The sequence below is a fragment of the Schistocerca americana genome, chromosome 10, assembly GCF_021461395.2.
Source record: "Schistocerca americana isolate TAMUIC-IGC-003095 chromosome 10, iqSchAmer2.1, whole genome shotgun sequence".
Taxonomy (NCBI): Eukaryota; Metazoa; Arthropoda; class Insecta; order Orthoptera; family Acrididae; genus Schistocerca; species Schistocerca americana.
In genome coordinates, this window is record NC_060128.1 from 175,827,328 (window position 1) to 175,949,223 (window position 121,896).

At 40.5% G+C, this 121,896-nt stretch overlaps 2 protein-coding genes across 2 annotated transcripts; one reads left to right on the top strand and one right to left on the bottom strand.

The window, feature by feature from the left end:
* Window positions 1-10,492: 10,492 nt before the first annotated feature.
* On the bottom strand, window positions 10,493-33,624 carry LOC124552461 (peroxisomal membrane protein 11C). The gene is made up of 5 exons (XM_047126736.1): window positions 33,249-33,624; window positions 32,985-33,163; window positions 32,709-32,777; window positions 32,355-32,487; window positions 10,493-14,754 (listed from the first exon to the last, which is right to left on the bottom strand). Exons 1-5 carry the CDS (start codon window positions 33,477-33,479, stop codon window positions 14,677-14,679), a joined length of 690 nt encoding a protein of 229 aa, XP_046982692.1. The 5' UTR covers window positions 33,480-33,624; the 3' UTR covers window positions 10,493-14,676.
* Window positions 33,625-33,703: 79 nt separating this feature from the next.
* Window positions 33,704-120,833, top strand: LOC124552460 (FAST kinase domain-containing protein 4). The gene is made up of 11 exons (XM_047126735.1): window positions 33,704-34,267; window positions 46,427-46,609; window positions 54,790-54,975; window positions 64,196-64,475; window positions 71,178-71,308; window positions 77,077-77,239; window positions 86,405-86,491; window positions 99,480-99,641; window positions 105,448-105,547; window positions 113,881-114,124; window positions 120,613-120,833. Exons 1-10 carry the CDS (start codon window positions 34,106-34,108, stop codon window positions 114,110-114,112), a joined length of 1,686 nt encoding a protein of 561 aa, XP_046982691.1. The 5' UTR covers window positions 33,704-34,105; the 3' UTR covers window positions 114,113-114,124; window positions 120,613-120,833.
* The last annotated feature ends 1,063 nt before the right edge of the window (window positions 120,834-121,896 follow it).

Genomic DNA, 121,896 nt, shown 5'->3' on the forward strand with positions numbered 1-121,896 from the left:
AAACAACTGCAAGTAAGTAGTCATTTAATTATCTGAAAATAACTCCTACATTAACAGATTCTCAGCGAAGTTATTTTGCTTGCTTACATAAGAGAGCTAGACAGGAAATGCCGGGAGGCATATTCGTAAAGTGAAAAATGAGCAGTGCTTGTGGGCAGGAAGCTGATTTCCCCAGAAGAATGCTGCAGCTTATGCACAGGATGATTAAACATAAATTCCCCCTCGGCATTGTAGAACAGTGTACAGATTTGCATAGATTGTGTGCATATGTGTTTCTTGTATCAGTGTTTATTAGTAACTGATATCTTCAGTTCCTGTAGTGTTAAAGCACTTAGTGGAAATTAAACACCTCCTGACAGGTGTGTGCACCACATTGCCAGTGATTCATGAGGCGCACCGTGGAGAGTCAGTGTAACTTCCATGAAACACCCGGTAGTTTGCTTCCCGTGACCGGGGCCAACGAGCTATGCGGGCCCTGCAACGAACTTGTGACATCCGACACACTTCGCGAATGCTTGGCTCCATGCAAGGTCCGTGGGAAATCAGTATTTAATTGAAAAGGTAACCAATAAAGGTCTTAATTTTGTCATGTGCTATCGAGAACTTGCACGTGTTTAAATATGCAGTCGGCATATGGCTGCTTCCACTCTTTAAGACCTTTAATGTTACGTGCTGTGTCGTACATGCCATGGCCTGCCTTTCTCGTGGGCCTCACCTGTGACTTAGTGAGGCAGAGTGGGGAATCATCTGCTCACCCTTCAGTTTATAGATGTATGAACGAGGGAAGTGCAAGACATGTCCTGATCTCTTACCCCCCCGCCCCTCCCCATTTGTCCATCTTCTCCTTCGCCTCCCATTCTACTCCTTCCCCCTCTCTGTCCATTTCCACCCTATGTCCATCTCCTTGTCCTCTCTCTGACCTCGATCCTTGGTTATAATTACTTCTCTTGCAATTCTAAGCTCCTTTATACAGTTCTACTGCCTGTGGATGTAGTACAAACATTTAATATTTGTTCTTAACCCACTTAATTATCAATGAACATTAATTTTTGCTGTTGCTATTTTTAATAATCTGTGATTATTCCCTCTTCTGCAGTGTGGAAACTATTAGTTGTAGAGAAAAAACAAATAGAACAATTTTAGAGGAAGTTCTATGTAGTTCAATTTTATACTGGGAAAGATTTTCACAGTTTTCATGTTACTCAAGCAAAACAAATGCCCCTCCCTCCCAGCAAAAAAATCAAACCTCACCAGTCAGAAGTGGACAAAGTACAGGCATTTGACGACAGATGTTGCTAAGCAATTTGCTGTATCAGCTGTGTGCTGCCATCTGTTAGATGACAGTAAAACAAATGATACAGGTACATTGCTCATTCCTTACTTCAGCTTTCGCAGCCACTGCAATAAGTGCTAAGAAAGATGGAAAAATGCCACTTTTTGGTGTTTGGATGAGAAAATTTGATGTGATTAAACAGAAATTGGCTGCTATCTTGATAGCACAATTCGTCATTGCCCCCCCCCCCCCCCCCCCCCTATACACATGTGCCTCATTTGTTATCTGATCCACCCATCTAATCTCCAGCATTATTCTTTAGCACCAAATTTCAAAAGCTTCTATGCTCTTCTTGTTCGAACTGTTTATCATCCACCTTCACTTCCGCCGCAAGCTACACTTGACAAATACTTTCAGAAAATACATTCTAACACTTAAATTTATATATGTCCCAATCTCCTCCCCCTCCCTCTGTCCATTTTCACCCTCTATATCCTTCTCCTTGTCCTCTCTCTGACCTCGAGCCTTGGTTATTACTACTGTAATCAAAACGTTGATTGGGAAATGAAGTCGCTTAAAATGAATAGTTAAATTGGTTTGGATCATTAATATAAGAGGTACAGGAGAGACCTCTCCAGCTACCAGATCTGGGAGGATAGTAGCTTCAATGACAGTATTTCTCGTAGTGTTAATCTGTAAGAGTGTAGGATTTCAAAACTTTGGATAATTCCAATTCCATAGGAGTATTCTAATCACAAGTTGATAAACCATAAATCAACATTCCTCTTTCGTCTTAAAACTGCCTGCAATGAAGAAAACAAGACAGTACAATGTTGTGCACAAAACTTTTGTTTAAAATTATGTATAAAAGGAGAGAATATACAAGGAAGAAACAATTCGTCTAATGGCTTAAATGATCTGATAAGTTCAAGCCTACTGCAAGAAAGAAAACAAAACTGTACATTTCCACAGCGTAGCGTTTTCTTTCTCAGTCAGATTTAGCAGAAAATTTGTACATTGTTGTTTAAAAAATGTATAGCCTATGTCCATCAATGTTGGTACAGTATCGTGTAATAATTTGAAGTAGATTTTTGCTAATAACATTTCCTCTTTATATGGTAAAAGCCTTTGTATATACTACATACATTTAAAAAATATGCAGACAGGATCTGCCCAAATGTTTATTAGAGCATAACATGAAATAAATTGGTCAAGAACTTTTTGAAAAAAAGTAGCTTCTGTCTGTCTAAATGCTTATTAGGGTATCACGTAGAAATTTGAAGTAAATCGGTCAAGAATTAGTAGAGACCTTTGGAAACAATGTTAAACAATGACATATTTTTATATAGTAGTATACATAGAGATTGTTATATACAATATATATTTTTAAATGTGTAATCTATGTCCATTTGAATGCTTAATAAGCAACGTGTAAAAATTTGAAGTAAATCAATTGAGAACTTCTTGCCTTTACATAATAGTACAGATGTTAAGAAATTTTTCCTTTTCAGAACTCCTTTTCTTCCTGTTGTCAGTCTGCTTTTTTTTTAACCTCTACTTCATCCATCGTCTGTTATTTGCTGCCACATTGGCAAAACTCATCTACCGCTTTAAGTTGTGACAAACTCTCTTGATCACTAAATAAATTTCTTTACTAAGCCATTTTGGCCACTGCCATAACAAATATGTGCAATTAAGGGAAACAAACATAAATAGTGACAGGTGTTTAGTTTTTCAACATAGTTACAAAAAAATTAAATTTTGTTTAAAAACTTCACGCGCGACCGGAAGAAATTTTGGATCTTCCACTCATTCATTAGGTAACCCATTAAATTTGATCTTAGCATTTCTTCATTAAATAAACAATTACTTTAATCTTGTTCTTCTGGCTTTGCAGTGATACATCCCATTCTTTGAATGAGAGATATCACATCCTTAAATATATATGTCAGAGAAAAAGATGTTCATGACAGTAGTCAATAAGTGGTGAGCATCCCACTGTTGGGAGGTGTTTTAAATCCTAGCTGCTGATACCAGAGCTAATGATCCAGCAAATGTGTGGAAGTAGGTAGCAGTCAGACGATCCTACCTGCTGAGGTGGAGACAGGAGTTCCACAGAGTGGGCGGTGCGGAAGAAAGTGCTCCACGAAATCTAAGAACGTGAAATGTCAAAGGTAATAAATGTATTGTAATTGTCAATTATCAAGTTGAATATCAGATCCATTATGTACATAGTACAGAGAGGCAGTATACAAGCTGGTAGCTGTCCTCATTTATCATGTATTGGGTTGTAATTTTGAAAATAATACAAGGTGAATTGCATCCCACTTCTTATTTATGTGGTGGAGTGAATGAGAACAAGAAGTTAATTTTCAGCAGCCTTATCTGCAGCCCATAAGGAGGCAAAGTCAGAGTCAAGTTGGATGAATAAGGCACACAGATTCTGGGCACAGACTAGCTGGACCCTGATTAATAATACTTATAATGGTGACCAAATATTCGGTAAGCAACATTCATTGTATATAAAAGGAGTGTTCAGGTTATTTAAGAAGTATTGAAGTATAACAAACCACCACACAAGCCCAAGCCAACCTGAAACACTTCAGCTTTGTCAAAGAATAAGGCATATAATTACATGTCACATGACAACCAGGAATATCTGAGGGCTTGGCCTTGTGTGATAAACCAGTTCAGTTGCTAACAGTCAAACAAGATCCAGCAAACAAATTGATTACACATCACAAAGCAGAGGCATCCATCAAATGAATACCACAGACAATTACTCAGACTTAATCTGTAACACGAATTTGCTCCTATGCTCACGCCATTCATGCATACTGCAATTAGTACTTTCAGGCAGAGGACGCTCGGTAACTGATTTTGACATTTGATGCCCAAATCGCAAATACAGCTGGAGCTGGCTTCCTTATCCAAACTAGTGAGAAATGTACAGGCCTCTCCCAAATTAAGAACACAGACACAATACAGTACCTACTTTAAACAACAGCAATTATCTGTCCCCCACACACTGCTTTGTTCTGGCTTAGACCTAGTGTGGCAAAAAGACTCAATCAATCGTACGACAGCCTCTGCTGTTAGTTTTTAGTTCCATTTCTCCTCCCCGAGCCGACTGCGTTTGTTCGCGTCCCACAGCTTCACTTCTCTCTCTCACTGCCCTGCACGGTTCTGGTGTGCTAGAGCCCAGAAGCTGAACCTTCCCACCAGATATTGCAGAACCAGGTTTCTGACAGCCGATCGGCCGCACGGTGAATTCAAAATGTGCAGCTGACTAGCACAGAGTGAATGAGTGATAGTAAGTAAGGTGTGATGCATGCAATGATGTCTGATGCTGTCTGTCTGTCTAGCTTAGACTAGCTCGTGATGTTGGCTGCCCGCCCTTCCCCTCCTAATGCACGACGATGTGCATGCAGTATCATTGCATAGCGGTGCAGAGGAGTGTGCATCTATGTTTTGTGCTACTGAAATAGCTATACATTATGCAACAAGTTTAATAAGTTTTGAACATTATTTGTGTTCACTGCCGTGAAGAAAAATGTTCTACACTCTCCTTCACCCTCTTAGGGTTTTTTTTTTTTTTTTTAATTTAAGGAATGACAACAACAACAACAACAACAACAACAACAACTACTACTACTACTACTACTACTGATCAAGCTATCTCCAAATCAAATTTGATGAAAATCATTGTAGCGATATAGTGGTGAAAACAAAATGTTGCTTTTGCCCCTATATTAGCATGGCTTATTATTTTTCTCACTCCATATTTATAGAAAGACAGGCACACTCTTTAAACTTCAGACATACAAAGTGTGATGTATGCTGAATGTGACACAGTCTCCCACTATTGACTGGGACCTGCCTCACATCTGGTGGGCTGGCAGAGCTCCCGCTCATTGCGCTGCAATGGTGTGTCTCAGGAAGCTACTTACTGTTTCTTCCACAAGATGAAGCTGCCTTCCAAAATACATATAAGTAACCATAATTTTATAACAGAGGGGTCAAATAAGAATGTAGGAAAAAAGAATTATCTTACGCTGTGGTTAGGTTAGGTTAGGTTAGTGTTGTTTAACGTCCCGTCGACAACGAGGTCATTAGAGACGGAGCGCTAGCTCGGGTTAGGGAAGGATGGGGAAGGAAATCGGCCGTGCCCTTTGAAAGGAACCATCCCAGCATTTGCCTGAAACGATTTAGGGAAATCACGGAAAACCTAAATCAGGATGGCTGGAGACGGGATTGAACCGTCGTCCTCCCGAATGCGAGTCCAGTGTGCTAACCACTGCGCCACCTCGCTCGGTCTTACGCTGTGATACAGTAAATATGTTAACTCACTTAGTTCAGTTTACATTGATGTAGCAGATAACTGTTTGACTACAGCTGTCAGTCTTGTTGCCCTGACAGCATTTTCATAAAGTAATCTGGACGACATTAGAAAGGGGCAAATCTGGGGTCGGGGAAGGAAATTGGTCATATTTTGCCTGAAGCAAATTAGAGAAAAAATAGAAAATCTAAATTTGGATGATCAGTTGAGGATTTGAATCGCTGTCCTGTTTGTGTCTAGTATGTGTCACTGTAGTGATCCAGTGATAGAAGAGAGAGGGTGATCATTTCCTGTACCATCCCTTGACCCTACCTCAAACAGAATATTTTTAAGTGTTTGAGGAAAAGCTTGTTTAAAATATTTATAAAATACGATTGTTGGGCAGCTTGTCATTTTATACACTACTTTAATGACTTTTCGTGGGTGTCCCATACCAGTCTGCGGTGTTTTTTTTTATTATTATTGTATAATACTTTAAATACTGAGTGTTGAAATTTTTCTCTGTCTTGTGGGGCACTTAATTTTTATAAAGCCTAAACACTTTCAGTTTGTTCTGGTAAGAGAAATTCCCCACACTTTCCTTTCCACTGCCCACCTAATAAGATGCTAGGATATGCTACACTGTATTTAGTCATTGCCAGGGGGCAAAGTATACAAGGAGATAAAAACAAGCTTATCCCCTTCAAAATACTCTCCATTACAGCCGATACATTTGTCCCACCAGTGCTTCCACTGTTCTAAACATTTTTTTGTAGTCACCTTTAGAAATGGCTGACAGCTCCACCCTTATTTTTTTTCTTGACTTCTTCAATGTTGTCAAATCAGAGTCCTTTCATGCCCCTTTTCACGCGTGGAAAAAGAAAAAAGCCATAAGGAGCCAGGTGAGGCGAGCAAGGTACGTGGAGCAGTGCTACCGTACTATTTTTAGCCAAAAAACTGTCTAACTGAGAAGCTTTGTGTGCAGGTACATTGTCATAGTGGAAGAACCAGTCTCATGTCTTGCCATAAATCGGGTCTTTTTGCTGTTTGCTGTACCGAGCTCCAAGATAACCAACTAATCAGACAGTTGACCAATTTTCTGTTAACGGTCTGTGAGCACAAGCTCTCAAATTTTTTCAATATTTTCGTCAATTCGGGCAGTTGATGGACATCCAGAGTGAGGTTTGTCATCAATAGACACTTCATCATTTTTAAATTGGGCAAACCATTCCTACACCTGAGTTTTTGCCATAGCGTCAGTTTGGTAAGCTGTTTTCAACATTAAAAACAGTTTCAGTAGCATTTTTATTGAGTAGGAAAAAAACTTCACAGCTGCACACTGTTCACTAAACGTGCCATCATAAAAATGAAACAAGAACAAATCAAGCCAGGTTGACAACACAGAGAGCACTGAAGTCATTGACAAATGCATCAAGCTTACAAAGGAGAAGGGACATTTTAATTCTCCTTTGTTGCTGAAGATAAAATGCCAACTGCTCCTCTATGCTATCTCTTTGTGGTGACAGAAGACTAGGTTTTTGCTAGCTGTGGCATTAACACTCCTGCAGTAGTCTGCAGCCACCATAACAACAGTTCTTGGTGTCAACAGAAGACGACTTTGATTGTACACACCAGGTGCTGGAAATCCTTCCAATGGCTTCCTGTACTTTCCTGGTACTAGTGGTATACTTGATCAAGTTCGGGAACTTTCACCACAGTTTAGTGTTGTCTCTCCGTATTAATACATCTCACTTTCTCCCTCACATCCCAAAATGCTGCCTACCAGCTGTTAATTCAGCTAGAGAAATGCTTCCTCACAAGGTAAGATTTATGATGAACATCTGCAGCACGTTATATTACTAAAACACAGAGGAGAAATAGGATAACAAGTAAAATTAGTAATAGGCAATGTGATGGTAGAAGAGTCATGGGAAAGTGCAGTCATTTGTTTTATATACAGAGTGATTCAGCAAGATGGACACAATTTCAGTTGGCTGTATTTCTGCACTATACATTGTATTTCAATTCTGTCAAGTACATTTTAAAGAGGATGTAAAGTTTCATACTACTACTAGAGCGCTCCTGCACTGAACCGCCTGTAGCATATACTGCATCGTTATAAGCGAGATGGCTACGATGCAACACGAGACTTTTTGCATTCACGAGTTCAGTAAAAGCTGATTGCAGTGCAGTGCGCATTTCAGTGTAAGTTTAACGTAGACTCTCCTAGAAGGAGAGCACCGATTGTTACAATAAACTATTTGATAAAACTGGCTCTCTGGTAAAGGTAAAAGCCTGAGCCGACTGTGTGTATCAGAGAAGCACAGGGAGGGTATTTGAGTAAGCTTTGAACTTAGCTTGTTTCTTGAATGAATGAAGATCCAGGAGATTACATTTTCCAGTAGGATGGAGCTCCACACCATTGGCATCTTCCTTAATCAATCTCTATCTTAATGATAGATATGACCCACGGGGAAGAAGACTTGGCACTTCACTTCTGACCACCAAGGTCTCCTGATCCCACATCCTACAATTTTTTCTTGTGGTGGTTCAAGATGCAGTTTACATATCACCTTTCCCCACAGATTTGAGTGACCTAAGAAAATGCACACGGCTGCAGTGAACTCAGTGATGCAAGACATTTGTCATCGAGAGTGGGATGGGAGAGTTGTGCAGAATGTTAATAATTTAGTAACAACTCACCGGATAGTAGAAGTGTAGAGTCATTGTCAGGCACGTTTAAGACAGAAAACTTGCTAGCTTTTGGTCAAATCCTTTTTGAGCTTGAACCTTTTACTGAGATAGAGTATGTACACACCGCACGCATGTATGCGTGCACACACACACACACACACCTGTGCAGTTACACTGTGGGGCTGATTACCACATGCTGGAACTACACTCCTGCATTTTGATTGGGGTGAATGGCCATCACAAAACTGTGACCAATAGCAGATTTGCTGGCCCGGTGGTGGTGGAATATGCTGCCAAGCACCAAAAACTCTATTTCAATGGCTGCTTCAAAACCTGTGCCATCTGAATCCTTCCCAACACCACCAGCTGTTCTGAACTACCTAGATGGGAGTTGTCCTTCAACAGAACATTCATTTCTGTAATCCTCATTGTCTCAATCTCCACTAGCTCCCTGCCCCCCCCCCCCCCCCCCCCCAATCCCAAGACCCAACATCACCTGGCCTGCACCCCCATCCTCTTTCCCATGGTCTTCCCTCCCTTGGTTCGATCACCCACCCTCCCAATCCACTACTGCATGCAATCATCATGTGCTGCACAAACTAAATAGCGTTGGTACACGTGTCCCATTCCTATCACGTGCATCTACTGCCTCCAACTGAGCCTTCAGCCACCCATCCGCAGACCTTCCTACGATCCCCTCCACCTTTCTCCCCTCACCCACTCTACCCAAAACAACACCTCATACTAGTCTACCTGCAGAATTACAGTCCCTGCACTGCTTACTAAGCCAGCACATTATAGCTGTATAGGTAGGTGTGTGTGTGTGAGCACAGATAGATAGATAGATAGATAGATAGATAGAGAGAGAGAGAGAGAGAGAGAGAGAGAGATCCCTTGCAAAACAACCTTTCTCACTAGTGGTCATATCCATGCAGTGAACATTCACCTCCAAGAGACCGTTGATCAATCCGAGGCTTTCCATAAATGGTCATCCAAGATGTATGGGAAAGTATGAGATCATGGTCCTACCTGTAATTCTCTATTGTAGCTCTACTTGGGGTCTTGCTATCAACTGCGGCACATACAGGTCGTCGCTAATCAAGTTGTCTGACGGATTGTCAGTGCACCCAGATTCACAAGAAACATCAACATTCATCAATAACTAAACACTGATACCTCATGTGACCTTGTGAGAGATCGGTTACTGCAATTACACGACAAAATAAACAGTGTACATCAAATCATATGACAGGTCAGGGATGCAAGCATATCATTCTCCTGAGCAATAAATCTCTTCGAGGCATCAAGATCTCTCATTGAACAAATATTATTCACGCCAACTTTTAACTAAATACAGAATATTTAACTACCCTAGACAATTACAGCACTGGAAGAGGTAAAAGGGCGATAGCACTTGCAATACCCTTTCAAGACGATAAACAAAGATAGGTACTCATCTACGAAACAGTTAAGTAGAACCGCAAGAGAAACAGCAGTGAGACCTGATCTTATTTTACTGTAGGGAGCATGGAGGTGCAGGTAGGGGTCAGGAGGACGTTACATAAAAGTAACTGAAAATGGTTGATGTTAATATAAAGTCTACAGTTTTCTGTGTTCCTTGCTCAAAAGAATTTACATGCTTACAGTTGAAAACTTACACTTACTGTATATAAGTATCATGTGTTTTAAATTAATATTACAATAAATTGTAAAGATTTAAATTTATATTTTGCAAACTACATTCTTTGAAAAAAAAATTTAAAAATCTATGCAGCATAGTTTGTCTTTGTACTACAGACAATTTCACGTTTGTCCTACCTGACATAAGGTTAGAATATACATACAACAGTGTAAAAAGCTCATCCTGTATAAAGCTTCTGACTGGATTAGACATTCAATGCCGCAGCCTCTGAATCACGCAGAAATATAGCCTCCTTAGCACATTATTTGTGCTAAATTTCTCACTAGAAGACACAATTAAGGAAGTTAACAGTAGATTTGTCTAAGTCTCAGTGTAAATATTGTTGCCTCGTGAAATGATTTGTTCCAACTGTGACAGCAACAAATTATAATCACACCACATGTTTTCATTACAAGACATTGCTTACTTTAAGCAATGTTACATTATGGTTAAATAAAAAATGGACAGAGTGACAATACAGAAAAGGTTTTCAGAAGGAGATTAAAACAAAACAAAAACTACCGCATGTGAAAAAATAAAATTTATTTATATACTAATATTCACCTAATTTTTTTAACATGGTATTCTTATACATTGTACAAAATTGGGGACAATATCGGTGGAATGCTCTCAAGGTTGAGCAAATATTTTGTAAAGATAACTTTTTTTCTGCTGAATACTTGGTACTAATGATAGATGCTGTCTGGATAGTTAATGTTACTACTGTCACCACCAATATCACTTCCACCATACAATATTTCCAGACAGATGGCACGTGTATATATAAATGCACAGAGGCTGTTCCTTTTCACGGCAATTTTCACTAATCTTATTACCTTACCAGTAGTGTTACAATAGTCACAGTAAAAGATCAGTTTAGAATACTGTATACAAAATGTAAACAGGCCTAATAAAGACCAATGCCACTAAAGCAATCAGCTCAATATATATACACACAACACAATACATGCATTTTATAGTCTTTCACAACTTCAATAAGTCTTTATTTTTAGGAATATTTTGTTTTATTTCAAAGTATTGCCACTGAGCACTGTGGACAACCCGAGTGGAAAAGAAACACACAAGACCATTTTCATACCACTAGCACACGTGTAAGTACGACAACCTCTCTTTCGTCTTGCTGGTGTTAACAAGACTGGATGGAACACAGAGCAGCAGAACATGGAAGAATGGTAATAAGTAAACTTGATGTTTCTGAATATTGGTAAGGATGTCAACAGAATATCACATACAGGTATTGCACATTTAGATTTAGCAGCTGTTACTCTGATACCGATGTCAGAAAGTTGGTTTAATTTGCATATTTCCATTCATTTGTCATGCAGAAAAATATTAAGAGACAATTCTACAATTAGAAATAAGATCAAATTTGTGGCAAAATAAATAATTTGTTTGGCCCATTTGAAGACTTATTGCAGTTGCAAAGGTGTCACAACCATAAACTGTAAAAACAATACACAAAAAATAATTCTAGAAATACTTCAACTTTTTGGACTCATTCATCAACAAAAATTTAAAATATGGCAAGATTAAGCAACCAAGTACATACAGCAACTTTGTGTAAAGTCAAGTTCTAGGCTTGGAAGACCATAAATACATCATCTGAAGATTCAGTACACACAAACACATGCATGCACGCACACAAACATACAAAATTATTTTCTTGCTATTCCCCCACCCACCATTTCTTTACAAAAACTGTTTTTGCAGGGGAAAAACTGAGTTAATTGAGTACATGTTCCACTGTACCATAAAGGGTGTGGTAGTAAATTGTGTTACTGATGATGTCTGACATATTCAAATTTGATAAACTACAACTTTTCTGAATATTTATTCACCGTAATTTTCCCTCATTTCTGAAACAGAGTCTGGGTAGTCCAGTTCCTGGAAAGTACATTATCATATGATTACTTTATTGTGATGTCAATGTAATAGGAAAAAATGAAACAGTAATGTATTTCCGGCATGTTAGTGTGAAAATAATAATCATTGCCTTCAGTCTGCTTTCAGTCAACTTAGTGAAAAAAGTAATGGTAGTAGTGGGTGTCAGCTAAGTGAACACAGTTCTCATGTTTGACATTTAATTTTTATATTTCTATGACATTCACTTGGAACAAATGTAACTGGAAGAGATGTAGTTAATACAGAAATTGGAGAGACAACTGATAAGACCTAGAAAACAAAAGTGGTCCAGATGTTATGTGCAACATGGAACATGCTTGTCAGATTGATTGAAAATACAGTTATCTTTGACAAATTAGAATCTAAAAAGTATGTCAAATATATAAAAACAGGAAAGAGTACAATCACAAACATAAAATCAAGGCAATCAGTCTTCCATTAACATTGGTAACTTTTCCTGTTGCTAAAATTTGGCACATGCATTAGTTAACAAAGATGAAGTAACTGGAACCCACACGCAAGGATGAAAGGTGAGTCCATAATTCATTAGAACAGTTGCGTACAGTAGGTTCCAAGGACATATGACATTTCCATCATTTACATTCCCATTGTTCTTTTGTATTGGATTTGTACATTTACATATTACTTTTCAACTTTATTCACAACACTCTGCAAAGTACAACCTTAACCTTAGCTTGGTACTGGAAGGCCTTAGGTGGAGTACAAATTATGGAAGGTGTAAAACTCACCACTCACAATACAGTTATCTTACATTTGTTTGACACTTAACATGAGTGTTTCAAATAGCTCCGAGCACTATGGGACTTAACATATGAGGTCATCAGCCCCCTAACATGAGGGTTTCACAATGCCTTCACTATATTATGAAAAGGATAGAGTGTTACTCAACATATATTGTAGCTGCATTTGAGTTGTGCTTGTGTGTGTGAGTTTGTGTGTGTTGTCAATATTAGAAGAGGGCATTATGGCCGAAACTCTTGTGTCTAGCAGTCCTTTTGTTGTGCCTGTCCACAACTTAACATCTCTCTATATGACGAGTGACAATCTATCCTTTTCACAATACTATCATTATTCCATACTGGATTTTCCACTGTTTCATTTGGCAATGCCTTCACTAGTTGTCAACACAACAGACTCTGCTTTCAGCATGTGCCTCTGGCTAGTCGAAAAAATATAAAAATTAAAGACAGCAAAAGTTCCTGAGATTTTGGACAATGTCCTCCTTTTGAGTTAAAGTCATGTGTATCACAGGATATACTGGGTTGGGTGGTGGAGAGGCAGCTAGATAGGACAACTGTGTGGGCCCAGCCCAAGACTGCTTTGTTTCTTAGGTCAGCAACTTTTTCGATCTACTTTATGTTTGTCTACAGCTCAATTTTGCAGTCAATGATTACCTTTTATCACTTGCATTATCAGGCTGTAATAGCTTCACTCATTCTTGTAATACGCAATGACAAGAGAAAATATATTAAGCACATCCTACAGTGACAACTGGATTTTAAAAAAGCAACAAGCTTACAACATACCTCTAACAGCAAATATGCTAACTTGTAATGATGAGCTGTGTTTCTGATTTACATCTATATGTAACTATTGCTTTTGAACTTTAAAAATCCAAAGCTGGTCACGGTGTGTATTTAAAGATTTAGAATGTATTTACAGCTGTGCAATACTTTTTAACTTAAAATTGCCAACCTAAATTGCCAATAGTATCTTGTGCATATTGATTTGAAAATTGCCATCATCTTTTTCCTTCTATTATTTACTTTAGACCATAGCACTTGCCAACATTCCTCATCTGCGTTTGAGAACTAAAACTGGAAGACAAGCTCAAAAAATGTTACATTTGTTTTAGACATATATAGACATTTTTGTACTATTCATATTTCTATAATATAGGAGATCTGTTGAGGATCAAAGGTTGGCTTATACAACATTCTACAAACAATACAGATTTAAGTTCTGATATGCTGTCAACCCGCTTCTTCCATTTTTTACTAGTATGGGGAAAGGGTTTGGTTTAAAGACCTACCTGTATGGTGTCTCTGGTGAGGCACATAGTTTGGAGGTATTGAGAATGCAAATATAACACCTAACAGTTGGACATTTGAGCCCAATTAAGCAACCTAAAAACCTCCAAATGACATGCCTACACCAGAGACACTGCACAGGCAGGTCTTTAAACCAAACCCTTTGCTCACAACTAGGAAGAGCTGGATTGACAATATACCAGAATTTGAGAGAGAACTGAATACACCATTACCCAAGATGAAGTAATACATATTTGAGAAATCTGGAGGCATAGAAATTCAAAGGAAGTTTAGAGAAGCAAAGAGCAAGAAGAAGTTAATACACTAGTTTCCAACCATACAGCAGCATGTCATCTTCAAATCTGTAGCTCGTGCCTCAAGGGGCAATTTGCTGCATCAAGGTAGTTCACAGACTGAAGACTGCTACAAATGTGCAGAGCTAGCACTTGTTAATGTTTATCATCAACCTGTGTCATTTGCCCACAAGCTCCAAACCATTTAAACACAAAATTACCTTACACCAAGAACAGGTAGATGCATCTTTTAAAGGTATTTTAGGGCTATTTACATTTGTATAATACTAGGCAACCGCCAGTTATCGAGAGCAGGCAGCACATCCAACACTTTTACTAAGACTAAAGATTTATGCTATGTATAACAGGCTGACGTTGTAGAGATCTGCAACAGTTGTTCTGTTTGCAGACGCTGCCCTATAGGAAACATCGGTTGAATGTGCTCAAGCCCTGTTGGCTCGGAATGATGTAACAGCCATGTAAAGACCGAGCAGAGATGACAGTGTTCCCACAGTGCCAACCTGAGGAAAGAAGAACATCAATATCACAAACACTCCACATGTTATACGATTTACACTTAATGAATATCATACACGCAGGGTTTGACTGAAAAGTTATGAGATTGGGTGTGGTACAAGTCATTTTCAGAAAGTTTACTAGATTTTTATATTTTTTTTTAGAAAAAGTGTATTTGAAAAAGAAAATTATGGAATACAGTTGATATAAGAGGCATGTTTTTTTTAAAGTAAGGTTCCATTTGAACATAAGTACACAATGAAAGGTTATTTCAAAAAAGCAAATTTATTTTCAGAAAGTACATACTTCACTCTATTTTTTGACATAGTTGCCAAGTTTGTTTAAACACTTATCACGCCTCTCAACCAATTTTAATATACCCTCTTCATAAAAACTTGCCACCTGCTCCAATAACCAAGAGTTCACTGCCATTTTAACGTTGTCGTCACCATTGTAACAGTTAACACTGAGGTGGTGTTTGAGGTGGAGGAACAGATGGTAATTGCTTGGCACAAGATCAGGGCTGTAGGGTGGGTGGTCTAACACTTCCCAGCCAAAACTGTCCAATAAATCGCGGATGATTTTTAATTTTTAATCTATTTCAACTTTGAAACCTTGCTTATTGCCAAATTTCATGATTCTAGGTCAAGAGGGTGCATACCACAGGCTTTAATGAGTGTGTTTGCGAGTATCGACATACATTATGTAAACGCCTGTATGTTTTGATTGAATTGACTTAGAAGCTCCAATCTTTTACACTGCAAGGGGACTGTAGACCTTAGTATACTGATTGATGTACTACATACAGAGTCTTAAAAATAGTCAACAAGTACGAGGCGTGTTTTTTTAAAAGTAAGATGCGTCTTGTTGTAGACACTAGTAGTTCGCGCGCAATGGCAACAAGCGCATGCGTTGTGTACTGGCATGCCTTGGGAAAAACTGTGCTCAGTTTCAGCTCTGTAGCTAACCTGTACGGTTCTGTTCTGTGCTTTCAAAATTTTGAAGACTATCAACTCGCCCGCCGCATGTGAGGTTCGCTCAGTGATACTGTTTTTGTCAGCAAGGAACCTGTCTGCTGCAGAAATTCGACAGATTTGCGAAGTGTACAGTGATACTGTTATGAGTGAAATCAAAGTGCGTAAGTGGGTACGAGAATTCAGAGATGGCTGTGACAACTCCATGATGAGGACCGCTCCGGTCACCCTTCTTTGATTACAGATGATTTGGTGGCTTCAGTTGAAGCGAGGATTCGTGAGAACAGGCGCTTCACAATAACAGGTCTCTCAAATGAATTTCCTGACGTGTCGAGATCAGTGCTTTACAACATTGTTTCTGAACACCTAAAGTTTAGGAAACAGTGCTCCCGTTGGGTCCCGAAACTCCTAACAGAGGACCACGAAAACCAAAGATTTGAGTGTACGATGAAGTTCTTGACTTGTTATCACGAAGGTAATGGCTTCTTGAATCAGATCGTAACTGGAGACCAAACATGGGTTTCGCATATCTCGCCCAAATCAAAGCAACAAAGCATGGAATAGAGACACACACACTTGCCTGAAAAGATGAAGGCCAAAGAGACTCTGTCCCAGCGCAAAATCGTGGTGTCAGTGTTTTGGGATAAGCATGGTGTTTCGTTGGTCGACTTCATGCAATGAGGAACCACTATCAATGCAGAAGCATACTGCCAAACCCTGAGAAAGCTATGCAGAGCGATTCAAAACAAAAGATGCGGCATGCTGACAAAGGGAATTGTCCTTCTCCCTGACAATGCAAGACTTCACACATATTTTGATACTTGCAAACTCACTTATCAAAACTTACAGGGTATCTCCCATTGGCCTAGAATCATGAAATTTGGTATGAAGCAAGGATTGGCATTGCAAGTGAAGGAAAAAAAATCAAAAAATTGTGATGGTTGCTTGGTTGGATGCTTAAAGGGACCACAGTACTACGTCATCAGTCCCTTCATCCTCTTAACAGACACGACTATTTATGAATGTAGATCAGAGAAAGCCTACTACGCAAAACCCAGAGGTAGAAAACCCCTAGGTTCTGCCTATGTCAGCGAAGCTCAGGTAAGGGTCAAAAAGAAGAAAGGGAAACAGACGAAGAAAACCAAGCAAGTTGCCCCATCTAGGGAGCAGCTGGAAGACCCCAAAACAGTGCAATGAGGGGACATACATCCCACAGCCCCCACCACTTACCAGAGGTACTCTACTCCGCGAGTGCCTAGGAATCACTAGCAACACACACAAGCCAAGAAAAGCACAGAGAGACAAAAGACGAACAACTCTAACAGACCAAATGAGGTGGGGAGCGGGGGAGGGGGGGAGGAGAAGAGCAAAGAGAAGGTAGGATGGTCCACCAACCCCAGACAGCTGCAGCATGGCCTGGGCAGAGGAGGCAATGAAGTCTTCTGCCAACCTCTCAATGAGCTGATAAGGTTAAGCAGCCCTCCCTTAAAAAGCCTGCTTCACAAATAAAATGTAAAACTAAGTTAGCCACTGAGGCATCATCTCCTAACATCAGGGGTAGCAAGTCAGGAAGATGACGAGTCTGCCGCAGGGTGACTAGGTTGGGACAGGCCAACAAAATCTTAACTATCATCAAACAGGCACCACATCGATAGTGAGGTGGGTACTCGCTACGAAGGAGATGACCACAAGTCAGCTATGTACGGTCGATGCAGAGCTGGCAAAGGGCAGTAGAGTCCTTGCGGGAGGCCTGCATGGAGGACCTCCACAAATTAATAGTCTCCTTTATCACTTGTAGTTTGTTTGGTGAAGATAGAGTGAGCCAATCCATATTCCAGGCACCTAAAACATGACAGTGTAATACAGATCGGAGGTTTGTTTCCGGAATACCGATCTCAAGAGTCAGTTTTCTGGTAGCCTGTCTAGCCAGGCTATCAGTAAGTTCATGCCTCAGGATTCTTATGTGGCCTGGGGAACAGATGAAGGTCACTGGGCATCCACACTGTTCAAGGGCATGCAGGGAATCCTGGATAGCAATGACCATGGGGTGGTGAAGGTAACAGGGTTAAGAGCTTGAAAACTGCTCAAGTCGTCACTCCAGATGACAAAGGACCCACCAGCTACCAACTCCGCAGTGAAAACACTGCAGTCATCCAACAAGAAGAGCAGTTCAGTATGAATACAAGCAAAGCCTACATGAACAGCAACCACTGAGCCATCAGAGTAGAGAACTACTGAACCCTGAGGATGAGCTAAGGATGGAGAAAAATTGGCATCGGAGGGCCTCGGGATGAACCGAGTTTATTGGACCTAGTCGTAGGCGAAGACGAAGCTGTGGCCGAAGGATGCACCGTGCAGGCGTATGGAAGTTGGTCCACAGGAGAGGTGGAAGAGGAAACAAATGAAGTGCAGAGAGGATAGATTGGATGCAGATTGTGATGGTAATTCCTGATCAGGGCCGCCATTGTAGGAGATGGATAACAGGGTTTGGAAAGAGGAGATGGTAGTTCAGATGCTTAGGGGAGCTATGAATGTCGGTAGCATAATTGACAAGCTGTTGCTGGCACCTTACCAGCAATGGAGGGACCCCAGCCTCCACAAGTAAGCTGTTCACAGGGCTAGTTCGAATGGCTGCTGTTGCAAGTTGAGCCCCACAGTGGTGTATCAGATCCGATGTCCGCACTGCTGAGGGGGTGATGCTGAACCATATTCCAGATTCTCACAATCAAGGTGGAATTGTATCAGGGCTTTGTAAAGCTAGAGAAGGATCACTTCCGCTTAAGCTGGTGAAAATGGGGAACCCATGTGAACCGAGAATCTAAGACTAATCCTCAAAAGCGATACAAGACCAGCGCACTGAGTAGCTGGTCACTGAGGTAAAGCTCACGTAGTGAGTGAATGGTACGACATTGACAGAAGTGTATGACTGGCTCTGAGCACTATGGGACTCAACTGCTGTGGTCATCAGTCCCCTAGAACTTAGAACTACTTAAACCTAACTAACCTAAGGACATCACACACATCCATGCCCGAGGCAGGATTCGAACCTGCGACCGCAGCAGTCGCACCGTTCCGGACTGCACGCCTAGAACCGCAAGACCACCGCGGCCGGCAGAAGTGTTATGAAACGAGTCTTGGAGGTAGAAAATCGGAAGTCATGGGCGAGGGTCCATGCCTGCACCTTTTATATGGCACCTTGCAGTCAATGTTCAGCAACACCCACACTAGAAGAGAAATAGTAGGGACAAAAGTCATCAGCATACAAGAAGGGTGATACTGAGTACCCACAGCTGCTGCTAGACAATTGATGGCTACAAGGAATAGAGGGACACTCAGAACAGAGCCCTAAAGGACCCTATTCTCTTGAAAATGAGGGTAATGTGGACAGCACCATCTCAAACCTGGAAAATATGGTGCAACAGGAAGTTTTGGATGAAAACTGGGCCCAACTCTGGAGACCTCACTCACGTACAGTAGCAAGGATGGGGTGTCGCCATGCAGTGTCACAAGCCTTTTGCTGGTCGAACAAGACAGCTATAAGGTGCTAACGTCGGGCGAAAGCTGTTCAGATGGCAGACTCCAGGTACACCAGACTATCAGTTGTGGGGTGGCCTTGGCAAAAACCACTTTGGGACAGAGCCGGAAGACCCCTGGGACTCAAGGAGCCAACACAGCTGCCAGCTCCCTATGCATTTAAGCAACTTACAGAGAACACTGGTGAGACTTATTTGGGCAATAGCTGTTCATCTCTAGAGGGTACTTACCTGCTTTCAGTATTGGAACAATGATGGTTTCATGCCATTGCGATGGGAACTCCCCTCGCTCCAGATGCTGTAAAAGATGGCAAGGATATGACACCAGTTGACAATCCACTGGTACATGCTCATCCAATTGTTTGTGCGGTCTGGTCCTGGGGCAGTATCAGGAAAGTGGACTAGGACACTGACGCATTCCCACTCGCTGAACAGAGCATTATATGGTGCCAGGCAGCAGGCAGTAAAAGATAACTGCTTTCACTCCACTGCTTTAGGACACAAAAGGCAGGTTGGTAACTTTCAAATGCTGATGCTTGAGAATAGTGCAGAGCAAAACATTTCGCTATGGTGCCTGCATCAATGCAGACAATGCCATTTAAGGTAATACCAGATACACCTGTAGATGTCTGGTATCCATACAGACATCTGAACTTCGCGCACACCTGTGAAGGGCAGGCACGTGGTCCGCTGGTTGAAACATACTGTTCCCATCATTCTCGCTTCCATTAGGTTGTGCACCTGGGCATGGAGCTGCTTAAAGGCAATGAGGTGCTCCATACATGGGTGCTGCTTATGGCATTGGAGAGCCCATCTGCGATCTCTAATGGCCTCTGCAATTTCCGAGGACCACCAAGGTGCTGTCCTCCAATGGGGCAGGCCAGCAGAACAGGGGATTGTTAAATCGGCTGCCGAAACGATGGTTGTAGTTTTATTCTAGACCACTCATTGGTATATGTTCAGAGCCCACCTGGGCATGCATCCAGGGGAGTTACACTGAAGGAGGAACAGGAAGCTTGGGAAGTGGTCAGAACCACACAGGTCATCATGGACCCTCCAGTGGATGGATGGGAGAAGACAAGGACTGCAAACAGAAAGATCTACAGCTGAGAAGGTTTCGTGCGCTGCACTGAATTGTGTAGGTGTAAGGGTACCCACATTCAAGAGGCAAAGGTCAAGTTATGCCAGTAAATTTTCAAGGTCTTTACCACAACCAGTGACCATGGTTCCATTTCACAAAGGGTTATGGGTGTTGAAATCACTCAAGATTAGGAAAGGTGGGGGGAGCTGAGAAATCAATGCAAACACCAAGTTCTGAGACATTCACCGCAGCAGAAGAGGGCTAAACATTGCAGATGGTAATATCCTAAAATGTCCTTGGCCGAACAGTCACAGCCTCTAAAGGTGTATTAAGAGGCCCAAGTTCACTATATGGTATCTAGAATATATGTGCAAACTCCATCTGACGCCCTACAATAGAAAGCACAATTCAAATAACATCCACACTATCCACGAAGCACTGGGGTCTGAGCTGCTGGAAACCAAGTCTCTGAAGGGCAAATCAGAAGGTAGGTGATGTGCTTGAAAGATGTAGGTTCCCAGGTGGTGGAAAAACTGCTACAATTCCACTGGAAAATAATGATGTTGATGTACTGTGATGCCATGAAGGGAACAAGGGGACACGTTATGCCTTAGAGTCACCTGCTGCCACTGGTTCAGGGGTTATGGCATCAATATACATACGTTCTGGGTTCCATTGTGTTGTGCGAAACGAGACCGGAGGGGACGCCGGAATCTCTACCTCAGTAACAGGAATGGAACAGGCAGGATCTGGTGGTGTGGAGGACACAGGGATGTCCTTTTTCTTGGAGGACTTTTTCTCGTCTTTCCTCTCCTTAGAGAATTTCGATGATTGCGAGGGCTTCTCTGTATCAGTTTCAGGTAAGGATGATGATTACAAAGCCCTGCAGTGAGAAGCCTATGGCTCCTGCAGCCACTAGCTGGTGTACCATTGCAGCCTCGAAAGAACTTGTCCCGAGGGACCCCTTCCTGGCGAGAGCGCCTGGCTGAAGGTGATCTGTCTCTGGATGACAGATGGGGATTAATGTCCTTAGTGGGTGGGATGCCATCAATTCCAAAGTACATGTGGGGAAAGCAGCAAGCAAGGTGCCCCGGACTATCATGGGGCAGGCATGGTTGAGCAGGTCTCAGGGCCCACTGTAGGAAGTGTAATGGAACGAAGTATCATCGTCAAAGAGGGCGACGTTGTCATAGCTGTAGTGTATGACATTATTTGACACGCTGGGTGCAATTGCTTGTGCTTCTTCCTGACCTCTTGGTAACCGAGTTTGTCCAGTCTTGTATTTCTGTATTCTTGCATTTTCTTTTCTCTCTAGAAAATTGTGCAATCTGGTGGGCAGGGAGAATAGAGCTTTCCATGGTCGACACAAATGAGGGAGGCGTTTGTTTTGTGGTGTTTTAGGGCACAAAAACAACTAAAATCATACGCACCCACATCAGAACCTTAGAACACTAATATGAAAAAGGAGCTCAAAGCGACTACATGTTAAGCCCAATCGCTGGAAGAAAAGAGGGTTAAGAACAAGACTTCCTTTTGGAAGAAGGTCCATAAAATATGCCACAGAGACAATGGAGGTACCAAACTTAAGATGAAATGTCCTTTGCCATATTGCCACAACAGATAAAAAGTAAAATACGGTCGACAGCCGATATGTCATTCGCTAAAATGGCCGATAACTCAGACGGCAAACATAGATTGGAATGTAAGTGGTTAAAAAAAGGGCATTCAGTCAGCAATTGGCGAACAGTCGAAGGTTGATGACAATTAGCACAAAGTGGTGGGGATCAACACTTAACAAATGTTGATGGCTAAAACGACAGTGCCCAATATGCAACACAGCTAACATGATCTCTCCTCGCTGCGAGAGGGTTTAGAGGAGGTCAACCAAGCAGCCGGGAGAGGTTTAATTCCCTGGAGTTTGTTCCCGCAAAGGAAAGACCAGTGATGATGCCTGCTGACAGACGGTAACACAGAGATCATCAGGAGGAATGAGAGGAGATGATTATGATGATGATGATGATGATGATGATGTTTAGTTTGTGGGGCAGTCAACTGTGCGGTCATCAGCACCCATACAAAGTCCCAATTTTTACACAGTCCAATTTTTTTTTCACAGTCCAATCTAGCCACTGTCACGAATGATGATGATGATGATGATGAAGTGATGAGGACAACACAAACACCCGGTGCCCGGGCAGAGAAAATCCCCAACCCGGCCAGGAATCGAACCTGGGATCCTGTGATGCAGAGGCAGCAACGCTAGCCACTAGACCACATCGGAAGGAATGGAAGAACTAGCGGGCTGAGGTAGGAGGACTGCAGTCTCGGCAGCCTCAGCAGCCCTCATTTTCCATCAGACTGAGGTGACCAGCGTCCCACATAAACATCACATTTCTTGGAGGCTCTGCGGTTGGCAGATGAAATCTCTGATGTCTGTCGGCCAGAGAGACGTACCGAGTCTTCATGGGAATATTCCTTCTGACTTGCCTGTTGTGTAGCAGGTGATTTTGACACTCTTGGTAAAAATTTGGGGGCTCGTTGCACAGCTGGAGGAGAATGAGATGAGAATGCAGCTGTGACAATGGGTGATTTTACAACCACGGTGCCAATTTTGAGGTTGCAAGTCTGCGTGACAGGGTTCTTCGTGCAGCGCGGTTTATTGAGAACGGTACTGTGAGTGCCAGATGGTAAAATGCGGGGCTTTTGACTGGCCAACAACTTATGCAACTTGTGAGTGACAGGGTAAGGCACTTTTTCCTTCACTCTGATCTCCTGGACAACCCACTCATCGTGATACACAGGAAATTCTTGTGATGTTGCTGCACGGTCACCATTGCAATTAATACAGTGGGGAGGAGGTGGCGGGCAATCGCCCTCACGAGCATCCCTAACACAATTAACACATTTGGCCAGGTTTCAACAGGACAGTCAAATGCGGTTATAACATTGCTAGCGGCATCGGGTTCAGAATGTACAGTTGGACTGTGATAATTTCACAGCCTGCTTCGATCTCTGATGGAAGCACTGCTCTATCAAATGTGAGAAAAACAGTGCGTGTACACACTAAGGATGCATCAACCTATTTCACAACCTGATGGACTACAGCGACACCCTGATCAGAGAGGTAAGTTCTGATTTCTCCCTCGGTCAGACCATCATGCAGTCTACTGTAAACAACACCAAGTGAAGAATTCAGCATTTGATGGACCTTGACACAAACAGGATAACCATGGGGGAGTGAAGCTGAAAGCAGTTGTTGTGCTTGCGAATAACAATTAGTCTACAAATGCAAAGATTCACCCCCCTCTCCCTCCCCACAGCCACCCATTGTTGCCAACCCTCAAAAACCAAAAACCGGAGCCTGTTATGGTCACAGTACACTTACTTTTTAGCGTGCCTCTAAAATGAATTAATGATTTTATCAGTAAGTGTTGTTAAAACAGTCTGCTTGGGCACTGATACACTGCTGCCAATGTGATTCCCGTGCTGCAAAGGCTCCGTGGAAGCCAGCTGCTGTAACCTCTTTCAGAGACACCGTGACAGCCCATCGGTTGGTGGGAAAAATCATAAAAAATGTGACTTTTCAGGCTTCTCTTAAGCTTTGGGAACAGATACGTTCGGTAGGTTCCTATCGGGGATGTGCGGAGGCTGTTGCAAGGTTGAAACCCCTATCCAGGCCGGGCAGGTGGTCACAAAGAAGGTGGTGTAGGCTGGAATGTTATGGTAGAGCACCTGCCATGACAAAAGCTCAAGAACAGCTTTTGCACCATACATGATCCTCACTGCTCAGAGCTCGGATGCGACTGCTCCCCAGGGCATTGCTTAGTTTAGATCCCCAGCACAAATCCCCTGCTGGGGAGTATCCTGCTATCAACTGGAGAGCTACTTGGTGGTCAGACTCATTACTTTACGAACAAATCCTGTACACAGCTCTTTAAATAATCTGTCATACTGACAACAGACCAGTAGCACATTTACTCCCTCTTATGGACTTTCTAGTCAGTAATCAACCACAGTTTGAAAATATCCATAAATATAGGGTATTTCAAAATGAATATATAGGTTTTAAGGCTTTGTAGCATTTTTTTACATTCAACTCACAATTATAAATACATTAAATGAAAGAGCAAGTCAGACGGTTTTGTTTGTATAACTGTGCACAAATGGAAGAGTATGGAATGACAAAGAGTGAGGAATGTGTTGAACAAATGAGAGTCTTTCATGCACACCCCCAAGAAATCAATTTGGAAGGCAAGTCATGACTTAGCAATTCCGGTGATGTCTGTGTGGAGACTTAAGGAGACACTTACAACTGTTTCGTTATTGCCAACAGTTTTTACAAGCTCTAAAGCACACATTTACATGCCAACTTTGCAAACAAAATGTTGCTGCATGACAATTTTATGGACTGTGCCGTCGTCGGTATCAACATTTCACATAAGTGGAAATGCAAACACACAAAATGTGTGCATCTGGGGTCATCAAATCCCCACAAGATGGTACTGATACCACGAAGCTTTCCTAAATTGAATGCTTTTAGTGATATCTTGGCAGAAAGTTTATGGGCCTTTCTTTTTCATTGAAACAACTGTAACTGTTGTTTCTTATGTTATGCACTAGAAATGTGGCTCTTCCCTGAATTTAAAGAAGCTGAAGCATAGAACTTTATTTGGCATCAACATAGTGCACCACATCACTGGCATACCTCAGCACATCATTGGTTAAACAACATCGTACCTGACTGGAGATTGGCTGCAAGGAGCCAGATGACAGGAGCGTGTTTTGCTGGACCTCCACATTCACACACGATCTGATGACATGTGATTTGTACCTTTGGCGGTTCATAAAGGATCATCTGTATGTGCCTCCACTACCAGTCAATCTACCCCAACTTAAGAAACAGCATTGTTGCAATGATTATTCCAGCTACACTGATCAAGGTTTGGGAAGACCTCACCTATCTACTAGGTGTGACGAATGGTACCCACATTGAACATGTGCAGGGAAACTGTTTGATTTTCTCTTTCATTTGAGGTATTATCTATAATTGTAAGTTGACTGTAATACATGCTACACAGTCTTAATATCTTCATTTTGAAAGAACTTGTATAATACTAGAAGCAGCAACAATTTCCACTATTCATTACTCAGCCATAATATGGTACAGAAAGGAATGAGATACTTAGCCATAAAAATCTTTGACTAAATCAGCAGTGAGGAAATATTAATAGGTAATAAACTCCTAATACTCTATAGAAGAATTTCTGAATGGAACATTCAAATATCAAACTAGCTAGATACACGGTTGAGCACAAGCAAAACACAGGTCAACTAGTACAAGAAATGTCCCATCAAAATTCTTAAGAGCTGCAATTTGCCTCTTAACAGCAGAGAAAAAAATATGTTGTTGTTGTGGTCTTCAGTCCTGAGACTGGTTTGATGCAGCTCTCCATGCAAGTTCTTTCAAAATGAAGATATTAAGACTGTGTAGCATGTATTACAGTCAACTTACAATTATCCTGTGCAAGCTTTTTCATCTCCCAGTACCTACTGCAACCTACATCCTTCTGAATCTGCTTAGTGTATTCATCTCTTGGTCTCCCTCTACGATTTTTACCCTCCACACTGCCCTCCAATACTAAATTGGTGATCCCTTGATGCCTCAGAACATGTCCTACCAACCGATCCCTTCTTCTGGTCAAGTTGTGCCACAAACTTCTCTTCTCCCCAATCCTATTCAATACTTCCTCATTAGTTATGTGATCTACCCATCTAATCTTCAGCATTCTTCTGTAGCACCACATTTCGAAAGCTTCTATTCTCTTCTTGTCCAAACTAGTTATCATCCATGTTTCACTTCCATACATGGCTACACTCCATACAAATACTTTCAGAAATGACTTCCTGACACTTAAATCTATACTCGATGTTAACAAATTTCTCTTCTTCAGAAACGCTTTCCTTGCCATTGCCAGCCTACATTTTATATCCTCTCTACTTCAACCATCATCAGTTATTTTGCTCCCCAAATAGCAAAACTCCTTTATTACTTTAAGTGCCTCATTTCCTAATCTAATTCCCTCAGCATCACCCGACTTAATTTGACTACATTCCATTATCCTTGTTTTGCTTTTGTTGATGTACATCTTATATCCTCCTTTCAAGACACTGTCCATTCCATTCAACTGCTCTTCCAAGTCCTTTGCTGTCTCTGACAGAATTACAATGTCATCGGCGAACCTCAAAGTTTTTATTTCTTCTCCATGAATTTTAATACCCACTCCGAATTTTTCTTTTGTTTCCTTTACTGCTTGCTCAATATACAGATTGAACAACATCGGGGAGAGGCTACAACCCTGTCTTACTCCCTTCCCAACCACTGCTTCCCTTTCATGTCCCTCGACTCTTATAACTGCCATCTGGTTTCTGTACAAATTGTCAATAGCCTTTCGCTCCCTGTATTTTGCCCCTGCCACCTTTAGAATTTGAAAGAGAGTATTCCAGTCAACATTGTCAAAAGCTTTCTCTAAGTCTACAAATGCTAGAAACGTAGGTTTGCCTTTCCTTAATCTTTCTTCTAAGATAAGTCGTACGGTCAGTATTGCCTCACGTGTTCCAGTGTTTCTACGGAATCCAAACTGATCTTCCCCGAGGTTGGCTTCTACTAGTTTTTCCATTCGTCTGTAAAGAATTCGTGTTAGTATTTTGCAGCCGTGACTTATTAAACTGATAGTTCGGTAATTTTCACATCTGTCAGCACCTGCTTTCTTTGGGATTGGAATTATTATATTCTTCTTGAAGTCTGAGGGTATTTCGCCTGTTTCATACATCTTGCTCACCAGATGGTAGAGTTTTGTCAGGACTGGCTCTCCCAAGGCCGTCAGTAGTTCCAATGGAATGTTGTCTACTCCGGGGGCCTTGTTTCGACTCAGGTCTTTCAGTGCTCTGTCAAACTCTTCACGCAGTATCATATTTCCCATTTCATCTTCATCTACATCCTCTTCCATTTCCATAATATTGTCCTCAAGTACATCGCCCTTGTATAGACCCTCTATATACTCCTTCCACCTTTCTGCTTTCCCTTCTTTGCTTAGAACTGGGTTTCCATCTGAGCTCTCGATATTCATACAAGTCGTTCTCTTATCTCCAAAGGTCTCTTTAATTTTCCTGTAGGCAGTATCTATCTTACTCCTAGTGAGATAGGCCTCTACATCCTTACATTTGGCCTCTAGCCATCCCTGCTTAGCCATTTTGCACTTCCTGTCGATCTCATTTTTGAGACGTTTATATTCCTTTTTGCCTGCTTCATTTACTGCATTTTTATATTTTCTCCTTTGATCAATTAAATTCAATATTTCTTCTGTTACCCAAGGATTTCTACTAGCCCTCGTCTTTTTACCTACTTTATCCTCTGCTGCCTTCACTACTTCATCCGTCAAAGCTACCCATTCTTCTTCTGCTGTATTTCTTTCTCCCATTCCTGTCAATTGTTCCCTTATGCTCTCCCTGAAACTCTGTACAACCTCTGGTTCTTTCAGTTTATCCAGGTCCCATCTCCTTAAATTCCCACCTTTTTGCAGTTTCTTCAGTTTTAATCTACAGTTCATAACCAATAGATTGTGGTCAGAGTCCACATCTGCCCCTGGAAATGTCTTACAATTTAAAACCTGGTTCCTAAATCTCTGTCTTACCATTATATAATCTATCTGATACCTTTTAGTATCTCCAGGGTTCTTCCATGTATACAACCTTCTTTCATGATTCTTAAACCAAGTGTTAGCTATGATTATGTTGTGCTCTGTGCAAAATTCTACCAGGCGGCTTCCTCTTTCATTTCTTAGCCCCAATCCATATTCACCTACTATGTTTCCTTCTCTCCCTTTTCCTACACTCGAATTCCAGTCACCCATGACTATTAAATTTTCATCTCCCTTCACAATCTGAATAATTTCTTTTATTTCATCATACATTTCTTCAATTTCTTCGTCATCTGCAGAGCTAGTTGGCATATAAACTTGTACTACTGTAGTAGGTGTGGGCTTCGTATCTATCTTGGCCACAATAATGCGTTCACTGTGCTGTTTGTAGTAGCTTACCCGCACTCCTATTTTCCTATTCATTATTAAACCTACTCCTGCATTACCCCTATTTGATTTTGTGTTTATAACCCTGTAGTCACCTGACCAGAAGTCTTGTTCCTCCTGCCACCGAACTTCACTAATTCCCACTATATCTAACTTCAACCTATCCATTTCCCTTTTTAAAATTTCTAACCTACCTGCCCGGTTAATGGATCTGACATTCCACGCTCCGATCCGTAGAACGCCAGTTTTCTTTCTCCTGATAACGACATCCTAGACATCCTCTGAGAGAAAAAAATATATATATGTAGAATATTTCTACCTCTACACCTGAACTCTGAAAGCTACCATAGTGTGTGGCAGAGGTTACATATTGCTCTAGTATCCTCTGTCACTCTAGTTTCAGTCACAAATGATGGCGGCCAAGTTCAGGCTTGTTCCGCACACCTACACCATGCATTCTTCGACAGCCTATGAACTTTCGGTAGTGTTTTGAGCACTCTGCTATGAATGTTGTATGCAGTGTTGTCGTTTAATATAATTGTAGTGTGTTATTTAGTGAAATTTTATTCTACTTGTTGCAAGTTGTCATCACTGATGGCTGTGGTAAGCAACAAATTCTACATAAGCAAGTGTGAAATAATTTGCAGGATACACGCTTCCTCCAAGCGCAAAGCTTGTGAATGCACTTACAAAAACTGTCGCTTGAAACTGACAACAACACAGTCCCTGTCCGTGAGTCGACCCGCGCGAACTGCCATCGTTCGTGGATTTATAAACTACAACAGGCCATTTGTGCCCTAACCTCAATAAGTATGTCAGTAACACCTGTTGTGGCAATTTATGATGACAGACGACCTAATTTTACACCCCATGACCCAACAATGTTTTCATTTTGATCGCAGGAGGACTATTAAGCATATGACACAATAGCCACCTTAATATACTAGGTACAAATATGTCATGAAACTGAATTATTGGAGAGAAAACAAGTTAGTTTGCAGGAGAAAATACAGACACATAGAATAAATAAATGGACACTGAGTCCTCGTTTTCTGTTTTTCCATTGTTTTGGCACTTTTGTTGCCATGGGTGAACCCATCACTATAACCTGTATTTAATGTTCACTTTCATTAGCTTTGCCAACTCATCCTAACTGTCTCCTTCCCAGCTAACCTAGATCTCGGGCTACAATACAGAAGTGAATATTCTGCCTTCGAGACAAAATAATTAATTCAAAAGTGCTGTTTAAATTAATAAAAGAATCACCTGCAACCAGTAAAAGCAAAAAATGAAGAAAGGGCTGCCGAAACAATGTAAATATTTGTATCTTTTGTCACCAAAACCTAGATTCTGAATTTAGATAAAATCATTATATTGTCAATAAGGGGCAATAGCAGAATGTGAAGGAAAGGCTGCCTTGCACTTGATACGGAGACACTGCCAACAATTGCATTTGCTCTGTACTGTGAACAAAAGTAAGCACGAACTTAAATAACGGCCAACAACACGTGGTCAGATGGTGACACCCTTCATGGTGACAAACGGGAGTTACAGTGCTTAAGCAAGAAATCGTAAATTTTAAAGTTTGTTCCAGTTGTAATATAAAACAAAATAAATAATAATTATAACTAATTAAATCTCGAGAAATTTACAATTATTTAAAATTCAGGTAACTGTTGTCCCGTTCATTTATTTAAGCTCATGAAGAGAACCAACCATGCGTAGTTACCAACCGCGCACAGGCAGGGTGACAACTCCAGTGAGCGACCAAATGGGTATAAAAATCTGTTTATTTATGTAACTTTGACTAATTATTTGTAGATTATGTACATGATTTCTTACTAATATTATAACTTTACAGTGTAAATTGCTCTGAAGATGACCCCATCGCGCGTTGAAACCAGTCGGCGGCAAAATAAAAAATGCGACTGTGACTGTCATTTTGAATAATTGATTATAAGTAAATTAATCGCTGTTATCTCCACACAACTATGTTGTCTAAAAACTCGGACACAACTCAGGGACATGCACTCAGTTGTGTCTATAGTCTCTCCAAACAGACTATTCCTTACACCTCCCTGCCTCTCATTGGCAGCTGCTAGGCTAGCTGCAAGAAGTGATGGCAGCACTGATTGAAAGCTGAGGGGAGTGGTACGGAGGGCAGAAGCAGTAGGAATAAGGGAGTAGAGAAGCAGTACATGTACTCAGCTGCAACCAGCCAGCAACAATGCATGACACCTCAGTAAACAAAGCATTTAATCTATTAAGACAAAAATGAAATTTTTCCAATGTTTTTTTCAAACTTCACTGATGTGTTTGAAATTCCCTGATTTCCAGAACCTGTGGCAACACTGAATGTGGTAAACTGTCTAATATCCTTCTGGAGTCTAGGAAGATGGAATCTACCTGTTCTATTGCTTCCATGTCATGTATGGGAAAACAAGCTGTGTTTAGAATTTTTTTTTTCGCCCCTCCAGTTGATTCTTTGAGAAGCCTGCTTCCCTCTAGTTCCGTTGAAAGTGCATTGGAAATGGAAGCAGCAGAATAGTGCAGGGTCTTTCCAATGAGTGTGTCTCTGACACATCTACAAATAGATTTATGCAGTGATTTCATATTAAATTAGGTGTGGTGTGTATTCCTAATTGTTAGCCAAATGTGTCGGATTATACTTATAGCTCAGAAACAATCTAATAAAAAAAATCAAGTATTTATGCCTGCTGACATATTAAATTAAATTATGGTATAGATTAGCTGCCACTATTTTCACCAAATTTTAAACAACACTTCCTGCATTTGAGAACAATCTTCTTCTTATATGCGTGCATCAAATGTAAACAACAAGTGATCCCTCTATCTCATATGCTATAATCACACATTTCGTTTTCTGATAGCACACTTTATCGAAGGCTTCCCATAACTTAATAAATAACAAGTCTGGCATCACTAGGTACTCTCTTCTTAACCTGAAGAATTTTTTGTGTGTGACAAGTAACAAACTAAATAAAAAGTAGTAGTTAATCATACAAACTACGAAGTGATATAGTGTTATGATAATGGAAATTCCAGGGTGGAAAAAGCACACAAAAATGAGGAAAGCAAGTTACCAGTAGCAACCCTGTTTATTAAAGCCCTTTTCTATGAAGTATATAGCGGCTGACATGGGAAAAAACACTAATATTTGCTGCTTTGTGTTCTCTTACCGCTTTGTGATGTACGTGTAAGTTTAATGGGGTCAACTGAAGCCACCAATACCAGATGTCAGTTTCATCCTATGCTATAATGGTGTTGTGGCATGTGACAGCATACATGGGTAAAACTTTACAAAGGGCTGTTGGGGAAGTAAGATGGCGAAACAGATGAATTGTGAGTCAATGTTTCATTTGTTTCTTTTTCATGGGGCTAGGGAGGTGGGTGGCCGAAGATAAGTGATTAGTTTGTATTGTCAAAAGTAATAACACATTTGCTCTTAATCATACATGCATAGGTGTTGCCAACAACTGTGCATGGACAGCCCATTGTAAACTTTAGCCCACCATGTAAAAGAGAAAGAGAGTAGAACAATGACAATATTATTATGCATCTATATTATTTTTCTGAATGTGAGCTGTAGTGACAAATACATCTGTGACAAAGCCCAAAGTATTGGATAGGTTAAAAGCTGACAATCATCAGTTGATAAAGCCAAAAAATGTGAATAAGTAACCTTCGCTGTAGCGACATACTGGTCTGTAGCATTGGCCAAGTTTAGGTTAGGTTGAAAGGTGACAATGTGGTTTGGAATTTGCAAGCTGCATTGCAGATTTCAGTTAATCTGCTTCAAGTTCTTGGTAACCCAATTTTCTTAGACATTAAAATAAAGAACTAGCCCACCAAAAATAAGATAATGAGTTTATGAGTACAACTGTGATGACCAGGGTGGGATGGCATACTAACCTGCAACCTACTTAGGCGACTTGACCATAGGAAGCCAGGAGGAAGACAATGTATAGCATGGATCAGGTCTATCACATTCCGGACAGCACTCAGAACTTCACGTCGTCTCTTTGCTGCCATAACAACTGCATCCCTGTTGATTACATCATAGGCTGACATTTACTAGCAGTTGTGAAGGAACAAAAATGTTTCAATGTCAATGTCTTGTGCATACAGCACACATGCACAGCAACCAAAACATTCTTCAAAAATAAAAGAAACCATGTTTCATGTTTCAAAGTCTTTTTGCATGTATGGATTCTCTATGAAGAAGAGAGATAATTAACTAGGTTTTCTAATTTGCTGAATACTTACTTGTGCTCGGAGTCTACTTCCTTCAGAGACTTTTTTCGCTTATTCATTTTTTTGATGGTTCTAAGTGACCTGGATTGTTTAAAGAAGGGACAGGGTTAGTACAATTTTCTTCACAGGCAGAAGTACACTAACAGATGGAATGCATAGAGAAGACTGTCTTCCACAAGACAAAACGTGCAACAGCTTGTACAAGTAAATAGTTTGATTTACACTACTACTGGCACAGGACTTCTCTTCTTGATTAAAACTTCTATTCGTGTTCCTTTTAGTACTTACTTCATCAGTGACAAGGCCAGTGAGATAACCCAGCACCAAGTGCTACATACAGCCCATGGTTCACTCCGAACATTAATGTAATTGTTATCTGCCAGCCACTCTATGTGTTCAATTGGAAAGAACGCTTGGTCTACCAAATTCCTGAGCACATTGAAAAATCTGAGATAGACATCACGTTCCTAAAATGCAGTGGTTAGAGTTTCAGTCAGCATCTGTTTCCAAATAAATTTCATGAGAGTGGAATTAAATAATATATATACTAACCTGCGCACCAAGACCATACTCCAGTGTACAACTTAGTTGTGGGAAGTCATCGAACAGCCGTAATATAACACGACAGTTACTCAGTTGACTGCCGAAAGAATTTAATTTTTCCGATGCAGATTCCGATTTAACCAACGCAGATGTAAGTTTAGCGGCGTAACATAGTGTCCTTATCATTTTGTCTTTTCCAGTGGGAGTCTCCAAAAACTCTGCTATTTCGGACACGCTCATTGTAGCCTTTCGTCGCAGCACCAAATTCCTAAGCTGTAGACACTTAACGGTACTCTTGAACACCTTGTGATATCGTTCACATTATTGGAATGCCTACGTAGGTAAGCACCAAGGTTAAATTCCGTAAAGACTTGGAAAAGCAAGGCCGTATCATTGACAACAAAGACATCTTTGGAACACGCGTACTTCGCGTTACTATGGTAACGATGCGCAGATATCAGAGATATTACTGTGAAATCATGTGTCGAAAGGTGGGCGAATGGAAGATCTTCAGGTGCAAGATCATTTATGTTATTTAATTTTGTGTTAGTAAATGTTCATTACTTTAGCACATAAACACGGTGGAAAATAAGACGTCATGCCATCTACTTACGACGTTTGGACATATAATTAAAGAAATCTCGTTCAGCGTGTGGAACGGAGGCAGTCGTCTTGATCCCATGAGAGTTAAATTATGATTCTGATTGAATCCTAGAAAAATAGTGAAGAAAATAATGTCATGGCACGCTAAATGTTGTGTGTAGAAGAAAATACTACGGGCTCTTCCTGCGTTTAGCAGTTGTGCATTTTGCGTTTAAGGTTATGTGGGATTTGAGCTTTGAAGACGGAACATCTAGTTAAGTGATATGATTTTTCGCAGCATTATGCTGCGTTCAGTTTCTATGTCTAGTTGGCGCGGATTGCTAAGAGCAACTGCTCTGCCTTTGACGAGGCTTTCTAGTTCCTCGGCAACGGCAGCAACGGGCCCCGTTGCAGTCCCTTGCGAAGCCGAAGACACATCAGATAAGGTACGTTCCGTAAGACCGTAAAACATTTATTAGCTATCCAGAAATCAATCTCTCTTGTGTAATATTAATATAATAATATCAGTCCATGTTCACCAGTACCTGTGCTGTATGTAGCAACCAGAACACCATTAGCTGTGTGTGTTAGTTTTATTTAATTGCAACCGGTTTCGGTGATGGGATCCACTATCTTCAGGCCGTTCTGAGATACACCTCTTGTTAAAGTTGATTGCCGCCGTCACAAGATAAATCTGATGAAGGTAACAGTAGCAATCTACTTCAATAAGATATGCATCCCAGAAGGGGCTTGAAGATGGTGGATTGCACCACTGAAACTTGATGCTAATACACTTAGTTGATGGTGGTGTTGTTGCTATGCTGAATGAAACAAGTGTTGTCCCATTTCTTATTACAAAATGGATGTACATAAATACCAATTCTAGTACACAGTTTTTCTACACATGTACATCATCAGATAACATCCCGTCTGTGAACACCATTCTTAAGTCTCTAGTGCCTTGTGTACCCTTTTTGAACATGTTCGTGTAAAAATCCTGCAGACATTTAGCTGTAATTCCTTTTAAACCAATATATTCCTCTTCTGTGCCTATTTCCCATATCTATTGGGATCAATTCTCCTAGTCTTGTTACACTATTCTGAATTCACCATACATAAATGTTTTTACAGTTGTGTAATTTATTTCTGCAGTTAGTGTTTTATGTTTGCAACTATTACATTCAGGATAGTCTAATAACAGGTATATTAGGAGATTCTGTGTAGTCTGGACATGTTATCAATACACCTAGTTTTGTACATTGTCCCAAGAATATTTTATGATGTACTGTACACCAGAGATTCTGAATGTAGAGTGTAGGTCTGTTTCTCTGTAGCGATTGGGCCTACTCATCAACTGCTCCCTTCCTGTTCATGCCATTTATATGCTCAAATAATTTACATGGTTAACTAGGTTATTTTCAAAACAAAACGAAAATCTGAGATTGCAATTAATAATATCTGCCAAGTTAAAATGTTCATATTTTTCCATCCAAACTCTGAAATTTCCTTTGTGTCTGTATTTACTCTATTCAGGATAACATGTTACGGTCTGCCTGCCAAAAACATTCTCAACCCAAACAAATTCTTTAGCTAGCTCATTTCATTAATTGTCTTTTGTAGATGTTAGTGCCATTCATTACTCAACTGAGAAACTTGCAGAATACAAACAACATTGTGCATTTAGTGAAGTGGCTATGGTAATCCTCTGTTAGGACATTATGTGTGAAGTTCATGAGAGAAGTGTCACAGAACAAGAGGTAGTTATCACATTACACGTAATGTTCCAATCACAGGTCTAATGAACCACATGAGTCATTGGTATATTGTATGATATGTGACATCATTTGTTATGTAGTGGTTTACACTGTTTGCATTTGTATGTTTCAGTTGTGGATATCATCATGTGTGTTGTTCACAATATGTCATTTAGTCCTTGTGGTTCAGATCATGTTATTTTCCAAACTCTGTACATACAGGTCTAGTGGAGACAGTGAGTGTATTGATATTTGTGATACTTCAAGAGGAACATTCGATAAATGTTAATGGCTGCTGTGATGTCACATTTTGCTATATGTATTTTCACAGTTTGGTTGCTAATTGGTGAAGCCAACGTATGTGAAAGCAAAAAAAATCCTGTTTTTGGTGGCAGACTGATCTGTAGCTTAGCCCATTTGAAAAATCGCACTTATTAATGTTATAGTTACAGTGTTCTTTACGAGGTTCATTGCGTGTTTCCTATGTTACTGCTCAAGGCTGATGGGTAGCATCAAACATTTCTCTTTATCTTTCTATCTGCTTGGACCATTGACCATTTGCATTTTTGTTTTAAATGGAGGTTGTGGTGAAAGATGTGTTGCGTATCCGAAAGTCTGGATTAGGTTTGGAAGGTGGTTTTTTACTTGTGAGTTGGCAAAGGCAACTAATGTGATAGGAGAATCGGAAATATGGAAGCGACCTATCCCGCCCGTCTGCTTTGACCCATGACGTCACAAGTATGGCGGAAACGGCCATAAGCCACGATTCCAATATGGCACATATAAAGTCGTTATGTACACATTATGAGGACAAAAATACATGGAAAAACAAGCACACACACGTTCCACAAAAAGCCTAATGACACTAACAGGACAAGTGCGGGAAATAGGGGGTTTTTGGGTGGGGACAAACTAAATATAAACAAATTTAGACACCCATCCCCATACAAAACCACGCAAAAGACAAAAAAAACTGACATCACAAAGCTCCCCAAATACCACTAAACACAATATCATCTGGAATCGGACACTTCCCTTGATCTATATAGCTCTACAGCAGCTCCTGATCCCAAAAATTGGGACCGAACACTTCCTTTGACCTATATAGCTCAACAGCAGCTCCCGATCCCATCTCCCAGTACAAATACCACCACACATTGGGATCGAACACTTCCCATGACCTATATAGCTCTACAGCAGCTCCCGATCCCATAAACTGGGATCGAACACTTCCCTTGACCTATATGGCACTACAGCAGCTCCCCATAAATTGGGATCGAACACCCCTTGACCTATATAGCTCAACAGCAGCTCCCGATCCCATTTCCCAATGCAAATACACTGGGATCGAACACTTCCCTCGACCTATACAGCTCAACAGCAACTTCCGATCCCATCTCCCAATTTAAATACCAACATGCACCGTCACACATTGGGATCGAACACTTCCCTTGAGCTATATAGCTTAACAGCAGCTCCCACACATTGGGATCGAACACTTCCCTTGACCTATATAGCTCAACAGCAGCTCCCGATCCCATAAGTTGGGATTGAACACTTCCCTTGACCTATGTAACTCAAAAACATCTCCCAATACCAATACCAACCTTCACAGCCACACATTTCAATGAAACACTTCCCTAGACCCCAACACATACACCGAAAACAAAACCAGAAAAAACTTACCACAAAAAAGTTCCAGCGCCACAAACTAGGTTGGCCACCACAATCACACACAGTCATACACACACACACACACACACACACACACACACACACACACACACACACACAAACCAACCAACGAAAAAATACTCAACCAAAAGAAAGACCCGACCCACTCACACCTCAACTCCCACCCCCCCCCCCCCCCCCAACCAACCCAACCTCCCCCCTCACCGCAAAATAAAAAACCCACAAACAAAACCCAAATGCAACATAAAAATAATCCCAATCACACACTACAACTCAACAAAAACTTCAACAAAATAGATCCTCCACAACTGAAACACAAACCAGCACACTCCCCCCCCCCCCCTCGCCCCCCTCACAAACACTCTAACACGAAATAAACCACCCACCCCACCCTGAGCCGCAGCCACCCATCCACCTACCCAGACCACCCTAACCAACCACTTTCGGCCTATACATTTTACTGACAACCCTTAAGAAAACCTGAAAAACACAATAGCCCTCAGGGACACTCTTCCGCCAACAGTACTCATCTAAATGAGACTGAATGTTGGAAGGACGCCTCTTCCCCCTCCCAAGAACTGACTTAACAGCCCCCCACATCCCCTCTATTGTATTGGTGCAAGCCCCCGTCTCATAATTTTTGAACTCTAAGCTATGGTTAACTACTAAATGATGGAATCCCCTCTCACCCAACCCCCTATACGAAGAAAATGCATCTGAAACTACTGTGGACCCTGGTTCTATGTACTCCTCAATTAACCCCACTAATTCGGCCTTAGACCTCCCTTCCACAACCCTAAAAACACATCCAGATCACCCACCCCCCGGAACAACAGTCCTCCACACCTAGGGACCAACCACAGACTTACCCCTCCCATACTTCCTTTTCCCAAATTGCGACTCGTCCACCTCCACAACAACCCCATGCCCCCCCCACCCCCCTCGCCGCCAGCTTACCCATGTACTTAATTAACTCGGAACACACTTCACGGCAAAAAGGAAACCAATCAAGCACACTCCTTGCACCAGTCTCATGCACGCAAAAACTGTGTGGGGATCTATAACAAAAGTAATAAGTCACCAGTACAATCTCGCGCATGCCCAACCTAGACTTCTCGAACCAGGTATCACCCTGTATGGAACACCAAATGTCGTCTTTCCGACAGCGCCACATATAACCATCCCTGCCCCGAGAGGCCAGAACTTTAGCCAAATTTCTTTGCCGCAAACACAGCATTTGACAACCTCCGCAATTAAGCCGAAAAGCTGCAAAAACTTAATGACCTCTAAAGGGGTGTTCCCCATTATAGCCCTTAGACGCGCACTGTTAATTTTGTCTGTCATATCCATTCCTGAACAAAAAACAACAACCGATTAAATTTAATAAAAATACCACACCACGTACAGCGAACAACACTAAATTAACCTTCACACAAAATCGTTAACTCACTGAAACGAATTCCACTTCAAGCACACTCGAACAATACTCAATAATGAGCAACAGCAAACTGAGCCCATTACACCACACAAACGAAAACCCTGAGCGTACCACCAGAGGGCACAACAAACCACAACACGACGACATCTACAAACACGCCACACTCACAAACCAAACTCTGCGCCGTCATGACGTCACACACCACAACACCCTTACATCACGGCTCTAAGCCGACGCGTGGGATCGGACACTTCTGCCAACCCGGAGAATCATTGTCTTTTATACATTAAGCACTCTATTACTTCATTTATGTCTCTGACAAATATTGCTATTTTCACACAGTAGTCTGATGTTTTCGAATTTTTAATATTTTTGAAGCGTTTGATACCAGAATATCACTACCCAAATTCCTGTGAGGGTTTTGTTAGTTTGTCAGTTTTTGGTTAGCCAATTTCTCGGGTTATTAGAGATGTCGTCCATTGGTCATCTATTTCTGTTTGTATCTCTGCCTTGTTAATGACATCATTGATTTATTGGCACAGTGCTACTTTGTTTACCATCTCGTATTCACTACTTGCTGTCATTTTGTTTTAAAATTTAGTTCTTCAAAATGTAGAATTGCATTCATTGAAGAATCTAGGAGATCACAAATGTTCCTACATACCTCTCTTATGAGACCTCAATAATAGAATTATTGTAAATACTGAAGTTTTGAAGATAGATGAGGCAAAGTTTATTCCATCTTCTGCCCACATTATGACTGTTATTTTCTGGTAGGCGAAAGGGATTATCCTTGTAGGCTGTTTCAAAGTTTGAAACGTAACTCCCGAAAGCTATCCTGGTCTTGTGGTCCAAGTGGACAGAGAAGTACAGGAGAAGGGCATCTTTAAATGTCAGTTATCTATCAGTTCTCAGTTGTTAGTAGTTACATGGTAACATTTTTGAAATCATGTTTCTGGGCCTCTGAATAAATGTGACATGTTTTGCCATAAGCACTTCACCTCAGTTTATTAGCAGTAGCTTCAGTGGCCTGAAAAGTGTACACATTTTCACTTACTGTATACCTCCGAATCTTGGACAACTCCGAATGTAAGATGGTCCCCCATTGTTCAATAAGGAATTACAGAGAAACATGTATACACATACCAGGTTTATTCTGAATACTTACAAATGGTTACCTTATTACAGGGAACTCGAGGAGACAATAAGAGTATTGGTATACAGAAAATAAAATCAGATAAAGACCTCCATTAGTCAGATACAGATGCCACTTAGCCCCTCTCAGTGTAATGGTCCACAGAATCTGCAGTGTCACTGTTGTGGTTGTCTTGCATTTCTTTCCATGCTAGATTATCTTCACACCCATGCATTTGTTACACAGCACTTCTTTAAGACATTCACATTTGATGTACTAGATATTTGTGTGTCCAATCTGTCTGGATCCATTACACAACTTCCTGGTAGGGTTCGGACTTGACTATCATGAAGTAACCAGTTGCTATACAGCTGTGTCAACTGGTCTTTAAATTGCTTATTCACCACGACGTCTAACACTTATAGTTGTGAAGTCATACCTCCTGGAATGATGACAAGATCTGTGTTTAATTTCAAGATTGCTGTCTTCACTGCTGGTGTCAGATGCCCCATGAAAGCATCAAGGATCAACACCCCACAATTCTTTATAAGAGCACCTGGTCTCCTGTACAGAGGTTGTATGGAGCTAATCTATATCAAACTTATCAGTCATCCATCCTTTTCTGTTGCAATAAAATATACCAAGTGGCAGCTCTTTCTTTTGTCATAGTTTTACGATTGAGGATGACATAAGATTGCATTTTATTTTGTCAGCAAGCACACATATCATCACAGTGATTCGTGATTTCTCATTGCCTGTAGTGTCAACCAATACACTTTTGTCACTTTTCTTTTCATCTGTAGTACAGGATGCAATCACAAAGCAAACAGGTGCCTTGTCAGCATTTTCAGTTCGTGCTGAGAGGTAAGCACGTTCCTTTCTCTGTCTTATAATGTGTCACTAATACACGACAAACTTCTCACACATAGCAACAAGTCCAGTGTGTCGCATCATCCTTATACCCCACTCAAATCTAGCTTTAAATTGGACACTACATTCCTGTGCCAGTTCACATGCTTTGTTTCATATGACATCGTACGAAACGGCTATTCCTTCTTTATGTTTCTCGCACTCAAATGCCACTAGTTCAGTTTCAGTTTTTTCAAAATATCCACACTGTGGGCCACTGAAAGCTTTCCTAGTCAACTTTGCATTTTTCGAATGTACTTTGCCCTTTTGCCATCTTGAAATATGCATCATAGTAGCACCTGCATCCTGTTGAAAATTTCTATGTTGGATCACATTGCTCCATGATACGATCCATTACATGCCTTACTATGCAGTTTAGAAGCGGGATCTCAAAAGTCAAGCAACAACCAATTAAAAAAAATTGCCACAATAAACACATCCTTCTATCATACAGCAATGCTCAAAGCGCATGTGTACATTCGAGGTTAAAGCAGTAGGTGTGGCAGGAAGCAGAGGTACAGCTTAAGTTTGAGGTTCCATACAGTAAAGAAAAGAAAAGTTCTGTATCATATGCCACAAATGTGAGACAACCCTCTTCTTCTGGGCATTAAATTTTGGGCAGAAACTTTGTCTTGGACCAGAGATATACAGTACATGCAGCTCTTAATTTACATATCCCGTTGTTTTTTCTTGGTTTGCTGCAGTTCTGCGCACTACTCTACCCTGTGTGAACCTTTTATATCCGAGTAACTATTGCAACTTCCAGCCATTTGAAGGTACTTACTCTATTTGTCCCCAACATTCCCTATCATTATCATACTGTTTCTCCCTTTATGCCTCAGGGTGTGTCCTATCAACTGATTCTTTCCATTAGTCAAGTTATGCCACAGGTTTCTTTTCTCTCCAATGCTATTCAGTACCTTCTCATTGGTTACATGATCTGTCCATCTAATGCCAAGCATTTATCTGTATCACCACATTTCAAAAGCTTCTATTCTCTTCATGTGTAAATGGATGTTCCATGTTTCACTTCAGTACCAGGCGACAATCCATAAAACTACCTTCATAAAAGACTTCCTAACACTTAAATTTGTATTAGTCATTAACAAATTCTTCTTTTTCAGAAATTATCTTCATGATACAGTCAGTATGCATTTTATATCTTTTCTACTTTGGACCTCATCAGTTATTTTACTGCCCAAAAAGCGGAACTCATTTCCTAATCTAATTCCCTCAGCATCGCCTGATTCTGTTTGACTACATTCCATTCCCTTGTTTTACTTTTTTTAATATTCATCTTATATCCTCCACTCCAGACACTGCTCATTTCATTCACGTGCTCTCCCAAGTCGTCCTCTGTCTCTGACTGAATTACAGTGTCGTCAACAAACCTCAGCATTCTTATTTCTAGTCCCTGAACTTTAATTCCCTTTCCAAATTTCTCCTTGATTTTTTTACTCCTTGCTTAGTGTGCAGACTGAATAACATTGAATATAGGCTACAACATAATCTCACTTCCTTCTCACTGCTTTCGTTTTATGTCCATCAGCTCTTTATAGCTGCACTCTAGTTTCTGCACAAGTCATAAATAACCTTTCACTCCTTTTATTTATCCCTGTTACCTTTAGAATTTCAAAAAAGATAGTCTGCTCAATAACTGTCAAAAAGCTTTCTCTAAATCTGTAAATACTATGGACTTTCTTTAACCTGCCTTGTAAAATAACTCAGAGGGTCAGTGTTTCTTCATTCTGTCAAAACTTTCCTTACTATCTTCTCACAGTATCATATATTCCAATTCATCTTCATATACTGTCCACCTCGATAGCTGAGTGGTCATTGCTACAGAATGCCATGCTAAGGGCAGGGTTGGAGATTTTCTCCACTCAGGAACTGGATATTGTGTTGTCTTCATCATCATCATCATCATCTCATCTCATCGCGTGCTCTATCATCTACACTGTGAGAACAACTGACACTAAATTATTGTTTCTAGAGGGCAACTTGAATTCGCATGCATAATGACCTGAGTCTTCAGTGTTAATTAGCTCCAAAAATGGTGAATCATATGGAATCTTTTTCTTAACAATTATCTCTCAGCCCAACTTACACTGCAACATACTTAGAAACTTATCAGACTGTTTCTGGCCACCCTGTATATTGCTGTCACCTTTCAGCGTCCCCTTCATTGCTTGCCACCTGAGCTCTTGATATTCATACAGTTCCTTTTTTGTTTTCCCTCCCTCCCTCCCCACTCACTCACTCATTCAGCCCATCCTGTTGGTCCATTTTAGGCATTCTGTAAATCTCATTTTTTAGATGAACAAGAATGTGTCAGAGTCAGAACTTTTTATGGCAATGGAAAAACTGAGAGATTGTTGGATCATGTAGCTTTTCACCAGATTTGGCACCCTTTGACTTCTGCAACTACAAATATACTTCACAGTTGACTGCATGGTATGTGACAAAGGGTACTTTGTACCACTATTTGTCATTTTCTGTCCTGTTCCAGTCATGTATTGAGGGGGGAGAAATGACTTTCTGTTTATGCTCTTTCCTCTTTTATCTTATGGCTATGATTCCAATGCAAGATATACAAAAGCCACAGCAAAATTGTCTCAGTCCTTTGAATACCAATCCACTAAATTGGGTAACAGTGTTTCACAAGAACAATGTCACCTTCATTTCAGTGATTGCCATTTAAGATCTCTGAGCATCTATTTCAGACTTTCGTGTAGGCTACACTGAACTGTGATCTTACCAGTTCTTCTTGAGATTAGTTTGTTGTCTGCTATCATACCTGGTTGATAAGTACCCCAAACATTGGAGCAGTACTCTAGAATTTGTCATACTAAAGTCTTGACTGCTTTTTCTATTTGCAGAACTCTGCCCACAAACCAAAGTCCGTTTTTCACCTTCCCTAATACTGATCTTGTGTGTTCATCCCATTTACTATTGCTATTCAGTATTACTTGTAAGTATTTCAATGACGTGACATGCTCCTCCAGATGATTACTGCTAAACTACTAAGAAGAAAAACGAAGTACAGTGTCAAAAGGATGGTTCACCCCCCACCCCCCTCAGTTTCCCATGTTGCCCAGAATGTTTCTCCATGGTCTTATTTTATATAGATGCTTGAAATTTGCTCTGGCTTTAGTGGATCTAAAACTGAAATGAATCCTCAGAGTCTTTGTGGTAGTACGACAAAGTAAAATACTCTCAGCTATAAAGCTGCAACAATTGAGTGTTTAGGGGCTGATGACAGTTACAGCTGATGAAAGAGAGAACTATAACATGAGTGTTATGGGTTAGGTGGAGAGAGGATTAAAAGAGAAATGCTTGTCTTTGTTCCAAGATTCTTTCTCAGGTAAATAGATTTGTAGAGAAGAGGGAAATATTTATTTATTTTCTGTGTCTGATTAAGTAAGTTGTCTTCAGAAAATGGTGGGCCAAACAGCTTTGCTATTAATTTTAAATTCATGCCTAAAACAGTCCCTTAGGCTGTGGCTAAGCTATTTCTCTGCAGTTTTTCCCTTCTTTCCTTCCTTATTCCCTTCCTCCCTTCCAAGAATGGTAGTCCATCAAAATTTTCAGGAGAACTTCAGCTCTCCTCAATATTTCGAAAGCAGAAGAGAGGTAATGGCGGAAGTAAAGCTTCAAGTGTGGGTCGTAAGTCATATGCCATAATAGATAGCTCAGTTGATAAGAGAATCCTCTGTCAAAGTCAAGATTCTGGGCTGAGTCCCAGTTTGGAACATTGTTTTGATTTATCAGAAAGTATCATCTGTAAGCTTGTAGAATTCTCAGGTTTCTGCCCGGGCCTCGTCGTAAGTTCTTCGTGATATTTCGTCAAACAAACTTGTTGCCATCTTCAGGTGGTTCCTGAGGGCTGCATCTCGGCTTGTGTCAGCTTCCCATATTCAGTGGCAGTTACCCCCCATCACTCTGCTCCTGTCAGTATCCATGCAGCTGCCATGGTTGTTAGGGTAATGACACCCGCATGCAAACTGTGGTCTTCAGTGTCCACGTTATTACCATTGGATGCTAATGCGTGTGCGAGAATGCGTTGCTTTTTCTGGACTCGGTGCACGGTTCCATACCTGACTTAGTTGTTGACCAATGTCTCTGTTAATTAGACCATCTTGGACTCTAATTTCAATGATTGTTTTAATCGTGCAATCCCGGAAGGAGGGAGATTGCCGAACTATCTTGGTTTGTCATAATCTTACAGTATGGCTGTGGTCGGCCATGGCAGATTTGGTGGTCTGGCAAAATTCAATGTGATATCTATGTTCACGGCACATTTCTTTTTCTGAGTGTACATTTTGTTCACACCTAGCCAAATAGGCAGTCTTCTTCATTCTGCGAGTGTGTGGTAAAAGAGGCTATTGAAGTTAGGGTCCACGATGATGTAAGTAACAAAGATTGTGGCCTACAACCGAGTCAATTGTGCAGTGCTGCACTGAGTCCAGAAAAAGCAAAGCGTTCCCGTGCCCTGAGGTTTGGGTCTGGCAGTGATAGCATGGACACAGAAGATAGTTTGTTGCTGGGTGAGTTTATTGATGCAGCAAGACATTGGCTCCAACATAGACAGGTAGATTAGATTAATACTTGTTCCATAGATCATGAATACGACACTTCGTAATGATGTGGAACGTGTCAGGTTAATAAAAGATGTCTGTACAAGATATTACATTACACAAAATATTGCACGACACTAATGTTTAAGTTCCCCCCCTCCCCCCCTAATTTATATCTAAAAATTCAGCCAATGAGTAGAAGGAGTTGTCATCTAGAAGTTCCTTTAATTTATTTTTAAATGTTTGTTGGCTATCTGTCAGGCTTTTGGTGCTGTTTGGTTGGTGACCAAAGACTTTTGTGGCAGCATAATTTACCCCTTTCTGTGCCAAAGTCAGATTTAACCCTGCATAGTGAAGATCATCCTTTCTCCTGGTGTTTTAGCTATGCACACTGCTATTACTTTTGAACTGGGTTGGATTATTAACAACAAATTTCATAAGTGAATATATATACTGTGAGGATCCCTAGATCCATAAATAGATATCTGCAGGATGACTGTGGGTGGGCTCCAGCAATTATTCTGATTACACGTTTTTGAGCAATGAATACTTTTCCACTCAATGATGAATTACCCCAGAATATGATGCCATTCGAAAGCAGTGAATGAAAGTAGGCATAGTAAGCTAATTTATCCCCAAAATTTGCTATAACCCTAATAGCATACTTCTGCTCAAAGTCTATATTTATTACTGGAGTTGTGCCATTTACTGTACGGAACTGTGTTGTACTGTGTTTTATCAAAATTTAAAGAGAGTCCGTTTTCTGACAACCACTTAATTCATTTTGTGAAATGGTAGAATGGTACAGGCTCTCCCGGTAAGATGGTATAACACTATCACATTGAATGGAGATTATGTTAAAAATAGGGGTCTGTAGCCAAAAGAATGGAGAGTGATATGGTGTATTGAACTCTTGATTAAAATGAGCCTGCTTTCGGAAAAATATTGTTGCTTTACTTATTGACCACCCCTTCTATTTACGGTTAAAGTATGTGTTCTGTGGACAGTTCTCATTTATGTAATTCAGGTGTAGGGCTTACAGTACAATTTAGATGAGACGGATTGGCACCAACACAGCTGCCACTTTTGTTTTGCAGACGGCAGAGGAGGCGTCGCAAGCAGTCGGTTCGGTGACCGCACCGGGTGGCTCGCAGCCTGCCCTCGGGACTGCCAGGAGGAAGGCTCTGGTTGCAGCCGCCATGGAGCTGAGCTCACCGGGGGCACCGCTGGCAGAGGAGGGTCCTGGTGGCACGGCACCAAAGGAGAAGAAAACAGCTGAGGTGGGTCCTGTGACTCTTCCTCACTGTGTTTCCTCTGTGATATCTGAATACTGCCCAGTTAATGAAAGCCTGTGAACAAAACTTGCGCAAATGAAAATTCAGTCGAGAAAAGTAATAAATGAGACTAAATTGCTGGTTGAAGGGTGAAATGTATAGTACTGACAACACAGTCATATAAAAATAAAAGGGACGCACTGCTAATAGTTCCATCACCACAGAAGGCTATGACTTTCTCAAGTCAAATCCTGAGATGAGATCCCCTCTCCTTAATTCAAAGGGGTAGCAAAAGTTTTGAGATTAGCACGAGGATGCACGCTTGGGAAAAAGTAGCACTGACCTTCACAGGTCAGTGTGCTGATAGATGGCATCCTGCATACAATGGAAGCTGTGCAGCTGGTGCTGTTCTGAGCACATTTCTTACCACATCTGTGATTTCAATGCACACGACAAGATAGAACAATGAGCCAATGCGAAACGTTCGTGTGAAACTGTGTAAATCTGCCACGAGGGTGTTCAACATGATGTAGTGAGTGTACAGTGATGCTACAATTAGTTGTGTGACATATTTTGACTGGCATGTGCACTTCTAGACTGAAGCAATATCACTGGAAGACAATGAGGGGAAAACACCCTGAAATGTTGAAACTGTGCGGCATCTTGTGCACAAGCATCATTGGAGAACAATTCATAGCATTGCTGCCATTGTCAGTGTGTTCTACAGAACAGTGTAGAAATTGCAATGTGTGACTGCAGCTTGTGTGTTGCTGCCAAGTTTGTCCCTAGACTGCCTATCTGTGAGCAACAGAAACACCATCTCGAAATCTGCCGAGGACTCTGTCAGAGAGCTGTGGGTGACCCATCCTCCGAGTGCATGTTCGTTGTCATTTTTGACATTTGCGGCGTTCTTCATCACAAATTTGTCCCCAAGTGCCAGACTGTCAGTAATGAGTTCTGCTGACAGGTTTTAAGGCACCTGAGGGAGAGGGCAATCAGTGAAAGCAAAGATGTATGTGGTGCGAGAAAGACTGGCTGCTCCGTGTTGACAGTGCCTGCTGTCACCAGTCTCTTCAGATGTGAGTTTGTCACCAGTAACAAGATTATTGCACTTTTGCATCCAACATAAGTGCCAGATATGGCTCCTGTGCACTTTGCCATCTTTCTAAATCTGAATGCCCACCTCAAAAAGTTGCCATTTTGCTACAGTTGCAGAAATCCAACCTGAAGGTGCTCAACATACGTCAAAAACGAAACTTCTAGGACACATTTCAGCAGTGGCAGAATTGATGGGAGCACTGTGTAGTTGTGTGTGAGGTGACTGTTTTGAAGGTGATCTTGTGTAAATGTAGATAGACAAATAATGTACCGCCTCGTATCTCCTCCCACTTCATCCATTGTCTCCTCCCTAACCTCCGCAACATCCTTATGACGTTCCCAAATCCTTCTCTCTGCCCGCAGAGTTGGTATCAGTGCAGTTGTCCCCACTGTATAATCTGCCCTGTGCCTCCTCCAGTATCACCCACCACAATCCTACAATATCAGAAGTGGAGCAACGTAACTAAACCATGCATCTTACTAATGAACTAACTTGTGTCAGCCTCACTGTGTTTTAAGATTAGACTCACACACTATTACCACATCTCCCCCTCTTTTTATTTGTCTTGTCCTAATGCTTAATTGCACTATTCACTTCTCTTCCCCCTACCCTGTCTCCACTTCTCACTCCATCCTCAACATCTCTGGAATGAACATGCTGCATTTCCTACTTACCTATGGACCATCTTTCACTTACTCTCTGTGTCCCACTTCATCTTTGTTTACCCTATTCATTGCAACATACGGGTCTCTCTCAGCCCGGTTCTGAGTGACCTGGCTTTCCTTTTTAACCTTCCCGACCCCCCTTTCCTCCCTGACAATGGAATATACCGAATGAGATGGTGCAGTGGGTAGCACAGTGGACCATTATTTGGGAGGATGGTGGTTCAAACCCGCGTCCGCCCATCCTGATTTAGCTTTCCATGACTTCACCTAAATCGTTTCAGGTAAATGCTGGCATGGTGCCTTTGAAATGACATGGCCGACTTCCTTCCCCACCCTTCCCTAAACTGATGGGACCGATAACATTGCTGTTTCATCTGCTTCCCCCAAATCAACCAACCAACCAAAGGAACTATTAGTTCCAAAAGCTACATAGTGTGTCACTTTTACATTCCTGTTTCATACACATTTCAGTTAACAGTTTAGTCTCATAATTTATTAATAAACTGTTAGAGTCACCCAGAAAGTAAAGCACCACTTTTTTTTTCCTCGGCCAACAATAGTGTTATAGATGTGAAATATTGGGCATTACTTTTTTTTAAGTTTTCCAAATGCGCATGCAAAATTTCTGTTTCCTCCAGCAGATAGTGTAGCTGCGGCAGTGACTCAGAGGGCCATAGACACGGTTTCACAGGTAGATGCCGTGTTTCTTGATTTCCGCAAGGCGTTCGATACAGTTCCCCACAGTCGTTTAATGAACAAAGTAAGAGCATATGGACTATCAGACCAATTGTGTGATTGGATTGAAGAGTTCCTAGATAACAGAAAGCAGCATGTCATTCTCAATGGAGAGAAGTCATCCAAAGTAAGAGTGATTTCAGGTGTGCCGCAGAGGAGTGTCATAGGACCGTTGCTATTCACAATATACATAAATGACCTTGTGGATGACATCGGAAGTTCACTGAGGCTTTTTGCAGATAATGCTGTGGTGTATCGAGAGGTTGTAACAATGGAAAATTGTACTGAAATGCAGGAGGATCTGCAGCGAATTGGCACATGGTGCAGGCAATGGCAATTGAATCTCAATGTAGACAAGTGTAATGTGCTGCGAATACATAGAAAGATAGATCCCTTATCATTTAGCTACAAAATAGCAGGTCAGCATCTGGAAGCAGTTAATTCCATAAATTATCTGGGAGTACGCATTAGGAGTGATTTAAAATGGAATGATCATATAAAGTTGATCGTCGGTAAAGCAGATGCCAGACTGAGATTCATTGGAAGAATACTAAGGAAATGCTATCCGAAAACAAAGGAAGTAGGTTACAGTACGCTTGTTCGCCCACTGCTTGAATACTGCTCAGCAGTGTGGGATCCGTACCAGATAGGGTTGATGGAAGAGATGGAGAAGATCCAACGGAGAGCAGCGCGCTTCGTTACAGGATCATTTAGTAATCGCGAAAGCGTTACGGAGATGATAGATAAACTCCAGTGGAAGACTCTGCAGGAGAGATGCTCAGTAGCTCGGTACGGGCTTTTGTTAAAGTTTCGGGAACATATCTTCACCAATGAGTCAAGCAGTATATTGCTCCCTCCTACGTATATCTCGCGAAGAGACCATGAGGATAAAATCAGAGAGATTAGAGCCCACACAGAAGCATACCGACAATCCTTCTTTCCACGAACAATACGAGACTGGAATAGAAGGGAGAACCGATAGAGGTACTCAGGGTACCCTCCGCCACACACCGTCAGGTGGCTTGCGGAGTATGGATGTAGATGTAGATCAAAAATTATGTCTGTAAGTAATGTATGTTACAAGCAGTGCATCATCACTGAATCCCTCACTGCAGAGAAAGAAGCTGTGGAAAATATTCACAGAAGTTAGTATGTTGTCTATGGAACATTTGTAGTTGACAGGAATACATTTGGTTGCTGGGCACAAAGGGTGAGGCCATCAGCAGGTAATTCGGTGGAGCTCCACGATTTGTTGCAAGCAGGGAGACAGTCCACAGTTATTAGATGTGACACTTTCAAGCGTGATGATCATCTAATTTCTGGGGATCAACACATTACAACTTGGCAGTGGGTGCTGCTTCTGTCACTCGGCAAACAAAATATGTGATGACTTCCTGTAAAAGGGCTTAAGTCTCTTGACTATACTTTTGAGGGGGAGAAGACTGTTTGCCATCTAGTTCAGTTGTGTTAGTTCAGTTCCAACTACTGTAACTGCTCCTGCTGCTATTCTTGGACATGTTTGTTACAACAGTTTTCATTTGAGAAGCAAAGTTACACATTTTTTGAGGTGTTTATAGTGCACAGATGTAAGTCCATTTAACAATTAACTAGTAAAAAAATTCCAGAAATAGTATTTCATATTGTTTTGATATTGTTATTCTCAGCTAAAATCATACTTTTTAATCTGAAACATCTTTTTTTAAGTCAATAGTGGTATAACATATTTTCCTGGATGAGTGTTATCTTCATGTTTAACAGTTTATTTCTTACATTTTTGCAGATATCTTACAGTATTCTAGGAGTAATATTATTTTATACTTTTAGAACATCCAAACACATAATAAATAAAACATAAATTGTGGTTTTTAAGCATTGCACAAAGTTAGTGATTTACCAATGCTCTTTCAATCTTCTTCACTATCATTACCTGCTCCAGCCGTGTTGTTCCAGTTAACACACACTTTGTAGAAAATCTCTTTGTCTCCTCCAAGGGGAATGTATGACGGTGCTTGCTGAATGCCCACTACCTTCTCGGTTTTGATGAGGACATTGCCTTCTGGGTATGCCATGATGCTGGGTAAAGTTATACCGTTGTGTCTGTAGGGTGTGCAAGCTTAAATGTATGACCTATAGGGCTGTGTATGTAAGGTGAAGTCCTTACACATTGTTTCAGATCTGAAGAGTACATAAATTCCATATAGTCACAAGACTTAAATGTAACTTGCTTAGATGGCTCACAGACTGTTTCACGTTTTCCATTGATAATGTTGCTTACTAATGCAGTTGTGGACGTCAGGTACTAACATTCAGTATGTCACACGATTCAATCATTTTCATAGTTGTGACACTTTTTGAACTCTGAAAAATTATTGATGTGTGTAGGATAGAGGTATACACTCTGTCCTCTTTGCTACATTTCTTCACTGTTCCAAATACCCTATCATAGGGTAAAAAGGAATGTCCCCAAATAGGAAATCTGTGAATAATGGTATTGAAACACTCTTTCTCTGTGAATGATAGAAACATACATATAACTGTACAATTCTTGTTTTGACCCATGCATCTGTTAAAGTATACAAATCCACACAGAGTTCAGTGTTAAGTGGCCCTATGTCCTGCTGATACTACATGAAGAAATTGAAGCCTTGGTGTTTGTTCAAGGATTGGTTGGAGTAAAGTTCTTTTAGCACTAATTTATGTATTTTTGACCTAGCAAGGTGGTACAGTGGTTAGCACTCTGGACTCACATTCTGGAGGATGACAGTTCAAACCTGCATCCGGCCAGCGTGATTTAGGTTTTTTTTCTGTGATTTCCCTAAATCGCTTCACCCAAATGCTGTGATGGATCCTTTGAACGGCCAACTTCCTTCCTTATCCTTCCCTAATCCGATGAAACAGATGATCTCGCCGTTTGGTTTCCTCCCCCCAACCAACCAACCACCGACCAACCGACCTTATGTATTTTTGTGTCAAGATCCTGACAACATACTTTACTTAGAAAAAGTAAAACTAACCTAAGTCCTTTTAACAACACATGTTTCAAATTTGGATGCAATTATCTCGTGTATTCAAAAGTGCGCGCAAGATAGGTCCTGTGCTGTTTTACAGTGGAATACAAATCTCACAGAAAAACATTTGTTCTGAGTTGTTGCAAAGTTATGAAATTGATGGGGAGGCCTTCTCGGTATGAAACTTGGGTTCATCATTTTGAGCCTGAAACGAAAAGACAGTTGATGGAATGGCTTCATCCTTATTCTCCACAGAAGAAAAAATTCAAATCAGTTGCTTCTGCTATTATAATAGCATGATGGCTGTGTGTAATGCCAGGATAGTATTCATGGAAGACATTTTAGGGATGTTGAGGAAGTAATTTGTGCAGTGAATAAATGGGTTTGTGGCCAAAGGACAGTGGATGATGGGAAACGAGTGATTTGGGGTGACGAACCGTGCTTTACCTTGTGGAAATCCGATGAAAGGGTTTAGGTTTGGCAAATGTCTGCAGAATGTTGCATGCTATCATCAGTAGTTCCAACGATTAAATACAGAAGTAGTAGAGTTACAGTACAGAGTAGTTTTTCTTGGTTAGGGTACGCTCTCCTCATCATGCTTATGAAAATGCTAACTGTGGAAGAATATGAACACATTTTACAGCATTGTGTACTGCATACAGTAGAGTAACAGTCGAGAAACTGTGATTGATTGTATCACCATGACACAGCATATGGTCATAAAGTAGCAATATGAGACAATGGTTTGTGGACAGTAACATTCCTGAAATTGAAATTGACTGACCTGCCTGAAGTTCTGAACAGAACAGTGGCATGTAAAGTGCCCACCGCCACACACCGTTGGGTGGCTTGCGGAGTATAAATGTAGATGTAGATCCCAATGGGGAACAGCTCTGGGATGAGTTAGAACATCAACTTCATTCCCAGACCCCAGTGTCTGACATCTCTATCTTCTCTGGTGTCGCTTTCTCAGGAAGAATAGGCTGCAGTTCCTATACAGACTTTCAGACACCTCATTGATAGTGTCCTCAGCAGAGTTCAAGCCATCGTATTGGTGAAGGGTGCACACACCTTATATTAATTCCCACTAATAGGTGTCCAAATACTTTTGATCAATTAGAGTATATGCTTTGTTCTACAGTTGGTATACACAAATAATGAATGTATTCCAGTTGCGACAGCACTGATGTATTTAGTTGTGGTGTTGATGTAAGTGTCTTATATTCTGGTAACGGTGGTTGTGAAAAAGTCACATATTCAGCCTACCTGTGTCTCATTAGTTGTCATAAATTCACTTGATGGTGGAGGTATACACGTAATGCAAAGGGTAATAATAAATGTGACTGACTACAGTAATTTGTCACTTGAACTGAATTTGTTAATGGTAACGGTCACAGTTAAACCCAATCTGAAATGTTCACATTCAAAGTATAAGGGGTGTTCAAAAATAAATGAGCCGGAGACATAATTACAGAAACCCGTACCTATATGTTAGAAGTATGGACCCTCGCTGTTGAGACACTTTTCGCACTGTGACACAAGGCGTTGAATGGCTGTCTCGTAAAATTCCCGGGGCTACGATGTTAACCAGTTCGGCACGTATAGCTGGATGTTGTCGTCTGAGGTGAATTGTTTTCCCCTCAGAACCTATTTAAGGGGAACAAAAATGGTGTAATCACAGGGAGGGATGTCCGGACTGTATGGAGGGTGGCCAAGTACCTCCAATTGAATTTCTGCACACGTGCCATGACTGTGTTGGCCGTATGAGGCTTTGCATTGTCGTGGAGCAGAATGACCCCATAAGTGAGATTGCCTGGTCATTTTTATTTGATCGCTTGGCGAAGGGTGGTCGAGGTTTGCGAGTAACGCTGGGCATTCACTGTTGTCCCGTTCTGCAGGAAGTGAATCAGAAGGGGGCCATCTTGGTCAAAGAAGAACGTCAGCATAACCTTTCCTACACTCGTGCGGACGACGACGTCCAGCTGTACATGCAGAACTGGTTAACATCGCAGCCCCGGGAATTTTATGAGACAGCCATTCACTGCCATGTATCACAGTGGGACAAGTGTCTCAACAGCCAGGGTTAATACTTCTAAATTACCGGTGTTGGTTTCTGTAATTATGCCTCCGGCTCGTTTCTTTTTGAACGCCCCTTATACCTTATTTGTTGTTCTGTACATACCATTTTCTACTCATTGTAAAACTTGTAAAACAATGTGCTACATTTGTGTATTGTATTAATTAGCAAGAAAACACCTTTTTACGTGCTGCACATGAATTTTATATATACATCCGGACAGGTTTTGCTTTTTTAACAAGACATTGTCAGTAGGTGTAACATAACATTGTTACATTACGAAAGTACAGCAAGTACACGAATATTAGGACTTTCGAGCTGTTTTCCACATGGCTGGAAAGTGAATGATCTTCGGTAACAAATTAGAAATGTTACTGACATCCACTGAGAGAGGACCCCTTGTTAAGAAGGTAAAAGGCATGTGGGTGTATAAATAAAATTTGTGAGCAGCATGCAAAAACAAATTTTCTTTCTAACCGCAATTTATGTATAGCTGCTGCAAAAATGTCCTCCATAAGAAACTTCGTGAGTATGTGTTTTGAGATACTATAATATACCAAAAGAAAAGTTGTGTACATGCATAATTTTTGTTTCCGTTGCAGCCGTCAAGTGCACCGACAAAACAACCTGCTACACCTGTCGACAAACGAGAAATTAAACGACCACGAAAAGGCCCCGCAATGGCTACGTTATCTGCGACTGGGGATTTGAGTGTCATTTTGGGCATCACCGGTGACGACGAAGCGGCACGAATGGTGCCCAGTCTTTCGACAGACCAGAAAATAAGGGTGAGTACTGCTTACAGCGTGTAGCGGTCGGGAATTAATTGGCAGCTTTAAACTACAGTGGGGATCAGGGCTGAAATCCTTATCGAGCCTTTTATGAGCCTTTACCAAATAGGCTACCCTGATGTATCACGTAGCCCACGTCACATATCTTTATAGCCAATATTCTGTCCACAGCTGCATCTACATATATACTCTGCAAGCCATCATACTGTGCATGGCAGAGGATACTTCGTACCCCTACTAGTCATTCCGTTTTCTGATCCATGTGTTGATAGAGTGAGGGAAGAAACAATTGTCTATATGTCTTCTTACAAGTCCTAATTTCTCTTCTCTTGTCATCATGAGATAAGAGATACCTGTGAGTAGGTGATGTTGGTCGGAGGATAGTCTTACTTCTAGATCTATTTTAGAGACATGAATAATGAGGAAAGGTGTTGGGTGCAGGGTTGGAGTAGGAATGAACAAGAATATTGTGTGGGTTGATGGGAGTATTGGGGTTGTGTGAGGATGTGGCTCAGAAAATCTGTCTGAGGACAAGGTTTTGGGGTAGTGCCTGTCTGTGAAGGCGCTTGTGAGATCTTCAGCGTACTGGGAAAGGGAGGTCTCGTCACTGCAGAAACGTCGTCCATGGATGGCTAGACTGTATGAGAGGGATTTTTTGGTGTGGGAGGGGAGGCAGCTAGTGAAATGCAGGTACTGTGTGGGTTGATGGGAGTATTGGGGTTGTGTGAGGATGTGGCTCAGAAAATCTGTCTGAGGACAAGGTTTTGGGGTAGTGCCTGTCTGTGAAGGCGCTTGTGAGATCTTCAGCGTACTGGGAAAGGGAGGTCTCGTCACTGCAGAAACGTCGTCCATGGATGGCTAGACTGTATGAGAGGGATTTTTTGGTGTGGGAGGGGAGGCAGCTAGTGAAATGCAGGTACTGATGGTGGTTAGTGGGTTTATTTTGGACAAATGTGTGGATGGAGCCATCAGAGAGGTGGAGGTGGTATGTTGGGTTGAGGAGGTCTAGGTAAAGCAGATGGGAGAGAATGTGTTAAGATTGTGACAGAATGAGGCTAGGGTGTCTGGGCTACACTTCTGTCCACAATAAACCCTCTAACCACCAAAAACAGGCTCCATCCCTTCCACAGCAAAAAATCTCACCCGTACAGCCTAGCCATCTGTGGAGAATGCGACTGCAGTGATGAGGACTCCTTTATACAATATGCTGGAGGTATGATGAATGCCTTCACAAACAGGGACTGTCCCCCAAACCTTGTCCACAAACAGATTCCCTGTGCCAAACCCTCATACACCCAGAATCAACTACAAATCAGCTGCCCCATCATCACCCAGTATCACATTGCATCGGAGCAACTGAACCATATACTTTGTCAGGGCTCTGATTATCTCTCATTGTGCCCTGAAATGAGGGACATACCCTGTGGAATCAAGTGAGGTGGCACAGTGGTTAGCACACTGTACTCGCATTCAGGAGGATGATAGTTTCAAACCCACATCCGGTCATTCTGATTTAGGTTTTCTGTGATATCTGTAAATCACTCCAGGTTCATGCTGGGTTGGTTCCTTTGAAAGTGCATGGCTGATTTCCTTCCCCAGCCTTGGATCAATCCAAGCTTTTGCTCCACCTCTAATGATGCCAATGCCGATGGGATGTTAAACCCTAATCTGCCTTCTTGTACCCAGCTGAAGATTAAGGTCCAAAACCTATCCAATTCAACAGTTTTTTATGTTAGTATGGCTACCAACTGGCTGTCCACCAGGATGAATGGCCAGTGCCAAACTGTTTACAAGAACAGAGTTGATCACTCGATGGCACGACAGGCAGCTGAGCACAACATGCTCAATTTCAATGGCTGCTTCACAACCCGTGCCATTTGTATCCTTCCTTCCATCGCCAGCTTTCCTGAACTACTCAGGTGAGAGTTATCCTCGCAACACATTCTTAGCTCCCATAATCTCCCTGGCTTCTATCTCCAGTAACTCACTGTCATCACACCCTCCATTCAACAGTTTCCTCTTCCTCCTTCCTTTCACTCTCTCCCAAATTACATCACTGTCAGCGTGTGGCGCTCCCCACGAGCTCCGACAGTTGTGCATCACACGCCCAGCCTGTGCACCAGTCACCTCTCCCTCCCATATCCCAGCTGACAAACCAGCTGCCTCCTCCAAGCCACTAGCTGGCACCCCTAACACCTCTCTCTGCTTCCCACTTCTCTCTCCCTCTACCCATCTCACCTGACAGAAGCCCTAACACAACCTAGGCCACTCGCCAAATGCAGTACTGGCTCTATGCATCCAACTGGCACCATATAGGGATATAGGTGAGTGTGTTTTCTCTACCTCTGATGACAGACTTCGTGTGACAACTGATATCTAACAGTATTTTTTTCAGTCTGCCTGCCTACTACTTGGCGCTTCCTCAGAATGGTGTCAATCCATCCAGTTCACATTGCTGAAAAGTAATAGTGGGATGGACTTGGATACAGGCTAGAAGAAATGCCTGAATGGGTGTAAGGCCCTTGTATTTGTTTGGTAGGAAAAAAGTGTGCAGCTGAGTAGAAATTTGCTCTGATTTGTTTTATTTCAGATGTGGCTAGCAAATTAGCTCAATTTTAAAGATTTTTTTTTTCTCCAGCACCACGAATGTTTAGACTTTTCATAATAAATAACATGTTGTTCCATTATTATCGTTTGGTTGATTTGACTTACATTAGAAGAAGTAAATTTAATAATTAATATTATTTAATTGCTGGAAATCAGAGTGTGATTGTCGAATGTTGAGTCAACTAACACTTATTAATAAATAAATCATGTTACATTAAAAAATAAGTAATACAGTTCTCCTTTAATTTTTCTACAATACTGCTGAGGCGAAGGTAATACAAGATCTCTTTGCACCTGGCATTTACTATAAATGATTAAATATAAGAACAAATTGAAAATTTAAAATACACTCAGTGATTATCACTCGTTTTTAAGGTTGATAATTCTGAAACATAAAATAAACCACAACTCATACTGACTACACACATTTTTGATCCTCGTAGCTATCATATACCACATTTTAACATATGTAGTACAAAACATTATAAAAAGTGAATATTACATACATGATACACAGCTGCGAAAAAATTAGTACAACCTTTCAGAGATTTCCATTTCATTCAACATCTATTTTTGCAACAATATGTTTGTAGTACACGAAATGATTACATTTACATATCAGTAGTGCAGGCAGTTCTGAAATAACAGGTACTGACCCATGCTGAAACATCTGTATTAGTACATGGTGTCGCTTCTGTGGCAGCAACGCAACTGCTGACTCCGACATCCAGATCATTCTATAGATGGCGAATACTGTGTGGGGATAGGCTATGCCACTCCTGCTCGGCCTGTTTACATACTTCTGTAAGAGTTATCGGTTGACATGTCGCATGAGTCATTCTCGTCCCGTGATATTCAACATTTGCTCCACTGGGGACAAGTCTGGAGATCATGCTGGCCTGGGAAGTTGCTAAGTGTCTTGCTGAGCATGTTGAGTTTCGTGGGCAATATGTGGGCAAACGCTATCCTGTTGGAACATCACCTTCCTGTTGCAAGAACAGCAAAAGAATGGGTATAACAACATTCTGCATGTATAGAGTGCTGGTTAGTATCCCCTCCGGAAACACCAAAGGTGAAAAAGAGTTGCAGCTTATCGCACCCCAGACAATAAGGCCTGGCGTTGCGTCACTGTGTCTCAGATGAATGCACTCACCAGGTCTACATCGTCTGTGCAAACGATTATCACTTGCGTGCACGCAGAATCTACTTGCATTACTGAAGACCACAACGTGCCAATTCATCTTCCGAGTGATCCTCTGATGGCATCAGTCGAGCCGTGTGTGTCGATGCTATGCCGTGACTGGAAGATGGGTTGGAAGTGTGCGTGCCCGTAGTCTCACTGTTAATAACTGGTTTTCGGCCATTTGAGTTGACACATCTGGACTTCCAAGCCCTCTTATTTGTGCTGTGGTAGCTGCACAATCTGCCATTGTTGCCCTTACAATATTACGATCCCGGTGGGTATCTGTGGTGTGTGGACGTCCAGAACCTCATCTGTGAGTGTGAGAATGTTCACACGACCACTGATACCAGCACCATTGCGCAGCTGATGCATCACGTCCAACTTGTGTGGCAGTTCTCTGAAAGGACCATCCTGCCACTCGGAAGCCCACAATATGACCGCTTTGAAACGTGTTCAGTTGGTTGTAGGAAGCACAAGTGTACCCCTATGGTATGGTTGCCTGCTTGCTTCACTGTTTGCATCTCACTGTCCCATCTGGCTGTGAGCATTCCCTATTAAAGAGTAGCCACAGATGACGCTCTGGTAGCCGTGGCAGTACGCTATATGTTGGCAGACAATGTTGAAACCATTATCAGTATATCTACTACCCACAGGTGGCATATGAGTTAAGAGTGGTAGGACGTCAAACGGGCCGACTTGGAGCAGGAGAGGCACCATAGGACATTTTAATTTCCACTGTCTATACTTTTACAAGTAAATTCATAAAACTTTGTCAGCATAACCAGGAAGGATTCACATTCGTAGAAGCTGAAGTTCAAAAACATAACAAAATAAATTTTCTTTTCATGTGAAATTTCATCATTTTTTCACTTACTATTGGCTGCATTTGTTGCTATAGGTACACTTTTCTTCATAAGTAAGAGAGACTGTTTGATGAATTTTGCACAGCATTCAAACCATACTTACAGGTGTCTGAAACTCTAGAATGTATTTAATTTATGAAAAAATGAATGAGCTGTTATGTTTTGAACTTTATGTTTAGAAAAAAATAAAATTTTATGTTAAATTATCTCAATTTTTACCACAGTTTTTAATAGATTTGGAAAATTCTAGAGTTTCATACACCTGTAAGTATGGTTTGTATGCTGTGCAAAATTCATCAAAGAATCTCTCTTACTTGTGAAGAAAAATGTACCTATAGCAACAAATGCAGCCAACAGTAAGTGAAAAAATGATGAAATTTCATATCTAAAAAAAAATTATTTTGTTATGTTTTTTGCACTTCCACTGCTATGGGTGTGAATCCTGAATCCTTCCTGGTCATGCTGACAAAGTTTTATGAATTGATTTGTAAAAGTATAGACAGTAGAAAATAAAATGTCCTGTGGTGCCTCTCGTGATCCAAGTCGGCCCGTTTGACGTCCTACCCCCCTTAAGTATGAAAGCATACCAGTATCCAATAGCAACCAATAGTCACCAAACCAGCACGCACATTATGTTACATTAAAATAGCTCAGCATTTCTCTTGTAATAAAAACATTGTTCAGCTCTGGTAATTTAGACTTGCATGTGGGTTGCAGTTTTTGTTCTACTTGTAGAAGATATTGGCCCATTTGACACTGTTACATTGTGATGTAGGAGGGCTATCCACAAAGTACGTTACGTTTTGGAATTAAAAATAAATAAAGTATTGGAAATTTTTTTTTATTGTATACAGATGAAAGCCACACTTAAACCTACTTTTCTACATAGTTGCCATTTAAATTAAGGCACTTATCGTAGCGATGAACGAGCTTGGAAATTCCTTCGTCATAAAATTTGGCCGCCTGCGCCTTCAACCACGTAATGACTGTCTTTTGGGACAGAAAAGGTGTGATTCTTGTGGATTTCCTGGAAAGAGGCACTACAATAAACTCTCAAAGGTATTGCCAAACTCTGCACAACCTCAGAAGAGCAATACAAAACAAGCACAGGGGAAAGTTGGGCTCAAAAATCTTGCTGATTCACGACAACACCTGGGCCCACACAGAAAATGCCGTACGTGAAGTTCTCGAATCTTTTAAGTGGGAGTTGTTTCCTCATCCGCCGTACAGTCCCGACCTGGCACCGAGCGACTTCCACTTATTCCCAGCAATGAAGAAGTAGTTGGCTATGCAGCATTTTGATGATGACGCACAGCTTCAAGAAGAGGTAACCACGTGGTTGAAGGCGCAGGTGGCCGAATTTTACGACAAAGGAATTTCCAAGCTCGTCCATCGCTACGATAAATGCCTTAATTTAAATGGCAACTATGTAGAAATGTAGTATTTAAGTGTGGCTTTCATCTGTATATAATAAAATAAATTTCCAATACTTTATTTATTTTTAATTCCAAAATGTAATGCACTTTGTGGATAGCCCTTGTATTTGTTGTACATTGGTATGCGGATTATTACTTGCTGGCAAATAAAAACATCCAATGTATGTTTTATGTGATGTTGCTTGATAATACCAAACAGGACAGCATTAGCTAATCACAAATGAAATAAACTGTTTATTTCAAATAAAAAGGGGACAATGCTGCAGCAAAATGACTTCTTTCCAGAAATTTATTTTTATCGTTATCTGTGAGAGTTCTCTCATTTTGAATTATAAAGAAAGGCTTCTTTTAACCTTCAAAATTCACCCATGAAGGCTTCTCATTCTTAGTAAAATAACAGCTGTGGGTGAGTGAAAGCTAACAGCTTATTAACATCTACATCTACATCCATACTCCGCAAGCCACCTGACGGTGTGTGGCAGAGGGTACCTTGAGTACCTCTATCAGCTCTCCCTTCTATTCCAGTCTTGTATTTTTCATGGAAAGAAGGATTGTCGGTATGCCTCCTCTGTGTGGGCTCTAATCTCTCTGATTTTATCGTCATGGTCTCTTCGCGAGATATACATAGGAGGGAGCAATATACTGCTTGACTCCTTGGTGAAGGTATGTTCTCGAAACTTTAACAAAAGCCCGTATCGAGCTACTGAGCGTCTCTCCTGCAGAGTCTTCCATTGGAGTTTATGTATAATCTTCGTAACGCCTTCGTGATTACTGAATGATCCTTTAATGAAGGGTGCTGCTCTCCATTGGATCTTCTCTATCTCTTCTATCAACCCTATCTGGTACGGATCCCACACTGGTGAGCAGTATTCAAGCAGTGGGCGAACAAGTGTACTGTAACCTACTTCCTTTGTTTTCGGATTCCATTTCCTTAGGATGAATCTCAGTCTGGCAGCTGCTTTACCGACGATTAATTTTATAAGTTCATTCCATTTTAAATCACTCCTAATGCGTACTCCCAGATAATTTATGGAATTAACTGCTTCCAGTTGCTGACCTGCTATATTGTAGCTGAATGATAAGGGATCTTTCTTTCTATGTATCGCAGCACATTACACTTGTCTACATTGAGATTCAATTACCATTCCCTGCACCATGCGTCAATTCGCTGCAGATCCTCCTGCATTTCAGTATAATTTTCCATTGTTACAACCTCTCGATATACCACAGCATCATCCGCAAGAAGCCTCACTGAACTTCCGATGTTATCCACAAGGTCATGTGTGTATATCGTGAATAGCAACGGTCCTACGACACTCCCCTACGGCACACCTGAAATCACTCTTACTTCGGAAGACTTCTCTCCATTGAGAATGACATGCTGTGTTCTGTTATCTAGGAACTCTTCAGTCCAATCACACAATTGGTCTGATAGTCCATATGCTCTTACTTTGTTCATTAAATGACTGTGGGGAACTGTATCGAACGCCTTGCGGAAGTCAAGGAACATGGCATCTACCTGGGAACCCTCGTCTATGGCCCTCTGAGTCTCGTGGACGAATAGCGCGAGCTGGGTTTCACACGATCGTCTTTTTCGAAACCCATGCTGATTCCTACAGAGTAGATTTCTAGTCTCCAGAAAAGTCATTATACTCAAACATAATATGTGTTCCAAAATTCTACAACTGATCGACGTTAGAGATATAGATCTATAGTTCTGCACATCTGTTTGACGGCCCTTCTTGAAAACAGGGATGACCTGTGCCCTTTTCCAATCCTTTGGAACGCTACACTCTTCTAGAGACCTACGGTACACTGCTACAAGAAGGGGGGCAAGTTCCTTCACATACTCTGTGTAAAATAGAACTGGTATCCCATCAGGTCCAGCGGCCTTTCCTCTTTTGAGCGATCTTAGCTGTTTCTATATCCCTCTGTTGTCTATTTCGATATCTACCATTTTGTCATCTGTGCGACAATCTGGAGAAGTAACTATAGTGCAGTCTTCCTCTGTGAAACAGCTTTGGAAAAAGACATTTAGTATTTCGGCCTTTAGTCTGTCATCCTCTGTTTCAGTACCATTTTGGTCACAGAGTGTCTGGACATTTTGTTTTGATCCACCTACCGCTTTGACATAAGACCAAAATTTCTTAGGATTTTCTGCCAAGTCAGTACACAGAACTTTACTTTTGAATTCATTGCACGCCTGTCGCATAGCCCTCCCCACACTACATTTCGCTTCGTGTAATTTTTGTTTGTATGCAAGGCCTTGGCTATATTTATGTTTGCTGTGAAGTTCCCTTTGCTTCCACAGCAGTTTTCTAACTCAGTTGTTGTACCACGGTGGCTCTTTTCCATCTCTTACGATCTTGCTTGGCACATACTCATCTAATACATATTGTACGATGGTTTTGAACTTTGTCCACTGATCCTCAACACCATCTGTACTTGAGACAAAACTTATGTGTTGAGCCATCAAGTACTCTGAAATCTGCTTTTTATCACTTTTGCTAAACAGAAAAATCTTCCTACCTTTTTTAATATTTCTATTTATGGCTGAAATCATCGATGCAGTAACCGCTTTATGATCGCTGATTCCCTGTTCTGCATTAGCTGTTTCAAATAGTTCGGGTCTGTTTGTCACCAGAAGGTCTAATATGTTATCGCCACGAGTTGGTTCTCTGTTTAACTGCTCAAGGTAGTTTTCGGATAAAGCACTTAAAAAAGTTTCACTGGATTCTTTGTCCCTGCCACCCGTTATAAACGTTTGAGTCTCCCAGTCTATATCCAGCAAATGAAAATCTCCACTCAGAACTATAACATGGTGGGGAAATCTACTCGAAATATTTTCCAAATTTTCCTTCAGGTGATCTGCCACAACAGCTGCTGAGCCAGGGGGCCTATAGAGACATCCAATTACCATGTTTGAGCCTGCTTTAACTGTGACCTTCACCCAAATTATTTCACATTTCGGATCTCCACATTTTTGTATGATTTTTGTACTTTAACAGACTTACTCATAGTACTTTAGTTTGCGTGTGGGTTACTACACTGCTTATTGCTTCCAAGTAACCAAAATTGTGTCATTTCCATTGATAAACACAACTTATGTCAAACTCTGCGTCTCACAGGTGTTGTCGAAGCTCTCCTCGCAGCGCCGTAGGTCGGTGACCCTACTGAGGTCACTGGCTGCGTCCATAACGGCTCAGAGCGAGCCACTCGGCCTCAAGCGGGCCGCTGACGTTCTCTACGCTGCTGCTACCCTTAATTTCCCGGACGGTCCGCTGCTGGAGAGAGCGGTCAGCGACGCCGGAACCGCTCTGTCGTCCGGTAGTGCTGGGGCAGAAGGCAAGGCTGCGGCAGTGAGGTCCGTCGCCACCAGTGTCGGCTTGCTGAGGTACAGGGACATAGGTGAGGGCTTAACTCATTTGATTCTCAGGTTTATAAAGAAATAAACACGATAAAACTGCCCTGCATATTGGTTTCCACATTACAGGCTTATTAGAGGTTCTGTGCCCTTGCTTTCATTCGACATTTGAACAGTCACTTTTTTCAAAGAAAATATGCTCCTCTGTGATATCTTTCTGGGTTCATGAATGGACTGACAGTTTCCTAGCATTTGATAAGGAAAGAAGCTGAAGTAATGAATTAAAATTTGTGTCAAGGCCAGGAATGTAAGCCGGGTCTCCTGCTTGCTAGGCAGACGTGCTACCCACTGCTGGAGAGTCTCAGAAATACTGATGACTGTGTGACAGCAACAGTGCGAGGATGGTGTTGTGTATAGCACATCTGCCTAGGAAGCAGGAGACCCTTGTTCAAGTCCTGGGCTGGGCACAAATTTTAATTCGTTACTTCAGCTTCCATCCTTATCAAAGATAAAGTTGAGACTCAGTGTGTCCCCAGGAAAATGAGTTACGTCAGATTAGTTTCCTGGCAATTTCATGGCCATCCATTATCCTGAATGGAGAGGCATCTACAGACATTGCGGTAGTATCTGATGAGCCTCAGGGGAGTGCGACAGGACCGTTGCTGACAGTGTTGCACGTTTATGAGTTAGTGAATAATGTTAATTGTGCTCTCTTCTTTTCTTTCTTTGCAGTTACAATGACTTCTAATTAGATATGGATGAAGGTAGCAGCAGTAAAATACGGGGAGTGGAACATTATATAGAACTTGTACAGAAACCAGACAGCTGAAATTACAGGGCACGAAAGGGGAGCAATTGTTCAGAACATAGTGAGACATATTTGTAGCCTATCCCCAATGTTATTCAATCTGTGTATTGAGCAAGCAGTAAAGGAAACTGAAGAAAAATATGAAAAAGAAATTAAAGAGCAGAGAAAGAAGTAAAAACTTTCAGGTTTGCTGATGACACTGTAACTCTGTCAGAGGAGGCAAATGATCTGGAAGAGCATTTGAACGGAATAGACAGTGTCTTGAAATGAGGATATAAGTTGAATACCGATCAAAGGAAAAAAAGGGTAGTGGAACGTAGTTGAATTAAATCAGGTGATGCTGAGGGAACTATAGTTGAGTTAACTCAAGTGATGCTGAGGGAATTAGATCAGGAAATCGGACTCTAAAAGTAGTAGATGCATTTTACTATTTGGGTGGTGAAATGACTGATGATCGCCCAACTAGAGAGGATATATAACAATATTATGAAAAGGAAAATCGCTGCTCACCATATACGGAGATGCTGAGTCGCAGAGCAACATGCACAATGTCACCTCAAAAAGGTCTCCACCCTGCTCACTTCCTACTCCTGACTCGGAGTACCACTTTCCACCACCTCTACAACAACCTCCAAACCTCCTCTATGTCTCCTCCTAGCTGACAAACCCTGTCTCGCAGACCTACTACATTTACCCTACCGTTCAAAACTCCCTCCCACCACGACACAGAATCTAGAACTTAAACAGCCCCAATACACTGTCATGAACTGTTCCTCCAGAAGCTTTAGCTCCACAGAAATATCAGTTCTTTCCTAAGACCTTAACTTCTGCCCCTTTCCCTTTGTCACTCAGTACGACCCAGGCCTGGAGCAACTAAATTACATTCTACACCAGGGTTTTGACTACCTCTCATTGTGCCCTGAAGTGAGAAATGTCCTGCCCACTATCCTTCCCACCCCTCCCACAGTGGTATTCCGCCGTCCACTGAACCTACAAAATATACTTGTCCATCCCTACACAGCCCCTGCTACCAACTCCTTACCTCATGGCTCATACCCCTGCAATAGACCTAGATGCAAGACTTGTGCCATACATCCTCCCCCCACCACCTACTCCAGTGCAGTCACAGACATCATCTATCCCACCAAAGGCAGGCATGCCTGTGAAACCAGTCATGTGATCTACAAGTTAAGCTGCAACCACTGTGCTGCATTCTTTGTGGGCATGACAACCAGCAAGGTGTCTGTCCACTGACAAACTGTGGCCAAGAAACAAGTGGACCGCCTGGTTGCTGAGTACACTGCCAAACAGAACATTCTCGATTTCAGTGGTTACTTCACAGCTTCATCAGTACATGTACAACTTGTGACAGGGAGTATCCTCCATGGTATGGGTCATTTGCCTATGTAGCTTCAAAATATATAGGATGTACAACTAATACTAATAAATGCTGTTGAGATAAAGGAAAAGAAAACACCTTTTATCTGTATGAGGCAGTTTAATGATTTCAAGGAGGTCCGAAATAAGGATTGAACCATTAAAAAGAATTATTGGCATCAGGAAGGCAGATCGTAACAGTGTGAAAGTGAGTAACAAGCCCTGAATGACATCTGTTACCTCCATTTGTTAGCTTCAGTTTGTAGATGCTAAGCAGAAGTAAAACATCTTTTGATGTATTGTAGCAATCCTCATCAAAAACTCAATTAACTTGTACACGTAATGCATAGCTGTTACTAACTGTGTTTGTTATACACACTCCATTCCCAACACAAACAATATTGATACTTACTCCTAGTTCCAACAGCCAAGAATTGTTGTCATTTGACAGGTAATGAGCTGCACAGCTCCCCCAAACAATACACAAATTGGAGCGTGGCTCTGTCGCCTTCCACTGTGTTGCCGTTTCCACTGTGTCGTGCTCCCTAAAGCACTGTGCCAGTCAATCCTCAACAAGTTGTTGTACTGAGTGATTTGGGGCGACTTTCAGCGACGCGTGCCTTTCGGTGTGTAATGAAAGTAGTCGAGAGAAGATCAGACTTGGGCTGCACTTTCCTAGGAAACTAACTATCAAAAAGTGTTGGACATGGCGAGATTATATGCAGTCAGTCATGTGCTCCACGAGAGAGTATTTTGAGAGAGAGAGGGATGCAGGAGTGCCTCTACTTCCTTTGGATAAAGGGGTGGAGCGAACTGCAGCTGCTGTACAAATCAGCAAATCATCAGTGATAATCTGCCCTGAGAAATTTGTGAAAGGAGAGTCAGGGGAGTCATATATTGCAGCCTGGTGATGCTGCTTTCTTTGAGAATTAGTAGGGACAAATTTTGATGATATCGCTTGGCTTTATAAAACGTGGGTGAATGCAGGGGACAGTTTTAAAAAAAAATCTGAACAGACAATTCCACTAGTGGTAGTATGGCAGCTCCGATTGGCAGAGGAGTAAGAATAATGTTTGCATTTGCAGGAAATTCAAAAGGTTTCATTTCTAATTAACTGCTGTTATTCATTTCAAACAAAACCTCAACTACCATGAAGAGATAAACCACAATACTTTTGTGAAACGGTTTGAAGACAGTGTGCTTCTGAACATAACAAAAACCTCTATAGCTGTCATGAATAATATTCCATATTATTCAGTTACACAAGTAAGCCGCCCACTAAGGCAACAAAGAGAAACGACATTGTTTGCTGGCTAGAGAAATGTAGGATATCGTTTGACAGTAACTTGACAAGGGCAGAATTATTAGACTTGTCACAGCACTAGCCAAAGAAGCCAGTTCACATTCTGTATGAGACAGCAAAAAAAGTACCAGCATAAAGCCCCTAGGTTGCCTCCCTGCCATTGCCCCTTCAACACAGTGGAACTGATTTGGACTTAGGTTGAGCATCATATTGCTGCAGAAAATAAGATTTATGTCGACCAAAGTGAAGCAGCTTTTGAAAGAGACAGTTGAAAAAGTGACACTATAAGACTGGCAAAAGTTAGTGAATCATGTGAAAGAAGTGATACAGGAAGCATGGGATAGCGAAGGTGTGTTACAGCAGTGCATTGAAGACTTGATAATATCTGTTGCTACAAGCAGTGACACTCACTCTGACTGTGGCTCAAGCGGTGTCTTCCTGCTGTCTGGGTAGTATGTAGTGTATAGTGTACTTTAATGAATGTCTTACTTTTGTGGCTTTGTTTCGATTAATTACTCTTTCCTTTTGTGAGACTAAGGAATACTATTCAGCCAGCACCCATCATCTCCTTATGGTAAATTAAGCTGCATTTTAAATATATGTCATTTTGTATAGACACCAAGATGGTTATTTCATGTGTGTAATAGTTTTTGACATGTGCAATGATAAGAAGGAAACTTTTGCAGATGCGAAAATTTCTCCTGTTTCACTAACCAGCAAAACACTGACCCTAATTAAAATTCAGAAAAGATTTTAATGTGCTTAGAGATACCACTGAGAGTGATAATATACATAAATTTCAGAATATCTATATTATTTTTGTAGCAGATAGAAACTAAACTTCATATTCGTTACGAGTTAAATACAGACACAATTGCATAAAAACGCAATGCCGAGTGAGATATTTTAGTAATAAAGGAGGGAAAGGTATTGCTCTGTTTGAGACATGGCACGATAAGTTTGAAGCTGTTTACAAGCAGAATAATTTAATCCCTTTCAAAAAAAATTAACATAACTCTTTTGCTAATCAAAATTAAGAACATATTCTTGACATGCTGAGAAACACTATAGAGGTCTACATCATGTTGTTGTGGTCTTCAGTCCTGAGACTGGTTTGATGTAGCTCTCCATGCTACTCTATCCTGTGCAAGCTGCTTCATCTCCCAGTAACTACTGCAACCTAAATCCTTCTGAATCTGCTTAGTGTATTCATCTCTTGGTCTCCCTCTACGATTTTTACCCTCCACGCTGCCCTCCAATACTAAATTTGTGATCCCTTGATGCCTCAGAACATGTCCTACCAACCGATCAGTTCTACTAGTCAAGTTGTGCCACAAATTTCTCTTCTCCCCAATTCTATTCAATACCTCCTCATTAGTTATGTGATCTACCCATCTAATCTTCAGCATTCTTCTGTAGCACCAATTTCAAAAGCTTCTATTCTCTTCTTGTCCAAACTATTTATCATCCATGTTTCACTTCCATACATGGCTACACTCCATACAAATACTTTCAGAAACGACTTCCTGATATTTAAATCTATACTCAATGTTAACAAATTTCTCTTCTTCAGAAACGCTTTCCTTCCCATTGCCAGTCTACATTTTATATCCTCTCTACTTCGAACATCATCAGTTATTTTGCTCCCCAAATAGCAAAACTCCTTTACTACTTTAAGTGTCTCATTTCCTAATCTAATTCCCTCAGCATCACCCGACTTAATTCGACTACATTCCATTATCCTCGTTTTACTTTTGTTGATGTTCATCTTATATCCTCCTTTCAAGACACTATCCATTCCGTTCAACTGCTCTTCCAAGTCCTTTGCTGTCTCTGACAGAATTACAATGTCATCGGCAAACCTCAAAGTTTTTATTTCTTCTCCATGGGTTTTAATACCTACTCCAAATTATTCTTTTGTTTCGTTCACTGCTTGCTCAATATACAGATTGAATAACATCGGGGAGAGGCTACAACCCTGTCTCACTCCCTTCCCAACCACTGCTTCCCTTTCATGTCCCTCGACTCTTATAACTGCCATCTGGTTTCTGTACAAGTTGTAAATAGCCTTTCGCTCCCTGTATTTTACCCCTGCCACCTTTAGAATGTGAAAGAGAATATTCCAGTCAACATTGTCAAAATCTTTCTCTAAGTCTACAAATGCTAGAAACGTAGGTTTGCCTTTCCTTAATCTAGCTTCTAAGATAAGTCGTAAGGTCAGTATTGCCTCACGTGTTCCAATATTTGTACGGAATCCAAACTGATCTTCCCCGAGGTCGGCTTCTACTAGTTTTTCCATTCGTCTGTAAAGAATTCGTGTTAGTATTTTGCAGCCGTGACTTATTAAACTGATAGTTCGGTAATTTTCGCATCTGTCAACACCTGCTTTCTTTGGGATTGGAATTATTATATTCTTCTTGAAGTCTGAGGGTATTTCGCCTGTCTCATATATCTTGCTCACCAGATGGTAGAGTTTTGTCAGGACTGGCTCTCCCAAGGCTGTCAGTAGTTCTAGTGGAATGTTGTCTACTCCCGGGGCCTTGTTTCGACTCAGGTCTCTCAGTGCTCTGTCAAACTCATCAAGCAGTATCATATCTCCCATTTCATCTTCATCTACATCCTCTTCCATTTCCATAATATTGTCCTCAAGTACATCGCCCTTGTATAGACCCTCTATATACTCCTTCCACCTTTCTGCTTTCCCTTCTTTGCTTAGAACTGGGTTTCCATCTGAGCTCTTGATATTCATACAAGTGGTTCTCTTTTCTCCAAAGGTCTCTTTAATTTTCCTGTAGGCAGTATCTATCTTACCCCTGGTGAGACAAGCCTCTACATCCTTACATTTGTCCTCTAGCCATCCCTGCTTAGCCATTTTGCACTTCCTGTCGATCTCATTTTTGAGACGTTTGTATTCCTTTTTGCCTGCTTCATTTACCGCATTTTTATATTTTCTCCTCTGATCAATTAGGTTCAACGTTTCTTCTGTTACCCAAGGATTTCTACTAGCCCTCATCTTTTTACCTACTTTATCCTCTGCTACCTTCACTACTTCATCCCTCAAAGCTACCCATTCTTCTTCTACTGTACTTCTTTCCCCCATCATATAAAGTGATTTTCTATTGCTGTAGAGAGCAATGTGCTATGGTGGCTGTCCGCAGATTGTACTTGACGCAACAATGCCATAACTTTATAGCTTAAACGTCAAGCGATATTTAGTTTAGATCAGACCATAGAAGCCTGTTTTTATCCGTTCCACAGAGCTGATGGAGCACATGTCGGATTGGGTGCTGTCTCAGCTGCACAGTTGTCGCCCACAAGACCTGACTGCTGTACTGTTGACCTTCGCTGCCGTCAACTATGTGCCATCAAATGCAGACGAGTTCTTTCAGGTGAGGCAGTTATTGTGGTATAACTGACTTTTTAAGAATAACAATGACAACACTCAACACTCAATAACTGTTCAAATTATCATAAAAATTACAACATTCAAAAAGTCAAGAGTGATGAGCTGTTTCATTCTTGACTTTTTAATTATTGTGAGCAGAATCGTACATCGAGTATAGATTTAAGTGTCAGGAAGTTGTTTCTGAAAGTATTTGTATGGAGTGTAGCCATGTATGGAAGTGAAACATGGACGATAAATAGTTTGGACAAGAAGAGAATAGAAGCTTTTGAAATGTGGTGCTACAGAAGTATGCTGAAGATTAGATGGGTGGATCACGTAACTAATGAGGAGGTATTGAATAGAATTGGGGAGAAGAGGAGTTTGTGGCACAACTTGACTAGAAGAAGGGACCGGGTTGGTAGGACATGTTCTGAGGCATCAAGGGATCACAAATTTAGCATTGGAGGGCAGTGTGGAGGGTAAAAATCATAGAGGGAGACCAAGAGATGAATACACTAAGCAGATTCAGAAGGATGTAGGCTGCAGTAGGTACTGGGAGATGAAGAAGCTTGCACAGGATAGAGTAGCATGGAGAGCTGCATCAAACCAGTCTCAGGACTGAAGACGACAACAACAACGTGATTATTTGAATGGTTAATGAGTTTTGAATGTTGCAGTTGTTATTCATAATGTCTCCGAGCTGTGATTGCTCTCCCCAGAAAGTTGACTTTTTAAGGTATTGCTGGATTTCTAGCTTTATGCTGTCTCCTGGCTGCAGCCAGTGTGTCTAGTATTTTCCCTGGAATTTATTGTTGGATATATTCCAGTCTCCGTCTTTTCCCTACAATTTTGGCATTCTATGGCTCTCTGTATTACAATGGAAGCTATTCTCTGATCCTCGTCTTTTTCAGCTATGTGAACATAGCGCAGTGGTTAAAGTTCATATACAACATGCAGGCAGTATGGGTTCAGACCTTGCCCATATATCCCCCTGCCCCCCCCCCTCTCTCCCTCTCCCACCCTCCCCTCTCCCCCTCCCTCCCTCCCTCCCTCATCCCTCTCCCCCCCTCCCCCTCTCTCTCCCTCTCCCTTCCCCATTGGACAGAATATCATTAAATTGTACATGGGGCACAAAAGTCTTCAAAAATAATATTAATTTTTGCCATAGAAAGCTAATTAATAAATCAGTCATTACAGGAAACTTTCTTCAAATGTGTACTCTGCTTGTTACAGAATAGAGTACAGAATCTTCTTACTATTGCTTGCTCTGCTGGAAGAGAATCCCAGATGATATTTGTTATAAAAGCAACTGACACACAGATATGTAGAGCACCACGCATATTTAATGGAAACTTCTGCGTTGCAGGCACATGGAATTTTCAAAAGTGATATCGAAAAACACAGATCATTTAAATTCAAAAAGATTGTTCTTTCTTCAGTCAACTTTGATATGAACCACGTGAAGTAATGCAACACATTTTTTCTTCAATAATTCTTTATTGAACATAATGAGAATTACACATGCAAAAGAATAGTGTTTTATCCCCGCACCCTATTTTTCTACATAATCTCTAGCCTGTTCTGTGGGCTCCCTCCAGCGCAAAACAAGGGCTTGTATGGCCTGTCGGTATGAATCCTTGTCCTGGTGTGGGAGCCAGAGCTTCACTGCATGAATCATCTCCTCATCGTCCTCAAAATGTCTTCCACGAATGGCATCCTTTAATGGCCCAAACTAGTGGAACTCCAAGGGGGCTAGGTCTGGGTTGTAGGATGATAGCTGTGGATGGTCTCCTTGAACGCTGCAAATAGTGGAGCTCTGCAAAAGTGCCTTCTGATGACCTCACTTTCCAGGCCTAGTGACTAACTGTGCTTCTGTCGACAGCAGATGCTCCATAGACTTTGCACAAGTGTTTGTGAATATTCCCCACAGTTTCTGTCTGTGCAGTTACAAATTCAATGACGGCACATTGCTTGTAACATACATCACCTACAGACGTCATTTTCAAACTGTCCTGCAGCTACGCTGTCAGAAGTGACGGAAACTTGGTGCACTCACTCAGGAGACTTCAAATAATACATACATAACTTTTTCAGCTGAGAAAAAAAGTGCAGTGCATTACTTTCTGGGCAGGCCTCATAGAAAGATTTGATTGTAAAGTGTCTGATCAGTATGCCTTCCCCATGAATTAGTAATGTATAGAAATTTTTCTTTTCCCACATTTGGAAGAATGACAGATTTTAAAAACTCTTTGTACACACTTTTGTGAAGCTTTCTGATTTAGTGTAGGTCACAACATTTTTTAAATTCATGGTCAGCTCAAGAGCAGCTCGAATATATTTCCTGGATGGTTCTTGCACACATAAGAAAACATATGGCAATAACTTTCCTGAGAGTTTTATAGTGTATTGTGCTGTGAAGGAATGACTGATCTTTTTTAAATCAGTTTTTCCCCATCTCCGCAAGGGATCTGTTGTACATTGATTGGTGCTGGCAGCCGGTTTGATAAGTATTAAGTACATAATCAAGGTGGAGTACCGTCATCTGTACTGGGGATCTTCTTGTAGCTGCTTATACTTTGTCCTATAATTGTGAACTCTTTGGAGCTGTCCAGATATTTTGGAATTATAACTATAAACCACAAACAGACTATACTTTTGAAGAAAGTTTGCTGTAGTGATTGATTTATTAATGAAATTACTACAGAAAAAAATGACAATTTATGAAGAATTTTACTTGACATATTACTATTTAATGATGACAGTGTATGATGACACTGAAGAAAAAAAGTACATGTGCGGGATTTGAACCCATACCACTAGCATATATGAGCTATTCATAAAACTCTGACATTGATTTTCTCCAAAACTAGGGCTGTTGCATGAAAAGCTGCTACACGGGTACTTGAGACAGGTACAACATAGTCAAGACTCACCAAAATCCATGATTGATGGGTCCTCTCGTAAGTATCTTTGACAGCCACCAGACACCATCCCTGTTTGGTTTCAGCTGTTCTCTGGCAGTAACATCTTGACTGTGATTGTAGCTTGAGCGATCTCTAGAATTTAAAATGGCAGAAGGTTGAAAGCATTGTTATGCAATCATGTTTTGCATTCTACTGAAAGAAGACTCCTTCAGAAATGCTTCAGTTTGTACGAAGTTGAAAGCATTGTTATGCAATCAAGTTTTGCATTCTACTGAAAGAAGATGCCATCAGAAATGCTTCAGTTGCTAAGTAGAGCTTATGGTGAGCCTACAGTGTCTAATGCTTCATGTGTCTGATGACATAAAGCTTTCAAAGATGGAAGAGTGAAGTGTGAGCTGAAAGGAGGGGAGGGAGCCCTCACCACTGTCCTTACTGACATGACAATGAATTCAACGGCAGCTGTCATGTACGAGGGCTCTTGTCTGACTGTTAGACAACTAGCAGATATGCTGGAAATTTCAGTGGGAAATGCTCACACCATGTTAGAGGATAGTTTGACATACCAGACAACTGATTTCTGCTCAAAAACAGAACACAGTTGATGTGTGCATTTTATGGAAAGAACGTGTCCAGCATGAAGGTGATGATTGCTGGAAAACCATCATCACTGCCAGTGAATTGTGAACCTCTCGTCATGACTGCGAAATGGAAAGTCAAAGTACAATGTGGGTTCAAAAGGGAGAGCCTCACTTGAAGAACGTGTGTAGCCTGAAGTCAGCCAATAAGGCATTAGCGATCACATTTTTTTATTATCGTATCGTGGTGTACTTACATCATGTTTCCATAGGTCAGACAGTAAGTCCAGAATACTACAGGAATGTGCATCAGCAACTGATAAAAAATTGTATGCCAAAGAAATGGAGGGGACTTTGTGGAAAGTGTAAACTGCTCCATGACAGTGCGCTCTCTTGTGTTGCTGAACCTGTTATGAAGGACGTTTGTATAGTCGTGATACCAGTAGATGACTGGCTTAGATAGTGAGTAAAGAAGAAAGTGAAGATAAAAATTAATGTAAACCATTCTCTATTGTTAATTTAATTTCTCATTAAGTCATCAAAATGTACACAATAAATTGCTTAAGTTTAGAATAGTTGTAACGTTAAATTTTTTTGCCAGATACTTCATATTAATAAAATAGTTTGTAATTTCCATGAGACGGAATATATTAAAAACAAAATTCTCTCAAGGAGCCTCTCAAAATAAAGGGAGGGGGGGGTTCTTATATTCATGGTCATCTTATACTTGGATAAATGCAATATTTGTTTTGGAAATATTCATTCCAGAGCTGCACTCTGTTTTTATTTAATTTATTTGTATTGTTTGCATGTGACCAGTTGTGATTTTGGATTCCAGCCCAATGGCAGGAACAATTGTTTAAGAATGGGGCTTGTACCCAGAAATTAGTCACAGAGAACAAAAGAGAAATACATTAGGTAAAAACAGTCTATTTCAAAAGCAAACCTTTTTAAAGTTTTACCTTATTCTTGTTCATGTGGCTTAATCAGTAGCCCATAACGCACAAGAAAGATGCAGATTTGAAACTGGCACTGCACACAGGTTATAAATTGTTGCGTGTAATAAACTCACCATAATATTGTCTCCTATTATGACTTGTGTTATCTCTGTGCAGAAACTAATAATCATCATGCATCACATTTCTAAATCTTCGATGTGTTGACATGTCAGTCCTCAGTTACTACTTTTATGTAAAAGATTTTTAGTTTATGACTAGTGTGCAACTAAGTAAGTGCAATTTATGGATGTAATACGTAAATTACATTTTGGGAAAATTACTCATTTGGCCATGAATAGGCTTTAGGCTTCTTAGTGTACTGTCAGGTGGAAACTGAATGTGGCAACCCCATGTGCAACTTACACAATATTACCGACACAGATGCAGAAGTTGCATACAATAATGAGGTAAAGAGGCTTACTAAGGAAAGTATTATCCTTTTTATGTTGTTTCAAAATCGTTACATTTAACAGAAGTTGAAAAGCAAAATGTTTTTGATCATTTAAAAGAGAGCTTGCAATCTGCGTCATATGTTTATTGATTCCAACTATTTGCAGCATTGTCATCTTTCTGATTTTTTTACAGTATGTAACATATCACATCCTGCATTTTACGGGTTGTTTTCTGTTGAAAGATGCCCTAAAAAGATCAAAAGCTGGTTTTTGGTCAAATAAATAATAACTTCTGTGTATCGAGAAAGTGTTTCCTTTGCAATATTATTCTCATGTTCTATCAGGCACCAATACTGAGTTTAGTCAGTGTTATAAATTGCATCAATTGTGCTACACACAGACATAACATCAAAAGTGCTAAGACAATGTTTCTAAACGTTTATATTGCAGACAAGCTCAATTAAAAGACCCTCACATGTAGCTTTCAGCCACAGGCTTCGTCAGTAACACACACACACACACACACACACACACACACACACGCGCGCAAAAGCAAGCACACCTCGTGCACGCATGGCCACCAACTCCAGCATCTCGGGCCGCACTTGGGTGTGTGTGTGTGTGTGGGGGGGGGGGGGGGGGGGGGGTCTTTTAATTGTGCCTGTCTGTAACTTGATGCGTCTTCTTTACAATAAGTAGCAATCTTTCTTTTCTTACATTGTTGATATTCCTACCTGGAGTTCCCATTGTTTGATTCCTAAATATTTTATTCCAAATGCTCTCCCTCACCGCAATTCTTGGCTTGCTGACAAGGCACAAATTATTATATGATGGTGAAAGTATCTTAGTCAGTTGGCAATGCACATTGTGAACACGATTGCAGGCTGTGCTTCCCCTACTGAGAGAGGCGGATTTCCCCGGGCCATCCATGTGGTTGGACGCCGTGTGGTCACTGTGCGTCCTCGGAAGAGCTACCCCGGAGCAGACTGCATCCGTCCTCTCCCCGGAATTCCTGCTGCGATTAGCGAGAACCTCAGGACGTGCAGGTATTTCCCGTATTACATCTCGTTTTCTGCTGCAGTGTGTGGGGAAGCCCAAATTTAACTATAAGTGCTCAAGTTTACATTTTGCCTTTCATGTCATTACCTTCAAAATAATTTCTATCAATGTAAACACCACTACTCGTGTTAAAGTAGACCTTACAGTAGACTGTTCCAGTGCCTCCCTGTGGGACCTCAGCATCCATGACTTACCCACTGGACAGGGATGAGCACAGGGTCTCGCACTGATATTATGAGGCATTTAAGTAATTTAAGCAGAACACCTCACTGGAAGGACCTACTGATTATCATGCATTCAAGAACAACTTCTATCTGTTGGAAACATGCTTTGGTAGAGAACACACAATTTTTTTAGGTTTCCGTACCTCAGTCAGTAAAAATAGAACCCCTATAGGATCACTTTGTTGTCCATCTGTCTGTTGGTGCGACATATCAGGTTGAAATCTGTGTGACATACTAAGGTCTGTGGTGTCTCGGTGATGTAGAAAATTTGAGCTTTTATGTCAGTGGAATTAAAAGATACAGGCACTTTTGATTTTTGAAACTTGCAAACTCACGCATCAAAACCTTCGGAGTACTTCCCATTCACCTAGAATGATGAAATTTGGCTGGAAGAAAAAACAAAAATTGTTAATTTGTAATGATACCACAGGCGAAAAGTACAGTTTTTGTCATGTTATTCAGCTGTCTGTCTGTCAATCTGTTAACCCTATCGCTGTTGTGGACGTGTGTGCATGTCCTGTTACACCGTTCCACAGGTGGTGCTGATGTATATATGCACACCACTTGGGTTTGTGGATGTCTATATGCGTCGCGACTCACCGATCTCTCAGTGGTGCAGACAAGCTACTTCCATATCTCTGTGAATAAAAATATTTCGAGTATATATCATACAACATATGTGCCTCATTTGCAAAAAACCTCGTTTCAGTATCTAGAATTGTTTACGAGCAATGATGATTGTCATGACCACTTGATTCACGATGTTCAAGGATGTGAATGAGTGCATGACAAACAACAATCCATTGGATATGAAACTCAATAACTCGAGGATGAAATGAGATATGGTTCTACTCTCATTCCTACATAAAATTTCTATAACTGATGAACGTTTCATTCACTGTAAGGTATGAGCTAAATTAGATCGTACACAAAGTTTACACATTATGTGTTTACCTCCGCAAAATCTTTAAACACAGTAAGTATGATGGATATGAAAAGAAATTCAGTTCTTTATCGAGTGAAGGTATCAAACTAAAATGTGCAAAAATCAAATTGTTTCACCTAATAGTGTTTGAAAAATCAGATGATAAGTATTTCATATCGGCCAGAATGTCGTCTCTCAGCACAGATGCCACCATTTAGCAAGCAGTACAGCCATAATGAAAGCTGCCCCCAGTCTGGAATGCAAAGAACATGTCTGAGGCAGTGAAAGGGTTGAGATCCCTTTCTCTCAGGAATGGGTAGATATATCAATTTCAAATTTCTGTCACATACTAACGTCTACAGTCCTTTGGCAGTGCAAAAAATGTAAGCTCCAGTCAACAGTGCAGTAAGGTCATTTACGTCATATATTTTGATATCTTGCCAGTATTGATATCAATAACAAGGAAAAATTGTGGATATTCTCAATTCCTGATAATTATCTGTATAGGTAATTAAGTTAGTACAGAACTCACACCTACCTGGATCTTTCAAAATGGTCTTTCGTGTCTACAAAAAGATTGTTCAGCTTTGTCTGACAAGGCTTCAGAATACGTGTGCATTAGAAAGTGAATTGAAATTATTTACCACTTCAGTATGAGTTGCACTGATACTGTACCTTGCGAAATGCAATTAGAAGTCAATAGTTTTTTTATGTACGGGTCAACACCTGCCATAAGGAAGTAATTTCCTGCAAAGGCTATTCTTTTATTTTGAAATAAGCACCATATTTTATTGAATGAAATGTTTTTGAGCTTCCAGTTGCACGAAATGGTTAAAATACCATGAACATTTGACCAAGTACTCCTCGATGGTGGTCTTGGCCTGATTTTTCTGTGTAGCATAGGCAGAGGTTTCATAACATACTTTACCCTGAAAAGTAGACTCTAGACAATGGTCAACAGATCAAATTTGACAAAGCCTCTGTCATGACTCACTCTAATGGCTTCTATGACTGTGTAATTAAAAAAGTCTTCAAAATAAAAGTCACAGACAACACCTGTAATATGGACGGCAGCCTGCAGCACAGCACAGTGTGAGGTGCACCGATCACAAGGTCGAACTGGGTGCATAAATTCGTAGTCAACAGATGCCCATATATGTTGATGCTGTGAGGTCCAGTGACATCAGCTGGCAGCTGGAATATATAAGGGCATATCAGCAATCACCCCACTTGACAACAGTGAAGGAGTAAAAGATGTAAGCTCCATCCACAGGCCCATCGATACCGACCAGTTACCACGTAATCTTCTGCCGATATCATCGACGGATGCAGGACGGAGGAGTACGTGTTCAGCATGCTGCTATCTCAGCTGTTATCAGTTTTCATGGCCTGGAGCTGCTGCTACCTGGATGAGTAGCTCCTCAGTTGGCATCACAAGGGTGACTGCACCTCATTCCAGCCCTCCCACCAAGGAAAAATCCCCGGTGACTGTACCTCGTTCTTGTCCCCGCCAGTACCGGGAATCGAACCCGTGCCATCTGCACGGCAGTCAGCAGCACTGGCTAAGCAACAGAGACAGACGAGGAGCACATGGTCAAAAGCTCACGGCATTTTAATCATTTGAACAGTTGAAGCTTCATGAACATTACAGTCAGTGTTAATGCTGTGGGACTTTGCATCCTTGCGTTACTTTATTTTATTATTTAGCAGTTATCTAGTTTTGCCCCCTTGGCACCTGCCATGCTTGCAGCATGTTATGTACCACACGTGTGTGAGGAAAAAGCAACATGTCATGATGTCCCTAATATGGGCTTTACATATGTAGTAGTTGTGCCCATACCTACTACAGTTGTGCAGAACTCTTATAAGGGGCACTATCACATGTTGTTTCTCTCCACACCGCTATGTAGTTCATAACATGCTGCAAGCACAGTGATTTTTATTGTGATAATTTCCAAGAGGGCAAAAATTATCTAAGTGCTAAATAATGAAATAAACTGTTTCAGAATAAAATAACAGTCTACACTGGAAAATGACTTTATTTAAGGCAATCAGAAGTAATTGTTTTACCAGACTGCTCTGTGCTCAAGGACAGGTATTACAGCAGCATGAACTTTTACAATACCAGCATGACATAAAAAAGGGGGGAGGCAGCACTGAATGGTGCCAACTTTACAGTCAGACAATGAGGAGCGTTCTGCGTCTTGTGGTAACGAGGGATCTGATGCCAAATATTTCATCACTTGTGCATAAATATAAGTCTCATGTTCCACAAACACAGTAAAGGTTGGTATTTTCAGAGCTCTGTTCCTCAGTCGGTAAAAGTGAAACCCTTAGAGAATCATTTTGTTGTCCATCTATCTGTCTGTCCGACTGATATGACCCATTTTCTCGGGAACGAGTAGACGTATCAAGTTAACATTTATGTCACATACTATGGTCTATACACTGTTGGCGATGTGAGAAAATTTAAGCTTCTAAGTGAATGCAATCAGAAGAAACAAACATTTATGCCACACATTTTTATACTGACAAACTCACTCATCAAAATCTATAAGGTACTTCCCATTGACCTAGAATCATGAAATTTGACAACAAACAACATTTCACAGTACAAGTAAAGGAAAAAATCCAAAAATTGTTAATTAGGTATTATATCTGCCTGTCTGCCCATCTGTTACGATCCCCTTTTTCATGGAGACGGGTATAAGTATTAAGTTGAAATTTATGTCAGATACTAAGGTCTCCCCCCCCATGAACCATGGACCTTGCCGTTGGTGGGGAGGCTTGCGTGCCTCAGCGATACAGATAGCCGTACCGTAGGTGCAACCACAACGGAGGGGTATCTGTTGAGAGGCCAGACAAACGTGTGGTTCCTGAAGAGGGGCAGCAGCCTTTTCAGTAGTTGCAAGGGCAACAGTCTGGATGATTGACTGATCTGGCCTTGTAACAATAACCAAAACGGCCTTGCTGTGCTGGTACTGCGAACGGCTGAAAGCAAGGGGAAACTACAGCCGTAATTTTTCCCGAGGGCATGCAGCTTTACTGTATGATTACATGATGATGGCGTCCTCTTGGGTAAAATATTCCGGAGGTAAAATAGTCCCCCATTCGGATCTCCGGGCGGGGACTACTCAAGAGGATGTCGTTATCAGGAGAAAGAAAACTGGCGTTCTACGGATCGGAGCGTGGAATGTCAGATCCCTTAATCGGGCAGGTAGGTTAGAAAATTTAAAAAGGGAAATGGATAGGTTGAAGTTAGATATAGTGGGAATTAGTGAAGTTCGGTGGCAGGAGGAACAAGACTTCTGGTCAGGTTACTACAGGGTTATAAACACAAAATCAAATAGGGGTAATGCAGGAGTAGGTTTAATAATGAATAGGAAAATAGGAATGCGGGTAAGCTACTACAAACAGCATAGTGAACGCATTATTGTGGCCAAGATAGATACGAAGCCCACGCCTACTACAGTAGTACGAGTTTATATGCCAACTAGCTCTGCAGATGACGAAGAAATTGAAGAAATGTATGATGAAGTAAAAGAAATTATTCAGATTGTGAAGGGAGACGAAAATTTAATAGTCATGGGTGACTGGAATTCGAGTGTAGGAAAAGGGAGAGAAGGAAACATAGTAGGTGAATATGGATTGGGGGACAGAAATGAAAGAGGAAGCCGCCTGGTAGAATTTTGCACAGAGCACAACATAATCATAGCTAACACTTGGTTTAAGAATCATGAAAGAAGGTTGTATACATGGAAGAACCCTGGAGATACTAAAAGGTATCAGATAGATTATATAATGGTAAGACAGAGATTTAGGAACCAGGTTTTAAATTGTAAGACATTTTCAGGGGCAGATGTGGACTCTGACCACAATCTATTGGTTATGACCTGTAGATTAAAACTGAAGAAACTGCAAAAAGGTGGGAATTTAAGGAGATGGGACCTGGATAAACTAAAAGAACCAGAGGTTGTACAGAGATTCAGGGAGAGCATAAGGGAGCAATTGACAGGAATGGGGGAAATAAATACAGTAGAAGAAGAATGGGTAGCTTTGAGGGATGAAGTAGTGAAGGCAGCAGAGGATCAAGTAGGTAAAAAGACGAGGGCTAGTAGAAATCCTTGGGTAACAGAAGAAATATTGAATTTAATTGATGAAAGGAGAAAATATAAAAATGCAGTAAGTGAAACAGGCAAAAAGGAATACAAACGTCTCAAAAATGAGATCGACAGGAAGTGCAAAATGGCTAAGCAGGGATGGCTAGAGGACAAATGTAAGGATGTAGAGGCCTATCTCACTAGGGGTAAGATAGATACCGCCTACAGGAAAATTAAAGAGACCTTTGGAGATAAGAGAAGGACTTGTATGAATATCAAGAGCTCAGATGGAAACCCAGTTCTAAGCAAAGAAGGGAAAGCAGAAAGGTGGAAGGAGTATATAGAGGGTCTATACAAGGGCGGTGTACTTGAGGACAATATTATGGAAATGGAAGTGGATGTAGATGAAGATGAAATGGGAGATATGATACTGCGTGAAGAGTTTGACAGAGCACTGAAAGACCTGAGTCGAAACAAGGCCCCCGGAGTAGACAATATTCCATTGGAACTACTGACGGCCGTGGGAGAGCCAGTCCTGACAAAACTCTACCATCTGGTGAGCAAGATGTATGAAACAGGCGAAATACCCTCAGACTTCAAGAAGAATATAATAATTCCAATCCCAAAGAAAGCAGGTGTTGACAGATGTGAAAATTACCGAACTATCAGCTTAATAAGTCACAGCTGCAAAATACTAACACGAATTCTTTACAGACGAATGGAAAAACTAGTAGAAGCCAACCTCGGGGAAGATCAGTTTGGATTCCGTAGAAACACTGGAACACGTGAGGCAATACTGACCTTACGACTTATCTTAGAAGAAAGATTAAGGAAAGGCAAACCTACGTTTCTAGCATTTGTAGACTTAGAGAAAGCTTTTGACAATGTTGACTGGAATACTCTCTTTCAAATTCTAAAGGTGGCAGGGGTAAAATACAGGGAGCGAAAGGCTATTTACAATTTGTACAGAAACCAGATGGCAGTTATAAGAGTCGAGGGACATGAAAGGGAAGCAGTGGTTGGGAAGGGAGTAAGACAGGGTTGTAGCCTCTCCCCGATGTTGTTCAATCTGTATATTGAGCAAGCAGTAAAGGAAACAAAAGAAAAATTCGGAGCAGGTATTAAAATTCATGGAGAAGAAATAAAAACTTTGAGGTTCGCCGATGACATTGTAATTCTGTCAGAGACAGCAAAGGACTTGGAAGGGCAGTTGAATGGAATGGACAGTGTCTTGAAAGGAGGATATAAGATGAACATCAACAAAAGCAAAACAAGGATAATGGAATGTAGTCTAATTAAGTCGGGTGATGCTGAGGGAATTAGATTAGGAAATGAGGCACTTAAAGTAGTAAAGGAGTTTTGCTATTTGGGGAGCAAAATAACTGATGATGGTCGAAGTAGAGAGGATATAAAATGTAGGCTGGCAATGGCAAGGAAAGCGTTTCTGAAGAAGAGAAATTTGTTAACATTGAGTATAGATTTAAGTGTCAGGAAGTCATTTCTGAAAGTATTCGTATGGAGTGTCGCCATGTATGGAAGTGAAACATGGACGATAAATAGTTTGGACAAGAAGAGAATAGAAGCTTTCGAAATGTGGTGCTACAGAAGAATGCTGAAGATTAGATGGGTAGATCACATAACTAATGAGGAAGTATTGAATAGGATTGGGGAGAAGAGAAGTTTGTGGCACAACTTGACCAGAAGAAGGGATCGGTTGGTAGGACATGTTGTGAGGCATCAAGGGATCACCAATTTAGTATTGGAGGGCAGCGTGGAGGGTAAAAATCGTAGAGGGAGACCAAGAGATGAATACACTAAGCAGATTCAGAAGGATGTAGGTTGCAGTAGGTACTGGGAGATGAAGAAGCTTGCACAGGATAGAGTAGCATGGAGAGCTGCATCAAACCAGTCTCAGGACTGAAGACCACAACAACAACAACAACTAAGGTCTATGGTCGCCTGGCAGTGTAATACATTTCAGGTTCTAAATCAATGCAATCAGAAGATATTGCCATTTAAGTCACATATTTTTATAGTCAAGTCACTCATCAAAACCTGTAGGGTACTTCCACTGACACAGAATCACAAACTTTGGCAAGAAGCAAGGTTTCGTAGAACAAGTAAAGGAAGAAGTTTGAAAATTGTTAATTTAGAATTATATCACATGAGGAAAAAATAGTTTTTGTTGTTGTCATTTTTTATCCATCTGACCCACTGTTAAGACCCCTTTCTCTGAGGAAATTTATATCAGGTACTAAGGTCTATGGTCTTTTGGTGATGTAAAATATTTAAGGTTCTAAATTAGTGTAATTAAAAGTTACAGCCATTTATGTCTTAATATTTTGAAAAGGATAGTGCTACTCACCATAGGTGGAGACGCTGAGTTGCAGATAGGCACAACAAAAAGACTGTCACAAAATTAGCTTTCGGCCAACAGGGCCTTTCTCAAAAATATTTGTGCATCTCTGCTGTATGGTGAGTAGCTACTATCGTTTTCATAATATTGTGACATTCCAACCTGGATTTTCCATTGTTTGATTTAGCCATTTATGTCACATATTTTGATACTTGCAAACTCGCTCCTCAAAAACAGTAGGATACTTCCCATTAATGTAGCATCATTAAATTTTGCAAGAAGCTGGGATTCACAGAACAAGTAAAGAGAAAAAACCTGAAAATTGTTAAACTGTAATTATATCACATAAAAATATCTTTTTACCATTAGAACTTACATTGCATTCATCATCCATCAAAATCATAGTAAAAATATCGCTTCATGCAAACATAAAATGTAAGTTGTAGCCATGTTTTAATAAGTAAATAAGAAATATTTTATTAAATCTTCTATCTCTACACATATAAACTGAAGTCAGCTGCTTGCTTTCTTTTGTATGTCTGGGCTAGTCACAGGAACAACTGTGAAGATTTTGATATACGATCTTAGAATTCCCAGGACCAGTATCTTACCATTATTGATATCAATCAAAAATTGTCGAGATTCTCAATTCCTGTTTTGGGTGAGCTACAGTAGCTGTAAATGTAATTAAGTTTGTACAGAATCCTCGGTGTGTGAGTCCTGTTCGTACTTCGCCAGTTTTTTCCTTTTTCTATTTTTGTTGAACTTTTTGCAAAACTTGTACTTGTGCAATTGTATCTGCTAAGTCATTGTTAACTAAGTAACCAGTATTGTTGTGGGCAAAATGTCAGCTGCCTATAAGCGAACCCTTTGTCTGTCCCTACCTGTGGGTAGCTCAAAAAGCAATTGTTTTAATACAAATTTTCCAAAAGCAACCACAGTGGACATTTATGTTTGTGTTGTATTGTACATCCTTGGTATGCTTTGTGGAATGTTATTGTGCACACTGTTTATCCACATCTCTTGACACTTTACTTTTACCTCGTAGCACAAGTTTTCAATAACAAAATAAATTTCAGAGTACTTACTGTGCTGTGCCCATCAAAATTAGCACAACACTGATAGCACTGTGAGCAGCAGCAGAAGCATAACTGTGGCATATTAAGTTTTTCTAAATTGAAAACTCGTGGTACCATGTAACAAGGAAGTAACGAAAGGTGTAGGTGTGAATGGACAGTATGTATAATTACATCCAACAGAACACAGAAAGGATGCACAATATGACTAAAAACTAAAGTACAGAATGTTTGCTACTGGTGCTCTTACAACATTTTAGATGAAAACAATTACGTTTTGAGTAAAGAAATATACTATTTCTGATCACTTCAGTGTGTAAATAAAAAAGTGAAACATTGTGTTTAGCAGAATCTGGATTTTTTTAAAACCTAGTCTTTCTTCTCATTTCTGCTAAGTGTTTATTAATTTCCCTCGTAATTTTTATTTTTATTTATTTATTTTTTTCACAACTATTTCTCCTATATTTCCAGATTCGCTTGGTGAAATTCCTCCAGGCAGCAAGCTCAAGCTGCTGAATGTGAATGCAGTTTCACAGTACTTACTCCCTAACTACAAAGGTGAGCCATACAGCACAAATATACATCCACAAAGCAAAAAGTTCCTGGTCCTGGAAAATTTTATTTCAAGTATTGGCACAAAATTTGGCACCTCTCCTATTCTAGAGCAGCCCATAAGCTAGGCAATGATCACATGCTTATGCTCCCAGGATACTCTGCAAAAAGGCCAACTTATGTTGTGCGTATAGTACATGTGACGTAATTGTAGTGGAAGTAGAGTGAGTGTGATTAGCATAGTATACTAAAAGAGCCTGAAAAAAAAAATTAAGTACCTGTCACCATTGTAAGATACTAGAGTACTTGTGTATAAAGTTCTAGAGGAGAAGCAACTGGGGCAGGTGCCACACAAACAAATCCAAACTTATCTCCAACCTACAGCTTTTTAAACTCATAATTTGTTACTTTGGAAAATAAACCATCTGGAGAGAAAGGTGACATAACAAGAGAGAAAAAAGAGTAATTTAGCACATAATCTTGCTCACATCCTATTCATTGCTGTTGCTATTGCATGCCATTATGATTACATGGAAACTTTGAAATTATTACGACCTCCTTTCTATGTTGGTCATGTTGTTTGTCGCAGTCAACTCTACATGAATAAACATGCACATGTTCCCTCCCACTTCTTCTGCTGCCCCCCCCCCCCCCCCCCCCCCCACACACACACACACAGAGAGAGAGAGAGAGAGAGAGAGAGAGAGAGAGAGAGAGAGAGAGAGAGAGAGAGAGAGAGATTGGGGGGTGGGGGGGGGGGATATGACTTGCTGTAGCAGGATAGAGAAGAAAATGGTATCAAAATACTATAAGGCAACACAGCAAAAGTTCAGGGATTCATACATTTCTGCACCCTATCACTCATGGTCTACTAACACCCTGGACTGATAATTAAGAAAGAACAGGATTTGTGATACGTAAGGATATGAAATTGTTTTGTGTTAAATGAAAATCACTTGACTTATATAACTCTACTCACTGTGATGATGTTGTATGCTACTTCCTGACAATGTTTCGAAATACTCGTACGCAATTTAAGCAACTAGCATGCCATTTTCTTTGTGATAGCACAGTGCTCATATTATGTTACAATATTCATGTGGGCCAAACAGTGTAACAGTGTTCAGTAATATCTACCACTACAAACGAAAAAAATTCGCATTTGTGATCAATACAAACATAGGAGCAAATTCTGCCTCATACACAAAAACGTGAAATTACCTTATAGATCTGTTTCAGAGTATATATATCCAGATGAACTATTTTATTAAATATAGTGTGTAATAGCTTTATTTTCTGAATAAATATCGAAAATGTAATAAATTTTCAGTTACTGGTACTGCACATCATACGGTGAGGCCCAATTTGAGAAGATACTGTGCGTAAGAACATATGTGAAAAATAAAAATGCACAATGCAATGATGTATGAGTGTGCTCGATGCTCTGGTGTCTTGCCAATTGTGTGAGGTTGAATGCTCTGAGTGAGATACATGCAGTGTAGGACTCAGCCAGGGAATGTAGCATCTTAGCTTCAATGATTTTAAAGATGTGTTCTGAAGTTATTCCCTGCATATGTCAATTGTTTAATAATTAGATCTTTAGCATTATGAATAAATTGATCTTGGATCACACCGTGTAAAAAAAAAAAAAACACACATCTGTGAAGAGTTTACAAACATGTGTATGCAAATATGCCTCTCAAGTGAAGTGATATGTATGAACAGGATAGAGAGAAGAATGTATGATGGTGCTAAAACATAAAAAAAAAACTTTTCTTTGATTATGTGATAAGTTTACACTGTTCAACTTTTCCACTATTTTGCGCATATTTTACACATTTGATTTACAAAATTCATAATCTCACATCAAACCTTTTAATGACAGGAATATGCATTTCACTTCATTCAAGAGAAAAAATAAAACATGTATTAAGACAAATTACACCTGATGATGGACCCACAGGCTCATAAATGCATCGTGTACTAAATAAAAAATGAAGAGTTGTGGCCGAAGACATTTTTTAATTCATACTTCCAGTGTTAGAACAAAGAAATGCATACATTTGTCTGTCAGCTAACATTGAGAAGTTGATAAAATGTGGACACTTTTTATGTGGCAATTTTAGGTGGCAGTATGATTGTGTCAAATACTGCTACAGGTCAGGTCTGAGCTACCTCATTAACAATAGGCTGCCAACCTAGCTGTAGCCATTCTTGAATGTTTTGTGTTGTGTATTGCTTGTTGTTGTCTTTTCTTATTTTGAAGTGAGTGAAGAGACTACTGTCGGTCCTTCAAAGATTTTGATTAGGAGTCTGCCTGCTTAGCCTACCACGCAGCATGCCCAGGTTCAATTCCCAGCTTGTTTGGAGAATTTTTCCGCTCTTGGACTGGGTGTCGTGTAGATCTCATCATCATTTCATCATCGTCACTGACACACATGTTACCCAGTGAGGCATCACCTGAAACACGACTTGTAACACAGAGGGCAAACATCCCCAGATGGGGCCTCCCGACCTTCTGTGCCACAAGACTATTTTTTGACTAGGACCCTCACAGCACAAGAATGTTCGGTGGTCTTGTGACAATGTGACAGTTCTGCTTTCACAGCCCACTGCACTGCGAGAGGGAGGCAGGGCTTGTTTCCCCGTCCATCTCCTCTCCCCTCTGGCAGTCAGAATTCCAGTTTGTTTATACTTGTGACTGCCTGCAAGTCCACACTCCACACTATAGCAATTAGAAAACAAAACCTGTCTTGTATTCGAAATTTTTCCCCAAACGTTTGGACTCGCATTCGGGCGGACGATGGTTCAAAAGTGCACCCGGCCATCCTGATTTAGGTTTTTTTTTTGTGATTTTCCTAAATCGCTTCTGGCAAATACTAGGATGGTTCCTTTGAAAGGGCATGACCAACTTCCTTCCCCATCCTTCCCTATTCTAATGGGAGTGATGACCTTGCTGTTTGATTCCTTCCCCAGAATCAATAACAACAACAACTACTACTACTGCTACTACTACCCCTACCCTAATGTTTGGATAGAGTTATTTTCAGTTCTATTTCAATTCTAAGTGCCTTGTCAATTCTAGCTGTAGCATTGTCAAGTATGTGTCACACTGATGTGAATACCCAAAAAAAGTCAAAATTTATTTTCTGTAGATTTTGTAATCCTCATATTGGGCAGGAAATGTCAAAAAACACCTTAAATCAGTAACAAATTCGGTTCACTTGTAGCAAATGTGGCTGCTTCTTGACAGAACAATCATTTGTAGAAAGTTTAAATACAGGCAGATGAAAAACAAATGCCATTTCAGAAAAAAATGTTGAAGTTTTTTGCAAAACCAAACAGACCACTCGAAATCTTCACCAGCCAACTGTTTTTTAACAGTCAATTACAAAACACTAAGGCTTGGTCTTCACTATAAAGTATGACAACATTTTATGTTTGTACATCTAACAATTTAAAAATAAATAAGTAAATGTGATTAACTACCGAAGACATACAAAAAATTTTGCCAAAAATACATGATAAGTTTTCTGGTCCCTATGAATGCTGACACAATGCTGTGGCACAGCTTGACTAGAAGAAGGGATCGTTTGGTAGGACATGTTTTGAGGCATCAAGGGATCACAAATTTAGCATTGGAGGGCAGCGTGGAGGGTAAAAATTGTAGAGGGAGACCAAGAGATGAATACAGTAAGCAGATTCAGAAGGATGTAGGTTGCAATAGGTACTGGGAGATGAAGAAGCTTGAACAGGATAGAGTAGCATGGAGAGCTGCATCAAACCAGTCTCAGGACTGAAGACCACAACAACAACATGAATGCTCAACTCGGCTCAACTGCTGTGTTGGCTCTTGCCTCCTGCTATTTATAAAGCTACTGTTTGCTGAGATTTAACAGCCTTTGGCCTGTGGAATTCCAGTATTGTGTTTCATAAAGGACTGGCAACTGCGAGGGTAATCCCAAAAGTAAGGTCATCCATTTTTTTATAAGTACATAGACCTGTTTATTTCTACAATGGTTTACATCAGTTTACAGCTTGAACATTTAGCTATTTTTCAACATAATCACCATTTCTGTCAATGCATTTTTGTAGGCGCTGTGGCAGTTTTTGTATGCCCATGTCACACCAGCTCGCCGCTATGCTGTTCAGAAAGTTATGAACCTCTTCTTTCATCTCGTCATCGGAGCTGAATCGCTTTCCGGCCAAATGTTCTTTTAACCTAGGGAACAGGTGATAGTCACTGGGCGCCAAGTCATGACTATAGGGTGAGTGGGTGATTATGTTCCACTGAAACTGTTGCAGGAGGGCAACGGTTTGCCAAGTGATACGTGGGCGAGCGTTGTCATGGAGAATGTGTACGCCCTTGCTCAACATTCCTCTTTTCCAGTTCTAAATTGCCCGTTTGAGTATTTTCAGAGTCTCACAGTACTTGTTAGTGTTAATTGTGGACCCAGCAATTCAGCTCCGACGACGAGGTGAAAGAAGAGGTTCATAACTTTCTGAACAGTTTTGCTGTGGGCTGGTATGACATGGGCATACAAAAACTGCCACAGTGTTTACAAAAATGCATCGACAGAAATGGTGATTATGTCGAAAAATAGCTAAATGTTTAAGCTGTAAACTGATGTAAACCATTGTAGAAATAAACAGGTCTATGTACTTATAAAAAAATAGGAGAACTTACTTTTGGGATTGCCCTCATATATTTTCTCATTTAATTTCCTGTCACAGTTTCATGCATATTCCTTAATGGTGACTTGATCTAAATAAATCCATTCATTTTTGAACTATTGTTAAACCAAAAAGTACAACAGCAACGAGAAATATAAATACAAAATACTGAAATGTATAAAAATTCACAAACATCCTGTATGTACAGATCACAGAAATTCATTACATCTGTGAGATACGTGCTTCTTTATCATATGACTGTGAAATAAATCCAGTCCAATTCATAAATATTTTGTTGTCTTCTTATAGTATACATTCAAACTGTCTGTCATTACAACAATTGACTGCCATACACTAGTTCAACTTAGCAAATGTCGTTGAATACACATGACAGCCGCCATTAGTATTCAATATGTATCGTATGCACTGTCATCATGCCACAGTACTGGTTTGTATGCTTCCGTTTATTTCAGGTACTACCTCTCAGTGTGTGTGTGTGTGTGTCTCAATTTCGTAATTGCATTTGCATACAAATATTATAGATTTTACAAATTCCCTTTTTAAAATCTTATGAAATTATCCAATCTTCATAAAAAGCCGTTGTAAAAGTACCATAATTCTCTTAAACAGTTTTTGCAATATAAATTGTAAAATTTAGTTGTAGCACATGTGGCTGTTATTAATACATTAGTTTTTATGAATACTGTTTTATTTTTAACCAAATGTGTAACATTACAACCACATTTTATGAAGACTGGAATGATTTTAAAAGTTTTTAAAATGGAAATTGGTAATGTTTCTGTGTGGATTCATCTGTGAATTTGAGAGACAGACTCTGATAGTACTGAAACTTCCTGGCAGATTAAAACTGCGTGCCGGACCGAGACTCGAACTCGGGACCTTTGCCTTTTGTGGGCAAGTGCTCTACCAACTGAACTGCCCAAGCATGACTCACGCCCTGTCCTCACAGCTTTAATTCCGCCAGTACCTCGTCTCCTACCTTCCAAACTTCACAGAAGCTCTTCTGCAAACCTCGCAGAACTAGCACTCCTGGAAGGAGAGCTTCTATGAAGTTTGGAAGGTAGGAAACGAGGTACTGGCGGAATTAAAGCTGTGAGGACAGGGCGTGAGTCGTGCTTGGGTAGCTCAGTTGGAAGAGCACTTGCCTGTGAAAGGCAAAGGTCCCGAGTTCGAGTCTCGGTCCGGCACACAGTTTTAATCTGCCAGGAAGTTTCGTATCAGTGCACACTCCACTGTAGAGTGAAAATTTCATACTGATAGTACTGTTCGATAAATGGAGACGTACTGGTACTGCAGCATGGTGACAGTGTGCATGAACCCATATTGATAATTGATGGCACATGTCAAGTACACTCAATCACATTTGCTAAGATGACCTAGGATATCTAAGTCAATTGTGCCAAGGACAGATGGTTTGAATGTATACAGTAAGAACAGAATGAAACAGTCATGTATTGCATTGGAGTTATTTTACAGTAACATGATAAAGATGCAGGTATGCTGTAGCCATTGTAATGAATTTCCGTAATTGTACTTTCTTCCTGATGCTGTATTTTTTAGCATAGACAGTGGTTCAAAAATGAATGAACTCACTCAACTAGTACCTATTGACCCTTGTATGACAGTGCATGGTACCAATATGTTACAAAAAGCCCCACACAAGAATTGATTTTTCAGAGAGGCATGTCTCTAGTTCAGATAAGGGTCAAGTGTTTTGGAAAGCCCTGGGCCTAGTGAACATTTGTATACCTGTTAGAAGGATGGGCGTACAGTACAGGGTCAAAATATAAAGATTACACACTTCCTCCACCCCAAGAAAATTGGGCAAATTGGTTGATTCTTTTGCAGTTGGTGTGGTCTAGGGTTTACCTTAGACAGCTAATGAAAACTCCAGTTTTTCATGGGTGGTTCATGAGAAAACCTATAAATTGGCTTTTAGCGGTTTTTGTGCCATGAGCGGTGATTGTCTAAATAACTAATCAATCATAAGAAATGGCCCAAATTTAACTGTATATTCTTTAGGCATTTATCTAGAAATGTTAACTGTATACTCTTTAGATATTTATCTAGAAATGCCATTTTCTAAAAGTTTTATCCATTACATAGATACACTCGAAAAACCATGATTTTTGGGTAATACAAGTACCTGTTGTGGAGATGCCATTTCTATAATTTTATTCTTAGCAAATCATTGAAATTTTTGCCATATGTTCTTAAGCTGATGATCTAGGGTAAACTTGAATTTTTTTCAATATTACTGTCCATTACTGATACACAGGCACTCGAAGGCATTTAAAATGTGCATATAATATCCAATTTGAGGTGTAAATGTAGTTTTGACTGACTTACTGAACACATGGTGGGGTTTCTAGGGTTATTATAAGCTTTCTGATGTCACCGAACTGTGTTTTTCAATCAGCATTTCTTTTTTACTAATAAAACTTTATAATGCTCTTTCCCAGTACAGTGAGCACGTCACAGTTATATAGGCTGTCTTGACCAGGGAATTATTCAGTGATGTAACCTGGCAGCATAAAGAAGCATCATACAAAAAATTATTTTGCCATGTGAAATTCTTTGTACTTGCAAATCGAACGCCACGTTTTCTGGTATGGTGTAGGTGTACCCTTAAAGTGTTGTACATTTTTGTGTAAAGTAGTGTAAAGTGAACTTGTTTTGGATGGGAGTCCTGCGCTCACTTTAAACTAGAGGAAGCATGTACTTTGTGGTGTGGTCACATTACAGCATACATTTGTAGTATAGTTTTAAAACCATTTGTTTTTATTCCACACAAAGCAGTTTTAATTTTTTTTAAATTTAACATATTTTTTTTTTAAGGTACAGATTATAAGCGAGGCATTTTTGATGAACTGCGATCAGTGAGCAAAGTATCTAGAAAAAATGTTAAGTAAATGATTTTGTGTTAACCTTGTGTTTAGCATGTGTGTGTCAAAGTGTATAAATGTGTTGAAGTATGTAAATAAACTGTCAAAACTTTGGTGGCCTATAGAATTTGTTTTATATAAGCAACACACCCTGCTGTAACAGGGAAATAGAAGGGAACCAGCTGAAAAATGCTCCTGTCAGGGCATAAAAAAGACGAATGTGCTCTTCTTTGGAAGACCGTGACAGGGAAGTGGGGAATCTGCTGCTTCAATCCTCATTCCGTCTTTCTCCCCAAAAATTTTGGCCTGCAGACATATTCATGCCTTTTTGTGCTGAAATAAAGTAGGGGACAGACAGTGAGTGTGGAAGAGAGGGGAAACAGTGTCAATGATGGTGGGAGAGAGGAAGTGGGAGTGAAAGAGAGATGGAGATAATAGCAGTGGGAGCAAAAGAGGAAGGAGACAGTGGAAATGAAAGAGAGATATGAATGGCCACCATACATAGGCTTGGGAGAAGGGGGGGGGGGGGGGGGAGAGGGGGGATACTCTGGAGCCACCCCAGACCACCAGTGAACTTGAACACGAAATGGGCATAGGGGGATGTCACTCCCACCTACCCCCCCCCCCCCCCCCTTTTTCTGTTCAAGAATTTTTGATCTGCCAAAGTATGGTGGAGACAATGGTAATGGGAAAGAAAGACAAACTGAGATAGTGTAAGTGAGTGAGAAGGCCGTGGCATTGGGATATACTGAAAATAGAGACTGTGCTAATGAGAGATAGGACACCGCCACAGTGGAAGGGAGAGACAGAAGGAACCAATGTAAGTGAGAGAGGAGGCAGTGTCAGTGGGAGAGAAAGAAACAAGTACAGACAGGAGCCTACATGTCCAGCAGTTGTCATTTTTTTTTTTTTTGGGGGGGGGGGGGTCAACTTTTAACAATTTTCCTCCCGTTCCATACCCAACTGAAAATGGTCTACTCTATGCAAGGACGTCTGTAGAGAAGGCAGTCATGGTTGAAGACAATGAAAGCAGACTGTAATCAAGAAAGAGAGAGACAGTGGCAGTGGGAGAGAAAAGGAATGGGACAAAGTCAATGGCAGTGGGACAAAGAAACAGTGAAAGTGGCAGAGGAGACAGTGGTGAGGAGAGCAAGAGAAAGAGGCGGAGACAGTGACAGTGGGAGACACACACAAGAAAAAGTGCCAGTAGGAGACAGTGGAAGTAGCCATAAATAGACAGTTGTGGTGGAAGGAAGATGCTGAGTACGAAGGCTTCACTACAAAGAGAAAATGGGCAAAAAGGATTTAGAATGTTCTGTTTTAAAAGAATGAGAACATGTCTGCATTGCAAAAGTTTTGGTGAGCAAGGCAGAATGAGGTTTGAGGCAGCTGATCCTTCCTTTTCTATCAGACTCTTTTTAAAGAGGAGCATATCCACCTTTCTTGTGATCTAACAGGAGCATTTCTCTTCTGGTTAAAGAATGTGTATGCACCTGTGACAGGAAACTAAATAAATAACATTGTGTTTTTCTTTAATTATAAGTAAATGGTACTTTCAGGTACTTTCAATGGTAATACAAAAAAGTGTATATTGTAAAGTCAATCAAACTGGATTTTGTAAACTCATAGTACTAGGTATGAAAGCACTTGTATTTTCCTATAAAACAAGGCACAGCTTCCAGATTTGGGAAATTATGCTCAGAAACTTTGAAATACAATATTATCAAAACAGGTTTCAGATATATATCACGGTGTAAGAACAGGTGGTGTCTCAAAGTTGGAGTGTAACAGCGCAACAAAATTATAGGGTCACTTTTTGAAACACTGTCATTTTCCTCCATTGTGATGCAGAAGTTCAAAATTTGGCTCAAAGATGCCTACAACCTTCATCTGTAATGGTACAAAAACGTGGCACTGTGTGCTATGACAATTGGTCTCTGAGATGCTTCAAACAGCATGCAACGAAATGTGCATAAAAAAGGCCAGAACTCAGAAGTTCATGTGAGATGTAAGGTGGATTAATGATGTCACAATGGCATCACAATCCAGACTGAGCTATTGTGGACGTGTCACACTATGAGAAAGTTGTCGCACTTCCCCTTACACTCATATCACTTCTTGTGTTGATGCCTCATGACAGAGGTCAGAACCAGGAATCCCAGTATTGAAGTCGTGCAGTTTTCTCTTACAGGTGGCCAAGGGAAACAATTCAGACACACCATTGCTCAAAATTGACAGGAAAAGGCTTTATGAGCTGTCATAAATGGCGTTGATGAAAACACTCATTCCCTTTGGCACTCGTTTTCACACATTTTGTGGTGAAAAACAATAGTCAACAATATTATGTGCAGCAGGACAATGTTCTTGACAATTTTTGACACAACTGGCACCCAACCCCCACCTTCCCCTCCCTCAGATGATTCAGTCTTTATTTAAACAATGGAAAATCCAGGAAGGAATGTAACAGTGTTCGAGAAGGAAAGTTGCTACTCACCATATAGAGGCAGTGTGGTTTCAGTTGCCTGAAACTGCGTTCATTTGTGTGAGCTGTGTGTGTGTGTGTGTGTGTGTGTGTGTGTGTGTGTGTGTGTGTATTGTTGACAAAGACTTAATGGCCGAAAGATATAATTGTGAGAATCTTTTTGTTGTGCCTATCAGCGACTCAGCATCTGTGCTATATGGTGAGTAGCAAATTTCCTTGTCGAATATCAGTCTATATTTAAGAATATCTTGGGGATGGAACTGTGTTGAACATTATCTCACTATTTGGAGTGTAGCCTGACCACAATTTATGCTCTGCTATACAGTATGGAACCATCTGGGACCATTCAGAACCATTTGATGATATTTGAACATGATCCAAAGGAGAAAATGGTGTTAATGCATTCCAATCCTTCCTTCTACATATCCTCCTGCTGCATGTGCGCTGGGGGTGTGCAACATTGACATGCACCTGAATGAAACAGCAAAGGGGACCTCCTAAGACCCCACAGTTCAGCAACACCGTTTGTGCCACATGCTCACCTTTGTTGGGCTTTTTAAAATCGTCTCTATACAGTGCGGTGACATGACATTCGTTCACCAGTTCCTAGTTACCAGCCAAGATAGGCAACCCTTTTGACACACATCAGCTGAATGGTGCTACGCTGGTGCAGTAGCACTTGCTGGCTGAATGTGAAAACTGATGGGTGTCGGAAGGGTGGCCTATTCGCGGAGAGGAGGGGGTGTCCGTAGTAGGACCATTTGCTTTATTCACATGTGTGTGTCAATGTCACACACTTCCCCTCTCCCCTCCCAAAAGGCTCCCTAGTAGTTGCACAAAGCACAGGAGAGTGTGAGAAAGGAGGGTTTGGGAAGCATAAACACACTTTTCTGCTTCAGATCATGTTCATATCTCGTTGAATGGTTTTGAATGGTCACTAGTGGTTCCACCCTGTATGCAACAGCAAACATTGTGGCTATGCTACACTCCAAAGGAGTGAGCTCTCATTTAGTGAGGTTGCAGCCCCACGATGTCTTTAAAGGATGACTGAATCGTCCAGTTGGTGTCAACACTTTTTGGAACTAACCTTCCAATGTGCCTAAAAATGGAAGCTAGCTTACAAGTAGTGTGTATTGCCAGTGTTGACGTCCAGCAGTGAGATATAGACTTTTAGTACAAAAACCGTTTGAAACTGGAAGATTGCACTGTGAGTAAGGACGAAGCTAGTAAGATAGGGAGCTAGTAAGATAGACAGGAAAACAAATAAATGGTTCGGGCAGTGGAAGAGGTAATTATGACTATTATTTAAATCCAGACCAAGGGGGTGAGACATGGAGGCAGGCGAATGGATGGCAGAAGGACCGAGGAAGTTCTCTGCTGGATTCTGTGAGATGAGAAAAAGACTGATGCAAAAACATGATAAGAGGTGGAAAAATGATGTCAGAAAACTCGCAGGAGCATCTGTTCATTAACACGTCGTCTTCCGTAAATCCCACGTGATGGAGAGTACTCGGCAATGTGTAACAAGTTAAATTACACACTACCTGATCAAAAGTATCCGGACACCGATCAGTGGACATTAATAAAGGTTTGAATTTTGCAGGCAACACCTTTGGTGAGGTGTCTGTGGAGTAATGGCAGCCAATTCTTCCGTATGAGACAAAACCTGCACTTTAGGCAGGCCAGTCCATTCTAGGAATTTTCACAAACCAGCAGATGCTGCTTTATGACAGGATGCATTGTCATCCTCATATACAAGCAGTCATCATCTCTGAACTCTCCTCTCTTGTACACAGTACATAATACTGTAAATGCATTAGAATGACAGGAGATCACTCACCGAAAAGCAGAAGTGTCGGGTTGCCGATCGGCACATTGACAACTCACCATTTCTACTTTTTGGTGAGTGGCCTCCTCTAATCCAAAAATATTTACGTTCTACAATAACTTTTCAACAACACTGTACATAATACTGTAAAATGTGTTCATATAATTCTGTATTTAACATTTTCTTAAGTGCAATAATGTGATCACACCCTAACCGCGAAAAATGCCACATACTGTAATACCACTTCCTCAGTACTCCACTATTGGCACTACACGTGATGGTAGGTAATGTTCTCCAGGCATTCCCCAAACCCAAACATCAGCCTGCCATGGGCTATAGTGTGATTCATCACTTCAAATCCCCCATTTCCAGTGCTCGTCTGTCCATTGGCATCACTCTTTACAACACCTCAAAAGTCACTTAGCACTGACTGTAGAAATGAGTGGTGTACAAGAAGCTGCTCGAGCATTGCGCCCTATGCACACTCATTGTGCTAGTTAGCACTTTGGAACTCACAAGTGATTCCTTCTGTTGATTTTGTGCAATTTTGTTTGCAACCACCCTCTGCAATTCTTTGCCGCCTTCCCCGTCCCTCAGTACATTATGCCTCCCATTAGTGATGCAGTCCTGTGTGTGTGTGTGTGTGTGTGTGTGTGTGTGTGTGTGTGTTGGCGACAGCGGCGGCAGTGTTGGGGAGGGTGGGGCCATGATGAATGATTGTGGCAAAAACCTCAGAATGCTCATTTATGAAACACCTGCTTGTCTGCTATTTAACAAATATTTCATATCACAACAAAACACACCAGTAAAAATCTGTAGCAGTACAAAAATAAAGGACAGACAAAAATGTGGCTGCAGCAGGAGGCAGCTGACACAATGGAGAGAGCATTCATTGACTGCTGTAACTACATTTTATTGTGAAGTTTTCAGTGAATGTTTGTAGTTATTATATTAATTTAAGTCAAAGGCATTTTTGTCTTGTTTTCTTTTTAACTTCACTTTTGAATTTATGGTAACTTGCTGCACATGTACACTATTAAATATTAGTGTGCTTCTCATTAGTGAGCTACACAGTTTTTTCGATGCTGCCATTTTCATTGACAGGGCCGCTGTTGTCACCCACGTCCGATGTGGCAGCAGTTCCCATCGCGCGCACCAAGGCAAGACAGGCACTTGTCGCATCCGTGCTCGATGCGCTCACCAACCTCCTGCCATCGGCGACTTACTTGCGCTCCAATGTCAACACTGGCATGGGATTCCTGCTGGGTGAGTCACCTCTGCTAATGTACTGTGTAGAAAAATGTGCACCTGAACATATATATGCAAACACACACACACACACACACACACACACACACACACACACACAGGATAGTCAGAAGCAGTCTGAAAAACTTGTAATGGTGTTGCAGGGTGGCTTGTGCTGAGAATTGTTAAGAGAAAAATTCAGTACATTGTGCCAATTCCAAGTTAATTGACATTGAAGTTAGCCATCAGCCCATTGTGCATGCAAATTCAAGTGACCCTGTAGACACTGCATCGCCAAATGTGTTCTTCCTTTTGTTTCCTAAAACTAAACAAGAGAGAGATTTAACCCAAGCCAAAGGCTGAGCAGTCTCAGCAATCAGTGTGCTATCATCTACTCTATGAGAACAACTGAGACTTATTGTATCTGGCGGGCCACTTGAATTTGTGAGTGCAACAGCGTGATTGGCTAACTGCAATGCTAATAACTCAGAAATGGCTAACATATCAAATTTTTTTCTTATCAGTTATTACTACCCTGCAACACTTTTATAACCTTTTCGTACTGCTTGTGACCGCCTTGTATATAAGAAGGTCATTCCACAAGTCATGGCAACTATTGTATACTGGAGATAACGCGACAATACGCAAATTCCGTTGTGGCGTTATGTGCATTGAACCAATACAGCAGTACGTATCTAGGAGGGGGGGGGGGGGGGGGGGGGGGAACTCCATCCAAACAGACCATGAAGGCCCAACAGTACCGATCGGTCGCCATTTCTTCCTCAGACCACACATATCACTGGATACATGTATGGAAGCACATGTGGTCAGCACACTACTCTCCCAGCCGTTATCAGTTTTTGTGACTGGAGCCACTACTTCCCTGTCAACTCGCTCCTCAATTGGCCCCACAAGGACTGAGTGCTCCACACTTGCCAGAAGCGCTCGGCAGCAGGACGGTCACCCATCCGAGTGCTAGCCCAGCCCCATAGCACTCGACTTCGGTAATCTGACAGGAACCAGTGTTACCACTGTGGCAAGCCCATTGGCATGTATCTGAGTGCCAACGTAAAATAGGTTTCTAGTACATGAGGTCACAGTAAAGATTGAAATGAAACACACTGATTGGAACTCTGTATAAATTTATTGTACGCAAGTGCAAATGGAACGGAAATGAATCAAAATCAATACTGTGCTTCACTATAGTTCCCCAGTGCATACCCACAGTGTTGCCAGGGATGATGAAGACGTTGAATGCCATTGGCATAACCATCAGTGAGAGTCACCTGTCGCCAAAATCATGTGAGGGCATTTGCCCTGTTTGCAAAGCATCTCCCATGTAGCACTTTCCTCAGTTGTGGAATCAGGTTGAAGTTGCATGGACTGAGGTCTAGTGAGTAGGATGGGTGAGGAGAATCAATCTTGTCGCACAGCCAACCTCAGACTGGACTTTCGGGCACTGGTACCAAACCGTCCTCACATGCGGTCGCAATCTGTCAGTTGATTTCAGTAATGTTTGCCGCAGACTTTCAAATATATTTACTGTGATGCCACACATTTTCATAATGTACCATAGTTGCTATGAGGTATGTAGCAATGAAATTCAGGTTGTGATATCAACTATGTTATGAAAAGTGTAGATTGCTGCTCACTGTAGAGATGACATGTTGAGCTGCAGACAGGTAGAATGAAAAGGCAGTTACACTTTTATTGAAAGCCTGCTTCAGAAAAGAAAATACACACATACACACACACACACACACACACACAGAGAGAGAGATAGAGAGAGAGAGAGAGAGAGAGAGAATGGGGGAGACTCAGGGGACACAATATAGATTTTGTGAGTGAATTAACTGCTCTTTCAACTCTAATGTATCAGAATCTTTGAGCACAGATATGTTTCCTGTTCTTGGAAATAGACGGAAGTCTCCTCTATTTACAAGAGGACCACATAACTATTTACTTGTATCACTGTTATTATATTTATAGCAGAATCCTAGAAAATATTCAGAGTTATTATGACCTACCAGGAGCGAAACAGCTTCCTCCATAGATTCTGAAGTAATTGATACTGTGAAACTAGATCTCCGCTTTTCAGATGTTATATGGACAGTGTCACGGATAGGGGAAACCAAGTTCTATTGTGATTCTAAACTTTTGGAAAACTTTTAATTCATTATTACATCAAAGACTTCTAAAGAAGGAAATACAAGACAGCACTTCAGCTTTGGAATCACTTGTAATTGTGGCAAATTCTGTATAGCTCAAGTCTGGCAGGGCAATATGCACCTGCTTGATAGGATGCCATAAAAGTTGGAAACTTAGAAAAGGAGATTCTACTTTTGCGGACCACATGCTTAAAGACGACCATAGTTGCAAAGTGCAACATGAATTGTTGGGTCACATCAATAAGGGGAGGAAGATGAACTGCCTTGAAGTAATGGAAATTAACCCTCAAATGGGCACGCCGATTTTTGTAACGTGAGTGGACATGCAGTGCACTTTGTACACAATTAAAGAATAGCTGTCTTAATGTTACCAAGGTAAACATGAATGAGGAAAATCACAGGTTAATCTTAGTTTAATTAAACAATGATAAGATAAGCTTACATTATATGAGCCAAATCACTGTTTAGGTAAAAATAATAAAGAAACTTTTATTTCATCACTCTGATGCCATGCACAAGTCTTACCCCACAGTTATGACACGCTCTAAACATTAAACAGTGCAGTTGCAACAAATCACAACCAGCCACTCATTATATTGCTAATTATCTCGTATATAATTGCCCCATTGTGGGATTCTGCCGCTAACTCAGCATCTGTCTCATTTTCTGGCATGGATCATACATTTTCTCACCTAGCTCACAGTTTATTTTATATTATTGCTCCTCACTTAGACGTATGACAGCACAACTTAGCACTGGGTTAGTTCAAGCAATAATAAAGGAGTACCAGGTGTACAAGTAGGAAATGAATATTTTTTGTCTAAAAAAACCTGTTAAATGCAGAAGAATGATAGATAGTGCTTTATTCAAAGTATGCTCCATCATTTGTTATATGTATGTCCATATTTCGGGCAATTTATGTATACCATAGCAGTAAAAAATTTCCCCTTTAGCTGCGAATCATTGATCGAGCCATTTTTCCACATCTTTAAATGTACCAAAGTCACATCAATTCTTAGCAAGTGCATGACCCATCAGTGCAAACAAGTGGTAATCAAAACGAACCAAGTCTGGTGAGTAAGCCGCATGGGTTAGAACTCCCCAGCCAAGTACTTATAACATATCATGAACTGGTTTTGCCAAATCTGAAGGAGCATTGTTATGAAGAAGAATGACTTTGTGTTGACTCATTCAGTATTGTGGTCTTTTTCAAGTAGCAAATGGATCAGGTCAGTCAATTGTTGTTGGTAATGTTCAGTATTAACCATTTCCGCAGGTTTTAACAGCCCTAATAGACCACACTCCTCTGGTCGCACCAAAAACAGATCATTGTCTTTTTGTCAAAGCAGTTCGGTCTTGCAGTCAATGTGGATGGTGTGCCTGAGTCTATCCATGATTCTTTGTGCTTGGGATTCTCAGAATAAATCCACTTTTCATCCCCTGTAACCATATGATGCAAAAATGACTTCATTTTGTATGGAGCAAGCAAAATGCCACATTTGTGTTTGTGCTTTTCCATTTGCCTGTCATTCAACATATGTGGTATCCATCTACTGGTCTTCTGAATCTTTCCCGTCTTTCATAGCCAATTGGAAACAGCTTGTTGACTAATTCCCAATTGCTCAGCAAGTTGTTTTTCTGTTTGCAAATCACCTTCATTCAACAATGCTTCCAGTTCCACATCTTCATATTTTTTGACGGCTTTCCACGTTCCTTGTCTGTAAAATCTAAGTCACCATTTTTGAAATGCCGAAACCATCATTCACACACATCTTCTGAGGGAGCACGTTCACCGTAAGCTTCTCGAAGTAATCAGTACGATTCAGCAGCAGTTTTCTTCAAATGAAAACAAAAAAGAAAATAATGCTGTCTGCAGATGCTCTCTGTTCGGTATAAATTTCAACACATTGAAGACAACAACACTATGCTATGCACACACTTTTCCAATTTATCACTTGTGCACGTCTCACGTTTGTTTATGACATGACAAAACGGCACTGTGTCAAATATTTATAACACAAACTGCATTGGAATGACATCTGTTGTTTGAAATCCACATTTCATTTTTGCACATGTGCTAAGTATGAGCTGACAGTTGTACAGCAACACTAGAATGGTACAAGACAATGTTGTTTGTGGTTGATGCACTTTATACCAAGGCACGCCCACTGGAGGGTTAATAAACATATATCCATCTGTGCAAGCTTAACAGTGAATCATATGACAGATTCCTTACTTGCCACTTCCGACTGCAGGCACTGTTCGTAATCCTACCCAGGCCGTATCGCTAATTATCCATTTTACTTGCATGTCCCATCTTTTCCATTATTTTGGTCACTGTAATTTCACTTAGCCCGTTGAGAAAGACTACTTTGTATGATCACAGCTGCTTCACTTACCTGCCTAATCTCACTGATGTATCTTATCTGTTTGTAATATAGGTCCTGTTAAAGATAATATTATTTTGTTCAGCCATTCCCTTGGAACATGTTACAAAAATTTATTGTTCAATTTATTTTTTTCTATCTGCATCTACATCTACATCTGCATATATACTCTGCAAACCACCGTGAGGTTGTAGTTGTTATAATTTGTTATATAGTTCATTTGTTGACATGCCACATATTTCATCTAAGTTAAATAATCTTACTTCACATTTTCAACTAAATAATGTCTCTCATTTTAGTCATAAATCAAATGTGAACAATTAAACAGTAGATTATCAAAAATTATGAAAAGGAGAGATTGCTGCTATTCACTGTAACGACTGCACATTGAGCTGCAGCCAAATGATAAGCACAAGAAAAAGACTGCTACACATTAACCTTTTGACCAAAGCCTTCATACACATTCACACAAGCAGGTGCATCTCACACACATATGACCGCAGTCTCCAGCTGCTCTGGACAGTTTGTCTGCAACTCAATGTGTAATCTTTTCAGTGAGTAATAGTCTATCCTTTTCATAACTGTTACGCGTGAAAAGTTCTCTTTGAAAATGGAGATACTGACACTACACATTTCATGTCTTGAATATTTGAGTTAACAGGTAATTTTAACTGTCTTTTTAAATGAGTTTCTTTAATCTCCTTATACAATTTTATTCCTTGGTAGAAAATGCTATTTTGAGTTTTATGTTTATTTTACATAATTGTGATTATTATAATAGCTTTTTATACTAATGTTTCTTTCCCTCCCCACCTTCTCCAGTGCCTTTTATCCACCCTTTATCTTTTATTTCCACTTGTGCATTTTTCTCCCTTCTTCTCCAGTTGTAACATCTGTCTTTGATGTACCTGTTACCAGTATTTCATAATAGAAATAAACATAACACTAACCTCAGCTCTTAAGGTGGTAGGACTAAAGAAACATTGTTCTGTACTGTTTCTCTGTATGCTCTTTCTTTACACACATAATTATATAATGCATGTTTTGAAAGCATTTGGTTTCGAGAAAGGTATATTTTGATCCAAATCATTGCATAGTTCCACACATTTTTTGCAGCTATTATCAGTGTTCGATTCACTGGTGATTACATGCCTTGTGTCTTTCTTCCAAACAAATGGTTTGTTTACAACATTTTATTTCCATGTGAACTGAATACTCTTAGCCAGCACTGACACAAAATTTCCAGCAATGCTGATTACACTCTTTCAGATGCCGAGTGTCTCATTGACTCGAAGTGCAATCCTTTACCGCTGCCTCAGCCAGACAACAAGTCCTCTCCACCTCGGAGTTTTGACAGAAAGGGATCAAAGTAAGTACAGTAAGTCTGGATTTCTTTTTTGAAGTTAATGAACAGAGTGCTAGTGCTCACATAAAATGTGATTAAAAGTGTTTGCATTTTAGGTAATAACAGTTGTATGTTTGCTTGTTCCCAAATCTGTTTCTCCAGATTTGTGGCACTATCATTGGGCATTTATTTATTTCTTCTGGAAACAAACAATACAAAATTGTGTATTTGGACTATGTGAACACTATGTTATTGTTACTGTTTACATTACGTTTATATCTAATTATCAATTTATGAGGGTCATCCAGAAAGTAAGAACAATTGTGTGCCACACCTGGCCCTGATCCCCCATCACTCCTGCCACAAGTGTGTCAGTTAGCTCCTCTCACTATGAGCGGAGGTTTTATGCTGAGCGGTCACATCTCTTTGTTCTGTTACCCTTCAAAATGGAGGCACCAATCGAAAATTCTGCCAGATGTGAAGTGTGTATTGTCACTCTTTTTCTGAGTTTTTGCCAAGAGGAGAGACAATCAGTTCAGAGGCCTATTGTGAAACTCTTCAAAGACTTTGGTGCACCATTCAAAACATGAGATGTGTAGTGTTGTTGGCAAAGATCTTTTTAATTCACGATAATGTGTGGAGTCATGTGTCAGCAGGAACACAGCAAAAAATTCAGTGTCTTAAGTGGGAAAATTTGGGTGTGCTTCTTACAGCCCTTACCTGGCACCAAGTGATTTTCCTTTGTTTCCAAAATGAAAGGAATTTTTGGGTGGAAAAAGTTCACAAATGAAGAAGACCTCAAAGCAGTGAGATACTAGGTCAAATCATTGGCAGTAGTGGAGTAAAACATGAGAACTGAAAAACTAGTTCTACATTGCAATAAGTTCCTGGACAGCTGTGGTGACTATAATGAAAAATAGAGTAAGGTACTGTAGCTTTGTAAATATAGTTTCGTGTTGATATCTTTCGTTTTTATGTATTTAGGTCAAAAGGTTCTTAAGTTTCTGGGTGACTCCCATGTATATTACCTTAAGAATACATGCCATTTTTCAGCAGATCTATTGTTAATGCAATATGCCACTTGTGCACATGTATGCACAGATGATTAGCTACAGCTGTGATGTTTGTGTTATTCAGGTGTTCAAGAACCCTGTTGGTTGTCATTCACTGCCTTCTATTACTTATGCAAATATTTTACCACCCAAAAATTGTTGTCCAAGGCATTGCTGCCTCACTGTACCTCTGAAAAATCGATTACACACACACACACACACACACACACACACACACACACACACACGCACACGCACACGACATCCTTGCACTTCAGCAGTGGCTTGACTGATGCCTTGAACATGATGTTTTGTAAGGTTCAAACTGAGTAGTTCAACAGCTGTCTCTTAGTTCACAATTACTGACAATTTGATGCAATAATACTGATACTCTGATCTGTCAGGGCTTCACTGCCCAGCCATTTCTGCTTCTGGTCAGCAGTCAAACAGTAAGGGATCCACTCTAAAGAAAGTTTTCTAATATTTAAATAATGTGTCAGAATTCAGGATACTTATGTCAGTGGAATCCCTTAAGTCTCAAAAGTTCTTCAGATGTTGCATGAGGATGTTTACAAAGAGATCCTGTTACAAGTTTTGCAGTTTGTTCGTCTGTTGCCATTTTGTCCCTTCTAATGTGTGATAATCATTATGGTCACACAGCCAACATGAAAATGATTAGACCGGTAGTATAGGGTAGTAACTCCCACCAACTCCACCTAAAGCACTCTTGATTTCTGTTAAATTTTTGCCATGGAAAGTTTATTTCAGTGTATGACCTTATACTTTAAGTACCTGAGACGCATTCAGGTTTAATTTCAGGTTCAATGCATACAGACAGAGAGTGCTATGAAGAAACAAAGTTCTCGTTTCTGCTTCAATTCTACAATTTTCATCACTGTTGCAGTGTTAAACTTTCAGTGTTGTCTACCTGTATTTTGCTTGCAAAATGATCCTCATGTTTGTCCTAGCTTCAAGCCGAGCTCGATGTGCTTGTGAATCCTTGGAAGTATGCGGAGAAGTCATTCTACTGGCATAGGCATCTAAGTGCACCGTACGCTCCTTGGTGGTTCTGAAGTATGCAGGGAGTTGTCTCTTGTGGTTTCCACCTGTATTTGTTGTCATTCGTTTACACAATTACTGTTTTTGTTAAAAACAATGCCCTGTGTTGTTTGCTGCAAGTATTAGTTATCAAATTGTTATGTTGCTGCAGTGTATGTATTTGGAAAATGATAAAAGTACTACAAAACAATTCATTTTAGTGGAAATCATAAATAAATTGGCAAATGTTATAAATTTTAAATGTGTCAGTCATTCAAAAATAAGATGATCAAAACTTAGAAATTTAATGTAAAAAAAGAAAAGATAATTTTACAACCAAGCTGGAAGCTATCAAAGTTCATTTAGTAGGAAGACTGCAAAAAAAAAGCAGTGCAGGAAGTTGTGGACCATCTGAGGAATGTTTCTGTGGCAATGTTTTGTGTCCTTGTGCACAAGACATCTTCATAAGCTTTATAAAGATGTAGTTGGTTAATTTTTAGAATAAACTTGTTTAGTGAGACAAATCATTTCTCTGTAATTTGCAACAGTTATGTAACTTCATCTGAACACTGCTAAAGAGTGTGAAGTCATGCCAACATGTTATAAACTTATATGATGGATGAATTGACACTGTTTGCTTTAACAGCAACAAAGGATTGAAAGTAGACCAGTTTGAGCCTTAGTGCTATACAAAACAAACTGTGTTAAATCTTGTGCGCCATGTTACATGTGATATGTAAGTTCCCCATCCCTTTTCTTATATTTTTCAGAATAACAATGTTCACTCAAGTTTGTGACTGTCAGATGAGTCAAAGGGTTTTTGTGTATGAGTTATGCAGACAGCTATTAAATTGAACTGTGTGCAGTAAACCAACCTGTCCTCTGCATCCTATTCTTATAGCAAACTGTATTTCATGGATGTTCTGCAATGACAATTCACTAAATTTAAACAAAGTTTTATTTTGCACTGATAAAAGTTTATGGGCTATGGTCAGTCTCTCTCAGTCCAACATCACTACATCTACATCTATGTGATTACTCTGCTATTCACAATAAAATGCCTGGCAGAGGGTTCATTGAATCACCTTCAAGCTGTCTCTCTATCTTTCCACTCTTGAACGCCGCACAGGCAAAATGAGCACATAAATTTTTCCGTGTGATCCCTAATTTCTCTTACTTTATTGTGATGATCATTTCTCCCTACGTAGTTGGGTGTCAGCAGAATGTTTTCGCAAACGGAGGAGAAAACTAGTGATTGAAATTTCATGAGAAGATCCCGTTGCAACGAAAAATGCCTTTGTTTTAATGATTGCCACTCCAATTCACATGTCATGTCTGTGGCACTGTGATAATACAAAACGAGGTGCCCTTCTTTGAACTTTTTCGATGTCATCAATCAGTCCCACCTGATGCGGATCCCACATTGCATAGCAATACTCCAAAATGGGGCGGACAAGTGTAGTTTAAGCAGTATCTTTAGTAGACCTGTGTTCTGCCAGTGAATTGCAGTCTTTGGTTTGCTCTACCCACAACATTATCTATGTGAGCATTCCAGTTTAGGTTATTTGTAATTGTAATCCTCAAGTATTTAGTTGAATCTTCAGCCTTCAGATGTGTGACTTATCGTGTAATCAAAATTTAGCGGATTTCTTTTAGTACTATTTAAGTAACATCACACTTTTCTTTTTTCAGGGTCAATTGCCACTTTTCGCACCATACAGATATCTTATCTAAATCATTTTGCAATTCGTTTTGGTCATCTGATGACTTTACAAGACAGTAAATGGCAGCACCATCTGCAAACAATCTAAGATGGCTACTCTGATTGTCTCCTATGTTGTTAACATAGATCAGCAGCAATGGAGGGCCTATAACATTTCCTTGGGGAATGCCGAATATTACTTCTGTTTTACTCGAGGACTTGCCATCTGTTACTATGAACTGTGACCTTTCTGACAGGAAATGATGAATCCATTTGCACAACTGAGGTGATATTCCATAGGCACGCAGTTTGGTTAGAAGACGCTTGTGAGGAACGGAGGCCTTCTGGAAATCTAGAAACATGGAATCAGTTTGACATCCCCTGTCGATAGCACTCATTACTTCATGAGTATAAAGAGCTAATTGTGTTTCACAAGAACAATATTTTCTGAATCTGTGCTAACTGTATCTCAATAAATTGTTTTCTTTGAGGTACTTTATTATGTTCAAACACAGTATATGTTCCAAAACCCTACTGCAAATCGACATTAGTGATATGGACCTGTAATTCAGCAGATTACTTCTACTTCCCTCCTCTTTGGGTATTGGTGTGACTTGAACAATTTTCCAGTCTTTAGGTATGGATCTATCTGTGAGTGAGCAGTTGTATATAATTGATAAATATGGAGCTATTGTATCAGCATACTCTGAAAGGAACCTGACTGGCATACAATCTGGACTGGAGGCCTTACTTTTATTAAGGGATTTAAGCTGCTTTGCTACACTGAGGATATCTACTTCTATCTTTCTCATCTTGGCAGTTGTTCTTGACTGGAATTCAGGAATATTTACTTTGTCTTCTTTGGTGTGAAGGAGTTTCGGAAAACTGTGTTTAATAACTCTGCTTCAGTGGCACTGTCATCAGTGACTTCACCATTGTTATCACACAGTGAAGGTATTGATTGCATCTTCCCACTGGTGTGCTTTATGTACAACAAGAGTCTGCCATATTCTGAGACAGAGTTTCATTGTGGAAATTATTAAAAACATCTCGCGTTGAAGTATGTGCTATATTTCGAACTTCTGCAAAACTTTGCCAATCTTGGGGATTTTACATTATTTTAAATGTGGCATGCTTTTTCATTGCTTCTGCAACAGTGATCTGACCTGTGTGTACCATGGGGCGGGCATCAGTACCGTCTCTTATTAATTTACAGGGTATATATCTCTCAATTGTCATCAATACTACATCTTTGAAATCACTTCACATCTTTTCCACACTTACATGATCAGATTGAAAGGAGTGAAGATTGTCTCTTAAAAAGGTGTTTAGAACATTTTTATCAGCTTTTTGAAATAGATATACTTTGCATTTCTTTTTTATGGTTGTGGGTGATACGGTATTCAGCTTAGCAGCAACTGCCTTGTGGTCACTAATCCCTATATTTGTCATGATACTCCCTATTTGTCCAGGATTATTTGTTGCTAAGAGGTCAAGTATGCTTTTGCAACCATTTACTCTGTGAGTGGGCTCGTGAACTAATTGTTCAAAATAATTTTCTGAGAAAGCATTCAGTACAGTTTCGGGTGACGTTTTATGCCTGCCGCCGGCTTTAAACATATAATTTTTCCAGCTTATCAAAGGTAGATTGAAGTCACCACCGACTATAATACTATAATTGTATGAGTGGGGTACCTATTTGAAATGAGACTCAAATTTTCCTTGAACTGTTCAGCAACTATATCTTCTGAGTCAGGAGGTCGGTAAAACGATCCAATTAATAGTTTAGTCTGATTGTCAAGTATAACCTCTACCCATACTATTTCGCAGGAACTATCAGCTCCAGTTTCACTACAAGGTAAACTACTTTTGACAGCAATAAATGCTCCGCTAGCTGCCCTAAACCAAAGAGAATCTCCTTCGATCCAAAGCGACACACGTCATTGGTACCGACATAAGCCACCACCTGCAGTTGGCTGCACCCTGTACTCTTCATGGCATCCGGAAGCACCCTTTTCACATCCGCAATGACTCTCCCCGTTATGCACACAGAGTGCACACTGGCTTCCTTCTCCTCCTCGGCAGCCGTGTTCCTAAAGGACCCCTTCACACGCCCAACGTTGGAGCTCCCAACTACCAGCAAACCCACCCTTTATGAATGCCCAGACCTTGTGGGCCGAGAAGCTTCCTCTGGAACAGAGTGGGCGACTGCATCCGGCTTATAGACTTCGTCAGCCACAGTTAACGGCCAAAACCTGTTCGTCAAATGAACCAGGGAGGTCCTACGATTGATCCCTCAGAAAGTCTTTCGCTGCCTGCCAGACTTTGGAATGATCTCCCACTCGACTGTGGGTGAGTGGTCAACCTCAGTGCAGGCAGCACCAGTGGCGGCCACAGCAGTGGACCAATCGGGGGACACGTGCGACATGCTCGACGTCCCTCACATCCCTGCATCTGACACCCCACAGTGATGCCTTTGGCAGCTGCTTCGAGCTGTTTGACGGAAGCCAACACAGCCTGGAACTGTGAGCGAAGAGTCACCAACTCGGCTCACATCTGTACACAGCAATCACAGTTCCTATCCATTACTGCAGTTGCTCCTGTTTGAAGCTTGTAAAAATATGTAACGAATGAATGGTGTATTCAGCTTATTAGCAACAGGAAGTCAAAGTGTTTTCTCACTGACAGTCTGTCCAACATCGAACTACACTAATCAAAACAAACAAAAGCCTGTTCAATACGAGGGTTGATAAAAATGGTGATACTGTACACTACACTGTTATTAAAATAAAAGGTTGTGCCTGGTAAGCGCTCAAACATGCAACAAATTACAAAAGTAAACTAGTAAGTACACAGGTATCTGTAAATAAGTAACTCCTGTTGGAAGCTCGTAAAAATATATAACAAACGAACTGTGTACTCACCTTATTAGCAGCAGTCTATCCGACTCATTCTGCTTTGCCACACAAGTCACTTTCTTTCATTTAGTTCATGTTCTAACAATACCACCACTCGCAAAGTAGGTTAGAAATCAGATTAATAATGTTGCTCACACAGCATATGTTCGCTTTATCGGGCAACAACAAAGTTATTGACTGTGGATGGTATCGTCAGAATGGAAATAATGAAGTCACTGTAAAAAAAGTCATTAATTTTGGCACTTATCTTGAATGGATTCCCACGTAGATTTTGTTGAAGTTGTTACGGCTCATCTTGTTGATTCTAGGGTGATTCCACTTTGAGTGCTAGAAGGGCCAGATCTGTATTTTAGCAATATTTGAAGACCTAACGAATGCATTTTTCAGGAAATTTTTAATGATCAAACAATCCCAGATCTGAACAAATTATTTTTGACTTGGTGTTCACGATCCACATTTTTACTAAACTTCTTGTAAATTCACATATACTACTTCTTAATTGTCACATCATCAAGAAAACAGTTTTGTATCAATCTTCATATATTTAATTTCCAATTTAACCAAACACAAGACTTGACTGTTCTTTTACAAAGAGAAATAACAACTTCTGCAAAGTGAAGCAAAGACTGCTCTGTGCGCATTCGCGCCAAAACGGTTACAAGTAAGTCAGAGATTATGACGGTCTCACAGAGATGAATACACACAAAACCATATCACTGTAATATATCGATACATCAGAGTACCTATACATTAACAAAACCAAATGTGAATATTGTCACAAAAATATGTCTGTTACTTCGCAGAAAAGTAGTACGATATTACTGGTATCTAGAACTGGGGGTGGAGTGCCGTAATGGTCACGTAAATAAAGAACCATTACAATGTGAAGGAATTATTTCAGTGTTTACTTACTTTATCTGAAGTTGTTTAAAACTTCCGATATCCAGCTTTTGTATACGGCCACCTAGGAAATTAGATTGCCATGTGCTAGCCAGTCACGCCATGATCTTCAGACTGCTCGTAACTCACAGTTAGCTTCACAGAATTATTTCCCATGAAAACTGAATTTCTATCATAACTCAAATAATTCTGCATATCACTTTCAAACTGTCCAATCTTCAAAATTAATACCTCGTGTGTACGTCTGGGTTACAGCCCGACCGTCGCCCTCGACTGCTAGTCAACAACTGAGTCATTCCAACATCTCAAAAGCACATTTAGTCGACCTGAGATTCTCCCACTATTGGTGCAAAAGTGATACAGCAAGATATGGCAGCTATTGGAAATGAGTTGTTATTAGTGATCTTTAGTAATGGATTGATCGTGATACGTTTACGGGACTGTGTGTTCTTTGGCAGGGGTCGGACGACATCATGACTTGACTACTGTGCAGTTACCTATAAACACTTTGGCAGCTTTAGCAAGCTAAACACGTTTACGAATGAACATTAACTATCTTTGTCTTTATAACCTCTGAGGATGTCTCCTGCAGAAAGAGTGCAGAGGGAGAGGGAGGGGGGATTCTGGACACAGACACATACCTAAGATCACATTCTAATTCACATAAAACCATCACCACCAAGGTGACTGCACTTTGTTCAGAGCTGTAATGTATCCTCAAATACTTTACATATACATCTTCCACAGGGTAGCATTGCTGGTGTGGAGCTACGCAGAGGTGTGCCGCGGGCGTGGTTCCCCGCCCCCTCCTGCGGGCCCTGCCGCACTCGCGGAGAGGTTACTGACTGCCCGCGGCTACCGCATTCTTCGCGTACACCACGCCGAGTTTGCAGGTGTCGGTGACAGCCTGGTGAAGAGGGTGCAGTTCCTGGAGAGGCGTCTCAAACAGCTGGCCACTGCACCGTCCCCTAACGGCTAGCTCTAGTCTCAGGTCAGTAGATGGACAGTGTCATACAGAATTGATATTATTGTTTGTTTAAAGTGCTTGCTTATTACTCTAGCTTGCAATGTATGCTTTCTGTCATATGTGCATAAGGAACAGAAACAATACTGCGTAACTGACTTTTCTGGATTTCAGTCAGTTGGCAAACTTCACTTGGTGCACGTGCAGAAATTTTCAGTTCTTTACAGTGGAAGTTAAACTGGGAAAGACACAAGGGGAAAAAGGTGTAACTCCCAGAGAACGACATACAGTGTGGCTGGAGCAGTGGAAGGTCTCTGAGACTATTTGTGGATGATGCTGTTGTCTTCAGGGAGGTTATGACACTAGATGAATGTAGCAAAATGCAGCTATCTGTCACCCTCAGAAACGAATCTCCACTTTTATATACTACATATAAATGAGTTCTCAGTGAAAAGATTATTTTATAAAGGGCTGTCCATTTCCATCAACTAGTGCCCATAATATCCGCCGCGTCATGTGGCTGCAACGTAATGTAGTCCGTTTAACTTCGTGGTTATGAAGGAACATTTGTCTTTTTATCTTCTCATTTCTTCTTTGAACACCAATTTCGTGGTCACTTGAGCAAATGTATCTCTGCTGATGACCCTTTTTCATTTGATGCCAAAAACAGAAGTGGTTACCGTGAGTGAATACGAGCTGAAGTGTGCTCACATTTGTATAAGACTTTCCTCATTATAATGGAGATTTGACCATACATTTTGTATTGTCTACATTATTTTAAATATCACCTACAACTTTACAATATTATATGTTAATAAGGAGTAACAGCAACTAGAAAGCTGAAACGATTGTGGGAGATGCAAATCTTGAAAGAAGGGTACGTGACGTTATTCGAGTGATTGCAGAGTTGAGGCAAATTTTACAAAGAACTTGGCAGTATGACCCCCCCTTATTAGTAGTACTGCACCCCCTCTGGCTGAGGTGCGTGCACTGATCGGGTTGGGAAAGGTGTCGTGAAGCCACTGCATCCTCTCCAGAGACAAACTGGCACACAAGTGTTGCAACTGGTCCTCGATATCCTGTATACTGGCACTCAGACAAAGAAGATTCCGAAGCCGGTTCCACATGTGCCCAATTGGGAAAACATGTCGGTATCTTGCGGGCCACAGAGGTACCTGAGCATCGTGCGGCATTTCCTAGAGACGCGTGCTGTGTGTGGATGACTGTTGCAAAATGGCATCACGATACTGCAACATGCGAGGCAACACACGAGGAGGCAGGATATCCGAGATGTACGGTTGTACTATGAGAGTTCCCTCAGTCGCTACCAGCCATAACTGGAAGTAATACCCGATGGCTCCACACATCTCGACGTGACGTGTAACACTGCCGTGCTGCTCCAAAACATTGCACGAATGGAGACACCCTCCCCTCCGGCCACTGCCGACCCCCTCCCCTCCGGTCACTGCCGTGGAATGGAAATTATGACATTCTTAGGGGTTGTTTTACTCGTCATATAAGGCATTCTGTCACTGTGAAAGTCCTGGAGACAGTTACTGTAAAATTTCAACTTCAGAAAAGTTAAAATTAAAAATCATCTTGTAACATGTTATTTTAAAACACATTTATTGTACCGTAAGACAAAATTAAAGTATTATTACAATGGCAAACAATACTTACAATACAAAAGGAGCAGCTACATGCTCACTGCTCAGAAACTAATACCAGACTGACCCCTCTGCCAACACAGCAGCCAACCTTTATACTTTCTTAACAATCCCGAACAATCCTCGGCATTGTTTAAGATGAGCATTTGATTAAGTAACAATTAAAATTGTTACAAAATAACTGAAAATACACATATAAACGGATGTCTGTTCAGTACAGTAAGTACTCTACGATATTAGTACGTCTGTAAATTCTTTCGAGAATAAACTCTCAAATAAGAAATTACAATAATACATTTATATTTTCTATTAATTACTGGAGACTCCCTTCACGGGAATTATTCCCTTCATTTACAGAGCTTCTACACTTCGAACTGAAATAGATTAAACAGTTATTTTCTCAGTTATAAGTTTTTCTGGATGAGTTACATATTTTGTTTACATGTGCAATCCTGAATTAGACTGGGAATTGTTCATTTAAATAGGCCTCAATGGGCTGTTACGTTTCAAAATGACATCCTGTGCTTCTCGACAGAGTGTAGGGGAACGATGCGGGAGACCCGCACCGCTGTACTAGGCGAGGTCCTAATGGAGGTGGTTTGCCATTGCCTTCCTCGGACCGTAATGGGAATGAATGATGACGATGAAGACGACACGACAGTCATTTTGGGGCAGGTGAAAATCTCTGACCGCACTGGGAATTGAACCCGGGACCCCGTGCTTGGGAAGCGAAAACGCTACCACGAGGCCATGAGCTGACTCGCCAGTATTGATCATCTGGGATAGCCATACATTGCTGAGTGCAGTGTAATGCCGTTTGACAGCAGTCCACCATTCCGTACGCAGCCATTTCTGTTGTGGTGTTAACAGCTGCGTACGCAGGGGATGATAATAGTGATAGTCACCGACCAATGTTGTAGGCTGCTACAGAATGTTGTTCTCAGATGGTAGGCACAGACTTGGAGGGGTTGCAATGTGCTCGGTAACAAATATCGTGACCGTCACTTTTGGTGGTCAGACGTGGTTGACTGGAAACTGCCGAGTGGTATGCCTGCCCTTACATTCCCGTGTAGTCCTACGTCAGATGACTGTAACATCTGAATGCCTGACGAATCTGGGTACTGCACTATTTGATCGGACCCTTTCGAACTCTGTCAGGTGCTGAGAATGCTCTATAATATGAGTGTGCTGCATACCTGTGTCCTTAATAGTGATCGCTCAGCATCTGATACTGTTTGTGCCAGTTATATCCGCTGTCAGATCTGGTAACAATGCTAATTGTGAACAACATTCTTGTGGCTGTTGTAACTGTCACAGAGGATTGTGGCTTTTAATCATTTACATAGCATTTGATGGTGAGTATGTACACAAAGTTACGTTGGCATCCCTGTGTGTATTCTAGGTACTTTACTTTTTTTGTTAGGCTATGTACTTTCGAACATAAAGATATACGTAACAAGCAGTGTTAATGTGCTGTGGGTGCACACTTTTTTGAATTTTTTTTTTAGCAAACTGACAGAGTCAGTTATATTGTAGTGTTTCTTCGACAATGTTATGTGTAATTGCCGTGACTCTATTGTCACTGCTAAATCTACAACCATTTTTAGGTTGAGAAACATCTTTGGCATAGTGTTCAGTCCAAAGACAGGTTTGATGTAGATCTCAACACTAATCTATTCTGTGTAAGTGTCTTAATCTCTGCAAAACTATTACAACACACATTCATTTGAGCATTTTCCCTGTAGTCAAACCTGGTGGGAAGTCTTTCTTCATCAATTATCCAAACTGCTGACTTGATAATTCCTCTGTAGCACCACATTCACGCTGCTCTTCTCTTCGTGTCTGGACTACTTATCATCCATGTTTCATATAAGGCTACACCACCGAGAAATAGGAATGGGAAAAACCGCCCAGTTAAAACTGGTACTGATATTTTAGTTCTAAATAACAGGTATTTTTTGGCATTTGTTTAGTCATGGTTATAACAGGTATTATTATTTTTTACTGATAATCAGGTATAAAACTGATGTACCAGTTTACCATATGAGTGGTCCTGAAATTTTTGGTTTTCAAATAAAACATTTTTAAAAACAGGTTTAGTAGGGTGTTCTGCTTGGTTTCATCTTTGAACAGTTGTTTCTTATGAAAGGGCTCAACTTAGATACAAATATATTACAGAACTAGTATTTATGAACACATTAAAAAATAAATTTTGGCCAATGGATTAATTCATTATTGAAATTTTAACAATTGACATGTAATCATTCCTGGTAAATGTTATATTTTTTCCTGCTATCTAAATTGTTCACTTTAATTTTTTGTAAGAGTATTTTGTCAGTAAAAATCAGTTGTATACAAATTCCCATTAAAAAGAAAACATCTGTATATATTTGACCAAAACAGACTTTTAATTCAAAATAATTAAAAAGAGAGAATGCTACAAATTTTACACGAAGTCTTATAAATTAAAAACTTAACAATTCATTTGTAGTTTACAGCAAAAATAGAAAGTAGCTGATCTGCTTCCTGTGTCTACATAAGGTGTCTTTATCTGCTTTTAGCACTTTGAAATGCGCAACTTAGCACGAAAGATAGAGTACTCTAACCTAAGTTTTCACCTTTTCGCACCGACTATTCGTGATGCCCAAATAGTGTACGATCCTCAATTACAACATAATTTTTGAGCAGAGATTTTTAATAATTAGAATCAGGAGGAGAATAATTGTGAATTTTTTAGTATTCAACCAATCATTACATTTCAAGAAAAGCAGCAAATGATGGACAGACTAAACTTTCATTTATTTACCTACTTTGTTTAATATTTTGATTCTACATATCTTGAAAAGTGTAATGCAGAAACCTGAGTGAGTCCTAGAATATTTTGATCGTTGTTCAGTGTCTACCTTTTTTGACGGAAATAATAGCAATAAAAAACAAAAAATTTATTTCAGGGGATGGTTATTTTAAGCAATAAGGTTAAATTGGAGATGAAAAAAAAAAATCGGAAACCAGTTGCTTCAGCAATAACCGCCTTCCCTACTAACAAATAGTTGTAAAAGTAAAACTTCCATACACTTAAATTTGTGTTTGAAGTTAACATTATTATTTAAAGCTTTTCTTGCTATTTTTGCCTGTCTGCATTTCATATGCTCTCTACTGCTGCCACCACCAGTTCATTTTCTGCCCAAATAGCAAAACTTATCTACTACTTTCCCCATTTTGTAATCTAATTTGAGAAGCAGTTGTTGTAATTGAGTTGCATTCCCCACCACCCTTGCTTTTCTCTTCTCAGTGTATGTGTTGTAACTAAAAAATAAAACAATGGAAAGTTCAGGATGGGATTAACAACAATATAAAGAATGTAGATTGGTGCTCACCACGTAGATGCAGGCAGCAACAATGTAAAAGACTGATAAACTTTTCAGCTCTCAGACAGAAAGGTCCTTCTTTGGAACAGAAATTTGTGTGTGTGTTTTCTATTTCCAAAGAAGGCCTTCTCTGCCCAAAAGTTCAAATATTTAGCAGTCTTTTTCATTGTTCCGCCTCCTCTGTTTGGTGAGTAGCAATCTGTTTTCTTCTTACTGCAATGTCTCTTTAAGACTCTGTTCATTCCATTCAGCTGTTATTTCAAGTCCTTTTCCATCTCTGACAGAATGATATGTGTTACATTACAGTTATTTACAATAGAAATTAATGTATGTAAATGATATGATAGTAAAAAAAATCTGGCTGGTACACAAAAAGACATGTGCTGGGAGAGTTTCGAGTGGACGTAGGATTGAATGTAGGTATTACTTCTTTAAGGTAGGCAGTGGAATGCCTTTTGGTGGGATGTGGGAAGGAGTTTGGGAAGAATAGTTCTCGAGTCTGTGCATAAGCAAAGTGAACTCAGTGCAGGTAATATACGTTGTCTAGTCCCAGTCATATGTGATAGCAAGTAATGTGGAATGATGAGAGAGCTGCTAGATGGATGTGGCATGGAGTATTTCTTAATAGACCATTTTTGGAGGGTAGTGTCTTAGCAATCTTACTCAAGAGCTTATTCGTTGTGGGAAAGGGACTGCTTATCACAACTGATAGGCCGTTCGTGAATGGCAATGCAGTGAGGGTGGCAAACTTTGGAAAGGAAGCTGTCAAAGTGACAGGACTTGTTGGTGTCAATACCCAGTAAGGTGGCAATCCAACCACAAGGTGAAATGAAACAAATTGGGTGTCTGCTGTCTTACACACAAACTTTCACCTACACTCATGTTGTAACTGAATACTACGATTCACATTGCTGTGCCCATTCAAAATCTGTAATCTTCTTCCTCATAACTGTGACTGGACTGCTTTGGTCCCCAAATAACTTTTAATCTAAAGCCAGATGTACGTAGTTGAGCTACATTGTTGCACCCTGCGTCAAGTTCTTGTGTCACAGGCCCATAATTTTTATGTATCATATACAAGATACGCTGCAAAGTAATATACAGTATGGCCAAAATAAAAACGGCCCCACACCATAAGCAACACATTGTCATTTTCTTATTTCCGCCCATCTTTCTATAGTGTGCCAGGCGTTGTTAATTGTCACAGATTCCGCTGTTATTTGTTGTAACCTTTTAAAAGTACATTCTAGTTTTAAATGAAATTGTTTTCTTATGGTTTAATATGCATGTTATTGACGCATAGCGTATTATGCGAGTGAGAAAAATTAACAGAGGAGATTCTTATTTTGAATGTTTTTGCCGTCTTTTAGATTTATTAGCTGTGTCTAAGTCTTCAAAGTTGGGTTGAGTTCTACACTTCATTTTGTGTGTAGATTTTAAAGTTTGAAGACAAATGAATTTATTATTTTTGTTTTTGCAGGTTGCACAGAAGGCGGCACAGTGACATTGTAGCAATGGACAGGAACTGGACAGTGTGAGCAAAGGCAGAAACAGGAATATCTGGACAAGAGAACTGCTCTCTCTCCATAATTTATTGTTTTGTCTTTACGTGTGGAGTTAATGTGGTGGTGTGTAGTGCTGCTGATGTCAAACTAACAATGTGACCATTATTTATAAATATTACTATTTAGTTGCAGTTCAGAGTAATGTTTTTATTTGCTGTGGCAACCGATAAATTGACTTTCACACCTTCAGTCTGCACTGCAGAGTGGATGGTTAGTGTGCTTGTAGTATTGGTACTTGGCACTTGTAGCATCCACTGTGACAGTTATGTTATAACTGTCTAAAGAACACAACATTTGCAAGCTCTTAAAAATTGGTATGATGGATACCAATTTATGTGGTACTTATACCTCCTCTCTACAGCAATATGCAATCACCAACACTACAATACAAAACTAAACAACGTAACACAAACATAAATTTTGGAAATAATCGGATTATCCTTGATTTGTAAAAAAATTATATTTCTTTTAGAAAGCATTTTAAAATCTGTTTTTATCATTTTGGCAGTGCTTTCCTCGAGAGTTCAGCCAAATGTTTTCAAAGATCTAAAAGTAGTATCCAAAATTCCATTTACTTTGGTGGTCCTCTGTTGCATCTGGAGGTTCTAAGTACTATTCAGTGAATTTACTTATTCATGTTGGCTGTAACATGTTTGAATGCAGTAACTCTGTAACTGAATGAGAAGCTACTTCTTGTGTTTCAGGTAAGTTTAATTTGCTGAGTACTGTTATAGCAATAGAAAGAAGAAATCCTCATCTCGGAAAGAACTGTTTGAAGTTTTAAACATTTAACAGAGTTCTTTTTAGTCATCTTCATAACCACACTGATGCTTGCATGAGGAACAACGTAATGGGGTGTACTTGTGTTTCATTAAATTACTCGCACACTGCTCAAAATGAAACTAGTTCAAGAAGAAAGAAAACACTCAGTCTTATTTTGGACAGAGACCACATTTCATCATTTCAAGTTGACGATGATACAGAAACTAAGAATACAAAAAAATTAGGACAAGGATTCCAAAACTTCTTTAAATGTTTGTATAATCGAAGGTGGGAATTTAAGAAGATGGGACCTGGATAAACTGAAAGAACCAGAGGTTGTACAGAGTTTCAGGGAGAGCATAAGGGAACAATTGACAGGAATGGGTGAAAGAAGTACAGTAGAAGAAGAATGGGTAGCTTTGAGGGATGAAGTAGTG

Excerpts from the sequence above, each read along its gene's own strand:
- LOC124552461 (XM_047126736.1), bottom strand. The coding sequence starts at position 33,479 with ATGAGCGTGTCCGAAATAGCAGAGTTTTTGGAGACTCCCACTGGAAAA. Across the intron at positions 32,778-32,984 it reads CTGGCCTTGTCACTGATGAA|GTCACTTAGAACCATCAAAA; the intron begins GTAAGTACTAAA and ends TAAACAATCCAG. Across the intron at positions 14,755-32,354 it reads GTCGCCTAAGTAGGTTGCAG|GTTGGCACTGTGGGAACACT; the intron begins GTTAGTATGCCA and ends TTCTTTCCTCAG.
- LOC124552460 (XM_047126735.1), top strand. The coding sequence starts at position 34,106 with ATGATTTTTCGCAGCATTATGCTGCGTTCAGTTTCTATGTCTAGTTGG. Across the intron at positions 54,976-64,195 it reads CGACAGACCAGAAAATAAGG|GTGTTGTCGAAGCTCTCCTC; the intron begins GTGAGTACTGCT and ends TGCGTCTCACAG. Across the intron at positions 71,309-77,076 it reads ATGCAGACGAGTTCTTTCAG|GCTGTGCTTCCCCTACTGAG; the intron begins GTGAGGCAGTTA and ends ACACGATTGCAG.